The sequence below is a fragment of the Chionomys nivalis genome, chromosome 24, assembly GCF_950005125.1.
Source record: "Chionomys nivalis chromosome 24, mChiNiv1.1, whole genome shotgun sequence".
Lineage (NCBI taxonomy): Eukaryota > Metazoa > Chordata > Mammalia > Rodentia > Cricetidae > Chionomys > Chionomys nivalis.
In genome coordinates, this window is record NC_080109.1 from 2,396,740 (window position 1) to 2,500,099 (window position 103,360).

At 43.8% G+C, this 103,360-nt stretch overlaps 2 protein-coding genes across 7 annotated transcripts; one reads left to right on the forward strand and one right to left on the reverse strand.

Moving 5' to 3' along the window:
• Window positions 1-26,663: 26,663 nt before the first annotated feature.
• Window positions 26,664-28,377, reverse strand: Tigd4 (tigger transposable element derived 4). The gene has a single exon (XM_057757192.1). It carries the CDS (start codon window positions 28,206-28,208, stop codon window positions 26,664-26,666), a length of 1,545 nt encoding a protein of 514 aa, XP_057613175.1. The 5' UTR covers window positions 28,209-28,377.
• Window positions 28,378-35,871: 7,494 nt separating this feature from the next.
• Window positions 35,872-94,686, forward strand: Arfip1 (ADP ribosylation factor interacting protein 1). Of its 6 annotated transcripts, none has more exons than XM_057757104.1 (10): window positions 35,872-36,239; window positions 39,827-39,911; window positions 50,376-50,477; window positions 61,232-61,340; window positions 66,083-66,178; window positions 67,395-67,507; window positions 70,811-71,032; window positions 74,249-74,406; window positions 80,006-80,180; window positions 92,881-94,686. In XM_057757104.1, the coding sequence occupies exons 3-10, from the start codon at window positions 50,385-50,387 to the stop codon at window positions 93,034-93,036; spliced, it is 1,122 nt and encodes a 373-aa protein (XP_057613087.1). In that variant the 5' UTR covers window positions 35,872-36,239; window positions 39,827-39,911; window positions 50,376-50,384; the 3' UTR covers window positions 93,037-94,686. The 6 variants fall into 6 exon arrangements, with proteins under 6 accessions (XP_057613087.1, XP_057613088.1, XP_057613090.1 ...); XM_057757106.1 differs by lacking the exon at window positions 35,872-36,239 and adding an exon at window positions 36,471-36,686; XM_057757105.1 differs by lacking the exon at window positions 39,827-39,911.
• The last annotated feature ends 8,674 nt before the right edge of the window (window positions 94,687-103,360 follow it).

The following is a 103,360-nucleotide window of genomic DNA, read 5'->3' on the forward strand; positions in this document are numbered from 1 at the left end:
TCACACACACACGACACTCTCATACGCACACACACCATACACACACACAACTCTCTCTCTCTCTCTCACACACACACACACACATACACACACACGACACTCTCACACACACACACCACACACACACCACACACAACTCTCTCTCTTTCTCACACACACACCACACACGACACTCTCTCTCACACATACACACACACACCATGCACACGACACTCTCACATACACCCCCACACACACACCACACACATGACACTCTCATACGCACACACACCACACACACACACAACTCTCTCTCTCTCTCTCTCTCTCTCTCTCACACACACACACACATACACACACACACACACACACACACAGGGCTGACTGCTACTGATCCCAGCTCACTTTATGCCCACGCTCTAGATAGAGGATTTTCCTTCTCCTATGTGACCCTATTTGGAAAATACCCCTGTAGTTTGGGTTGTTTGTACCCTTCGAGCTTGATCTGGCCTCAGTCAGGGTTGGGAGAGGAGGGGTTGAGACAAAGAACCTGGGCAAGCAGGCACCTTCTACCCGGCAAACTTCAAGGAAGGGATGGACGAGGGAGTTCAGGCAGGCCGACCTAGACCTCCAGTTTCTCCACGGTCATCTCTCTCTCTCTATCTACTCATTTACTTGTCATTCACTGATCTGTCCATCATGTCTACAGCAGCAGGAGAGGAAGACAGAAATGTGCAGGAGAGACTGAAACCACATCATGGTGACTCAGGCAGAGGCAACGCCTAGATGTTCTCTGCTTTCAGCCAAAGAGAGAGAAAGACCCGTTCTAGCAGCTAACCTCACTGCCTGTCTTCTGCTGACCTTGTCCAACCTCGGGCCTCTCTGCTCTCCAGCGCTTGCTCTCTCTGTCTCTCTGCCTCTCTGTCTCTCTGTCTGTCTGTCTCTGTGTCTTTGTGTCTCTGTGTCTCTCCATGTTTTTAGAGCTTCTCTTACAAGACATTTCCTGGCCATGGCCTAGGCCCAGAAAGGAGCATAACAGATGAACTCTTAAAAGGTAGCAGGCAGTTCTCACAAACATTTCGTTCCTTGTGACAGCTTAGTGAGGGAGATGCTGTAAGTTATCTTCATTTTACAGAGGAAACAAGGGGAGCTCCCCTGCTCCCCTGCTCTCAGGCGGGGCCTCGGGCTCAGAACTCCGCCCCTGAGTGCCCACACTCTTAGCCAGTCCAGGATAGATTCGTGGGACCAGTCACCATCTACCTTGACTCAACTTCTTGTTATCACAAGCAACACTAAGCTGAGGATCCTCCAGTACAAACTTGAAAGCGTGTACCCGATGATTTGCTTGGGATGCCAGACTGAAGGCTTTTGAGACATACTGACAAATTTCAGAAACCTATCAAGTAATATTTCCTGCATCCTTACAAACTGTGAGCCAAAAAGGACCCTTCCTCCCTAAGCTGCTTTCGTCACACTTTTTGCCTGAGAATGAGTAGGTGTATGCGAAGAGTAACTACCATAACATTAGAGTATACTGACATACATGTATGCAGATGTTAGAGTATACTGATATACATGTATGCAGATGTTAGAGTATACCGACATACATGTATGCAGATGTTAGAGTATACTGACATACATGTATGCAGATATTAGACTATACTGACATACATGTAGGCAGATATTAGACTATACTGACATACATGTAGGCAGATATTAAAGAAGCCTTATTTTATATGCTAAATTTAAAAAATAATACAAATAAAAACTCAAAAATTTAAGAGAAAAGGAGTTTGTTTTCTTACTTATCTTACCCTGAGGAGCTTCCTTCTGTAAATGTGGTGAGGTGGTCAGGTTGACCCGTGAGAAAGAGTATTATAAAGTTAGACTCGAAGGTCCCAGGCTGTAAGACACACTGCCTGGCCTTTGCCGTGGCTCGCTGACTGTTCCAATCCCCTTGTCTGTGCTGTCACTCAGAAAGGGCAGTCCCCGCTCAAAAGGTTCTTGCAGCAGCTTCTCAGTTGTGTAGGAATTCTTGACGCTTAGCAGTGGAAATCCCAAAGCTCAGGGCTCCTTTCCCTTCCCCGTCTTTCCTGGCTTCTGTTGGGCCTTGCCTTCTGGAGCCTGAGAAGGGGATCCAGGAGTTTGCCGTGCTATGCAGTGCTGTCCCACAGAGTTACATTCTCTTTAGACCTTCATTTTGAGACAGGATCTTGCTAAATTCTCCAGGCTGGCCTTGCAATTGAGGTCCTCCCACCTCTGCCTATAGGGTTTACAATCTTTATTCTTTAAAAAAAAATATTTATTTAATATGCATGTGTGTAAGCCTGGCTGTATTGTGTCTGCACCGCGCATACACAGATGCCTCTGGAGGTCAGAAGAGGGCGTTGGATCCCTTGGAACTGGAATTACAGGCAGTTGTGCACCTCTGAAATAGACACTAGGAATAAACCTCAGGTCCTCATGCCTCTTAACCACAGAGCCATCTCTCCAGCCCTCAACAACAACAAAGAATGAGAACCAAAATTATTAGCCAGGTCTTTCTAGAGCAGAGGTCCTCAACCTTCCTGATGCTACGACCCTCTAATATAGCTCCTCATGTTGTGCTGACCCCAGCCATAAAATTATTTTCCTTGCTGCTTCATAACTGTAATTTTGCTACTGTTATGAATTGTAATGTAAATAGCTGTGTTTTCTGATGTCTTAGGCGACCCCTGTGAAAGAGTTGTTTGGCCCCCCACGAAGAGGTGGAGACCCACAGTTGAGAAGCATTATTCTAGAGTGTTCTAGGAGAATATCTCCTTTTGATCATGAGGGAGATGTGTTGAAATCTTAGAAAACAACCATGTGTCAGTAAGAATTTTCTTCCTCTCGACCCTGCGGAAGCCCAGTTAGGAAGAGGTGAGCAGCTTCTTTATCTGTTTCTCTGGGAAGGAAACCACGGTGAATTTCAGTTTTGCATTTTCCTGCCTCCTCCTTCTCCCACACAGAGGCTTCAGTGCAGAGTCAGGAATCAGCAAAGGATCAGCTCTGAGCTCTCTAATCTTCATCACGTGCCGTCCTTATCAGTCATGAGCTAAGGAACTGATTGTGGGGGCAGAGCCCCTAGAGGGAAATGAGCGTCAGATTCATCTGACCTTGTGCTGATGGTTTTCCTTTTTTAAAATTCATTTTCCATTTAAGACACTTAGATTTGCAGTATCAGCGTAAAATGGCAGAGTTCTCATTCACTTGGCTCTTGTTTGTTTATTTACTGTGCTGAGTGTGGAACCCAGGACTCCAGGTATGCTAGGGACTGTTTACCCACTGATCTACATTGTCAGTACTGTCTCCTATTACTAATATCTTCCATTAATGTGTTATTTTTTGTACTTAAAGAATAGTCCACTGAGAGGGTGGTGGCGCACACCTTTAATCCCAGCACTCGGGAGGCAGAGACAGGTGAATCTCTGTGAGTGCAAGGCCAGCCTGGTCTACAGAGCGAGTTCCAGGAGTTTCAGTATAGGCTCCAAAGCTACACAGAGAAACCCTGTCTTGAACCCCCCCCCAAAAAAAACAAATTAGTAGTCACTGGGAATGGATATTATTGAAATACACTGTATGTACACATGAAATTCTGGAAAAAAAAACCTATTGCATACATACTTTTTTTTTGATTTTTTCAAGACAGGGTTTCTCTGCAGCTTTGGAGCCTGTCCTGGAACTAGCTCTTGTAGACCAGGCTGGCCTCGAACTCACAAAGATCCGACTGCCTCTGCCTCCCGAGTGCTGGAATTAAAGGTGTGCGCCACCACCACCCAGCTACTTTTAAAGCATATTTGGGGCCAACTGCTGGCTGCTGTGTAGCAGTTTGCACTGAGATGAAAACCTTCCCATCTTGGAGTTGAGCTTGCTGAGACCTGAGATATTGAGGAGGGGGAAGACCTGAATGATCTAAGCAGAGTAGGTAATCTCGGGAAGTAAGCAACTCACTAGTCTCAGAAAAATCCCTGAAACTGACCAGATTCACCGAGCCCCTCCCTCAAGTACGCATAAGTTGTAAGGACAGCCGAGAGACAGTTTCAGACACAGAGAGTTGCAAGAAAGAAGCAGAGAGCAGCCAAGCAGCCTAGAGAGACTCAGACCAACTGAACTGCTTTCCAGCCTACTAAGTTGTCTACAGGCTGTGCAGGGCTTGCCAGGTGACGTAATTGTCTTTGAATCATTTCTGCTCCTATAATAATCCCTCACCCATATTTCTGCAAGTAACCCCGATAAAACTCATAGGTCACCAAGTTGGATCAGGTAACAACCATACTTTGGTCTGTTCCCTTCCTCATCCGAAGTGAGTAGACACTGCTCTCCCCAGAGTAGAGTCACGTAGCAATGGCTCAGCTTGTCCTGCAAGGCTGGTGAGCTAATCCTCAGAACCCATCTAACAGTGGAAGGAGAGAATCCACTTCTACGGGTTATCCCTCACCTCCACACACCTGCTGCAATACAAAAAAAAAAAAAAAATTAAAAGCATTTTAGGTTACGATATAATTACATCATTTGCTCCTTTCATTTCCTCTCCCTAAACTTAAAAAGATTCATGTTATGATTAACTGAAGCTTGTACATGGTTCACCTTTTTCGGGTTTTATGTGCCGTACGTTTTCTGTTTCAGGGTCTCATCCAGGATACATTTGTTTGCTTTGTTCCCGGAGACTCCCATGTGCTATGACAGCTGCTCAGACAGTTCATATGTTTTGACGATCGCGACAGCCTTGGAGAGGCTCACCTAGGCATTTTATACAATGCGCTTCCGTTTCAGTTTGTCTGATATTTCCCCCCAAGGTTAGACAGAACCGGTGTGTTTTCAGGATGTATCAAGGGCACACGCTGTCAATACAAGCTGTTGACCTTCTCCGTGATCGTACAGCTCTGAATGCTCATCGTTTCCCTTTTCTTCTCTGCTTTTCCACCGCATTCTGGAAGGAAATCACTCTGTGGAGCCTGCCTTTGGGAAGTGGCGGTCCTTGCTCTTCCTTCTGACGGGCCACGCCGACGCTGGCTGTACACAATGAAGCTTTGTCTCCTCCTTTCTCATTTGTTCATAACCCTGTTGACTGGGGTACATTTATTTTACACCTTGGGTTATAATCCAATGCTGCTTTAACTGATGGTTTAATAAACTTTATTATGAAGGATTTTGAACTTATACAAAAATAGATAAAGCAGTTAGTTTAATAAGCCCTCCTGTGCCAGCCCCACAGCAAATCGGCTCTCCAAACACTGTCGTTTCATCTGTAAATATTCCTGTATGTATCTCGAAAAGACAAGAGCATTAAGAACATAACCATAACCAAATGACCAAAATTAACAGTTGAATCAGTGACAAGAACGACCACTCCCTACCTGCTCATCAATCAATGTGCCTATGTGTCTCCCCACTAGGATTCCATTCCTATGGAGGAGGAGCCTTGTCTTTCCTTTCTCTGCATCCCCCTCACCCTACCCCCTCTCTTCTTGCCAAAGGTTGGCAACCCTTCTACCCCTTTTGTGATTCCAGCCCATTTGTTCTTGCCATTTGGAGGGCTGTTTGCTTTAGGACGAAATCATATTTATTCAATATACTGCAAGGAGAAACACGGGCGTGGCAGGAACAGAATTGCTTGCTCTCTCTTTCCAGTTTTGATTCTGAGACAGCTCAGGTAAGTTGCCTGAACTGCCATGGAGCCTCTTCCACAGCATTGAATTCAGGCTTCCGCCTCTGTCTCCTGAGTAGCTGGGATTTCCAGTCCCATCCCGTCACGCCCCATTGAGCGCCACTTTCTTTTATAGCTAGAACCGCTGTGGCCCAGCGCCTGGAAGAACTGCAGCAGTCAGAGCTGAGCGTGAGGCGGAGGGTGGGTGGCAATGGAGAAGTAATCATTAGCTCGACCGCCCTCTGGGATCTGTTTCTCGCGGGCGCACACTGCTGGCTCAAAGGGAGAAAAGGAAGCCGGGATGCCAGCCCCACAGATCGATAATCTTCACAGGAGGTGAGATGCTTCAAATAAGGTAGAGGGTGCTATGTATCACCCTACGGTAGGTGCCTGGGGAGATGCAAGGGAGTAGGCAGACGGGGAGGGGAACAGAGGGCTCACTTTTCTCCCTTTCAAATCACGTGGCAAAAACGGGATTTTGATGGACCGAACCCCTCCTTTGCTTCCCCCGTGGCCCCTCTTACAGATCTGTATGAAGGTGGAGGGGTGTTGGCATGGGCAGGATGTGTTCTCAGCCAATCAGCAGCGGGGATTCAATAGTGCCAGAGTTAAAATGCCACGCAAGCCCCTCACCAGTTGCCCCAGCTGGTGCCCCGACCGACGGAGTTGGTCCCTTAAAGCTCAGGTCTAAGCTGCCTGCTGATTTTATTGTTATTAGTTTTCTATCTGGAAACACGGAACAGCGGGCCTACTTTAAAAGAAGATTTACACCGACCCGCATAGAATGTTGATTGGGTAGAACACATTGAAATCCAGGGCTATCCTTTTTTTCATCATTTTTAGCAGACAGCCAGTTCTGCTGCCAAGTAAAATAAGAAAGAGAAGCAAATGAGAGAGAAAACAACGGGGTGAAAGGTCAGCTGAAACGATGCTCACAGACTGTAAACCCCAGGGCTGAGTGTGTGCCTGAGGGGTCGGGCATGCTTGTTAAACAGCGGGTTTCCTGAGCACCTCACCACGCATGGTGCTGGCAGATCCTTGAGCTTGTGGAAATGTGTGTTTACTCATCCCCAAACACCCTGAGATTGTCAGGAAGATGACTTGCTGTGTCCCAGAAGCAGGATTTGTACACCAGACACTGGCCTGGATGCCAGGAGCAGACCCTGTGAGCATCTGAGGAGCCAGAGATCTAAAAGCTTTAAGCTTTTTATATCATTCTCCAAAGCCAGGAAAACACAGTAAAAATACGTCAACTCATTCCAAGGTTTCTCTTTGCCAGTAAACTAAAATAATAATAAAAAAATTAATAATAACAAAATTAAAGGAAAAATTCCACCTGTTTAGGCAAAAGAACACAAATACTTTGACCTTGGCACAGGTTGTGTGTGTGTGTACCTATTTAGAAAGAGAGGGTCTCATGTAGTCTAGACTGGTCTCAAACTCAGGTGAATGATGACCTTGAATCCCTGCTCCTCTGCTCCCCTGCCCAAGTGCTGGGAATACAGTCTGAGCCACCACACCCTGCTTACAGAAGTAAAAATTCTGAAGTGATGTGACTCTTGGCCTCCGATCAAAGCTGGACTCACTCAAAGGACAGAATAATGGAAGACGGCTGTGGTCCTCCAGGTCAGCCATCAGTCTGGCCACGTGACAGAGGCACAGAAGAGACCTCGGCTATTGTCAGCAATTGTAAACCGAGGCTGTACACAGGCAGCCCAGCGCTTGCCTGGTGTGTATAAAACTGGGTCGCAGCCTCAGCGTGGAAAACCATCTTCCCTCAAAATCCCCAAAGAAGTCAGCCTCATGGCTTCTCTCCCACATGGACCAGGGAAACTGGCCTGCATTCAAGGGCTAGGGTTCCAGGCAGCATAACAGGACAAATCCAACTCAAAACAAACCTAGCGTCTCATGGATAGCTTCCTCACAAGCTTTAAGAACAGGCATGAAGATCAACCCTCCCAGTTGACTTAAAAAGGCTCTACAGGGACAGGAGAGGTGGCTCAGTGCTAAGAGCATCTGCTGCACAAGCCTGAGGACCTGAGTTTGCCTGGGTGGGGATACATCTGAAGTGCTGTGGGAGATACAGACAGGAGGGTCCTTGGGGCTTGCTGCCCAGCCTCACTCCAGCTTCCGTGAAGGAATTTGTCTCAAGGAAACAGCGGAGCATAGAGTGAGAGCGCAGGAGACCTGGCACGCTCCTATGGCACGCACAGACACATGCACAGACACATGCAAAAGGGTCCAAGAGTACCATAGAACCAAATGAAAGTCTGAGTTTGTTGTTTGTTTTACTTAGAGACTGGCCTGGCTGTTCGCCTGCTTGCCTGCTCTGGGCCTCCCTCCCTCCCTCGTTTTCTCTCTCTCTCTCTCTCTCTCTCTCTCTCTCTCTCTCTCTCTCTCTCTCTCTCTCTCTCTCTCTCCCTTCTGGTATTGGAGATGAAATGCAGGGACTCTCACACACTAGATAAACACTCCACCACTAAGTCACCCCCTGCCCCTTCTCTGTGGTTCTTCACTCCTCTCCCCTGTGCCTTCAGCCTGAACAAGTATTTTTTTTTTTTTTAGCAGTATTCAAACAACATCTGAGAAACTAACCAACATGCTGTGTCACCCAGCCAGGCCTTGGACTTGAGTTCCTTTTGTGTCTACCTCTCAAGGACCTGGGATTCCAGACTTTTACTGGACCTGGCTACACCATCATTTTGTTAGGGTGAAATGATCATGCCCGGCATGGTGGTGCACACACGCCTGCAATCTCAACATGCATGAGACTGAGGCAGGGGGAATGCCACGAGTTTAAGGGCAGCCTAGGATACTAGCACCCAAACTAGACAAAGTTACTTAGCAAAATTCTGTTTAAACAAAGAAAAGAAAGATAACCAGATGTCTTCTTGAGTCCATTCTTGGGTTTACTTATTAATCCTTCTAACACACACCCTGCAATCACATTGTAGGCAATTTCAACATTTGCAGAAATAAAAACGGACTCCACGGGCTTATTCACTTGGCCCAATTATAAGACAAAACTGGGTTGACCCTGGCCTGGGCTGGTCCTAAAGCCAATGCCTGTCCAATGTCTGTGAAATAAGAACTACAAAATCAGCAAGGGAGGAATAAAGCGCCCCTCCCCCACAAGCCCCTTGTCTGTATGAACCTGCCACAGCATGGCTCTTAGAGACACCCATCTAGCCCCCATCTTTAGAGCAAAGAGGCAGTCAAGCATACTGATCCAGCTGCTCAAGAGGAGAAGAAATGAACCGAGAAAAGCCGACTTAGAACGGAGCTACTCGATAGTAACAGTACGCGTGACAGAGAGTGTTAGCACTGCTGACTGTCTTGGTCAGCACCGAGAGGCCAAACATCAGCAGAGAGCGCCATGGAGCTGAGAAGGGGTGAGAAGAGCTCGAGGCTTCCGGGAGAGCTGAGTTTTGGAGACATGGATGGCAAAGCAGAGGCAGTTACTGTGCCGAGCTCGAGGGCCCGGGAGTCAGATTCCCTCTGTTTAGATCGTACCCAAGCCCTATCTATGACCTCTGTGACAAAAGATTGAACCCTCTTGTGTTTAATGTCGGCTCTGTGGAGTGCTCACATTTTCACTGTGCCCTTCTGAGAACAGACTAAGATCATCTGTGTAAAGCCGTAGCCTTTGCTTGCCTCATACTAAATCCTCAGTAAATGTTTGCTTAAACTATGAGGAAAATTTTATTGGAAAGTTACAGGGCAATCTCCATAATTGTCAGAGGGCAGGGTAACCCGAACAAGAAATGAAGCGGGAACCAAGGGCATCTGGGTGGCAGACGCGGCAAAGCTGTACGTGGGGGCAGGTGGTGGTGCACGCCTTTAATCCTAGCAGAGGCAGACGCAGGTGAATCTCTGTGAGTTGGAGGCCAGCCTGGTTGACAGCGCGAGTTCCAGGGCAGCTACACAGAGAAATCCTGTCTCAAAGAAAACAAAACAAATTAATCAAAAAGTGACTTTGAAAAACTGCGCGGCTAAGAAATACAGGTAAGCAAGATGCGGGTGTGTGGTCTAATCACGAAGCCCTCTGAAGAGAGAACTCTCATTCAATCTTATGGCAGAAGATGGATTCAAAAATAATAGAAAGTAAACCCAACAGGACTTGGTGAATGAAGGCCTTAAGGTTTCGGGTCATCCCCAGGAAGAAAGCCGAAGAGCGGAAGGGTCTGAGGTGTGAACGTGGAGGGGGAGGATTCTGAGCTGAGCGGGCTCAGGAACGCAGCAGCGGGCCTGGCATGGGAGTTCAGACTCAGGCGTCCAGGCCAAGGGCAGCTTTTGAACTCTGGATCTTCTCAGGCAGAGGTCTCACCCCCTCAGGGTGAACGGAATTGTTTTCTAGAGCTGAGAAACAAGAAGAGATTAGAAGTGAACTTCAATGTAGGCGCTTGATAAATCCCCAGCTGTTGCCCTCAGACTCCATGAGTAATATCTGCTCTGAAGGACTTTCTCAAATTTATGGCTGGAAAAGCGGCCAGCTTTTGAAATATTGCTTTAACAGTGACCCCTAGTGTTAGGGAGAGGGAACAGCACCTGAATCATTGCAGAGCTGATATTGCCAGCGGGCCTTAATACATTCTGCTGCAGTCCTGCCTTTGGGAGGCTCGCACTTGAACAATTCCAGGTCACCTCCCTTCCAGGAAGATGTAATGGAGAAAAGCTCCGAGAAGGGCAGCCAGCATAAACACGGGACGGAGATTGAAGAAGAGAAATGACAGACTAGGAAGCTGACGAATAAAATATCAAAATAACAGCAAAAGCATCTCTGAGTGACAGCTCTTCTTCCCTTCCTGCTGTCGTGATAAAACACTGTAACCAAAATCAGCTTAGGGGAAGAAAGCATTTATTTCTGCTTAGAGGTTACAGTTCATCCTTTAAGGGCAGTCAGAGCAAAACCCTTCCAGGAATTTGATGCAAACGCCACAGCAGGTGCTGCTGACTGGCTCCCTCACAGACTCCTTATCTAACTGATTCAGCCTAGGAACACTGGCCTCGGGAATGGTGCTGCCCACAGTGGGCTGGCGCCTTCACCAGTTAGTGGCCGAGACAACTCCCAGCCCAAGGCATGTCCACCACCTATCTGATCCAGGTAATTTCTCAGTTGTCTCCACAGCTGCCTCAGAGGACTCCCAGCTATGTTGTCAGTTAAAGCCAACTAGAACACACCAATCTGAGAGCCTGAGAGGTTCCTTCAACATTAACAAATGGTTACCTTTCTGAGCACTTGTACCATACCAGGGAAGAACAATATCATCTCTATTGCATCGATAAAGAGGCAATAAATTATCCATGTTGACAACAGCTGAGGCAAAACACAGTTGGGACCCAGGTTTCGTGACGGCTAAGACTGTGTTTCTAGCCTTAGAGCTGCAGCGTTTTTAAAATGGGTAAGCTGGGGAGATGGGTCAGCAATTAGGAGCACTTGTTCCTCTTGCAGAGGGCTAGGATTCAGTTCCCAGAATCCACACTGAAGTTCACGACTGTCTGTATGTAGTTCCAGGTCCAAGGGACCCAATTCTCTTTTCTGGTTTCAGGCACTGCACCTAGTGCATATATATAGGTTCAGATAAACACATAAACACACAAATTTTTTTTAAAAAAACAAATACTTAAATAAATACGGTAAGTCAGAATCTAGAAAATGCCTAGCTCATTAAGTTAGCAAAGGCTAAAAATATAAATTTGTTCACAAGGAGCGGCAGTCCTGGCATCTGGGATGACTGCCCCACGTGCTCATTCACATGTGGTCACCATTTAGCAAAGCGATGGACCATTCGGAGGAGGGGCCCTGGGCACGCACTGCACCTTTAAAAAATCTTTACTGGAGGCTGGGGGTGTGGTGCAGTCACAGATGCCAGAGATGGTATGGCATGGGCTCTTCTGCCAGAAGGGAAAGATCAACAAACAAATGGCATTCGCAGCTGATAGTGTCTTCACGAAGGGCTAAAAGAAACAGTGTTTTAAAAAAATATGGCAAGAAATGAAGGTACAAAGCGTTTGATGACTCAGAATGAGAGAAGTTTTTAGAAGGTGTTTACAGTAAAAATTGTGAGGATGGATTTTGCTTTTCTGGTTGTTTTTGGTATCTTTCAGTATCTGAAAAAGTAAATATCTAAAAAAAAAACCACAACCCCAAACCCACAAAACAACTATGGCCTCCTTTCCAGGCACCCTCGAGCCCCACATTTTCATTAGCATCCCAAGTTTCACCTTCACCTCTTTGGAGCTAGCACCTGCTTACTTATTCTGAACACCGCTCCCCCCACCCCTTAAGCCAATGGTTCTCAACCTTCCTAATGCTACGACCTGGAATTAATACAGTTCCTCATATGTGGTAACCCCAACCATAAAATTACTTTTGTTGCTACTTCATAACTGTATGTTTTCTACTGTTAGGAATCACAATGTGAATATCTGATATGCAGATGGTCTTAGGTGACCCTGTGAAAGGGTCATCTGACCCCCAAAAGGGTTGTGACCCACGGGCTGCAGGAGTTGGCCCAACTGTGATTCTGCAGGAGGAAACTGTTACAGATTAATTCATTTGCCTGGTATCCGACGGTGAAGAGAAAACTTAAGCAAAGCCATTTGAATGATTATGGTGTGGACAGTCATTATGAGTCACTATAATGCAGCGAGGTAGACAGGACAAACGGAATTATTTCAGTGTATGCGGATGGCGGCTGGGTTTCTGGAGGCCAGGTCTCGGGGCTGTTTATGCAGTGATGGGAGCTGGCGGACACTACTTGGCATTCATCTGTATTGTGTACCAGCTGTTCAAATGTCAAGCGTTTCTGTAGGAGCCAGCATGTCCTACCTGCTGCGCACCCCCTGTGTCACCCGTAGCTTGGCAGCTCCAGAGGTCCTGCTCCAGTGATGTTTGCAGACTCCAGCAGGTTCCCCTGGGAACTGTAGTGAAGGAGGAGTGGGAGGAGTATATCCGGGTGGAACAAGGCATCAGGGGAGAGAGAAGAGCCCATGACAGCAGGCTTCGTCCTTCCCTTCTGCATTGCTACCTGGAAGGCAATAGTTTGGGGAGGACAGAGGACAGGGCTTTTCCTCTGTGTTTACCTTAGTTGGAAGATCTCCAGGTATCCCAGCAAACAAATAACCGGAGGTGGGTTGCAACACTGTTGAATCACAGGGAAGAGACACTCTGCAAGGGGCCAGTGGTTGTAATTATCACCAGCAAGTGTCTGTATGCTTGACTAGGTTGCTTTTCTCACGGCTGTGACCCATAGCCTAGAATGGACAAAAGCAGGTGTCTTAGTTAATGTTCTATTGTGGGGAAAAGACACCATGACCAAGGCAAGTCTTATAAAAGAAAGCATTTCATTGACGGCTTGCTCACAGTGTCAGAGGGTGTGTCTGAGTCTGTCAGCAGCATGGCAGGAGGCATGGTGGCAAGTGTGGCCCCGGAACAGAAGCTGAGAGCTACATCTTGATCCTCAGACAGACAGACAGACACACACAGAGAGAAAGAGAACAAAAGTACTGGGCCTGGCATGGACTTTTGAAACCTCAAAGTCCATCCCCAGTGATATACTTCCTCCAACAAGGCCACATCCCCACCAACAAGGCCACGCCCACTCCAACAAGGCCACACCCACACCAACAAGGCCACACCTACTCCAACAAGGCCACACCTCCTAATCCTTTCCAAAAATCCACTCCCTGGTGACTAGACATTCAAATATATGAGCAAATGGGAGCCATTCTCATTCAACCAGCCCAGCAAGAGATTATGCAATTATGACCGGTTATTGATTGACTCTGTGTGAGATAAACAATGAATGACAACAGTCCAAAGCAACGGAGGCGGGAAGTGTGAGTGCCGTGGAGCAGCAGGTGCCCCGCATCATGCTCACAGAAGGAAACAAGATCTTTAGATCCCAAAGGACTCTGGCTCCCAGGCGCTGGGGCAGACTGAGAAATCTCCCTCCATAAACACCGTGTGCTCGGCACTGTAAGCCCCGGAGCCTTTGACTTCCCCTCACCGGCTTCACGGGACCACAGAGGAGTAAGGATGGCTCAGGGCCGCAGGGGACTCACCAAGGTTTCCACCCAGAGTGTGATCTATAAAGGAAGTGCTACCACGCTCCTGTGTGTGTTCACCTTTATAAGAAGGACCAAAGCCGGGCTGCCCACTACCACTGCTCCACCCCAGCCTCTCCTTTGTTTCTGTTAACTAAACTATAAGACACTGAATTTAGAAACAAATGAAAAAAACAAATGTAAGAATAAATTAAACATTTGTTTTGTGTTGTCCTGTTGAATATATAGTCACAAGCTGAAACATGTTCATCAAACTGTCGATGATATACAATTCAATATGCTTTAAATCAAATTTTATAATGTAATTTCTGCACATAAACATTGTATATATTTATAAAAATATACTTAAAATTTACCTAATTACCAATTGTACCCCTCGCTTCTCTTCTCCCTCTCTCTCCTTCCTTCTTTCCAATAAATCTGTATCTGTATCTATTTATTATATATGTATGTATAATATAGATAATATCCATCTATATAGAATATAGATATAAATACAGATATGTAATATATAGAGAGATATAAATATGGGTTCACTTATTTGCCCAGGCTGGTCTTAACTCAAGACTCTCAGACCTCAACCTTTCAAGTAGTTGAAGTTAGAAGCATGACCCATGGCACCTGGCCCTTTTGATTTTTTTGCACATCAAGTATTTTTTATGTAATAAAAATAATAGTAGATATAGCAAAATAATAGTAAAAATAGATTCTCACCTAGCAAGTTATGAAGGCAAATTTCAGTTACTTTCTAAAAAAGTTTAATATATATATAGTTATAACTATATATTTAGTTATGTAAATACACACACACACATACATACATACATGGAGAGAGGGGGGTGTCTCACTATGTAGTCCTGGCTAGCTTAGATCTCACTTAATAAACCAGGCTGGCATCTTACTAAGACATCATTTTGCCTCCTCCTGAATGCTGGTATTACCACACCCGGCCTGTGTATGTCTTGTATTTCCGTGACTTGCTGTGTATTGCTGTGGAGCGCAGAATGTCTACAGAAATAAACTGGATCTATTCTACTGGCATTTTACCACCTGCCACTTAAAAATCAAAGCTGAAAAATAGATTGTTTAAGATGTGATCGTGTCACTTCGCTTTAAAAAAGCACGGTTTGCACTTCAGAGAAAGCACACTGTCGATTCCCTTTACCCAGGCAATTCCTATCGAGCACTGATACGGTGCCTTTTGACATCTAAATCCAGCATTTCCAGAATGCACAGACACACTTTAAGTCACGTTTCTACCCTTTCTCCTTTTCTCTGAAGCGGCTGTCAGTAAACAAGACAGTCTCAGAACCTTCTCCTACACATCCCGCCCGCCCGCCCCTCTGCATCTCCCCCAGGCTCCGGAGATCAGGCTGGTGGCAGGGCCGCAACTGGACACAGTGCCCAGACTGGACAGGGCTGCTCTGCCCAGCGTTGGCTCATCCATTTCTCTCTCAGAACTCTTACCAGATTATCATTTGACAAAGCCTGGTCACTGGATGTCACTGCTGTCCCTTCCAGATGGCAAAAGCCTGCTCCCTTCAGGCAGATACCCCCTCCTTCTTCTCTCACTCTGGTGACTAAGGACCTGCTCTGCCATGTTTTTATTATATTTACATTTAAAAAAATATTTTGTGTGGTGAGCGGGTGATGCGTGCATGCCATGGTGTGTGTGTGTGTGTGTGTGTGTGTAGGTCACAGGATAACCCGCAGGAGTCAGTTTTCCTCTTCCACCACATGGGACTCAGAAATTGAGTTCAGATTATCAGACCTAGCAGCAGATACCTTTACGCACTAAGTCATCTTACCAACCCACCTCTTTGATATTGCTTTATTTTTTTAGAGAGGTTCTCACTATAGAGCTCAGGCTGCTCCAGGACCTTCCTGCCTCCTGCGGGAACTGTAGGCACACACCATCCTTGGTGTTTCTTTGTGCAATGGCTTCTGTGCTTTTTGCCCCCTGTATGTTTAGGGGGAAAGACAAAAGTTTCAGGCGCCTTAATAGAGATTATATTGTTAACTGCTTATAACTGGGGAAAGTACTTAAGCCTGCTAAACATTCTGCAGAAACCAACATCTTTAGGATTTATTTTTGCATTTTATTTTTATTTTTTTTTTGATTTTTTTTTTCGAGACAGGGTTTCTCCATAGCTTTTTGGTTCCTGTCCTGTATTTTTGTATTTTAAATGTTCACATTACAACCAGAAGCCTTATTGCTGATATCCAGAGCAGAGATGCACATATCACCACTGACTTAGTCTCTACAAAACTCACTGGAGAAACTTAGCCATATGCCTCATGCGTGTGAGTCCAGGAATATGCACGTCTGGATGACTCCAATGGAAACCTCTGTCTGCACTGGGCAGATGCCTACCCAACACTGCCCACATGCATCAGCCCTTCTTCCCAGGGAAGGAACTGCTGAGGGCACAAGGGTGGCAAGAATCTTGAGAAGATGAAGAAAATACTGTTTCTTCTTGGTCCTCCTTATGCTTCTGAAACTCGTATGGAAGTGGCCTTTGTGTCCTCTGCCCCCCACCATCTTGTCAGAGTCTTATATATCACAGTGTAAGCCAGATGTAGGGATCTTTCTGGACTGGGCTGATAAATTAACTTATGAATTTACTTATGCTAAGCAGCTGTCTGCCCATGACTGTCAGCTTTATCATCCTTGTCTGTGTCCCCTTTCCTTTCCCAGACATCCCATTTCATTGCGAGTGACAGTTCATTTCATTCTCAATGCCATTTTGTCTCCTTGCAATGTCTGAAAATTTTCAATGAACAGGATGCTCCCTGACCTTTCTGAGATCGACAAAGATATTTGTGTGCCCGAAGCAAGTTCAATAATACAACCCAGCTGGGCTTCCCGTCCAGACTCTTCCAAGCTATTCTTCAGAGGCTCAATTATTGAAAGAGATCATCAATCTGTCACACCAACACTCAAATCCCTGAACTGAATTCCAGCTTATTACAGACACATACTACGGTCAAGGACAGTCAGATACATGAAGGCTCTTGAGGGATGTAGGCAAAGTCATCTAGGACTCAGGCACCGACAGACAGTTTTCCGAATGTTCATCAGTGACTTTGAGTGCTTGCCTGCTCCCAAAGTCAGCTCAGGAACACACATTCAGAATAGCAGAGCAGAGTTCTCTGCTAACAACAAGAGATTCACAGTTTTAGCTGAATAAGCTCGGAAGCTCTCTACACATGTACTAGAGTTACACGCTCTCCCCGCCTCTTTAGCTCAGGTGCAACATCAATTTTTCCCAACAAATATTGATTAAAGTCTGACTAGGCACCAGCAAGTCAACTGCCAAAGAAGTCAGACTGTAAAAGTTAAGGGTGGTCTTGTTTTCTTACAGCTAATGGGCTGGTTGAAGATCTAGAACAATCAATCAAAATAGATCCAAAGGGTTGAGCTCAATGGTAGAGCTCTTGCCTAGTACGTGTGGGGCTATAGGTTCTATTCCCAGCACTGAAAATGAAGAGTGGGAGATGGGAAGATAAGAGTACCATGGAACCACACAGAGGAACCTGTATTTGAAGCGAGGCTTCAGGTCACCAAGGACGCAGATGCCAAACTGAGAACAGAAGGGTGAGGAAGGGTTAGTAGGGGATGAGGACCCAAATCCACTTGTCGGCCAAACCTTTGCCAAGTTATGGTATCAACCTCCACCCCATCCTAAGCTGTGGTGATGTATTCATATTTCACACTCTTCCAAACCTGAGACACAGTTTCTGGCTCTCTGTCTTCCTTCCCACCACTCAGGCTTGTCAGATTGGCAATTCCAGAAAGGAGAAAGCCAAACTCTTTGGCAGACTGACAATTTGTTACCATCATACAATGATAAGATAATGATGAACATTGTTGCCATTTCTAAAGCACTGGCCTGCGGTTCATTTGATTCCTGCAGCTTATGAAGCTTTCTTGTTCTCTTAGCAGATAACAGATACAGAAATGGAACACAGAAGTTATCAAATTTGACCTCATCACCCAAGACACAAGTAGCCAATAAAGACTCAGTCTGAAACCTAAGAAGGACATTTGTAAAATGCTTTAAAAGGTATCTGACACAGAGTAGTTAATATGCAGGTGTTGGTTAAAAAAGTAATCAAAAGTGTTAATGAAACAGACTGCCCATATAAAAACCAAGAGCCTTTCCTTCCACCACAATGGCTCCGCTTGTGTCCTGTGAAGCGGCAGAGATCTTTGGCTTCAGGGATGCTCCCCTTGGAGAAAGTAGAGCTCAAGGCCCATCTGGCTTCCTGCCTCCCACCCCATCCAGAGTGGTTCTACTTTGTTCCAAGTGACTCTCTAGCTGGAAGAGTCAGGGTGCAGGGGAGTAGCCCCTCCAGTGACTAGTGCACTTATATTACACAACACTCTCTAGGAATGATAGTGATGTGATGTGGGAAGTCCTTCTGTATATGGGTTGTTTTTATTGGTTAGTGAATAAAACTGTTTCGGCCAATGGCTTAGCAGAGTAAAGCCAAGCAGGAAATTTGAACAGAGATATATAGAGAAAGTAGGCAGCATCAAGGAGACACCATGTAGCTGCCAAAGGAGAAAAATTCCAGAACATTATCATTAAGCCACAGCCTTTTGGTGATGTATAGATTAATAGAAATGGGTTAATTTAAGGTGTAAGAGCTAGTTAGGAATATGTCTGAGCCATTGGCCAATCAGTATTGTAATTAATATAGTTTCTGTGTGATTATTTGGGTCTGGGCAGCTGAGAAATGAAAGTGCAGTCTTTGTTTACAGTGAAGCTGCTGGGAAAGGCTAATGACAGGGCAGGTGAGGTAGATCAGCAGGAAAAGGTGCCTTGCACTATGCCCAGTGACCTATGTCTTAGTTAGATTCCTATGGCTGTTACCATGACCAAAGAAGCTTGGGGAAGAAAGGGTTTAACTGACTTATATTGAAGGAAACCAGGAAAGGAGCTCAGGCAGGAACCTGGAGGCAGGAACGGAAGCAGAGACCATGGAGGAGTGCAGCTTACAGGTTTGCCTTCTGAGGCTTGCTCAACCCAGGACTACCTGCCCAAGGTTGGTATCACTCACACTAGGCTGGCCCCTGATTTATCAGTCATTAAGAAAATATCAAACAGACTTGTCTAAAGGCCAATCAGATGGAGGCATTCTCTCAAATGAGGTTCCCTCTTCACAGCTATGTCTAGGTTTGTATCAAGTTGACAAAAAAAAAAAAAAACCAGCATACTTGAGTTTGGTCCTTGGAACCCATCTGGTGGAGGCGGAGAACCTACTCCTGAAAGTTGTCTTAGTTAGGGTTTCTATTGCTGTGAAGAGACACCATGACCACAGCAACTCTTATAAGGAAAACATTTAATGGGGACTGGTTGACTAAAATCGTAGTGAGACTGAATTACTGGAAAGCAAAGTTGAGTGAGGGGATCTGCCTTCCTCAATCTCTTTCCCGCAGAGGTTGCCGCTTTGAAGGAAGCTTGCTGCTGCTCAGACAAGGAGCAAGATGTGACATGAGCCATCATGCCTTCCAGCGACTCCTTAAAATGCCTGATATAAATTTCCAGCTCTACAAAACAATTCTCTTGACCTCAGTGCTCTTTTGGACTCCGTTATTTCCAACTTAATCCTTTCATCCCGCCCCACCCTGGATATATTTAAAAGGCCTGAACTCAAGCCTGGTTTTCCTTTCTCGTCTGTCTGTGTATCTTAGTGACAGTCACATGCTCGCTTGGAACGGGTGTCCTCCCCGCCCCCTTCCTTTATCGGTACTTCATGAAATCAAGGGTAGAGTGTAAGCAATTTACCTACAATACACACAAGCCCAAGGTGAAGCCAGGAACTTCCTTCCTATGATCTACTCTTGGACATTTTAAAGGAAACATGTGCTCCGCTTGTTCTGTGTGACACAGAAAATATAAAACGGAACCCTGCAGAAATCCTTCTGAAGCGCCCTGACCATCCCTGCCTGCAGGGGCCTTTGCCTGGCTTTGGTACCGTGCACCCCACTTGGCCCCGCCTGACCCTTTTCGGGGAAGCTTTCCCACTGTGGGAGCTCACAGTAAAGTCTACTTACTTCATGCAAATGGACTCCACCTGCCACATGGGCTCCAAACCACTCACAAAGTGCAGTTTTTTATCATTTGGAGGGTTTACCCTGCATTCCCAATTAGACGGTAAAACAAGATGGACACATGTCTGGCTTCTCTGTAAACTGCCCAACAGGCACACCAGCAGAGATGGCCCTCCGAGAAGGTCTGTGTGTGAGTGGCAACCGTCTCTATCCTGCAGTGGCTACTAATACTGATGCTGTGGTTGATTGTGTTCTTTCTCGACTACAGAAGGCATGCTATTCCTTGGGGACCCCATACCTGGGACCTGCCAGTTGTGTTGTTTTATCTCCGAGGCTTCTCTGACTGACAGCACCAGGGAGTGACCCGTGAGCAAGTCCTTATTATGGAGATTCAGTCTGGTGCTTAATCCCAGACTCTCTGTTCAGCTTCCAGGGAGCACCAAGCCTCAGACACTTCTTTTAATTGCATTTGGCAAAAGGAGTCCTCGTAAAAATATACTAGCAAGCTATTAAAAATAACATCAAAATAGCAGGCAAAGGAGAAAGGAAAAAGGAATGCCCCGAAAAAGGCTTAGCTCAGATACCAGTGTGGAAAAGGAAATCTATTCTGTTTTCTCCAAGCTTCTTTTAGTAACACTGGGAGTAAAACAGAGAGGTGAGAGGCGGAATGGTGGCTCAGGCCTGGAAGCTACATTTATGTATTCACACGTTTGAACGTTCTGAGTAACTTTTACAAGTTTGTGAGCAGCCAGAATATGAGTATTTTTCTCTTCCCTTTATTATATTTCTTTCTATTTATATATCTATTTATTGTGCTGGGGATGGAACTCGGTGCTCTGTGGACACTAGGAAAGCGTTCTTACCCCTGCCCTGATGAGGTAATGTCTTAATGGTGACTCCCTGGGCCTGGGCTGGAACTCTGTTCTGTCATGTTTGCCTAACACACATGGGGTCTGTATTCAATCTGCTGCACTGAGAGAGAAAAAAATAATTGAGTCTTCTCTGATTTTACCTTTCTATACATCGTTATTTTGGGGAAAACCTGAAGCTTTCCCTGTATTCTCCACAGCGTAAGACAGGACTTCCCGCCTGCTCGTCTTCAGTTTAGCAGGTGAGATTAGAACCCCCTATTCCAAGTGTGTCTGCAGGTCTCCAGTTTTGAAGGTTTTTTTTCTTATTTCATAGCAGAACAAAGCAAAAAAAAAATCCCTCTGTCTTTTAATGGTCTCAGAGTTAACCCTCTCAAAAAATTAAAGGCATTTCCAAAATAAATGCAGACAACGTCTAAAAGCTAACCTTACCTAATGACTCCAGGGCCTGTGGAACTTGACAAGGTTTCCAGAATTGCTCTTGAGAGCTTGGGGCATCTGCAGTTCTCACAGGAGTGAGGCTGCTAAGTCTGGGGAAGCGTTAGCTCTTTAGTTTGCCTCATTAAGGACGCACCATCTCCCTCAGGTCCTACAAAGCCCACCAGAAGCATTTAACTGGTTCTTGTGCTGAGAGACAGTCCTCTGGACAGTTAATTAGATGTGGTACCTTTTCCAGGCTCGGAGAGTTTTGCACACTGCTCAGCAGAGTGTCTGCTACACTCCTTGTAGAAAGAAGAAACGCTGCCTAAGCTTAGGAAGGTTCCCACAGAAAATAAAAATTAAAATATCAATCTGATAACTAGGGACAGCACATGGAATAAAGTTGTTGAAGAAGTTAGGCATCCTGTTAGTTAAATGAGATAAGGGTGGAGCAGGATTAAAGACCAATAGTCCTTTCTAAGAAGATGACACTTCAGCCATGATCAGTAAATAATGACTGTCGCTAGGATACTATTAATGTATCTGTTTATCACTGCCAACGGAAGTCCTCCTGCGAATGCTGTGAAGGACCAGCATTAATCCAAGACCAGGACCAGCCATGCACAGCTGCTCACCCCAGGGGTGCTGGGCCATGGCAGCACCCACTCAGTCCCCGCAGTCTCTGGGCCTTCACACAGCATCCCTTTCCGTGCACCGTCACTGCATGTGCACATACGTGTCTTCGCTCATGTATGAATGTTTGTGCAAACCCCTCGGCTGCTTCCTCAGGGTGAAAAGCCTAACAAGAATTTATGCTCTGTCCGCTCTCCTGGAGAATGTGAGAGGCTTATCCGTTTCACTTGCAATGCCTTCCTCCCGCTTCTTCCTCCTACAACGGGAAGGAATAGTTCTGTATATGTCAGGAGGTGTTGCTAAATTTCCTTTCCCGAGGGAAACAACAACGTCTGTCCCTCTTTCTAAGGTCTCAGTGACAAAACAAGGCATGATTCTGTCAAAATTCACTCTGGAGAACCAATGAGTCTATCGGGCTTCCTCACAAGCATAGGCAAAGGGTTGTTTGCAGGAGTGTGGGGACCCTCAACCCCAATAAAAGGCCACAGCTGCAGAGCTGCCTAGATGCAGCTTCGCCTAGCCTTCCCTGGCCATGTACGGTTAAGGTGAGGGTCAGTTCCGTAACTGAGTGAAAAGCATGAAGAAGCCCAGCTAGGATGATCCTTTTGCAACGGACCTCCTCAAGGTGGCAGTGGTGTGGCTCAGAGGATACGCTGCTTTCTTCAGAGACTCTGTGTCTCTAACATTTTGCCTCTGTCCTGAGGCCCACGATTCTGCTTATGGTCAAAACTTTCAAAAACACAGATGGAAAACTTTTCTTCCTTCCCCCATATACAAAAATGTCTCTTTACTGAACTCTAACCCAGCCAATCACTCCTGGGGCAGGCTTCTTCTACCGCAAGCCACTCCTCCCTCTGCAGGCTTACTTTCCTTCCTTAGCTGAAGGCAGGCGTCCTCCCTCCGAGCCTGACCTGCAGTGATTGTTCCCTTGCCCACTAAACTCCAATTTCTCCCATGGGTCCAAATCTTAGGTTTTGGCATCAGACATCCAGCTGACTCACTCCTTCCCTAATCTCAGGACTGGGTTAAAGGCCCACATTGTGGTTTTGTAGACACAGACGCCACGTTCAGCGTGTTCCCTGTCATTACGGAATGCTGCCTGCTTCCTTCACTAACTTACCAACGTCAAGACGGAGGGATTTTGTTTTTTTCTGTTTTCATCATTCAGTGCCTAGTAACATGAACAGAATAAACTCTTTATAATTATCGGGCAACCCCTCTTTATTACAATCGTTGGTCACCAGGTTTGAACTTACATTATTTGTGAGATTCCTTACCCCCACAATTGAGAGAAGGGGAAATCAATCTGTTCTTCTAAAGGGTTAATGTGATTTCTCCAACAGAATAATTGGATCTGGAGAACAGTGGTCAAATCTGGAATAACAATAAAACATAACAACAACAACAAAACAATCCAATTGGATTGAAAGCTAAAATGCACAGCTCAAGTTCAAATAGACGTTATAAAAGGTTCCTCACCTGAATGGTGGGTCTGACTTGCATGACGTGCACACGGTTCAGGAACCGTGCTGTTGAAAACTCGTTTCACCTGCTCACAGGCCTCTCCTTCCATCGGTGGGAGTCAAGCTTGATCTTTGCACTTACGCAATCGTCTTTTGGCTCGGGCCACACCTTCTTCCGACAGCCATTCGGATTCTGTAGGATCCACGCTTCTCCCAGCATTACCTCCAGGGCTTATCCACATAGTAGACTCATGGGTGCATGGTGTTGGGTCAACAACACCCCGTAAAGCACTCTGGGGCCTGGGAGGCGGACTTCCAGATCCTCTTTGGGGAAGGGTTTCTCATTTGCTCCCATGGCAGCTCGCAAGCAGTTCCCTCACCGTGCTGAGTCATCACTTCTGCAGTGAGGAACATAGGTGTGGTGTCAGGCAGCAGCCTCCCACAGTGCCAGCGCCTTCGCCCAGGACTTTCAGGGCTTACCAAGAGGAAGTCAGGGAGCGGATGCCCTGCCCTCCCCTTTTCTTCAGTTTAGGACCGTCTGGACCTCCTCGCTCAGTTCTTACATCACACAAACACAAGATCACACCAGGAGCCTGCCACGCGCACAGTATTCTTGGGGATATCAGAGGATTTTACAAGTGTCCCAACTTTCAAAAAGCTTCCGAGAGTTGACAACTAAGAACAAAATAAGTAAGCATGGGATGAAGTGGGGATGTGGAATTTCCCTCTGTGTGCTGTGAACGTTTTATTACCATTGGCTAATAAAGAAGCTGCTTTGGGCCTATGGCAGGGCAGAAATAAAGCCAGGCAGGAAATCCAAACAGAGATAAAGAGAGAAAGTAAGCAGAGGGAAGGAGACGCCATGTAGCTGCCCAAAGAGACAGATGCCAGATCCTGACGGATAAGCCATAGCCTCGTGCCAATACATAGATGAAGAGAAATGGGTTAATTCAAGATCTAAGAGCTAACTAGAAAGACACCTAAGCTATTGGCTGAACTCAGGTCTGAGCAGTTGAGAACCAAAAGAACAGTCTCTGCCTACGAAGTGGAGATCCAGTCCTTTGGTTCTTTCTAACACATCGCAGAAGCACTGTCTAGCCAAGGAGGTGACCGTCTGAACGTCAATCAGGTGACGGCATGAAGATGACCATGCTTTTATCTAGCATTACCTAGCACGTTCTTCACCAACCCATCACTATGCCACGCTCCCTGCTTTACTTGGGAGGAACTATCTACTGGTCACAGCCTCCCTTTGACTCACCCGCTCTGTGCCGTGTTTTCTTCAGGGAGCCCTCTGTGCAGCAGAGGCCTGAACCCAGTTCTCCACTGCCTATGAAACTGAAAGCTCATGTCCACTTCCCAACTCTGCCTCGTCTCAGGGAGCTGGAGCCCTACTGGTTCAGTGGAAGGGTTCCCCTCTCCACCCCACCCCCCTTCTGTTCCTTTTTTCTTTTCTTGTTTTTATTGTGCTATACGTTTTTCTCCACTCCCCTCTCTTCCCCCCATCACCTTCTATCCTCTCCCCTGACCCCCGTGCTCCCATGTAGATTAGATCCATTCTCTTTGTCATCTAGGTTCTCTGGGGTTGTGGGTCGCAGGCTGGTTTTTCTTTGCTTTATGTCTAAAAGCCACTTATGAGTAAGTACATATGATATTTGTCTTTCTGGGTCTGCATTCCTCCTAACCGGGGAAGTGTTTGCCTGGACCACTTTACTTTGATTTCCCTTCTCTCCTTGCTTCCCCCTTCCAGCTAATCTGCCTCCTATACAGAGAAAAGGTTTGCAATAAGGACTCAGGCTCCATAGGGGCCAGGCAGGAAACATGAAACCCATAGGCGCTGATTACACACCTTCCTGTTTTAACCTGAACTAAACCCTTCCTAAGTAGTTCAGAAACAGCACACAGTGAAGAATGTCCTAAATGTATCATGAGATTTATTCTTGGTTGCTAAGAAATAAAAAACAATGTTTAAACAGCAAGATTTTATAAAGCAAGAACAATTAAGATAAAACATTTATTTTTAGTTTAGACCAGACTAACTATAAGTAATTTTCTCTTGAAAGACAAATGGGATGTCAAGAACTCTTTTAGGTCCATGATTGAGCCAAATTAAAATTACATATCAAATCACAAAATGCTTTTTAATTTAAATAGTACATGTTTAATAATAAAAGAAACCTCTAAAATATTAATACATTTTAAGACTCAACTATTACTAAATCTCAGAGCAGAGTAAATCAGCAATAGAAAAGAAAATGCTTTGTTAAATTTTCTTCTAACAGTATAATTTCTAATTGTATAATTGGAAGATTAATAGTTTACAAAAAATCATTATGCTTTGTATTTTTTATGAAATACTTTACAAGGGGAGCTAAATTAGATATAATGTTAAATAAATATGCCACTTAAAACTGAACTGTAGAAAAACTGACATAATGTTAAAATCTCACACAGAAGCTATTTTTAGATGGTGGTTAGGTAATTTACTGCAGTATTTTATTTTATTTTATTTTATTTTATTTGGTTTTTCGCGACAGGGCTTCTCTGTAGCTATGGTGCCCGTCCCAGAACTAGCTCTTGTAGACCAGGCTGGCCTCGAACTCCCAGAGATCTGCCTGCCTCTGCCTCCTGAGTACTGGGATTAAAGGCTGCGCCACCACTGCCCGGCTACTGCAGTATTTTAATGTAATATTTAGATAAAACTTTCTCTAACAACTTTAATAAAGATTTTAGAGAAGAAAAAATTGAAGGAAGACAATATCACAATGTGCTGAAAATAAAATTCAGCAAAATTAGATTAAAAGTCGAGCTGTTGTAATTTAAAAATAAACAGGCAGCATAATTTTCTTTTTGGTGACTCTATGTGCATCTTCAATTGGCTTGAGAGTTAACCACATTCAAATATAAACATGAGTTTCATCAGTGTTTCCTTCATGTGTCTTCCCATTAAACAAGCACACACTATTATACCAGAAGGACCTGTATCTCTGGTCCCAGATGACAGGAAGCCCTGCAGAGCACTGGCTTTTCATCTGACTTAATTTGACAAGTAACTTGAAAGCAGCAGAGATACATGGTGCATTGTCTTGGTGCACAGGCAGGTTACAATAAAAACAAGTTACTTTTGTTTCTTAGACTACATAGATAAAGTAAAATATTCTAGAACATGATCTGAACTTAAAAACAAAGAAAATGGAAGCCAGCAATTTCATGCACGTGAGCCAGTCGACTGAAGAGTTCTTTCACACACACGGGTGTCCCTGTGAAGCACAAAGCCTCTGAGCGCAGCTTACTCCCCCCAAACCTGCTCAGCAGAACTTTGCAGTTTTACTTAGTCATTATTTACCAGCGAGCCTTGCTATTCAGATCAAAGGCTGTCACAATTAGAAAGGATTATTAGGTTCTCTCTTTCCTTATTTAATTGATACTTTCCTTTTACATTCCTTATGTAATAAGATACAGCAGGAGAAGTTCCTACTCGGCAGATGTATAATACACGACTATTTAGGTGACAAAGCATTAATAAAGTTTTCAAGATCTGCTAAAGAATCATGAAGTTCATCGTTCATGTCGTGACTTCTAAGGAACTTTTTAAGGGTTCCTATAGCATCGATTGCGACGTTCTTGGATGGTAAAGGCGGGTCTGCTTCTAGAGCTCCGCTGTCCTCCTCCTCTTCATCAGAAGCATAAAAACCAGTTTCATCTTGTTTACTTTCTTTGGTACACTCCTCATCATCATTTGGGGTGGCTTCGCAGGTCTCCAGATCCTCGTCCAGGGCAGCATACTCCTCTATGGACAAACCTTCAGGAAGCTCCACCCCTGCCCCCAGAGCAGGGGCAGCCAGGTCAAGAGCGGCAGCTTCACTCTCTGCACTGGGTGCTTCGGTTTCCAGCGCTGGAGGCCTGAATCCTGCCTCTTCATAGCTTTTCATAATGGTCTCTGGGGTTACAGCTCTCCAACACAGATGCAATGTATCAACTGCGTCTAGTAGAGAAAATGTAAATTCTTTGCTACTTTCAACAGAACTTAAAAATTTCTTGATAAGACAGTGCCGATATTTGATTTTCAGGCTTTTAATAACACCTTGTTTCATAGCGACAAGCCCGGAAGACAGGCACGATGGGAAGATTGCTAACTCAATGGACTTTAGGTTTTTCACCTCTGGATGTGCTGGACAAGAATCAACAAAAATCACCACTCTTCGTTGCTGGGCTTGAAATTTCTCGTCGAGCTGATGCATCCACTGTTCGAATATGGCTGCAGTCATCCATGCCGTTCTGTTCGCTTCATAATACACAGGCAGGGACTTTATGCCTTTGAAACAACGCGGAGTTCGGTTTTTCCCAATAACGAGCAAAGGAAGCTTCTCTGAGCCGTCCATGTTTGTTCCGACTGCCAGCGTGACCCTGTCTTTGCACAGCTTTCCCACTGAACAAGTCTCTCCTTTATATGCAAATGTGTTTGTAGGTAACATTCGATAAAGCAGTCCGGTTTCTTTTACACTGAAAACATTCTTAGGATGATAATCATTTAAGTAATAAGGCAGCACGTTTTGGTACCAGACAGTGGCAGGGTCTGTGGATAAACCGGTGGCTTCTACGGGCTGTGCTCTGAATACTAAGCCGTACCTGGACTTGAAACGATCCAACCAACCATTGCTGCACTTAAAGTCATTGTGTCCCAGCTTCTGAGCAAAATCGTTAGCTTTTAGACGTAACATTGGCCCATTAACGGGAACATTGAGACACTGGGCAATCCGATACCATCTCATCAATGCCTCTTCCAGATCCGTATAAAACGCCGTTCTCAGTCTTTTTCTCTTCGGATCAAATCTCAGAGACTCAAAGGCTTCCAGAACTTTGTCTTTGTTTTTCATAATGGAGGACAAAGAATTTTTCTTTATTCCATATTCAGCTGCAATCTCGGCCTTTTTCTTGCCACTCTCCACTGCATTTATGATGTCAATCTTTTCCTCGATGGACAGACTCTTTTTCTTCTTCCCAGTTACTGGCTGAGTCACCGCATCCACAGGAGCCTCGGCCATCTCAGCCCCCTCTCTGAGCTCCTGGTACAAGTTTCTGTGACCAGCTTTGGTTTTCAGTGCGATGTGGACCAGGGCTTTCTATCTATCATTTCTTGTATTAAAGCTGGTAAGTATCAGTAGTCTAACTCTTTAGGAAACTGACAACTAGACGTATCTTTCAAAGTCTGAAGCAAAGTCTATAAGCGATTAAAAGAGGCGCCTCCTTCCTAGGGTCTTGTGCGGCTCAATTTATAGTTCCTCGGAGTTCCAGAAGTCAAGCTAAAATAGGAATCTCATTATGTCAGACCTGCCCGGTCCTGCTAATGTATTTTTGGAGCTGCAATCCTTTAAGACGATCCATTTTATCCATGCATGCTTCATCCTTTTTCTAGTTCTCCACAGAGAACAAAGGGCCTCAGAGAGAAGAAACAAACTTTCCAAAGTGTCCGTACAAAACATCACCTGTTAAGTTCATGTTTCTTCAAAGTTACGGGAGGGAAAGTGACATACTTCTACTTCTTTCTTGAAAATGACAGGGGAAAGGTAGCATTTTAGCAATCTGCCAACGGGACATCAAGAGAATACAACACCCTGAACGACAGTGAATCGGACGGGAAGAAGTTTCTGAAAAGGCAGCAACCAAAGCTTTCAGGTGAACGCTAACCTCCTCAACCGTCCTCCATTAAATCTCCCCAGCTCGGCTTTGTGGGTTTGGAGCCTCCCTGTGCTTTTCGGCTTTGAAAATGTGTGCTTGCCAAAATTAAAGAACTAAAAATGATCCTGGATAGCTCCTCGGTGGCTATTTTCTACATGAGGTCACAGACTATGACCTCTGGCTCCTCTAAAAGCAAAACCAGACGGTAGTCATGAGCTCAATTTTTAATAGCACATGGGAGACAGACTTCTTCATAGGAGTCTGCTTGATTGAAATACTCAAATCAAGTGATTGATAATTCCATTAAAAAATTCTAGGAGCTGGAGAGATGGCTCAGTGGTTAAGAGCACTGTCTGTTCTTCCAGAGGTTCTGAGTTCAATTCCCAGCAACCACATGATGGCTCACAACCATCTGTAATGAGATCTAGCGCCCTCTTCTGGCGTGCGGGCATACATGGAGGCAGAATGTTGTATACATAATAAATAAATCTTTAAAAAAAAAAAATTCTAAACCCCATTCTCACTCAAAGCTAAAAAAAATCCAGCAATTTTATATCAATATAGTATAGTACCTGACTATACATGGGGTCAGTATTACTTGAGAATATGCATCAAAATAAATACATTATTAAGAGAATATAATGTAGAAAATTATCTCGACTAAAATAGGAAGGCCCTTTACTGTCTGTGGAGTAGTGACTTGCCATAGTACAAAGACATGGGCTTAGGTACAAGATGAGGAATGACTGTCATTTAGTACTTAGTGGTTCTGAGTCACCTAACGTAAAAACTTCAGTTCTTTATCTGTAAAAGGGGAGAAACTGCAGAACTGACTTCATAGAGTTGCTGTACACTCAGTAAAACCCAGTGAGAGCACAAGAGGCATTAACATAATTTTTAACACACACACACAATATCAGGTTTCTGTAGAATAGACCATTATGGATGCTGTGAACGCCCGTAGCATCTTTGCATGATTGCTAGGGAAGCCCAGCTTTTCTAAGTGAACAGGATTTGACCACGTGACTTAGTTCCCTCAATCCCTAGCACATTGTTGATTTATGTGGGGAATGCTTGCATATTTTCTTAAAAATCTGTAGACTATCTTTTATGTAAATATTTTGCTCTTATTGGTTTGATATCAGCGTTTAGAAAACATCTCCCTCCCATCTTATTTTGTCAAAAAATAAGCAAGGGCTGCAGAAATGATAAGTTGAATTCTTTCTTTGTTCATCCTAACTGACACAATAAAAAATAGATTGAAAATCTCTAATCTCCAAATTGTATTTTGTTATTTATTTTATTTATTTTTTTTTTTGAGACAGGCTTTCTTTGTGTAGCCTTGACTGTCCTGGATCTCACTCTATAGACCAGGCTGCTCTCAGACTCACAGAGATCTGCCTGCCTCTGCCTCCTGAGTGCTGGGTTAAAGAAGTGTACCACCACACCCAGTGGATTTATGGATTAAGGATGTTCAATATTCCAAAGAAAAGGCTCACAATCTGAAATACTTGTGTAAAGCACTTTAGATAATGAACACTAAGCCCGTACACACAATCATAGAGACAATGTCATCTTGATCAACATCTTTATTTAGGAAGATATACAACTTGCTTCTTGCATCAACAGTATAATTTCCTTCAACAACAAAAGTCAAATTTCCATAACAATGTACAACAAATTCCTAAAACAACCCAATATGTGATGTAAACTAGACAAACCAGACCTTTCCCCAAGAAAAGTATAAACATCAGTACTGCCCAGTTAATAAAGGAATGCTATCCAGCCTTCCACAGAATATTGGCTGGTGCTGGCTGTTCAAGGAGTCATGGCAGTAACTGATATTTACTGAAAATGCTGATGCTTTTAATAAGCTCAGTGTTCATATCCCCCTTGAATATGTTAAGCTGAACAATGCTGTCTTATGAGTTAGAGAATATTTTCTCAATGTCAACAGTTAGACTAGGAAATAGGCCTTTCCCTAAAGAATCCTATGAGTGATAAGAATAATATTAGTCTTCTTTAGATTTTTGGTTTTGCATATGAGAAGTGTAGCATCTAGTGTTTTCCAGAAAACTATACATAAGGTGTTAGGAGGTACATAACTTGGTACAAAGCTTATGGAAGGCAAATTAGCAATACAAGAGGAAAAACTTTAAAATGTCTAAAATTTCTTAATCTAGAAAATCTGTATCTATAATTCTGTCTGGAATTGGAGTCACAGGTAGTTGTGAGCCATGTGGGTGCTGGGAGCTGAACCTTTACAAGTCTACAAGGCCCCTCACAAGAGCAGTAAGCTCTCCAAACCAGCGGGTTCTTCGCAGCCCAGCGACCATTCCTTATCTCACCGTCTGTGGTCAGATGTCCAGGGGACTCAACTGGGTCTTTAGGGTCTCTCAAAGCAGACAGCAGGATGCCAGTCTCTTATTGAGAAGCTCCGAGAAGGAACAACCCCCAAGTCTCACCGAGGTCGTTCACAGCTTAATTCTTTGCTGTGTAGGACTGAAGCCCTGGCATTTGGTGGCTGCTGCCAGGGATCGGTCTCTACACTTAGAGCTGTTTTCTGCCATGTCCTCATCACAACAGGGAACGTCCCTCCTGTCAAGGCTCTTGTACACTCTGACATTGACTTCCTCTCCTCAGTGCTTTTAAAGGGTTTGTGTGGTCCCGTTGTTAGGTCACCCAGATTAGCTCCCTTTTCAGTAACTTAGAGACAAGTAATTAGCTACCTTAGCCACACCTGTAAAAATCCCATTGCAGGTAATAATTATGGGAGTGTTATCCTGTCACATTTATAGGAAGGGAATAGTGCAAGGTGGAAGTCACTGGTGGTCAGTCTAGATTCTCCATGGTACATAATATTCTTTGGGTTACATATTATATCAGAACTGGAAAAATCTAAAGATACAATAAAAAGGTCAAATAAATTAAGAATATCTATATATTGAAATACTACTATTCCAGTGAATGATTTTTTTGGCTAACCCCAAACTCACAGTTTCGGCCTCTTCTATAGTTGAGATTACAGGTATATGTTGGACCAAAAATGTCTCAGGGCCTGAACCTCAAGGCCTGTAGGGCAGAGAAAAGCCTGGCTTAGCTCAGGGCCTGTACCTCGAGGCCTGTAGGGCAAAGAAAAGCCTCTCATTGGCCAGAGGTGCCTGCACATCACAGGGTGTCGTTTAACCTTCATAAGCCAATGCTCACAGTAATAAACTGAGTTCCTGCTTTGACTCGACTCCCTATCATGTCTGACTGGGGCTGTGGACAGGGCAGATAGCGCATTCACCTTTCCCTGGGGAATAGAGGCTTAAAGAAGCCTAGCAGGCATAAACCATCCTCCCTGGCTGGAAGGATCATAATTAATAACATGAAGAAAATTCTATGACATAAGTTAAAAAACAAAATATGAATCTACATGCCTGAAAATATTAAAAATTACATCAGTCCGGCCATCCACAGATTCTTAATAACAACTGTTGAATAAATGAAGGGAAATATGGATAAAAAGACACCAGCAGAAACGCTGAATGTTCCTGCTATTGAGTAAATAGAAAGTTCAGCCTCCCACCCACATTTCCTCCCTTCTTTTTTAAATTCTAATATTCTATCTGTACCAGACTGTGAAAGAGAACTGAGCACTGGGAGACGTAACACTGGCAGTCTTCCCATTCAGAAAATCTGGGGAGCCGTAAATGACTCCGGTCTTATCAGCAGTTTACAGCTCTCGGCAGAGGCCCAGCCACTTCCCACAGTGAAAGAGCCCCCACTTTTGTCTTTCACTACTAGACAGAAACAAAGCCCACTTAAACCTGCCCATATCACAGCTCTACATAGCAGCAGTGGCTGGTCTTCTGGAAGTTTCCTGGTGTGCAACACATTACATATGTCTACAACCCAAGTAGTGTTAACTCCCTGATGGTTACAAAAGAATAAATAAGACCAAAGTGCAGTCTGCCAAAAAGGAGGGCCAATGAGATGGCTCGGCAGCGAAAGTACTTGCAGTACAAGCCTGATAACATAATTTAAGTTGGCTCTTTCGGGGGGAACGGGGTGGCGGGACTAAAGAAACACACGAAGAGTCGGTGGTCGTATAAGGCTGGCCAGCAGGGGCTCGAATTAAGGGCTGTGGTAAGAGGTGGCAGAAATGAACCCCTACAGGAGGACAGATGGGTTTCTAAGGAAGCGAGAGCTGAGCTCAGTGCCGAGGTGAGCAGGAAAGGCGTGGGGACATTTCTGCAGAGAAGACGGGACAGCGAAAACAGACATGAGCCGCCACCGCCCAGCGTGAGTGAGCGCTCCTACTCCAGATACAGAGTTCTGATTTGGTCGGAGGGACTCCCTAACAGAAAGCAAGACTGGGGCCAGACCACAGCAAGCCTTGCACAGTGTAGGGAGATCAAATGTATTCAGAATGCCACTGAGGCCAAGCAGCGACTTCGAGTGCGGAAGGAACAGTCATATAGGAAGGTTCCCGTCATCAATAACAACAAATGATATCATGAGCATACACGAATAAATGGCTCCTATGTGTAAGTTCATCTGGTACTTTATACATGACTGAGAGAAGCTGGAGACGTACCTATTAGAAAGAAGCTTCTAGAAAGTCTAACACCCTCATCTCTCACCCTGTCCATCTGGGAGCTTCTCAGGGTGTCCTGTCGCCCAGCACCCTCTATTAAAGTACTTCTTTCCTGAAGGCGACACTGTGTGGTCACTGACCCACATCTCGCTCCACAGACAGACAGCTACTGAGGAAGAGTGCTAGAATTTCTGACCTATTATCGGAATTCTCAGACAAGATCTGGATGAAGCAATTTCTCCTCTTGAGAAAATAGCATTGACAAGCATTATGCAACAGTCAAGACCCAAGTCTGATAGACACTTATTTAATGCGAAATGGGATAACAGCATTACCCTCATCTGTTCTCTTCTTCCCGATTACACAATCAAAGACAGGCAGCCTACCGAAGCACTCCACAAGCCCAGGGAATTGAGAGCATCTCACTTTGCAAAGGCGAATAAATCACCTCCACATTGTGATCGTGCGTGACAGCAAATCTTTTCATCTTATCTCTCTGATCAGGTGAGAGGGAGGAGGAGGAACCTCCTGTTCTTCCTAAGAAGAATGGGCAGACAGAAATCTTTGAGACAAAAAGGGGGAGAAAATTAGAAAAAAGGAGGGAAAGAAGACAGGAAGGAAAAAGGAGGTAGAGGAGAATAAAGTCTCCACTTCCGTAGACAAAGATTTAAAAGCTCTTCAGTTGGTATAAAAGGATTGGAAACACAAAAAGAAAGGGAAAAAAGGAGTGAATAAATTTCCCTAGATCCACGGGACACAAACTTCTGCTTTCTCTGACCCAAATGATAAACAGAAGTTTTTTTGTTTTGGGTTCTTGCAATTTTCCATCATTAATTGAAGCAGATCCCAATATTTTCTTAGGATGGGCCCACGTTTGTACTTCCTTTGGGGCAGCAGAAATCATGGAACGGTTAATTAACCCCATCATATTCCTGTTCACTACAATGTTATGGATATGGACTAATCATGCAGAGTACTGGCACCTCACAGGATTGATGATTATGTAGAATAACCAACCAATGGTATCTTCATTAAGGAGAAATGAGCATTAGTTCCAAGTCAGTCAGATTCAACATAAGAACTATCAGTAGTTCCCAAAGATACTATACCACTAAAGTAGAAATAACCAATACAAGTGTCAAGAATCCCCAAACTCAGAGACACCCTCAGAGATCCTTAGGGAAACACCCAGTTCTATTAAGTACTAACTGTCCACACCATTCATCCACAACCGGGCATTCGGAGACAGGATTTTCAAGTCACCCTTCAATAGCCCTGGAGATAGATGGCATTTGCACTTAGCTGAAAGTCCTATCGAGTTCCTATGCAATGAGAGCAGGAGTTAGCTAGATTGGGGGCCCTTCCTAAAAACGGAGAAGACTAATGGGTTCCAACTCAGGAGGATGGCTTTGAGTAGGAAAATTCACAGTACACTGCAGAATAGCTACTAGGGTTTAGGTAATTTGGTATCTAAAAATTCTCGCTCTTTATGTTTGGGAATGTCATCACTATTTTTGTAAGGGTAGATGTGCTAGAAATCTAAGACAATACCGTTAATTAGGTTTGAAGAGTATGCGGTTATTACGTAAATATTTATAGTGTCACTTTTAACGAGCCTGGGGGGAAGACACCTTACGGGGGGGGGGGGGGAGAGAGAGAGAGAGAGAGAGAGAGAGAGAGAGAGAGAGAGAGAGAGAGAGAGAGAGAGAGAGAGAGAGAGACTCTGAAACTCCTTGGAAGCGTGCACTGCCACATTTCTATCTACCACCTCTGAATGTCACCTTCTTTCCAGTTGGTCCTGGGGAGGGAGGACTTTTGCAGCTACCCCCAAAGACAGGAGGGAAAAGACCAAGAAGCGCTCTGGGAGAAGGGACAGTTGAGCGGTTTCTACGGACAGGACGGAGGCGATCTATTTAAGAGGTGGTGCGGATAAGAGGAAAGCAGAACTCGGTGGCCGGTAAAAGAGGAGCAGCAAAGAAAAGAACTAGGGGCCCACTGTCAGAGAGTGAACCGGGCGGGAGAGCACAGAAACAGAGCTGCCCTCGCGCGCTCACGGATGCGGGTCTTTCTTCAGGGACCGTCAGGAATGCGGTGGTCGCGGGGGAAAGCGAAGGGTCAGGCTCCCGTGCAGTCCCCGGCCGGCTGCTCATCTCCGCTCCTCCCTACTTCGTCCTCTCTGGTGTCTGACAAAGCTTCTGCTCCTCGGTAGCGGCGTGGCGGTGAGACACGACCACCTCCACCGTCCGGGCACCGGGTGTGAGTGTGGGAAGAGGCTAGGAGACTCCTGATCGAAGCGCTGCGTCTCACGCACTAGAGCGCGCTGCAGCTCCTGCACTCGAACCAGCCGCAGCACTCCACGCCGCCGGCCGGTTACCCCGGCAACGGCCCGCACGGATTCCCGGATGTAGTCACCCGGGCCGCAGCCCGGGGCGGAGCCGGGAGGACCCAGCCCCTGGAGAGACGCGCGCGCACCATCGAGACGTGGCGGCGCCCGGCTCGGCTTCTGGAGAGAGCGAGAGGAGAGAGGCGATCCCCGGCCCGAGACTCCGCACTTCCGGTCTTCTCACTTCCGGCTCCGAGGCTGCGGTGCAGGCGCCGGAGGCCGGAGTGAGAGGTCGCGGGTGCAGGAGTCCTCTGCGGGCGGTCGCCCGGAGCCTTTGACAGCTGCAGCCGAGGTGCGTGGGGGAAGGGACGGAGGACAAGCTCCGGGTCGTGCTTCCGCTCACGTCTGCCCCGGCCCGACCGGATTCCCGAGGGCTACAACCGGGAGAGCCCGCGACCGAGCGCTGCCGGGTTCCCGGCTGCTGACAGGCAGGTGAGGGCGGAGCCGCGGCGGGAAGGATGGGGTTGAGGTGGCGTCGCCTCCGGCTGCTAGCTGCAAACTCGCTCCGGGGCACTTCCACCCCCTGGGAGCCGTCAGGTCCGCACCTGGGTTCCCCGTGTCCCCCTGACTGTGTCCTGGGGTAAAGGGGGCAGCACCGGTCCCTGGGGCGGCACCCGCTGCACTCTGCAGGCTGTGGGTGGGAGGAGGTGGCAGAGTGGACTCTGTCCGAGTGGGCCGCCTTGCTGTCCCCTCTTCCCCGCGTCCCCCACTTCCTCTCTCCCGCATAGGGAGGAAGGGAGGTAGCCACAGCCTCTCGGAGAGGTCGCCTGACCCTGGTGCAGACAGGCGTCCTGCCTGAAACGTCCCAAGCCCGAGTGCTGGCCAGGGCGCCCAAGGAATGCCGGAGTTTGGAGAAGGAAATTGTGGCCCTGCCTTCTGGTGCGTTCCTCATTGCCAAGTTACTACTCTTTACGTGTCTAGGAAAGGAAGCTTTTTTTTTTTAGGTGTTTAGATTCTAGACTTTCTTCCCTTTTATTGCTTCCTCGGCTTTGTTCTTATCTTCCTCTTGAGTCCTCGGATCTTAAGAAGTTTGTACTTTACACTTCCTGCAGATCCTTTAAGCTACCCTCTCAGGATCTTGTTCGTCACTCCTTTATTTTTTCCTGAACTATACTTACTTGGTTCTTATCTGATCAGAAAAAAAAAGGAATGAAAGAATTTCAGGGCATTTTATCAACACGTTGCTTTCACAATTGCGAGGGTGTGTTCACATTTGCCATTTAATTGACTTCGCTGACAAAGGAAGGTGCATCGGAGTGATGACGTTGGGTAGTTCTCTGGAGGCTGCAGGAATTGGCCATTTCGTTGTTGCTCTTTTACAGCAAGTATGCGACTATTGCACTTTTCTTCCGGCTCTTCTCCTTTTACCTTTCGTTTTTCTTGTCCAACAAGATCAACTCTGTCTCCTAACTACAAAGTCTAACACTTAGTGTGTAGGAAAACGGCGTATTTCCACTGTATTTTCTGAATGAAAGGCTCTGCCTGAGCTATTTTGTTTCCATGTTGATAAAATGTTACTTTTCTTGCATGATCCTTGCCTTCATCCTGGATTGGGGCCTCCAGGTAGCAGTGATTGTCTATCCTTACCCCAGAAATTATGTACAAAGTTTGTATGTGTTCTGGGCAAATGCATTCTTTTATCATATTCTTTCTTGAAAGACATTTATATCCCGCAAGATTTAAAAGCACTGGTTTAGTGTCTCGTTAAAGCTAATGGAACCAGTTATTCATGGAACTGTTTTCCCAAATTCAAATGGCTTTTGGGGAGGCGGGCGTGTTAAGCAGAGTAGAGTGCAGAGATTACAGCCTTGAACTGAAATCTCACTACGTCAAAACTGCCGTGTTTCTAAATTTCTTCCCGGACCTATAGAAGGAAGCAGGTTGGTTCCTGATTTGTGGTTTTGAGGTTTCTATTTGGGGATAACTGGCTGTGCCCATTGCTTTGCTAATACAGAGAATTTATAAACTGATGTGCCCACCACTATATAATGCATACTGTCACCAGCCCTCTGGGTGCAACTCAGATCAGCAAATGATAGCTGTCCTTTGCTTCCATCGCCTGTTTTAGCTGGAGATGTCTGTCTTGGGCATGGGCGGATAAGATATCTTCCGTTTGGCTGTGGCAGCGTTCCACACTCCTTTCTCTTCATTCTATGTCATGCATGTAAATTATTATTTCTTACAAGCTTAATGTAAGTCGTGGGGTGCATATTTACTTACTGATTTGATTGTGAAGTGTTTGGAAGTTGAAGTTGTGAAGTTTTGAAGCTCACTTCATACAACGCTACCTGCACAGCTCATCATGATTCGTCTAAGGGAAGCAATTTCTTCACTTCAAACAATAACATGATTTTCCCTCAGTGTAGTGTCCTCGCTTGGTGGAGCAATCAATGCTAAGCTAGTTGCTTGTCGACTAAGGGTAGGTTTAGAAGATACATCCTGCCTCGCACCACAGTGGGAGGTACATTTATTTGCTTTCGATGTACGTGATGCCTGGTGCTGCCAGGATCATCGCTCCCCCTCACCATTTATAGATCAGCAGTTCTCAACCTGTGGGTCACGGCCTCTTCACAGGGGTCACCTAAGGCCATTGGAAAACACGGATATTTGCATTATGATTCATAACAGCAAAATTACAGTTATGAGGCAGCAATGAGCGTAATTTTGTCGCCAGAACACGAGAACTGTGAAAGGGTCGCAGCTTTGGGAAGGCTGAGAACCTGTGTTGTAGATGAAGATTGTGAAACTGACACACGGAGCTAAGAGCGTTTGCTTGGAATAATTCTGGTGGAGCCAGGATTTGCTCTTAGGTGTGTGACTGTAGATAGTTCCTAGGATACTCCCACTATAAAAATTTTGGAATGAATTGGAGATACCTTATTGGATTATGTATTAGACATCAAAACAAAGATCCTATCCTCTATTCCTCTTTAGTGGCTGAACACCTTGTCGGATGTCTTATTGAGGCATAGGCCTGTAGATTGGTAACTGATGGGGTATTTTGTGGCAATGGATGCAAGTTTGCTGGATTGTATGTGTTATGACCTGTAAGAATGGCATAATGAGTTTGGGACCTTTCATTTCAGAATGATCGTTTGGGATAGAGGAAGGAGTAAATTCAGCGAAGTGCTGAAATTCATGTAGCCTTGGGTGGACACAGAACACCGAGTTCCTCGGGCTGTGAAGTGGGATGACCTTGGGTGGGTGGTGACTGTCTGGGATCAGGTTGTAGCACTGCCACTTTGGGGGTGTCTAAAAAAGGGGTGCCTACCTGCTGAGCCATCTCTCCAGCCTTATACTGTATAGCCTTGAAATGAAATTTCCAAGTATATGATAAGCAGTGGAATGAAAATTTCTCCTACCCCCAGTATCTCAGCCCTACCCCCAGGTCTCAGGTCCACTCCCAGCTAATTCAACATGTAGCTGAGGACCAAATGAAATAACACCAGGCAGCTCCAAGTCTCTCCACTCTAGCACCACAGCCTCTACCCTTGCGGCTGTTTGGGTTGTTTGACATTAGATAAAACTCAGTGGCCACTGTGCTGGTGCCTGCCCTGTAGGTCAGTGCAGATTTAGAGCATTTTTTTATTTTCCAGCCTGGCTAAAACTTGGAAGTGCTGTAATTGTTACATAATTAGTATATTATGAACCAAGATAGTAAAGTTTTCTGTCTCTCTGTGGTACTTAGCAGTTTTTGTTTTAGCTGACAAAACAGCCATTTCCTCTTTTGGCTTTTTAACTGCATCCAGATGGTCAAAGTCTACGTCTAATGAGCTTGCACGTTGGGATTACTATGCTGTTAGCTCCTTTTCTAGGATTACGCTGTGAGCTCTCGTAAGGGTGTGTGTACTTTCTGTCTCCTTTGGGCTGTAGATCGGGACATTGCGCTATCTGGTTGATGCCCTTCCTGGAGACTTAAAGATATCTCAAATCTGTTAGATCCAAAACTAGACATGTTTCTCTTCTTTCCTCTCCTACCCCCAAAACATTGCTTCTCTTTTCTTCATTTCTGTTTTCAGTGAGTGATGACCTTTCCATCCATATGAAACCTTGACAGTGTGGAGCGGCCCCACATCTTCTTGATAAGGACGAGCGTGCCAACAGGTACTAACACTGGCAGTGGCCCTTGAGTGTTTCCCCACCACCGTGGACTGCTTTAGCTTGCACACTGTCCCTTTGCCTGAAACCTGTCTGCAGCCTTCATCTTTGTCCGCTTTGGGCTTATTTTTAATCCCTTATCCACCCCGAAAGCGTGGTTTATTATGAATATACCGATTGTCACCCTCACCCTTTCCCCAGTTCTTTTGTGACCTTGTGTTGCTTTTAGAGTAAAAAGAGAATTCCTTAACAGTGACAATTCTTCAGCCTTATCTTGAATCATGGTCTAAAAAATTCTGGTCTACCAAGCTGGCCTCCTTTGGTTCTTAAAAAACCCTTTAGGTCACTTTATTTATTTATTTGTGTGTGTGTGTGTGTGTGTGTGTGTGTGTGTGTGTGTGTGTGCCACAGCTGGGTCTCCTGCAGGAGTAGCAAGTGCTCTGAGCCAGTAAGCCATCTTTCTAGCTTCCAATTTATTTGTTAGTAATTCATATATTTATTGTGTTTGTGTGTATGTTATGTAGGGGCACATGGACCCAACACCTAAATTACTCTTAAGTTGCCCCTGTTAAAGATTTCAGTTTATGGGTTTTTTTTCCCTTCAGATTTTGAATTGGAGTTGTTATACATTTTGTAGTTAAAATGGTAATACTTAAATTGTAAACTAAATTTCTGGTTTCTTAAATACACATAAGTGAAATACTAATAGTTTATAAAATAGTGCAATGTTTTTAGATTGTTATAGTATAGAGCTTTCCCTGGGTATTGAATTAGTGTGACACACTTACTCACCTTGTGTCAGTTTTTCCTGGTGTCTTTTTTCTGTTCAGGGTCCCATCCGGCCATCAGGTGTCCTGGCACAGAGAGTTTCTCAGGCTCCCTCGCTTTCAATGAGCTGATAGTTTTTTAGATTGCTGTTTCAGGGTAACCTGTGGGGATTTATCTGGTGTTTTTCTCATGGTTAGCATGGGGAGAACCACAGCGTGACAGCGCCATTCCTGATTGTCACTGTGAGGGCGATGTTGCTACTCTCCTTCATGGCGGTCTCACCTTGTCAGATTTGCTCACTGTGGACTTGGCTCTTTCTAAGCCCTTCCCTTTGAACAGGGCCTTTTACAGAAGGAGAGCTTTCTGTGCTGCAAAGACAGAGTGGGGAATTATTCTTTACTTCCTGGGGGGGGGGTCCTTCATTAAAACTTTGGAAATAGTCTGTAAAGGGGTATTTCTCTTCTATTTACTGATTCATTTAATCATTTATATCAAATTTATTTTTGTTATTTAAAATTATATGTGCGTGTATGGGTATGTTCACACGAGTGCAGCACAGGTGCCCATGGACTTGAGTGGCCCTGGAGCTGGAGTTACAGGTGGTTGTGAGCGCCCTGTCGTAGGTGTTAGGGACCAGTCTCCAGTATGTGTGAGAGCAGTACACTCTCAACAGCGGAACGCCTTCTCCATACCCTGTGTTTACCTGACAAATGGTGCACGGTTTGCAGTTTGGGTCATAATTCAGCAGTGCTTTTTCTTTTTTCTTTTTTTTTGGCTTTCAAGACAGGGCTTCTCACTGTAGCACTGACTGTCTTGGAACTCACTCTGTAGCCCAGGCTGGTCTCGAACTCAGAGATTGACCTCCCTCTCTGCCTCCTGAGTGTTGGGTGTGCACCATCACTGCCCAGCAAGTATCAGCAGTGCTTTTACTGCTGTAGTTATTTAGCCCTTTTCATTGATTTCTTGAAATACTCTTGTGATTATGAAGATTGTGTCATTCCCTCTCCCCCCCCAAAGTATTTTTTGTGGTTGTTCATTTGGTTTTAATTTTTGTTCTATAAGATGCTCCCGCTCATCTAGCGTATTACCTTTCTTGGTCCTGAAACTGTACAGTCTCCTGGGAGCCTCCCTTGTTTTTATTAGAAATTAGAAATGCTGTTAGAAACCAGTATCCGGGCTGTGTGTGAGCGCCATTGCTTCTGGGGGTCTCTCAGGAGATAGATCTAGCAATATATATGTGTGTGCTAACTTGTATACACACCAGAATGTATGTAAACATTTTATATGTGATGATCAATATCTGTCTATATTAGACTGTGCTTACCATGAATGTTTTTCTACTGAAAAAAACTTTACCTGTGCATTTTGAGATGATTTATTTGACACGGTTCGGGGGAACTTAGTAACTTTCCATTTATCGATTACTAAGGGAGAAAAGTACCAAGTATCAAGAAAGTCATTGGATCTTGTCATGAAATAAGTCACAGCAAATAGCAGACACTGAGTATTGCTGGTTCTTGGTTGGTTTCCCTGCCAACATGCTGGCTGGCTGGCTGGCTGTGCAGAAAGAGGTCCCATTAAGCAACAATGTAGCACTGTTTTACAGCTAGTTTCCTTTTCAGAGAGTGATGCAGATTTGAGAACCCTATCACTTTAGGTTGTTTCTCTGTCACACATGGGGAAAAGAAAAAGGCTTTTTCAAATAGTTGATTTTTATTACCTGTTTTAAAAATTGGTTATGGTGATAGGGCTGACTATTGTTCACTATCCGTAAGGTTAACTTATCAATTGTTTCTCTTTATGACATATAATTCAGAATTAACTAATTGGTAAAAACTTCTACTTCTGAAGTTTTAGATTGATGCATTTATCTTAATAAGCAACCTGAAGTGAATTTATTACTGTCCGAAAGGACTTGTAGATACTGCCCTTATCTATCAAGATAAGCAGCTATCAAATGGTTAGCAAATAGTTGTTAATGTAAAGACAGAAGTATTGTTTATTTTTATTTGGTTGTTCAGCTTATGAAAAAGAATATAATATACTTTGAACATGTATGGGAAATCATTTTAAATTCAATATAATTTTTATTGAGCTATGAGGTAAGGGTTTTTGCTTTGTTTTAGGAAAACTGTCATAGATATCAATTATTTTAAATTGTTTTGACAGGGAAGCTTCTATGTTTTCGGTATTACTTTTGTCTCTCAACACCTCTAAATATACAGAGTTTATTAATGGAGCTGCTTCATTTCTTAAATTATAAATTAGCTCATCAGGAAGATTAACACTGAATTGTGATATCAAAACAAGCCTACTATTCTCTTCACATTTATCTGAATGAGCAAAAATTTTCAAAGAAACAGAGCCATATCCTTATCCTAGTTATGAGTGTCTGGAATGGCAAGCATAAAACACTGCAAAGAAATCAGACAAGGTCAGATGAAAGCAAGCCCAAGTCTTGGTGCTTTCTGCCCTTAGTGTTCTGCATTGCCCCCGCACCTCCTTGACCCATGTGAAGTGCCCTTCAAACTGTTTTAAAAAGTGTTCCTACAAAGAAGGACTCCTAAGACATTTCTTTGATGACTTGAGTTTTTAATTTTTTAAGAAAAGTTTTTTTTTTGCGTTAAGATCACACTTTAGCCCAGTCTGACTTTGAATTCCTTGTGCGACTGAGGATGATCTGGAGGGATCCTCTCACCTCCACCTCTCAAGTGCTGGGATTACAGGAATCACACCATGTCTGATGGAAGTATTATTATTATTTTTAAAAAATCTGTGAGTTTCTTTAGAGACTTGTGTGTATCTTTCAAGTGGATTTTGCTTTAGATTCCATAATATACTTACTTCACTAGAAGAAGACTCTAGATTCATATTCAGTATGATAAGCCATGTATGTCCTGTTTATAGCTACCTTGCTGTATCTGTGCCTTCAGCTCGGCCATACTGTTTCAGCCCTCCTGTGCTATAAGGTGTTCTAGTTTGAAAACTCAAATTAAAATGTCTGTTCAACAGCCATCGTCTCACAGATCCTTAATATTAAACCCTAGCTTCGGGCATCCTAGAGACTGACTCCTGGGCTTTCTATGTTATCCACGGAGTCTTCTGTTTCTTGGTTGTGGGGAATCTGGCAGGTCCAGTACCTACTGCTCTATTTTCCCTGGGTTTCAACAAGGCCTATTGTTTTTACGACTTGTAGGACACAGAATTCCCCTTGCTAATTCCTCCGCCTTAAATTTTTATATGGCTTCCCTCTGAATATGTTACTTTCTTCAGTTTATAGAAATTAAGTGACTTGTAGTAAAAGCTAGGGGATCTTACACAGTTGTAATTATAAATTTCATTGACACTGCATGCATTTTCATAAATGCTAATTAGTAATTTATTTTGTAAGAGTTTGTTCCTTACACTCATTAGCTAATGAATACCTCTGACTGGTTATGGAAGAATAGCCTGAGAAATAATAAAACACTTTGCCCCACAGCTTAACTGGCCTTTGAGGGCATGAGCATTAGTGGTAATCTTATAGTGGTAATTTATCATTCTATTTTAAAGACAGTGTTAAAAATAGCTGAATTTGCATAAAAATTAGAAAAGGTGAATTTTTTTGCAGAGTAGACATTTGCTCCATAGCCTGGCTAGTTTAAAGTACAGAGTCTACCACTTGAGCTATGCCACTAGCAGAAAAATGTATGTCTTAACTTTCACTAGCCTAGGGTGGTGAGGCTTGAGTTGATTATCCTGCATGCTCGCATTACAGGTGTGTGCCATAAACACACACACACACACCCTGGTTATTTATAGCCTTCATTAAAATTATTTTTCAAGGATATGTGAACATTATTATAGTTCTAAGAGTCAGAGTTAGTTTTAAGAAAACTGTAGCTTGTCAGACTTTGTTTTTCTCAATGGTCAGTTACATAGTTTCAGATATGTGTGACCTGTGGCTTGTGTACCAAATGCTGCCATGGATAGCTATAGATGTGGCTAACATGAGACTGTAAACTTAGAACATCATGGTTTTCTTTTTTACCTTTTTAAATTTAACTACAGGGTCTTGAGTATTACCCTTGTGAATGGTAACAGCGCAGTGGACTTGCCTGGTTTAGATGTGTATAGTTTAATCGCTTTTCTTTGTATAGGCTTAGGTAGTTTCCAGTGTGTTATGATTGCAGAGAACGCTGCAGTGTGTGTGCATTATTCTATCAGTGGTTGTCATCTTTCTGTCCAAGAAGAGGGAATGTCTGCACATGCCCAGTTTTTTCTCATATTCTCATATAGGTTTTATATGTTGCTTTGTTGTTTATATATGTGTGTGTGTGTGTGTGATCCCCCCCCCCCATCATTTGGTCCAATGATTAGTGTTCTATATGGAGGCTATTGAGTCGAATGTTTGTATTCTTCTACTTTAATGAATTCTTTTCTTTTTGAATTAATTTTATCATTGATTCTTTGTTGTCCCCCGATGTGTGTGTGTTTGTTTGTTTGTTTACTTTTGTTTGTGTTTTTTCAAGACAGGGTTTTTTTGTAGCTTTGGTGCCTGTCCTGGAACTAGCTCTTGTAGACCAGGCTGGCCTCGAACTCAGAAAGATCCACCTGTCTCTGCCTCCTGAGTGCTGGGATTAAAGGTGTGCACCACCACCACCCAGCAACTGTAATTCCTCTTAACTGGTCCAATTGGCCAATGCTTCTGGTACAATGTTGAGTAATAATGAAGATGGTGGAAATTTTTGCCTTATTCCCAATCTTAGTGCAAATGCCTGTTGTTTCTTTATTAAATAAGATAGATATTAAATAAGATATAGAACACACATCTTATGCTGAGAGACAATCAATTATAATTCTATTTCTTTGAGTATTTAATTTCGAATGGGTGTTTCAGTTTATCAGATATATTCCATCTCAGTGTATATGGAGAAACTATACATTTATCCTGCTTATCTGTTGAGCTATCTCACCAGCCCTGTAACCACCCTGTATAAGGGAAGCAAGGGTCACAGGGGAAGAGCTGTCTGTGAGGTATGGGAAGGGGCGGAGCTGGGCCTGAGGGTCACAGGGGGAAGAGCTGTCTGTGAGGTATGGGAAGGGGCGGAGCTGGGCCTGGTTGTGCCCGAATACTGCAGCAGGTCCTCCTTCAGTTTCACTTGGCATGTTGACTTGCTCAGTACTTTGGAGCTATACTGAATTGATGCGTGCAATGCACGTATTCATCTTTTTAATAAGTTGTATTGTACAAATAGTGGAGGAAATCTCAGAAAGCATTTAAATTATGAGCTTATTAGAATTGCTTTGTCTTTGTACGGGCAAACAAAAATCTGAATAATTTCATTTGACACAAAAGGCATTTGTGCTTTTGGTATTGGAACAAAATATGGCCTGTCTTGAGATGTATAATTAGTGCACTCAGCACTGCGACCCTCCTGTCTGAAGCCAGAGCTAGAACAATTGGGCTGGGATATTTGCGCTTTCTCTCTTCGCTCTCTACCTGTTTTACTCACGTCTTCTTTTTATCTAGAATTGATTGAAATCGAGAATTTTATCCTACAGAACCAATAGGAAATAGAACTTGGGTACTTCCTATTGCATTTTCAGAGAACTTCATAAAAACATGGTACATTTAAGAAACATCTGGGGAAACTTTAGGCTTATTAAACCTTTACTTTTGCTTGCTCATTGGCAAATTGGGTTAAAATTAAATTCAATTAAATTGTTAAATGAAACTACTGTTAAACAGTGATGAATGCCTTATATAATTGGAAAGACTGTACATCTTTTCTATAAAGGTTGTATTTTTTCTAAGCACTTTTTAGAAATTAAGTTTTCCTGTGCATAAACTTGGCTAATAACTGCTTCTTTTGCCTTATTAAGGTCATCTTTTGGCTTTATATGAACTTTGTTAATTACACTTCTTGTCCCTATGACAATCAACCATAAGTGCACAGTTGTCAAATGGAAGGTCATTTGTTACATCACGGTCTGTCTTCAGGATTTATAAAATATAAATAAGCTAGGAAAATATCCCATGAACATTTTAACCCTTGGTGTTGGCAGCTATAGAAAGAGTCAGACTAGAGGTTAAGTGGTAATGAGGAGCCTTCCTCTGCACCCCTGGGTGAAGATGAAGAGTTAGGGGAGACTGTTGTCTGAGAAGCAGTTGGAGAAGGGAGCAGGGCACACTAGCTAAGTCGTTTCCTAGAGCCGTGGTGTTTCTGCTGTGCCTGGAACGCGTGCTGAAGAACTGCTCGGTCCGTGTAGACGTCAGTCCGTGCAGTCGTGGGGCGTCCCCTCTAAGGCAGCTGCAGTGACTGCCTTATAAGAAAGAGTGATCCGATGCTGACCTTGTCCTTCTGGTCTGAGGACTTCACACACCAGGCTGTCTACAGAACTCCCCAACCTTGCATTGTTGATATGTTTGGTTAGATAATTTTAAAACACCATTTAATTTCAGTCATTCTTGAAGAAGTAGTGTATTGTGAGGTTAAAGAATGCCAGGTTTGAGTCCCAGTTCATCAATTTCTATAAAACTGACCTCAGCAGATTTCCTAAAAGCAGGAACAATGGTCCTGAGGCCAGACGTTAGCTACACGGCTATACGTGTTGATATACACTAAGCAGAGAGAGTTCGGCCATCATAGAGTGGCTCTGACATCTGGTCAGTGCTCACTGTCCTTCCTCTCACAGGGCTTCATTTGCAGGAGGATGTGCATTGTCCACTTTAGTTTCTTAACCTTTGTAGACCTTGATGTCCTCACCTGTGAAGCTTCCACAGTGGCTGCTGCGTATTCCACTAAGAACCCTAAATTATGAAACTGGCTTCATAGCATTCTGATACCTGGAGAGCTGGTAAACCATTTCAGTTACCACAGAAACATTCATAAAGGTACTGGAAGACCTGCTTCCGCTCTTCTGCTGCTGAGTCTAAAACCAGCTTTAGCTCAGTTACTCGGAGAAAGAGCCTTCCTGAAGTTTTCTTTTTCCTGAAGGGTTAGAGCTTTGAGAGGGCACTACAGCAGGCCAGCCACACAAACAAATGAACAAATGAGACATCTATAGCCTTTGGATGAAGTCTGACTTGGCAAACCAGTTATGCCTCCATTGCTGTTTCAGAGATCTAAGATGGTAGTCGGCATTTCTTCCTCTGTGACTGGGTGCATTGCCATTATTTAGGTATTTCCGAGTTAGGATGCTCACTTAGAGACATTCCTCGGGATTCTCAGACTCTGGATGAAATGGGTATTTGTAAATGGCATTTAGACTGCTGCAACCATTTTCATAGTGGTGGAGGACTGTTCTTTTCTTTTTGTTTTGGTAAAACATTTTGCAAAATGTCAAACTTCTTTGCTTCTTTTTTTGACTTTTAAAAGTCACTCCCTTATAGGTGGGCACAGTGATCTGAGAGACACCGCATACCCTGCCAGATTGTTGCTGTGGGTGGATTATGGACTTCCAAGAAATACAATTCCTCTACTTTTAAGAAATGGTGAAACAGAAGCCAGGCATGATAGTCCATATCTTTAATCTCAGCACTCGGGAGGCAGTATTCAATGCCAGACTGTTTTACAGAGCAAATTCCAGGACAGCCATGACTACAAAGAGAAATCCTGTCTCAAAAGAAAAGAAAATGGTGAACTAGAAATTAGAGAGGCGGTCATATGTGCAGGTACTCGCAACAAGGTTTCTTGAACCATGAAAGTTTTTACTGCAGCATCATACTGAGTCCTGTACCTGTGCATGCGTGTGTGTACACGTGTCTATGTATGTGTGTTTGTGTGTGTGTGCGTCTTGTTCATGTGTGTATGCATGTGTGTATGCATGTGTGTATGCATGTGTCTACATATGTGTGTGAATGTGCGTGCATGTTCATGTATTTACATGTGTGTATGCGTGTGTCTACATATTGTGTTTGTGTGTGTACACGTATGTGTGCGTGCATGTGTCTACATGTGTGTGTTTGTGTACGTGTGCGTGCGTGTTTGTGTCTGCGTATGTGTGTTTGTGTGTGTATATGCACGTGTCTACATATGTGTGTTTGTGTGTGTGCGTGTGTCTACGTATGTGTGTGTATGTGTCCAGGTATGTGTGGAAGTCTCTCATCTTGCTCAGCTACTGGAAAGCAGGCTGAAGCAACTGAGTCCCCAGTGGGGAAAACTTTAAAAACGGATCCTTTGGAGAGGAAACAGAAAAGGAACCATTCTGTAAACTCTTCATTGATGGCTTACATTCTGAAACCACAGAAGAATGCTTAAGAGATTGCTAGGAGGGTGGGGAAAGTTCACAGACTCTGGTTATGAGGCGGCCTGTAAGGAAAGGACAAGATAGTTTGACTTTGTAACCCACTCCTCCTTGGCCCAGGTCGATGCTGCCCCGACTGCAAAGCCTCATTTGGTAGATGGAATAGCTGACTTCTCCATGCCATATCAAGAGAGGAGTCTGGAAAACCTGGACCCCTGTGACTGTGAGGAAGCTGTTTGATGGTGGGATTGAGGGAGATCCTGAGGAATACTACATTAGAGGTTACTAATATAGAATATGGAAAATTGATACTATTGAAATAATTTCTGATAGGAAGCCTGGAAGGAAGTGGAGTCTTGCCTTTGTTGCACCTTATGATCATTATCTGTGGATAAAATTGTTATTGTAAAAATACCAAACCATCAGTGGTCAAAATTCATAAGTAAGACAAGCGTTGTCTAGGGAAGTATAGACAGTCTCGAGTTCTACAAGTGGAGGTGGAGGTTTAGGGGGTCTTATGGTGGCTGTGGAAATTTAGGACCAAGACCAGGATGCAATTTGTGTGTGTGTTTGTGGGAGCGCAGAATGTGATGATATAAAAGTGATACAGATTTGGGGACGGCTGTAATGTGTGTGGAGGTATGCCTGAGGGTGCAAGTTTTGGAAGTAACCAGATTATGGAGAAGGAAGAGGAGGCTATGGTGGAGGAGGACCAAGGCTGTGGAGGTGGTTCCAGCAAACTATAGAGGAGGAGATTACAGTGATTCGGGAGATTATAACCTCTAGTCTTCTAACTGTGGTCCAAAGAAGAGTGGAAATCTTGGTGCTGAATAGCTGGGGAGGAACTGTGGTCATGGGGCGGTGGAGGGAGTGAAGGGGTGTGGAGAGAAGAGCCTGTGGTGGGAGGGGCCAACTGGAGAGGATGAGAGACCGGGGAGCAAAACAACTTAGGTTATAGAAATAACAGTGCTTGCTGGCCGGCGGTGGTGGTGGAGCACTCCTTTAATCCCAGCACTTGGGAGGGAGGATCAGGCAAATCTATGAATTTGAGGCCAGCCTGGTCTCCAGAGTGAGTTTCAGAAAAGCCAGGGCTACACAGAGAAACCCTGTCTCAAAAAAGCCAAAACCAAGCCAGGGGTTGGTGGCGCACACCAACACTCAAGAGGCTGAGACAGGTGGTTTAGGGCTAGCTTCATCTACAAGAACTAGTTCAGGACAGGGTCCAAAGCTACAGAAAAATGTAGTCCGAAAAAAATAAAAAACAAAACAAAACAAAAAAACAAACAAAACCCAAAGCCAGTGCTAAGGAAGCTCTTGTCTCAGTCATACCTTATAACAGAGAGTGAGACGAGTGATCAGCTTCATCTCAGTCATACCATATCATTATAGGTAATAAATGTATGTGAATACAGCCTTAAAAACGCACCTTTTATAGTTTGGTATTAGTATAACTTATTTTAATTTTTTTTTAAGGAATCTGACATGGCTCAAGAGTCTCCCAAAAATTCTGCAGCAGAAATTCCAGTGACTAGTAATGGAGAAGTGGATGACTCCCATGAACATGGCTACCACAGGGTAAGAACACTTTGCTTTCTGCTAACACAAAGAATCATGACAAGACTTTGCCAATCACCTGAGTTCGTTATAAGGAATACTGGGTTGTCTGTGACATTGATTTGCCAAGGTTAAGCTCCACGGCCATAAGCTTTGCTATTTAGCTTAGTAATAGGCAACATAAAAACAGAATTATTAACTAACTTTTATGTCATTAACCAGAATGACAGTGTATCTTACAGTTTTGGCACATAACTTTATATAGCTTTTTACTTTTAATAAGAAAAATGCTAGAGTAGTATTTTATCTTTTAAAATATTATTTTTATTTTATTTTATTTATTTATTTATTTATTTATTTATTTATTTATTTTGATTTTTCGAGACAGGGTTTCTCTGCTTTTAGTTCCTGTCCTGGAACTAGCTCTTGTAGACCAGGCTGGCCTCGAACTCACAGAGATCCGCCTGCCTCTGCCTCCTGAGTGCTGGGATTAAAGGCGTGCGCCACCACCGCCCGGCCTAAAATATTATTATAAATATTTATATATCCTTTTAAAATTTAGCATCATCTAATGCTTTTTTTTTGAAAAGTGCATAATTCTTAAGTAACTGTTCTTGATTTTGCCTTTGTTTTAGTTACTTTTTCACTTCTGTGATAAAATACCATAATCAAAAATGGCTTATGGAAGAGGGGCTATTTTGGCTATGATTCCAGAAAGAGAGTCCACCGTAGGTGGGAAGTCATGTCATAGAGGTGGGAGCAGGGAGCGTAAATTGAGAACAGGAAATGCAAGGAGGCTATGAACTCGCAAAGCCCACCCACAGTGGTGTACTTCCTCCAGCGAGGCTCTGCCCCCTCAACACCGTCATCAGCTAGGAACCAAGTGTTTAGATCCATGAGCCTGTGGGGGACATGTGTCATTCAAACCACCAAGTGGTCAACATCCCGAAAGTGGCATAACTGATTCCGAAAGAAACTGAGATTGAATGCATTTCTTTTATATATGTGTGTGCTAGGCTGGAACCTGGGACCTTGTGGATACTTAGCATGCCTCTGCCACTGAGCAACAGCTGAAGCCTAGTGCGTTTAATTTTGCTCTGCCTCCAGATTTGGAATTCAGTTTACTGCATTTTGAAGGAATATGAGATTGGAAATATCTGGATTCAAATTTCATCTGTGTTGTTTCTGACAGTATAACCCTGAGCATGTTTCTGTTTCTATAATAAAATACTGACTTTCTCTAGGATATTAATAGTCAGTGAGATAAGTAATGTGCCTTATACGGCCAGAAATGAAAGTGATGCTTATTATTTTGGCGATTAAACATTCTCTAATGACAGTTGATACAAGTGTACAACTCTAACTAAAAATATGGTTTCTGTGGTCTTGAAGAGGTGGTTGTGTTTTGTTAGGCTTGTTTGTTGTCTTAGACAGGGTGTCACCCAATACCTCTGGCTGGCTTGGAACTCGCTGTGTAGACCAAGCTGTCCTTGAGCTCACAGGGATATGCTTGCTTCTGCCTTCGGAGTGCTGGGACTAAATGTGCACAGCAGCACGCCCAGCTCTGTGTGTTTGTGTGCATGTGTGCCCGGGCATGTGTGTGTGCGCATGTGATTGAAAAACTAGTGGTTGGCGGGTTCTTAAATAACTTTATAGCTCAGATAGGCTCCAACCTTCCTTTTTCTAAGTGATTTGTAGAAAATTTTTCCTGGGTATAAGTTCCCTGTTTGGATATATGTGTTACAGACAGTCGCTTCCTTCTGCCTCAGGCTCTTATATTCCATAAATGGTATCTTTTATTTTTTTAAAGTGTTACATATTTTACAAGACGGTGGCTTTCATTGGATAATTTTACATGTAAATATAATGTATTTTGGTCATATCCACCCTAGTGGTACCTTAATGAACAAGGCTACTGAATATAGGCCAGGTCGGCCTCAAACTTGTAGTCATCCTGTTCAGTTTCAACAGGAGAACACCGCCCCCTCGCCAGAAGCTGGTAATTTTAGTAAGTATAACTCATCAGTCTTTCCTTTAGTGTCTCATTTAAGCAATCTAGTATCATGATCAAACTTCCTTTTCTAAGTTGTATTTTGTTTCTCGTGCTTAGGCGTGTGGTTTACCTTGATTAATGTTAACTTTGAATGAGAAGTGAAATAGAAGTCATGGTTTGTGTCTTGTAGCGTAAGTTCCAGTTGTTCTTAATAATAAAATTCCAGCATCAGATATTAGGGGTGAAAGCTGAAAGATCAGAGAAGCAGAGCAGCAGCCACTAGAGTTCTTACCTCTACAAAATCTTCAGCCCCAAAAGAGGCCAAGCTCCTGGCTCCTCCCGTCTTATATTCCTCCTTCCACCCAGCCATATCACTTCCTGTCTGTCTGTACAGACCTCCAGACATCTATGGTTAACTAGTGGCTAGCTCTGTTCTCTGATCTTGAGGCAAGCTCTATTTGTGAGAGTACAACAAGATATCGCCACAGTTTCCCTCCTCCTAAATTAATATTGTACAATTACTCTAGCACCATTTGCTAAAAGACTTTTTTCTTTCTGTGGAAAGGAAGCTGGTTGTGGAAGTTTACTCCTTTAATCTTGGTAGTTGGCGGGTGGAGCTAGGAAGATCGCTGCAGAAAGTCAGCCTGGGCTATAGAATCAGACTACGTGAAACAGAACACAAAGGGAGCTGCAAAACCAGATCTTTATCTAGCATAGACATTAACTCCTGATGACTATAAAATCTCTAGAAGGAAGCATAAAGTTTAGCTATGAGTTCTTAGTATGATATTGAAAGCAAAAATAAACAGAACTCTAGCAAACACAAAACAGACAGAATGAAAAGAAAACTTATAGAATGGGAAAAATACTTACAAAGCATCTAGTCAATGCAGTTAATGTCCAAAATATGTCAGTAGCAGACAGCCCAATTAAAAAATGAGCCAAGCACCCGAGTAAACGTTGCTTCTGTCTCTCTCCCCCACGTCTTTTTTGTGCCAAGGGTGAGACCCCTGATGTGTGCCAGAAAGTGCAGTTGTACTCCTGAGTTACAGATGCCAGCTTCTTCCAGAAAGAGTGCAGTAGACAAAGACAGGAAATGTGCTCAACACCACCGACTCACTACGAAACCAGAGATTAGAACCAGAGGGAATTGTCACTCACGCGTATTAGAGTAGTCTTTATCAGTGTTAGCGCCATTGCTTGGTGTTACTTTCTCTCTCTCTGTCTCTCTCTCTGTCTCTCTGTCTGTGTCTCTATCTTTCTCTGTCTCTCTCTGTCTCTCTCTCTCTCTCTGTCTCTCTGTCTGTGTGTGTGTGTGTATGTGTTTTAAAGATGGTACATAAATATAAAACAAATATTGAGGATATTGTGGAGAACCCTTAAACATAATTGGTAGATGTTTTAGTTGGTTTTCTATGGCGTGCTAAGGTTCCAAGACCAAGGCAGCGTACAGAAGAGTCTGCTGGGCTCCAGAGGGCAAGTCCACAGTCATCATGGGGTGGAGCGTGCAGCAGGCAGACATGGTGCTGGAGCAGCACCACACACTGCCATGCTCCCCACCATGATGGTAATGGTACCTCTGAAGCTGTAAGCGAGCCCCCTCAATTAAATGTTTTCCTTGTAAGAGTTGCCGTGGTCATGGTGTCTCTTCACAGCATTAGAAACCCTAAGACGATGGGTCTCTTACATATTTGATATCCTTTCATTAAACTTAACCTTAGTTGTGTGCCTTTCCTCAAGAGTGGAAACAATATTTCAAAAGCATCTTTTGACTGTTTCCAGTGTATTTATACGCAAAATCTATTAGGCATATGTTAACCTAAATATTAGTCATTTTCTCATTTAATTTTTCTTGTTAGTGAACAGGAAATTGTGTTTAACTTCAAATCTTTTCTTTTAATAAAGATAAAATTCTATAGAGAAAATAAATATCAAATGTATTGACTAGAGTTAGACTATATATGTTTATAAAATAGTAAAACAATCTCGCGTGTCTGGATTCCTAAAAAGAGATTTCAGAGATACATGCGTGCTTCTTCCTCCATGTCTGTTCTTTTAGAATCTCGTAATGCCTTTTACATAACAAAGGCTCACCTGAACGCCAAGTGGTAACTTACTGAGCTGCAGTGATTTGTTTGGCCAGCTGGTGTCACTGTGGCACAAGCAATGAAATTGTCAACTCTCCTATAGACAGGATCAGCGTGTTTGTGGTTTTTATCTGACTCCTTGGCCTGCTCTGAGAGTCCATTCTCCACATCCACATTTCCATGGAGATTTTTGTAGAAGTGCCCATGCTGGAGATCCCTGTACCAGCACTGTAGTCTTGGCTCATAGATAGGAGTGACAGTCACTGTGGAATCTGAGGCGCCTCCTCTGCTCCTCAGTAGACATGCTCACTTTTTCTTCTAAGTAAAATTGTCTCCACAGAAGTGGGGTTACTCTTTGGCCTTTGAACTGTGTATTATTTACAACGATGCTGTTTAAAATGACTAAACAGCAGCTGTGTGAAGTGGAATGAACCTGCTGATCTCAGCTTAGGGGGTGGAAGCCAGAGTCAGGGTCGCTCTCTGCTACACAGTAAGTCCAAGGCCAGCCTGGACAACAGTAAACAACGGAGGAGAAAGCAAAGATGAAATGTGGTACATGTCGTTGCCGTGTTTGTTAGTGACTGGACATTTGCACGTTGTCCCTTGAATTGAAGAGAAGCAAACGTAGTCGCATACAGTGAAGCTTCTCACCAACTCCGCGACAGTTGTCAGGCGAGGGAAACGGTGTCCAAAACAGAAGCACATGGTCTACACGTTTCATCTCTAAACCCTTTAGAAAGTTACGTACATACAGAATTTCCATTTAAATTTAGGGGTTACAGTGTAGGGTCTTCAGAACTTAAATTACAGAGTACTAGCTCGGTGGGAACTTCTTGGAGGTTGGCTCTCCCTGCTCTCCTCTACAGCAGGCGGAGGACCCTGCATGCCCAGATGGAGTTGCTAGCATCACATAGCCACTCCGGAAGCCTGTGTGAGTGGATTGCAGTGAGGGGCAAGAACCCTTACTCAAAAAATACTAGCTGTGTAATGGAGGTGTCAGTAAAAAATACTAGCTGTGTAATGGAGGTGCCAGTAAGTGTTTATGAATGAATGCATACTTTTATTGGAGCTGGCCTAGAAGTTAGGCTTCTAGACCTGACTGTGGCGGGAAGCGTGTGCTTCCCATGGACTGCATCGTGTACGCTGGTTGTGCTGCGTGGGCTGTGTTTACCTGTGTGGATATGAAGTTTTTGTTGTTGTTTTTTTAGTAACATGTTGAAAAATGATAGACTTGGTCAAATAAGGCATGCTGATATGTGGTTGGAGGAAATATTGCCCGAGAAATTACTTATCAAACTGAGAGTGGAAAGATAAGCCAGACAAATGGAGAAGGGGGAGGAGTATTCCACCAGCCGAGAGTCAGAAGGGGTATGAGGACCGCAGGATTGGTAGTTCACACGGCATAAAAGGTAGAGGACGCCACAACAAAGTAAAAACCGGTTACTTCAACCAGACTCCCATTTTAGAAATGTGTCTGAACTGAATGTGGTGGTGCTGAAATACATACGAACCTTGTTAAAGTTTTTTAAAGTGTCATATTTGCTCATGAAAACATTTTAAGTGTATTGAGTACTTCACTATTGAACTATAGTTTCTGTAGAGTTGGAGCTCAAGCCATTTTAAGGCTTGAATTGAGTGCCAGCAACACGAAAGTGTGAAGTGGGGATTTAGTGCTGGTTGTGAATGAACTCATTTCTGAGAGAGACTTTGTAAGACACAGGGATAAATGCAGTAGCATACGAGGACCTTGCATTCGACAAACCTGGCAAGTTATGTGAAGATGATACTTTAGAAGATTCTGTGCACTCTGGACTATATTGTATTACTTTAGGAAGTTTAACACCCCCCACAGACAGGTTAACACACGCAGACTTTTGAGTATTATCTCACAAGTTATCTGTTCCTCTCTTCCATCCTGAATTGTTCTGTACCAACAAGCTGCTAGTTCCTTTTCAGGATTTTACACCACTCCGGTTCCACTGTTGTGCTTTTTTCTGTAATGGCAAGAGCTTAGCTTCTGGAAGGATTGCTGCTTTTTGAGCCAAGGCACCTTGGCCACCATGAAGTACTAACATTGTCAGGCTGGAGGTCATCAGTAGTAAGGTAGATGGTGTTTCCGTCACTTGGAAGTGTATTTAATCAGAGACAGCTCTCATGTCTGCTTAGTCTTTACGACGTCACCTCATACCCACATTCTACTGTACTATCTCTCCGTAAGGATTTACACAGTGTTCTTCTTATAAGAAAATGATTCATGTGGCTAATCTTTCAGGTCAGGTCAGCTGTCCCAGTGTGCCCGTCTATAGTCTGTAGACCACTCCTATTAGTTACTTCATTTAGGAGGAAAGCGTTTGTTTTGGCTCACAGTTTGGGGGTACTGTCTGTCCTCACAGAGAAGTCATGCAGCAGAGTCTTGAGGCAGCTGCCTGCATTGCACTTACGGCCAGGAAGCCGGAAGCAATGGACGCTGGTGGTCAGCTCATTGCCCCTTTTTGTTCAGTGGAGACCCTAGGCACAGAATGATGTCACCAGCCTTACCTGTGAGTCTTCACACTTCAGTGAACAAATCTAGGAACCCCTGGAAGACATGCCCAGAGGTTTATTTCTATGGTAACTCTAAATCCTATCAAGGTGATAGTTCAGATTAAGCACCAGTGACATTTGAGTATGTTCAGATTTTTTTAAGTCCTCATATTTTTCCTAAGGCGAGCTTATCTTCACTGAAAGATATGTGCCTAAAAAGTTGTTATGATCCATGCAAGGTGACAGCCATGGAAAAAGGGAAACTGTGGAAATGGAGTGGATAAAGCAAGTGGCTCGTGTCAAATTAAATAGGGATGTCGAAACAAATTATAATAAATAAAAAAGTGAGTTCTGAGTCCTTAAATTTTAGTCCTATATTGTGTGGGTAAGGGGAAATATAAAGAAAGGATTCCTAGAACATGTAGAGGGTCTCGCAGATGCAGGAGCCTGGTTTCTGTCCCCAGTGCTGGGAGAGGAGGATGGGGAGAGGGAGGGGAGGCACTTACATTCTTTTGTTTGTCACTGCCTGACCCCACATGTGCCTCAGAAGTGATTTTAACTGCAAATCTGGGGTGTAGGGAACCAGACGGAAGACCCACACTTTTCTCTTGCTACACAAGGTGTTTGTTGCTTTCTCTTTGGAAGAGGGCGTCAGTTTGTGTACATCAAACCGTTGTATTTGATATGCAGCAGGTACACAAGGGGCAGGAGCTTGAGTCCCTTACACTTGTGTAGAGTGGTACTCTTAGCAATATGTAGGCTTCTGGCTTGTGAGGATCTTCAGAAGTCCTGAGTGACTGCAAGACCACTTCATCTTTCCTGTTCTGTTTGTTTCCACATCTGCTTACGGCAGCATCCCTGTCACTCTGAATTAAGTCACTTTTACTGAAATTCATGATCTGCCTTCTGGCCTCGTCTTTTGTTTGCTCTCATTCATGCCTTGTTTTTAGTATGAATCAAACTCTGCCTTTAAGGACCAACTGGCCTATGTTTTCGTATTTATGGGCAGTTTCTGCTACATATAGTACCATCTTATGTTTTAAATTTGTACTCTCATTTATTATCTTATCTCTGAGATGTGTTCCTGCCACCCAGCTCCTGGACTCAAGTGTGCCCTGTTTCTGACTCCCAGGTAGCTGGGTTTCACAAGCATGTGCACCGCACCCATCTTGAGGGTCACATTTTTTAGGACTTCAAGCTCAGACTTAGAAGCTCTTTGTAGGTGTCTTAGGTAGAGTCGGTGAATATTAGAAGTTAATTGTATGTTAGTTTTAAAGTATAGGCATGCCCTAATATAATTAAGGTGGCATTGTTAAGTGTATTACTTAACGATAGGTCAAGGATGAGTGCTTATAATTCCATGTTTGTGGAGATGATAAGGAGATACACTAATGACTTTGGTGTCTTCTCCTGTCTTTGTCATTCCTAAAGTAATAATCACTCCTCCTAAATCATATGAAAATTTATATAATCTTCTATTGATCCCACTTCAAACACTCAACAGAGTTCTGTTTATAAATTAATACGAGAGGGTATTGTCCTACGTGCTCTTTGTGTGTTGTCTGTGAGGTAAGCATTATTAACCCTCAGTTATCTCCATTTTATAATAAAGAAACTCAACAAGTTAGAGAAGCTGCCTGGGATCATGTGGTCATTAAGTGACTGAGCCAGGTTCCCAGCTCAGGATTGTCTGAGTGGACCTCAGAGCAAATGTTGCAGCCATTGCAGCCAATTGATTATTGCTCTTGTTTTTTAAAGTAATGAATCCACTTGGAATCAGAACTGATTCTACTGACAACCAAAGTGCTAAACACTTTTGTTTTCCTTCTGAGGTCCCACCTGTGTTCTCAGTCTGGAGAGATCACCTCGGCCCTCCTCACTATAGTAGTCCTCACACAGAAGTTGATGTCTTTGTTTTAGTCACTATTAGTAACAAATCACTTGAGACACACCTTGTTGTAATGCCAATGAAGACACTAGTGTGCTGAAATGCGTAGGCTGAGGACTGTGGGATTAAGAAGCTGTTCCCAGGCATGCTCCATCCACTTAATGTGCTGAGATAAATCACTCAGTAACTGGTCTAGCTAGAAAGTTACGAGATTTAAGCTTGAATAAGTAGAACAGGGTTTTTCAAAACTAAGCAGAGATGCCTAAAAGTAAAGCAGATACTCACTACAGTAAGGGAAGGGTTTAGGTTTATACACAGCTGCGGATGCCATAAAACCAGTAGGAGTCAAGGCATACTTAGTCTTCTGTTCTTGGGGAAAATCTTAAAAATGAATTTTAGCCAGGTAGTAGTGGCATACACCATTAATCTCAACACTCAGGAGGCAGAGGCCAGCCTGGTCTACAAAGCAAGTTCCAGGACAGTCAGGGCTGTTACACAGAGAAGTCCTGTCTCAAAACAACAACAAAAAGAATTTTAATATTTCAGTTATTAAAATGGCTTAGCAGAGTATAAAAGGATAATCATAAGCAGTATTAAAACAGGGATATCCTGAGGTGGGAATAGCTTCAATTCTTGTGTGTTCAGTTACAAGCCATGTATGCTAAGCCAGATGTAGTGACACGGGTATCGTCCCAGCACTCCAGAGGTGAAGTAGAAGGGTTGCAGGTTCAAGACCAGCATGAGGTAGAATAGCAAGGTCCTGTCTCTATAATAAAAGTAAATTTTAGATCTTGTATTTCTTTAAATGCTTAGGGTTACACTAAGGACGCTAGTGGCACAGCCATTTATCAGTTTTATCCGGAGTAATCTCAAAGCAGAGAAAGGCACGGGTTCATGGTTAGTCTCCAGAGAAGACCTTCCTTAGAAGTCCACCCTCGGGAAATGTTTTCATTCTCAAAATAGATTTGGAGCAAATGCTTTTCCCCAGAAGTGTAAGGATGGTAAACTTAGTCTTATTTATTACATTTTTTCCACCTTGTGTTTGTTGCCAGGTTCCACACTGATAACAATGGAAAGACTGGAGAAAATGAACTGAGGGTTGCCAGTGCCTTGAGCAAGAAAAGCTTAGTGGGTACATTTAAGGGCTAGCGGAATCTCGGAGTTCAGAAAGCTCTTCAAGCGTTCAGAGTGCTGTCCTCAAACCCTGTTGCTGCCACAGGTGTCACTTAACCTGTGCTAAACGTTTTTATTCCAGCAGCAGCGTAGAGTTGCTGGGAATCAGCTGTGTTGACACTGACGTACCTTGCGCCTGTCTTATGGAAATCAGCTGTGTTGACACTGACTTACCTCACTCCTGTCTGTCTTGTGTTGTGCTCATGCCGGCTGTATATACCACACACAGTTATTCCACTTATTATGATACTGAACATGTAACAGAATTTCATCACACGTTTTACTTTAATTAAATCTTGAATTTCATCTTTTGGGGGAGGGGATTCTACTTCTCAAACTTTAGTTTATGATTGGTCTTGACCTTAGCTTCTAACTTCTTTTGGGGGGGGTGGTTGAAAATAGAGTTTCTCTGTGTAACAACCTTGGCTGTCCTGGAACTCTCTCTGTAGACCAGCCTGGCCTCAAACTCAAAGAGATCCGCCTGTCTCTGCCTCCCGAGGGCTGGGATTAAAGGTGTGTGCCACCACCACCCCCCAACTTCTAAGTCTTAAGCTGTCCTTACATGTGTCCCAAATTAATATTCTTAAAGTAGTTCTTTCACCACATCTATCTACTATTTCACCAATCACATCTACTATTTAACCCACTTTTAATTGGGATTAAACTTCCTATTTTGTCTGGCCTTTTCCTAATTCCTGCTCCCCCATCTCTGAGTGGAGACTTTAACTGCATTGGCCCTGGATGGTTCCTTGCTGCCCTCCCTGCTTTGACAGTAATGTGATAATGACCGCCCAGAGTTTCCTGCCTCCTCTACAAGGGTCTTTGTTAGACTGAGATGCATCCTGCCTCACTCTCATTCCCATCTCTCCAAACTTCCGTGTCCTGATACCTTAACCTGATCAGTGTAAAGGTATGTTGTGTTTGGCATACATTGTACCACCTAATAGCAAATCTTGCTGTTTTTGATCAACACAGAATGCCATCAATTTAAGGATAATCTGTAGAAAGAGAAAAATATCATAAATTATAGTTAAAGACACAATTCTGAAATACTATGTGATATGAGCTCTTTTACCAAGCTCTTTTTCTCTTTTATTCAAATGTTACTAAGGATTTGAAGCGTTCATTACCATCTGGACTTGGACTCTCAGAAACTCAGATTACATCTCATGGCTTTGACAGCACCAAAGAGGGGATTAATGAAGCAGGCGCGTCCCAAGGTAAGAGCCACATATTGTAGAGATGGCTGAAGTGGAGGAGGGGAGGCTCAGAAAGTGCCAGTTCTGTTAAAGAAGACAAGAGTTGAGTTCTTTAATTCTGTGATGAAGAATTGGGCGGTGGGTGGCGCACGCCTTTATTCCCAGCACTCAGGAGGCAGAGGCAGGCGGATCTCTGTGCATTCTGAATCTAGCCTGGTCTATAAAGTGAATTTCAGGACAGTCAGGGCTGTTACACAAAGAAACCCTGTCTCAAAAAAATAAACAAAAAATTCTGTGATGAAAAGTGATCATAAACACAATCATTTTTCTCTTCAATTTAAATAACTTAAGAATCATTTCCCCTGTCTTTATATGAGTATGCCAGCATGTGTAATTTTACTGCCTACCATTCCAGAATGCAGCCTGTGGCTCACACACTTGACACAGCCTACAGCTCACGCACACTCCCCCTTCAGCCCCTTCAGCCCCTACAGCTTACTGCTTAAGGAATACTTTTAATAATAATTTTAAAATATTGTTAAATCAAGCTGTAAAATTATTTCAAGAGATTAACTTAGATACTTTTAGCTTGTAACCACAGAGATTGTAACTATTGATTTATATAAATACAGATTATAGCTTTCAAAAGAAATAGGAAATTGTGAGATCACCTTGACGTTCAGTCTCAGCCAGCACTCACACCATGGCTTACTACAGGGACAGCAGCCAGTGCTCAGTAAGGCAGCAGCTTCAAGGGTCTCCTAATGCCGATGCCCAGGAGCTGTTAACTCTTTCATTGTGAGTTGTGGCAACAGACTCCAAGTGTGGCTGCTAGGGGAAGCTCATTGAGCACTTAGTATACTGGGCTTTTGTTAGGACTCCACACACAGGCTTCCTGTGAGCACCTTCAGTATTCTAGACTTAACAGAAGTCTGTAGACACTCAACCTTAACCACACTGTTTGTGTGAACAGTTTCGGCGGGGCCATCTGGAAAGAGCTTTTTAAAGTCATTTTCTCAACATCTGGACAAAGGCCAGGCTTGTAAACAGTCTTTTTAAGGACAGACAGTTAGACCTGCCCTGACTCTTTCCTGCACACAGTCTGAGAAGTATGTGTGTGTTCACATGAATATGCAGATATGTCTCTAATGCAAAGGGAAAATCTTTTGTTCTTGACTTGCCTGTAACCTTTTCATTGGTTTTTAGTGTAATACTTCCATTAATTCTTTGGCATTTCATACATGCATACAATACGTTTTGATCATCTTCTCCCCTTACTCCTATCCTCACTTGTCCCAACTTCCCCTCCTTTATAAAAACAGAAGCAAATGTGCTAGTCTTTCTTTTTCTTTCCCCTAGTTTTTGGTTTTTCAAGACCAGACGGGATTTCTCTATGTAACCCTGGCTGTCCTGTCGTTCTGTTGACCAGGCTTGCCTCAAGCTCACAGAGATCCTCCTGCCTCTGCCTCCTGAGCTATGTCAGTATTTTAACAGTGTATATCTGTAAAACTCTTGAAAGCAAAAATCAAGACATGTTTATTAAAAAGTAGTTTGGGGCTAATGAAAATGCCTCCGCAGGTAAAGACACTTGCCACCAAGCCTGACACCCTAAGTACCTGTTTTTGAGACCCACATCATAGAACAAGAGAACTAACACCTGCAAACTGTCATCTGAAAGGGTTGACTAAATGCCTAAAATTATGATTGCTTATTGACTTACTTTACATAATTTGACACCAATTTTTGATCAATGGATACTTATTTTTGTGGTACTGGGAGTTGATCTCAGGACCCTGTACATATGAGTCACATGCTCTACCATTAGGCTACATCCCAGCCCCAATTTCAAATGTTAATGTCAACATGGCGTTCTGGCTACATGGGTCTGATCTGTCGAGGAGAGACACTTTGGGGTGTGTCATGGGTTAGCAATAGCAGCAGGTGGATCAGCTCCAGTGAACTGAACGGTCGCTTTGCAGAAGCCTTTCTTTTAGCAAGTCAGTTTCTATGCACTAAGCCACCACTAAACAGTTCTCAGCCACATGAGACCTCCTAGTTTGCCAGGTTTGCCTAGAGACCAAGCCGGGCAAAGGCTCTGAGAGTCCTTCAGGAAGAGCGACTCAGATAACAGCCCCTGACTGTTTACAGACGGCTACTGCAGCCCTCACTCCAGACTCTGTCTCTGCCAGATACCATGGCTCTGTTCAGTCTCATCACAAACCAATGAGTTGTGTAGATAGTTTCATTATTTTTAATGAAATTATTTGTGTGACATTTGATTTAATCTTTTCCCCTGTAAGTAACAGGGTTGTAGAGTAATTGGACTGAAATGGCCATTGTAATCTGCAATACACGAACATTAAAAAGCCAGTCAGTTTCATTTGCTTGTAAATACTCTCTAATACTCAAATTGGAATGAAAGTATGTTTTGTGCTGGTGGGAGTAGTTCCTCTCTTTGAACTGAGTTTATAAAGCTTGTTTTAACCTACAATGCATTATTGATCAGATCAGTGTGTTCATGAGAGAATTCTGTGTACTTAACTGTGTACTTACTGGAGACACCGTTGTCTTAAGGGCACTGTCTTAAGACGTGTGTAGGAATGAGCACTGGAATGAATGACATGAGTCTTAGGGGAAGCTTAGAGGTATTAGGTCATTGTTAGCTCTCTGGACGCAAGGCTGACTAGTTATTACATAATTAATAATATACTTTTCTACTTGTTCCTAAAGTTTAAAAATTATACCTGGTCAACAACAAAAATGTGGCAGGATCAGTAACAACACAGTCAAAAGTAAACCCTAGCTCCTAACAAGGACGGATGCTTGGTCCCCGAGTTGTTTTTATAATTGCATCTGCCAGGATTTCTGTTGAGAGGAACTTGGCTAATTCCACCAAACTTAGTCAGTTAGCAAGATCTTTAGGTTTTGTTGTAGAGTATCATTTTAAGGGGTATTGCTTTTGTTTATGCTCTGGAACATTTGTTTAATGATGCAAAGATGTGTTTGATTAAGAAAATTTCGCCTGTGGTTGGGAGGCTGAGTCAGCAGTTAGCTGACTGGAAGTTGTAGGGAGGAGCCTGGGGGAGAAGGGTTTATTATGAGGGGTGAGAAAAAAACAGGAGGATTTCTCGGGAAATGGAAGAAGGAGGGCTAGGTGAGCTGCTTGCTACTCAGCCTCTCTGGGGAACAGGATTCCACCTCCGCCTTTGAATCCTGAGCTCTTCAGAGGGACAGAGATCTAGATAAGTAGCTTTGAAAGAGTCTATGTCCCAGGGAACAGACTTTCTTCAGGCTGCTTGCAGCTCCTGCAGTGCTGCTGGTTCTGCGGAGTTAAAATTGCTGACTAGGACAGCTGTAGCTTAAAAGACAGCAACTACTAAGAAAGAAAGCAACAAAGTTTTATGTTCTGTTTTTTCTTTTGGGAGAGAAGGTCTTACAGTCAGGTGTAGTTCAGGGTGGCCCAAAATGACAATCCTGCATCAGGCACCTCTCATGGGTCCTAGGAATAGAGGTGTGTACCTCCATGTCCAGCCTTATGATTTTGGGTTCTTAAGAGTATTTTGTGGGAATTAGTGAGCACCTTTGGTAGCTAAGTTTAGTTGGGAGGGCTAATTTAAGCCACAAATCTAAAGGCTTGCAGTTCTGAAAGTCCGGAAAATGGTAGGCACCTCTGAAGGCAAGGCAGACAACTGAAGTCCCACCCCGTTTGCCATTTAGTGTGGAAGCTGTACCACTTGCTACACACGTTATACACACGTCCTGTGTTGTGACGTCATTTCTCTGAGCGATTAATGAGCTGTAATAATAGAACAGCAGACTCTGTTCCCCAGGTCGGCAGACACGGAGCTCTGGTCGTTGGTTCCTTGTGTTTGCTGCTTCCTTAGACAGTAGAGATGGTCTTTGTGTAACGTGGCTCTTAGGCTGGACAGCCTGTTGAAATGTCTTCCATGTGACAGAGTATTTAATTTGATAGTGGAGATCCTGTTGTGTGGATTGTGAACTTCCCCATACGAAGCTGTTTGACCTCCTGAACCTCATTCTTTGTAAACTTTATTGTGACTGTTCAGACTAATTGATGTCTATCAGCCAGTCTAGGTTTTTTGTTTGTTTATTTGCTTTTTTTAGCCTTGGAGCCTGTCCTGGAACTAGCTCTTGTAGACCAGGCTGGCCTTGAACTCACAGAGATCTACCTGCCTCTGCCTCCCGAGTGCTGGGATTAAAAGCGTGTGTCACCACCGCCCAGCTCAGCCAGTCTAGTTTTAAGTTTTGTAATTTAATAGCTTCAAAGAGACATATATCTCTACTTTAAACAGTAGTGGTAGTCTCTTTAGGTCTGACATATACTTGAATTCAATGTAAGCAAATTTTTATACTATTACAACTGAAGGCTGTCTTGTTTATGTGTGTATGGGATATGTACATTTCTTGCTAATTATATATAAAGTAGATATTGAGTCATTCCTGTCATAAATGAATTTGATATAAATTTTATCCAGAAAACCTGGGAAGATTGTAATTGAAATAATATTTTATTATAGGCTTTGAAATATTCTCGACTAGAGCTGGAGAGAAGCCTCAGTGAGAGCACTTGCTTTGCAAACATGAAGCATCTCTTTTCCCACAGGAGAGCAGGCATATTAATTATAATCTTAACCACAGTGTTCCACCGTGTTAAAGGGATTGTCAGTCGATCTCTGTGTCAGTAGATGTCTCACATGTGGAGGAGGAAGTGGACTTTACAGTTTAATGTCTGCCCTTTCCAGGTTCCTCAGCGCCACCTTTGCCGTCCGTTCTGTCTCCCAGCCGGGTTGCAGCTGGTCAGCTGGCTCAACAAGGAGGTGACCTAACTGTCTCTGCAGGTATTCCCTGATCAGACTGAAGGGCCTCTCCTGCTACAGCCAGCCTAACTCCGTTCGTAATTGCTTGCCCTGTGTTTCTAGGCGTGTGCTCTTCTGGCTGTTATGGCTGCCGCTGCCGCTTTCTCTAACGCTAACAGAAATCGTTTTTCTAGCTGCCGCCTGTCTTTTCAAAGCAATGAGTTTGCGTCTCAGACCTGAAATTTAATGATTTTTAAAGGTTGAAAAAATAAAATGTAATTTGTTTTAATTCATTCTCTCTTTTCTCCGGTTGGTATAGGTCCACTTACTTGATTCTAACCTCTCGGCTTTGCAGCTCTGCCCTCTGCCAGCAGGAAGGGAACTTTGACAGTCATATTGTTATTGAGAGTGGGTCACGTGGGAAGGTGGTGTATTCTTGCCAGCCTCAGCATACAGATAGTTTGTGATTGCAACAAAATACTGAAAATAGGCTGGATTATTAGTACTTGCCTGTAATCTCAGCATTGGGAAGGTTGAGGCTAAAGAGTTCAGGGCTAACCTGAGCCATATAACGGGACACTTTCAAAATCAAAACATGAAAACCACACATATTTTTTTGTATAGCATTAGCGTTTTATCTTTGCATTGCTCTGATTCTTAGGTCTATGGTAAAGCTATACTAAAAGCAATCTGGCTATTGGAAGAAACCCTGATTCTTGGGGTATGTGTGTGTGCCTGCACATATATGTGCATGTGTAGTCCAAAGGTCAGCCGTGGTTGTCTTATACCATCACCCTTCAGTGTCTTTCGCTAAGCCTGAAGCTCATCACATCAGCCAGGCCGGCTGAGCCCCTCCCCACCATCTGTGCTAGGGTTACTGACCTGCACCACCACACCCAGCCGTGGTGCCAGGGATCTGAGCGTGCGCCCGGCGCTGGTATAGAGGCCCTTTACAGTGTAAGCGTCCCACAGACCAGCCAGCCAATCACTGTTTTTGTTTTTTAAGGTAAGTTTGGAGCAGAATTTGTTTCCTAAATTTAGACAAACCACATGTTTGTTTAATGGACAGAAATAGTTGTAAGTGATTAGGAAATTATCCTAACATGGTTCTAGAGGCTCTGCTCCTTCATGCAGTGGGAACCTTTGTGGTTTTTTTATGATTATGTCGTTCAGGTGAATGGCATTAGGTTTCATTTTTTTTCTCTCATGCCCTGAGTTTATCTGGATTTTGCTTTTGTCTTTTGTTATGATCATGCAGGTGGCCAGAGAACACACACAAAAGGTGGAGCAGTTATTCTAGCAGATGAAATTAAAAATCCCGCAATGGAAAAATTAGAGCTTGTTAGAAAATGGAGTCTCAACACATACAAGGTTTGTAATTTTTAAATATTTCTACCCTAACTGTCTCCAAGGCTTTTCATTTATATGTTATTCCCATTATCATATTTATCATTCTTATACAAACATGAAAAATACCATCAAAAATGGACATGCAATTTGGAAATAAAATATTGGTTCCATTATTTGTCTTTATATATAATTTAAAATTTAGTATACAAAAGATTAAAAAAGACTTACTAAAACACTTAACTCTGACAAATAATACACATATGTAAAACAAACAAGCATGCATGTAATTCTAGCACTTAGGGCGCCAAAGCCCGAGGAGGATTGTTCTGCCTTCCAGGCCAGTCAGGGCTGCATCTGGAGACTGCCTCAACACACAGTCTCAGAATACCTTTAGCTGTAGAGCTCCTGTAGATGTGCTCACTCGTTGTCCGCTTCTGGTAATTCATTGACTTGTTAAGAGACAAAGTCTCATGTCATTGGCCAACCAGGGCTCCCCTTTCTAGGACCAAGGGATCCTTTGAGTTCAGCATCCTGAGCTACCTGGACTATAGGCTCAGGCCCCATAGTGTGGCCTCATCGTGATATTGTGTAGCACACTCGTTCTTCAAAGTGGGAAACTCTGTGGTCTTGTAATAATAATTCGTAACTGTACAGACAGCACCAGGTTATAAATTCAGCATAACTGTTCCCCTAATGAATTCAGTAAAACAAGCTGGTTTTTACATCTACAACACATTGATACATTACAAACCATTCAAGCCACAAATCCACTTAGTACTTTTGCTCAGACGCTACAAGTCATGGAATCCTTGAGATGAAAAGCCCGATAGCTCAGGCTGCAGCTTGAGCACAGTCTGTGATTGGCAGCTCAAAACTGTCTACATTTTTACACACAGCAGTTTTCTCGTACATGTCAGGACTAAAGCAGAGTGAAATTATTCTTTCAATTAATAGATTTAAAATACAACCTGAAAGCCTCTATAAAAATACCGCCTTTCTTGCCATATAGGGGGTTGAACTTGTGTGTGCTAGGCCAGCACCCTGTAACAAGTTGTCTTAATTTTGTTTGGATTTATTTAATTTTTGTGTGTGAGTGTTTTGCCTGCGTGTAAATATGTGCGCCGTGTGTGCCATGTGCCTGTCAGGAGAGGGCACCAGACCTGCTGGGACTGGAGGTGTGGATGCTGGGAACTGAACCTGGGTCCTCTGCAAGAGCAGCAAGTGTTCTTAACTACCGAACCTTCTCTCCAGCCCCCCGAGTTTTCTTAATAAGATAACAGTGCTTTGAAATCCACTACATGGATCTTTCCTAAAGCTGTTTAGTTCATGTCATCACATGGCTTGAGAAATACTGGCGGTACTCTGCCAAAAGGAATTCCTACATTCACCGTCCTCACAGAAGGCATTCCGTGTAAGTCCTCGCCCCTCTGGTCTCAGGGGTAGGGATATATGATTCCTGCCTTTATGTTCTTTCAGTACAACTACTGATTAAGTGGAAATCCTCATCCCTTCCTCTAGTTGATCCTACATATCTAATCAGTCATTGAATCCTATGGATTCTCCCTTTGTTTTCTTTTCTTCAGTTCCAGCTTTCAGTCCTGGTTCATATCTTTATTATGCTCTCACTGTGATTACAGTTACCAGCCAGTCCTCTTGTGGTGTGGTCATTGTTACTTTAAACCTAGTCAGCAGATCCCCGTTGTCTTCAGAACAGCATGACCCTCAGCCGGCTTACCTGCTCTATCAGTTACTGCTTTTGTCTACAGATCTCATCCATACCAAATTACCCAGGAATCCCCTGACGTAATCCTGCAGCTGCGTGAGGGCGATTCGCCAGCTGTTTGGGATTCCCGTCCTTTCGCGTGTGTGGCTTTCATACCTCACAGAAACTCTATTATAGACTAGGAAAAGAAACAAAAGCAGACTAATAAAAAGAAATAAATAAAACAGGATATTAACCTATTTTTAAAGATATTAACCTTTATTTATTAACCTAATATTCAACTATTTCTTCAGATGAAAGTAAGAAAATTAATGTGAGAAGGTGGATTCAAGATCTGAACTGGAAGTTCCTTCTGGCTTTTTATTACCTTTTAGGATCTTTTTAAAAAATTGTATTTGTATTTTTTAACTTAATCTCTTTTTAAATTATTTATTTATTTAATTATTTTATTTTTTTGAAACAGAGTTTCTGTGCATCTCTGGAACCTCTCCTAGAACTTGCTCTGTAGTCCAGACTGACCTGGAGCCCACAGAGATCCACCTGCCTCTGCCAAGTGCTGGGATTAAAGGCATGTGCCAGCACCTCTCAGTGATATTTTATATTTTTAATGATGAAGAATATATTGATACCTTACACGATTATTCTTTGAATGATGGAATACAATTTTTATTTTCTTAAAAAATTTTTACTAGAAAACTTACTCTTTTTTTTTTTTTTTGATTTATCAAGACAGGATTTCTGACGCCTTTAATCCCAGCACTCGGGAGGCAGAGGCAGGCGGATCTCTGTGAGTTCGAGACCAGCCTGGTCTACAAGAGCTAGTTCCAGGACAGGCTCCAAAACCATAGAGAAACCCTGTCTCGAAAAAACCAAAAAGGAAAAAAAAAAAAAAAAAAAAGACACGATTTCTGTCTAGCTTTGGGGCCTGTCCTGGAACTAGCTCTTGTAGACCAGGCTGGCTTCACAGAGATCCGCCTTCCTCTGCCTCCCCAGTCCTGAGATTAAAGGTGTACGCCACTGCCACCCAGCAGAAAGCTTACTTTCTTATTCTCTGAAATTAGGTACATTCTTAAAAAGTATTGTGTTTCCAAAATAGAATAGATTGTTTTATCTTATGCTGAACTTGGGGAATTTCTGCTCTCTTCCTTATCTTCTTCCTGTTTCTTTCCCCTCCCCATCTCTTTCCTTTCGTTCTCCCTTCCCAAACACACGCAAATTACTTACACGAGATAGAAAAGTAACCAGTAAGAGAGGGCCATCTTGGCAGTCTTGTTTTCCCTCCGTTTACAATTGTGCTGTTCTACAGAACTATCAGTATCCTTGTGGCTTTCAGTACTTAATCCAACAGCAGTAAACCTGAAAGTGATTGTGTGGACAATCACTTGGCTAGTTAGACTAGCTAGGAGTGTGTCAGAGCTTCCTTAGCTTAGTAGTAGTTTTAGGCAGGCCTGTGAATATCTTCCTAGGTCCTGGGAAGGGGAGCAGTGTTCCGCCTGCTAACGGCCACTCCCGGTACAGAGCTGGTCTGTGCAATGTGGTGTAGGACTTTGCATTACTCTCTCTTTTTCTCTCCCTAAACAAAGCACATCTTTTCATTTTAGTGTACCCGGCAAATCATATCTGAGAAACTAGGCCGTGGCTCGAGGACGGTCGACCTTGAACTGGAAGCTCAGATCGATATATTAAGAGATAATAAGAAGAAGTATGAGAACATTCTGAAGCTGGCTCAGACACTGGCGACACAGCTCTTCCAGATGGTGCACACCCAAAAGCAGCTTGGAGATGCGTTCGCTGACCTGAGTTTGAAGTCTCTAGAACTCCACGTAAGATTATTTAAAATAATTCTTAAGGATTGTGGGTGTAGGATGGCTAACATAAGTATCCTGAGAGGTAATTTTTCCATTTGTGATTTGCTAAACTCTTAGCAAAATTGGCATTGTTGTGTTTGTTTGGGCTGGACATTGAACCCAATGGCATGTGCTATACCCCTGAGCTATATCCCCAAACCCCAATGTAAATGGGATTTCGAGGCTTTCTTTTAAGATGTCATGCAGTCTTTAAGAAGGCCCAGATGGCGTCAGTATAATGATTGATTTGTACCTGGAATAGATGCCGGCTGGAGGTTCTTGGTGAGCGAGAAGGAAAAAGATTGACAACCTGCCCAAGCCCACAAAGAACCATAACTATGATGATTCTTTGATTGGGGTGGCTCATTCCCAGTTCAGGGGTTCAGTCCAGTATCATCCTGGTGGGACATGGTGGCATGTAGGCAGACACGGTGCTGGAGAAGTAGCTGAGAGTCAGTCCTACATCTTGCAGGCAACAGGGAGTGCACTGACTGTCACATTGAGTGAAGCTCAAACAAAAGAGACCTCAAAGCCCGCCCCCACAGTGACACACTTCCTCCCAAGGCCATACCTACTTCAACAAAGTAGCACCTCTTAATGCCACTCCCTAAGGGACCATTTTCTTTCAAACCAGCACAGGTGGCATAAAAAGTAAGTTAGTCTTTTACTGGGAAAACCTCTTAGCAGTCTCAAAATATGTTGAACACGTGTTTGAGTAGACTTGTGGTATACGTTTACTAAAATTATTAAGATAAATTAGGTTTAGGACTGGGGTACAACTCAGATGAGAGTGTGTGTTTATCATTTCCAAGGCAGACATTTAGAACGAAGGTCTTATTTTTAGCATTTATTTCCATAAACATTGAGCAGAACATTTTTTTTGTTTGTTTTAACAAAATCTTTAGCCCAGGCTAGCTCTTAACTCCCTCCACAACCAAGGATGACTTTGAACTTGTGATTTTCCTGCCTCTGCTTCCTGAATGCTGGGGTTTGCATGTGTGTACTGCCATGCTCTGTCTACCTGCTGCTGGAGCTCAAACGCAGGGGTGGCGCATGCTAGGCAGTCACTCTACTGCTGCATCCCAAGCCGCGTGAAATATCCTGAGAATTTCTGTTACTATCTCAGGACTCTTTGGATGTCTGGCTGTTTGTGTTGCCTAGAGCAAAAGATAAAAATCCTCCACAGCCAGACACTGAACATATAGAAGTAGAGCATTTAAAGCAGGAAGTCACTTGGTCCTGGAAACGTGGATAGGAGATTTGGTACACATAATGATATATTACAGTAATGAGAAATTCAGTTTTACATGATCCATTGGACAACAATTTGCTTTAGGTTGTGCATGGGTGGATTTATTTCCAGGGTATCTATTCTGTTACATTAGTCTCGCTGTTCTTTTTTCTTTTTCTTTTTGCTTCTTAGATTTAGAGACTGTGGTATAACTACACCACCTTCCCCTTCCTTCCCTCCAAATCGCCCCATATCCCCTTTCTTGATCTCTTTCAAATTCATGGCCTCAGTTTTCATTAACTGTTGTTTCGTGTGTGTGTGCGCACGCGTGTGTGTTCGTGTTCCTAAATCCATAACTACAACCTGCTCTGCCTGTCTAATGTTATTGTGTGGATGTTTTTGGGGCAGGCCGTTCCTCCTCTTCTTTACTGACTTTTTTTTTCCATTTTGGCTTTTACCTTTTAATGAGTGCCAGAGAAAATAAATATACTCAATTATAATATTTTAACACTTTCTAGAGGTTAAAGTGTTGTTTGTATCCTTTACTGTTTTATATGCAGTAACATTTATTTGTACTTCATACATGATTTAGTTTGTAGAAAATATCATAAGCATCCCACTACCCTGCCTTTCATTACAGAGGTGCTCCCGTGACGGCAGCGTGATTTATTGCCATCCCACTGATTGACAAAACTTTTGTTTTTGAGACAGCGAAGGTCTTGCCCTATAATATCTCCAATTGACTTGAACTTGAAATTCTTCTATTGTTTCAGACACTTGAGTTTTGAGAGCACGTGTGCAGTATTCTTTTTTAATTTTTATGGTTTATTTAACTTTTATTTTATGTGCATTGGTGTGAAGTGTCAGATCCCCTGGAACTGGATCTTCAGACAGTTGTGAGCTGCCATGTGGGTGCTGGGAATCGAACCCAGGTCCTCTGGAAGAGTAGTCAGTGCTCCTAACCACTGAGCCATCTCCCCAGCCCATGCAGTATTCTTTTTACATGTGCCTGCATTTGCAATCAGCCCACAGTGTAGAAGACCGAGTCTGGAATAAAGTACATGAACCTGTTTTAAATGGAAGATGTTTTTTAGCCTAATGTAATTTTACTCTCCTAATACTTAGTGAATTATTAAATAATTTATCAACTGAAAATGTAATTATAAAACTGTAGACCTACATTAAATTTTCATCTCCTAGTTAACTTTATATTCCTTTTTTTATAGCCCAAATTAAAGTGTTTTATAACAGGATGGAGAATTCAAGTAAAACAGGATTACTTTATTTGGTCAGATGTGCTCTTGAATAATCCATTCGAACTGGGAAGCTCAGAGTGCCGCACGTGAAGAGAGCTGTCTGGAGTGCTGGCTGAGCTGAAGTGCGGTTCACTAGAGTGAGCTGAAGATGGTGTTGAGTGAATCTCCCTCAGCTGTGCCCAGATAGGACCCGCGCTTGAAAGGCGGGCACCTGGCTCCCAAGTTTACAAAGAAATGTGTGTTGTCTGTACTTATACTTTGAGGAAATTCAATTAAAACACACAAAAGAATGCAATCTATTTTATGTCTGAAAGTTTTACCCAGTTATTACCTAATTTGGTCCTGACAGTTCTAACTTCTCTGATTAATAAGCTGCTGCATTTTCCTGAACAGCTGTGCTTATAGTGTAATAGAAACAAAATGTAGAAACAAAAATATCCTTTACAGTGCAAAATAATTTAGCTTTTAAAATTATTTGGATTTAGCTGTGTCTCTGGGCTAATGATAATTTTTGTTTACCAAACTTTTAGTAATTATGTAGCTAGCTATAATTTAGATTCTTGTAAATGTAAAGATTAGCAGAATAAGTAAAGCTTCTGTTAATAGATCCCGAGTCAGACATTTCCCATTGGTGATGTGTGTGCGATTTCAAAGTCACAGCCACGGACTTCTCAGTGGGTGGTTAAGATGTCGTCTCTGTTTTAGGAAGAATTTGGCTATAATGCAGATACCCAGAAGCTACTGGCTAAAAACGGAGAGACTCTTCTTGGGGCCATTAATTTTTTTATTGCTAGTGTGAACACGTTGGTGAATAAAACCATTGAAGATACACTCCTGACTGTAAAGCAGTACGAGAACGCCAGGTGGGTATCGACTTTCTCCGTGTGGTCCATGTGCAGATGATTTGTGCTTAGTTAAAGGTTTTGGTTGCAAACAAAAAAAACGTAGTGTCCAGTATGGGAAGATAAAGGTGATGGCTGGTGTCTCAGTGGTCAAAGAGCCTCGTGTTGTTCAGTCCTGAGGCCCGGGTAGTAGCAGAACGAGTAGTGTTCTCTGCCAGAAGAGAAGGTTAGCGGTTGGTCCTCAGAAATAAATTAGCGTATAATAAAATAATTAGCATATAGGTCCAGTGCCCTCGGCGCTCAGTGCTGCCACTGCCCCAGAAGCAGCTTTGCCCTGGGAATGCCCATGTGGGCCTTAGTCACGTCCCTAACCTTAACGTCTCTGCGGAGAGACGAGGAGACAAGGCGCTCTCAGTCTTTGCTTCCTGTGTCCTGCCAGGTCGCACTCTGGAATCTGCCTAAGGTCGTCTGTAACTGTGCTGTTGGTGCAGCCAGTGTGAGCAATCTGACCACTTCCATGGTGTTAATTCCTCTGCCGAAGGCTTTCACATTTCGCCTTAGACATAAATATTTCCCTTTACTTTAGTAGTTGTTTACAATACAGATTTTCCAAATATCCCTATCATGATTTTGCTAAGTGAGCAAAATGTATAGTAATAAATACTTTTAAATATCTAAAAACTCCTTTGAAGAGTACCACACTCATACTTTAATCACATCTAGGTATCTCCTCGTGTGTCCTGATGCTAAACTTATCGTCAGCCCAGTTTTCTGGTAGTGTTCTCCGAGCACTTGGACTGCTGACTTTCTCTTATGTTTTCACAGCATGGTTGAAGATGGTGCTAAGTTTTACCCTGTAGGAGTAGAACTTGACCTTTTGACCTCTTGCCCTGGCTTAATGGCAGTGCTTTGATAATTTATGTTTTTTTTTAATATTTATTTATTTATTATGTATACAATATTCTGTCTGTGTGTATGCCTGCAGGCCAGAAGAGGGCACCAGACCCCATTACAGATGGTTGTGAGCCACCATGTGGTTGCTGGGAATTGAACTCAGGACCTTTGGAAGAGCAGGCAATGCTCTTAACCTCTGAGCCATCTCTCCAGCCCGATGGCAGTGCTTTGAGATCTCCCAAAGCACCTCACCATTCTGTAGTTGGGTGCTCATCCTTAAGAATATATTGTCTATGCTTCTCACAGGTCAAAACCCAAAATATGTGAAAAACTTAAGTTTTGAGCATAAAATTTAATTTATTAACGTGATAAAATCAGATGGTGAGAAAAAGGAATTGGAAGCAATCTGCCTGTAGAATATTCCTCACTAACACTGAAACTGACATTGAAAAAGGTATCCGTAAGATATCTTGTAAAGGAACTCCCTTCAACAACATTGCAGTTGGTTTTCAGTGTGTTTAGGTCCTTTCACAGGTATTGTGTTTTTCAAAAGATTCATTTTGCATATGAATAAAAGCTTCATTTATATCCTTCTGTGTTAGTCTTTGCTAAATTATCTATCACAATCATTCACAGCACATACTCATCTATCTTTAATCACTTTAAGCTGATTTTCAAGCTTTTCAGGTTTTCTAGTACTTACGAAAATAAGGTTTCTTGTTTGAACTTCCTGCCTTCCAAGTGCTGGGGTATAGGCAGGTGCCACCGTGCCCAAATCAGCAGAGTGTTGTGAGGAGCAGCGGCGGGCTGTGTTCCTGCCGCCTCGGCTCATGGCCGCCTGGCTAGCTTACACCCAAAAATAATTACACAGAAACTGTATTCTTTTAAATACTGCTTGGCCCATTAGTTTTAACCTCTTACTGGCTAGCTCTTACATATTGATCTAACCCATTTCTAATATTCTGTGTAGCACCACGAGCTGGTTTACCAGGGAAGATCTTAACCTGCGTCTGTCTGGAGTGGGAGAATCATGGTGACTGCCTGACTTGGCTTCTTTCTCCCAGCATTCTGTTCTGTTTACTCCACCTACCTAATTTTCTGTCCTATCAAAGGCCAAGCAGTTTTCTTTGTTAATTAACCAATGAAACAACAGATAGATAGATGACCCTCCTCCATCAGCAGAGTACGTTCACATTTGATTTATAGGAGCAGAGGACGTCCACAGAGCTTGAATGTTTGCTCACCTGTAGTTTCAAATGCCCAATCGGCTTTCTTTTCATCTAAAATTTGGGGCTGAAAATGTGGTTCAGAGATCATGTCTTGCCAGGCACTCTCAAGGCCATTGATTCAAACCCTAGCACAACAAAACAATAGTAATGTAATTTTTAATAGCATAAAAATGTTCACGTCTCATAATGAAGAACAGTTTTTACATATTATAATGAGAACCTTAAAAGACAATGTGATATCAGATCGCGGTATATACAGTATATTGATTTATTTGGAACCTTTGGATAGTTACTTAAAGGAAACCTTCAGACAACCTCACCATGTGCTTGTCAAGCCAATGAAGATCGTCTCATAACCATCTTTTTAATTAGCTTGGGGTTTGATTTCTGTTTGTTAGTTGTAATACTGGGACATTGACTTCTAAGGAATAATATTAAAGAGACCAAACTACAAAGTTTTAAGTAGCAGAGTTTCTTCTTTGTCAAAACCAGAATTTACTGACCTTTTGGGCAAGGGCCACTCATTTGATGAGCATTAGAAGTGATAACTAAGGCCCTTGCTGGGTGGTCTGTTAACCCCCGCTGTCCTTGTGCACAGTGCTGCCAGCCCTCTGTTAACCGCCCTTCAGCTTTTCTCCACCTGCACCAGGAAGGCTTTTCAGTGTGGACGCCTGTTCTCCACTGAGTAACAGGCCAGACTGGCCGTCCTGGGAGGCCGGGAGCCCGCCTTTCGAGAAACGTTGCACCTACAAAATGAGTGTCAAAGTTAAAGAGTGCAAGGTCAATATTGTAACTTTGCTTATATTTCAGTTAATCGTAGTTTTTGGAAAGTGCAGCCGAGGTTTGAGGGGTGAAGTCACATCCCACTAGTCTAAGTTTGGCTCTGCTGTTCTGTCTGTGTGCTTGCTTCAGCTCCTCTTTTCTAATACTGAGCTTTCTAAAGGTTTAATTATTTCCCAACATCATATAATACATACGTGTATGAAATTTTGTGTTAATTGTCGTTCCCAGTCATGGATAAAAATGGGAACACAAAAAAATGCAATACACCAGGCAATGGTGACACATGCCTTTAATTTAATCCCAGCACTCGGGAGGCAGAGGCAGGGGGATCTCTGTGAGTTTGAGGCCAGCGTGGCCTAGAGAGCTAGTTCCAGTGAAGACATGATAGCAAGTAAAAGGTGGTTTGGCTTCTAACCATGGGTTAACTAACTGGTTCCCAAGTTCGTCCTGCCCCCTTGGCTTTTGATGTCTGTCTTAACGTCCATCGTCTTTATTCTAGTTCTGAGACTCATCGCTTACTGCCCACAGTCTTGGGACTGGCCTGTTTTCTTATCTGCTCCAGTCCATGCTCCCTTCTTACCCTTAGACTCAGCTTTCTACCCTGAACTATGGGATTGGTCAAATCACAGTTCTAAGCTTTTTACTACTTGTTTCTGCTGGCTTATATCTGAACTGTTTATCAGGGAACATGGGGCTGCCTACTGTCTTGACTGAATTTTTTCCATTATTGTGTACTATTTTTTTATTCTAATACACGCAATTAATTCACAAATATCTCCCTGTGCCCTCACTATTCTCCTCTTGGGACGTTCTACCAATTTCACCAACCTAGTAAGCTTTTACATCCTTCAAATTCTAATTATGCTGTTTTTGTTCTCAGAAGTGTTTTCTCAGATATCTAATCAATCCCCTTGTCTGTAATAATGATTTTCATTTTGCCGTTTCTGTTGTAGTTGGGTACCAGCTTCTTGGATAAACTCATCAGCTCACCTGAAACCCAGCAGGGCTGACTAGAGAACTGTTGCATGGGTCAGTGTATTAGTGAACGAACAAATGATCCTCACCAGCCCAGAAAGATCTTGGTTGTTAAATTTAGTACAAGTTGAAAATAAACTGGGTTTATACCCTGGGCATAATGCATGTGACTTTAATCCCAGCACCTGGGAGGCAGAGACAGACAGATATGTGACTTCCAGGCCAGCCTGGTTTATGGAATTGAGTTTCAGGATAAACAGTGCTATCCAGAGAAATCCTGTCTAGAGAAAAATTAAAAACAAAGCAAAAATAAACAAACAAACAAACTGGGCTTGGGCTGGGTATGGTAGCACATGCCTTTAATCCTAACATTTAAGAGGCAGAGCCTGGAAAGGTTTACTCTTCCCCCATCAACACCCAAAGCTGATATTCTGTTTAAACTACCCCTTGTAGACTTTCTTCCTGTACATACAATTATCTAATGTATCATATATACATATATATCATATATAATATATCATATATATATATATATATATATCGTACATTAATTTATTTTCCCCAAGAGCTCAAGGCCAACCTGGACTACATAGTAAGTTCCCAGACAGCCAGAGCTATACAGTGAGACTCTGTCTCAAAACCCAAAAATAAATAAGTATTCATTCTTGGACTGGAAGATGTGAATCACTCTGTTAATTCTGGTTTTTTTCTTTCTTTGTTTTTTTAACTAAATTAGAAGTCACTTGCTTCTTTTCCATCAAGTACTAAGTACTGCAGGCAGCTGGACAAGTCCCTGTCCCCATACAGTACTGCACTTCCCTGGGGCTGACAGAGGTGCTGGCAGCTGCTGAGGTCATGGTATGAGGCTGGTGGGGTAAAGCGCCTCACAGAACCAGGCCACAGTGCTGTCTACACGCTACTGTGACAGACACCCGTCTAGCGTTGCGCTTTCACGTGTGCCCGTTAAACCCTGAAATGTGGCCTGTGTGGATTAGAGTGTGAGGTGCAGAGACAGACACCGTGGCTCTCCAAGACTCCGTGTCCAGCCCCAGATGTAAAGTAGCTCGTTAGCAATTGTCTGCATACATTCCTGTTGCAGCAGTAGTGTTTCCTGCATGCAGGGTAAAATAAATGAATATTATTATTTACATATAGCTGTTAGAACGTCTTAAAGCGTGTGTACGACATGCCTCGGTAACCCTCAGTGTAACTCTGCTTCCTATCCTGCTGGGGCCATCTGAACTTGGCTGGTCTCACCCACTCGGTCTCATTGGTAATAACCAGTTTGCAATAAGGATAGATAACTACTTTTGAACTTGGTCTGACATCTGTTGGGGTAACATTTTTTAAGTGGTTGCTAAGTGTTGAAAATTTTGTCGGTTGGGGGCGCAGTAGTCGAGATTATAAGCAGCTCCTCACCTGCCCGCGTGCTCCTTGCAGTCCATGCATTGTGTATTCACACACATACCGTGCATGTACTTTACAGTGCTGGAGAACGAAGCCAGGGTCTCACACGCTCTAAAGAAGCACTCTAGTACTGAGGTCCCCAGCCCCTTTTGAACATTAATAGCTCTTTATTTTTAGAGAAGTAATGATTTCAAATACATCAAGTATAGACTGTGTGTGTGTCTTCCGTATTTACGTATTACTGTTCATATGAGGCCGAGCGCTGTTTTCTAGCCCGTCTCCAGACTGTCTTAGCGTTTTCTGGCATGTATCATAGCTTTTCTTCTTTTCAGGATTGAATATGATGCGTATCGCACTGATTTGGAAGAACTGAATCTTGGACCACGTGATGCAAGCACTCTACCAAAAATTGAGCAGTCACAGCATCTGTTCCAAATACACAAGGAAAAATATGATAAAATGCGTAGTGATGTTTCTGTCAAGTTGAAATTTCTTGAAGAAAATAAGGTAAATTCTTTGCTTTCTGGAAGCTTTCTATGGATTTTTTAAAAATCACTTAAAACAAAATATCAATAGAAAGTATTTGTTGCTAATAACTTTTCATGACAGTTGCTTGAAGGAATTTTGCTTAAATCAGTTTGAGTTTATAGGTACACGAAACATAGACTTAGCCTTTCTGTTATGAAAGTCATCAACTATACTGTCTTGTGCTTTCATCAATAACAACTGGGAGTCAGAAAATGCTTGTGTTAAACTCTGATCTTGAGATCGATGTTGGTAGCAAGTACTTTAAGTCGTTAATAAGTCATTAAATAAAGAAGCTTTTACCAGGCTTAGTGGCTCGTGCCTCTAAGCCTAGCATTAGGAGACAGAGGCTGGTGCTGGTTTTGTTGTGTGCTTGTTTTCCTTGGGTGCTTGGGATCGAATCCAAGCGCTCAACGTAATGGGTGCATGATCTACTACCTAGCTGCCCTCAGCCCTTGAGTTTCCTGTGTCTGACATGTCTTCTGAGTTTTATGTGGAGACCATAGCCGAACGTGAGAGAGCCGAGAACAAGTACAGTGCAGTAGGTGTGCTCAGCCCTGAGTGTGAGTCTCGCGTGCAACAGTTCCTTTCTGTGTGGTGTTTGCAGCCTCTGAAGTCTTGACAACAGCCTGCAGCCGTACTTGCTTCCTGGTGCCCTCTTAAAATTGGTGTGACATCAGTGTGTTTCTGTAGTGTGTACCGGAGATAGCTGCTCTCTAAAGTGAGGAGGCTGCTGTGGCTCACAGTTACCGAGGTTTCAGTAATAAGGTAGTGGATCCCAGCAAGAGCGTGTAGCAAGCCAACTGCTCACGCTGTGGCAGCCAGGGTAACCCTCCTTCCTTACTAGGCCCCACTACTGCTTTGGTTCTCTTTCCTTCCTCTAGTTGTGGTAGGTTTGGTTTTGTTCTGCTTTGTTGTTGTTTTGAGACAAGGGCTCACTGTATAGCCCTGGCTGTCCTGGAACTTGCTATATCAACCAGGCCGGCTTGGATCTCATGAGATCAGCCTGCCTCGTGCATATACCACCACACCCAGATGTTGGCTTTATTTTTGAGACAGAGCTTTGGTATATAGAAAAAAGCTGGCCTTGTATTCATGATCGGCTCTGAGCCTGAGTTATCAGCTAAGCAGGCTTGTGCCCCATGCCTGGCTTTAGGCCCCACTTAAAGATTCTACTGCCTCCCAATAGTGCCGTAGGCTGGCAGCCAATCTTTTAACACATGATCCTCTGGGGACATGAGGATTTAAGTTGTCACAATTATTTCTCTTTACTTCTCCCAGAAAACTAATATTTATATTCTCCCTCATGATACCAAAGGGCTATGCTAAATTACTCTCTTCTTGTTGCCTGTAATGTTTCCTTAGAAACTCACAGTGACCATAAAACCTGCAGGTAATATATTTCTTAGGGATCTACCAAGTCTAGAAATGTCATTCCATCTTTGAAGAAAATACTCACCTGGAAACAACACAGCGGCAGGAAAAGAGGCCTAAGTAGATCTTCAGACAGACTGCCCAGTGTGATAGCACGGCCCTCGTCAGCTCAGGCCCATAAGAGCTTATATTTTAATAACTTAAAAGATGGCGGAGGATCAGAGGAAGATAGACTGGACTTTGGGTCTGTCTTGGAGTAACATAGTGAGTTAGTTTCGAAATGTGGACTTTTCTTCTTAAAAATCAGTTCTTCTGAGTCAGAGGTTGGAGTGATAGTAGTTGTTTGTACTCAGTGGTTTGCAGAAAACAGGAACATTTTGGGGCGTGCTTTCTTTGTTCCTTCCTATTGTGTCAGGCAGGTCCTCTGCCACTGAACTCTCTCCCTAGTCCTGGAATTTTTCTTTTCTTGTGTGTGTGTTGAAACTGAGTTTCTCTGTGTACCCCTGGCTGTCCTGGAACTAGCTCTGGAGGGCTGGCCTCGAACTCAGACCCATCTCCCATCTGCCTATATCTCCCGAGTGAGTGCTGGGAAGAATTTCTTTTCTAATACTAAAATATCATTTCTTTTCCAATGCATTACCACCTTACTTCATGTATGGATTATGAATTTAATTTTTCGGAGAAGAATTCGAGGCCAAGTAAAATGGTCGGGCAGAAGAAAGTGCATGGAGACTGAGAAGACTTGACGGAGTCAACACGCAGTATGTGCTGTGGCTGTGCTGTGTGCCTGGGACTGGGCACATTCTTGGCAGTAGCGGGAAGTGCAGCACTTGTGAAATTTAGGATTTGGAAAAGTTAGAGAACCAAACATCCCTTGCTTACCACATATACCCTCAAGGGCAATGCCACTTTGTGGGTTTTTTTTATTTATTTTTTCCTACAGTACTGGGATCCAAACCCAGTGTCTTGCTGCTAAACCACAGTCTCTGCTTTCAGCGCAGACCTCTGGATTTAAAATGATGGTTATGCCAGAGTTTAAGGAATGTATTTACCATGACCTAGTACGTACTAGCAACAAAGGAAGCCTCAGACTTTGTTCTTGACAGTGACCTTGACCTTTTGATTCTCCTGCCTTTACCTCTGAGTGTCAGATATTAGGCATGTGGCACTGGCCCTGTTTGTGTGGTGCTGGAGAGTGAGCCCAGGGCTGTCTGTACTTAGTGGGCCAGCACTGTACAAGTACACTCCTGGAGTCAGAAACAAAAGAGCAAGGGGGAGGGAGGAAGGGAGGGAGAACTTTGGTGCGTGTTTTAAGGTATCCGTGTCACTGATTCACTGTAAATGTCTCTACAGCTGGACTGTGAGTACCTGGTATAGTCACTCACGTAGTCAAGTGAGACTAAGAAATGGGATGAAGAATCTTGCTTTTTTCTAATAGACTCCTGAGTACATAGGCAGCTGCTGTGTGGTGGCGAGCCCAGAAGGCTCTGTCGTGGTGCTCAGCGATGACACACCTTCATTTGACCTCTGAGAAACCCTTCTCCGTAGCACATTTCATCATGTACTTCGTGATTTTGTGTTGCTGTTGTTCTTTGCTTTTCACTGAAAAACATCGAATATGTGCTATTCAAGTAGCGTTACAGATGCTGATTGAGTATAAATGCTCTCCTCAGGCCTCATAGTCTAGTGTTGGAAGACAACTTAGTCTATAAGTGCGTGTACATATATATGTTTATGTTGTGTCTATATCTGTGTGTGTGTGTATGTACACACTTAACTCTAGTTTCCCTATAAGACAGACTGCAGTGCTTGTCTTTCTTATTCTCCCTTTTTTATATAACCTAATGATTTCTGGCTTTTCATTTAAAAATTTCATTTTTTTCACAGCTGAGTAGAATTCCATTGACTATAGATACCACGTTTTCTTTTTCTAGTCATCTGCTGATGGGCACGAGGTACTTCTTTCTGTTTGTAGCCGTGGTGAAGGCTGGAGCAATGGATGTGGGGACACAGATACCTCTGCGTAAGGGTTGGTGTCCCAGAGCCTCCCAAGAGTCTATGCTCCCTCCAGGAAGGGCATTTTCATTCTGGAGTGTGGAGCTGAGCAACACTCATCCCACCCCTTTTCGGGTTCTCACATTTCACAAGATTTCCTGAGCTGTTTGGTTGTCTTCTTCTTGGAATCTCCGTAATAGCTGCAGCCCCTTACAAAAGCTGACAGCAGCAGTAATTTATAGACACAGACATCAATGTTTACAAGAGGTGATGGGATTCTCATGACTTGAAACCAGGACTGCTGACGGAAGGAGGAAGGGGCATGGCCTGTGGCAGCATTATCCAGGCTGGACCTGTTGGTGCACATCTTTAATCCCAGCACTCAGGAGGCAGAGCAGGCAGATCTCTGTGAGTTCGAGGCCAGCTGGTCTACAGAATGAGTTTCAGGACAGCCAGGAGTGTTATTTGGAGAAGCCCTGTCTTGGGGGAAAAAAAAACCAAACAAACAAAAGAGAGAGAGAGGGAGGGAGGGAGATTGATCACCAGTAAAGGTCTAGCTGAATAAACCATTTCGTTCAAATATTAGAATATTTTACAACTCTAAGAAACAAAGAAGGAGTCTATTGATGGAAAGACCCCAGAACATTCTTGAGCTCAGTACCTTGAGAGTCTCCCTGTGCAGCTCAAACTGGCCTCTGGTTATGGTCGTTACGCTTCTGGATTATAGGTGTATAACATTGTACCAGGTTGGTACCATAACTTAGTAAGAAACAAAGAAAGAATACATAATCGTGTTTTATTTATTTGCATAAAGGAAAATGGAAATGTTAATAAAATCAATTACTTAGGGGAAATATAGCTGTAAATAGGAGTGAAAGTGATAAATATTAAATTGGGAAGGGGCAGGCATTGAGACAGGCTTCCTCAGGTAGCCCTGACTGTCCTGGGATTCACCCCTGTAGACCAGGCTGGCCTCAAATTCAGAGATCCACCTGTTTCTGTCTCCCAAGTGCTGGGATTAAAGGTCTATGGCACAACGCCCAGCCATATTAAAATTTTTAATGCATATAAATGTTCTACCTAAGCCAGAAATAGCTGTAATCTCAGTCGCTCAAGAGGCCAGAGTAGGAGGATCCTGAGTTCTAGACCAGCATGGACAATATTGTGAGATGAGGAGATTCCACCTAAAAAGCCACAGAAGCAAAACCCAGTCTTCAGCAGGTGAGGATGCTTGCCACCAAACCTAAGGACCTCAGTTCCGACCTAGAGATCCACACAGCGGAAGGGGAATTTACTGCAGGTTGTCCTTGGGCATGTGTGCCAGTGCATCTGTGTGCACACACAATCGATGTTTAAAATAAGTGTACTTTTAAGGAGAAAGGAAAAATATGCACAGTTAGATCTTTTAAATCTTTTAAATAAGTCCCAAAATAGAGTTCTATTTTCCAGTAGCCTGAGCCTGTAATTCCCTGCTTTGCTGTAGGACCTGACGATCAGTTCTTTGCTAAGAATAGTAAATGAGCTGACGCAAGCACACGAATGACCTCAGTCATTCTTAAAAATGTAGTAACCACGCGAAGAAAACTCTGCACATGTGGTGGTGTTTCCTGTCTGTGGTTAAATACCTTCCACATTGTCCTGTTAGCGGTTAAATGCCTTCCACATTGCTGTTTTTTCTTCTAAACCCAGGTGGTGGGGGATGGGATTGGTGTTTGTGGTTGTGACATTGCCTCCTTTTCCCTTCAGAAACAAGACTGTAGTGGGGAGCTGCGGGCTGTGTTCCTGCCGCTCCAGTTCCTGGTCGCCTGGCTAGCTTATGCCCCAAAATAACAACACACAACCTGTATTCATTTAAACACTGCTTGGCCCATTTCTATTCATGTGTGTAGCACCCCAAGGTGCGCTTACTGGGAAGATTCTAGTCTACGTCCATCCTGGGTCGGAGCTTCATCGCATCTGCCCTGGCGATGAGCTGCATGGCATCTGTCTCTGAGAGGAGCTGCTCTGCCTCTGAGCTCACTTCCTCTTCCTCCCAGCATTCTGTTCTGTCACTCCACCCACCTATGTTCTAACCTATGAGGGCCAAGCAGTTTCTTTATTTTTTAACCAATGACCTTCCTCCATCACAAGACAAAGATGGACTATACACTATTAGCAAAATGAGCTGTTGAACTGTGTGTTGGTTCTGAAGTTAGAATTATCCAGCTCTCACCTCCTCGACCTTTAGAGCCCTTGGTGGCCGATGAGTAGGGATGGCCGCAGGCTGTCTCAGGCAGGCGCACCAGGCGCACCGGTTCCGTCTGTCAGTTGTGCTCAGGTTCCCAATAAAGTGATGTTTCCCAAGGGCATATTTTTGTGTGATTGGTTTGGGAGTTGGGAATTTGGGGTTTGGGTTTTTGAGACAGCATCTCCTGTAGCCCAGACTGGCTAGCCTTGAACTCAGATGAGTGACCTTGAGTGTCTGACCCTCCTGCCTCCACCCTGACATGCTAGTCACGCATAGACACGTACATCTCCTTATCCTTCTTGGTTAGAACTGGCCGACTTTTATGTGGGGTGGGGTTTGGAATTTCTTGTTTTTGTTGCATATTTGCCGTGCACCGCAGCCCCAGTCTGCACTCTAAGCGCTAGAACCCAGTTCGCAAGCTTCGGGCAAGGGGCTGGAGGTTAAGGAAACACACGCAGAGACAGACCGACACACAGACCTTCAAACACTGGTACCAAAAAGCCCATCTTTAATAGCACCATGGAGGCTTAAATACACTGCAGTCAATGGCCAACAGGTGAAAATCCCATCCTCTGATCCTCTAAGCTAGGCACAGCCTCTAGTAACTTCAATTAGAAGGCTCTAGGAGGGAAGAGCAGCTGAAGGCCAGGACTCATACGTCCCAACATCCAGCTGAAGGCCAGGACTCATTAGTCCCAACAGATATGTTTGAGAAAGAGAAACAGTTCCGGCCTTCCATTTCAAAAAAGATTTATTTACAAAAGTGTAAGCTTCTTACCGTGGTACTGCACCGTGCCTGCTCTTACCGTGATGCTGCACCGTGACTGTTTACCGTGGTGCGGCACCGTGCCTGCTCTATGAGTGACTGGTGTCTGCGAGCTCCTCGGCTCCACATTGCACAGCTGCTGCCAGCCTTGAACATCTCCCAAGTGGGCTTTCCAGGTTTTGTGATTTGTGTTGTAGTTCAGTGGTCAGTGTGGGAGCTGAGTGGATCCACAGTGAGCCACAGTGTCTCGGTGCTGTGGTGGGGCTGGGGTGACACCACTGCCTCTCGGGTTGGTTTCTCTGATGAAGATTTCAGAGTGGACTCTCATTAGCTTTCCTCCTTGTAAGCTTTCCAGGGTCTTTCTGTGACTTGGCGTGTTGACATCTCATGTTGGCAGTGCGCTCCTGTGGTGATTCATGTGCTCGTCATGTGTGACCGAAAAGTCATTTGGTAATGAGGGTGATTTTTAAATAATTCTTAACTTAAAAAACTTCCTGGTTTTCTGTCCAATTAAACTTAAAATCCTAGGGTGGAGAGAAGGTTCAGTGGTTAAAGGGCACTGCATGTATTTCCAGAGGACCTGAGTTCACTTCCCAGCAACCTCATGGTGGCTCACAGCCATCTATAATGGGATCTGATGCCCTCTTCTGTCATGCAGGCACACATGCAGACAGAGCACGTGTATGCGTGCGTGCACACAAAATCCTGATTTTTTTTTCTCTTTTTGTGAAACTGAACTGTGAGCCCTGTGCCCTAAACATGCTATGAAAGTACTCTGCCAATGAATTTTGCCCCCAGCCTTTCTTCCTTAATAAGCTAAGAATATTACTGCTTGCAGTTGTTTTTTTTTTTTTTAAGAATTTAAATTTTGGAACTGGAGAGATAGCTCTGGGATTAAAAGCTGGGGACAGAATCTGTGATCACACCTAAACAGAGAGCAGTCGGTGCTGGGGACAGAATCTGTGTGTTCACACCTAAACAGAAAGGGGGGGGGGAGGCTGAGGGAGGGCACTCACAGTGCGAGTCAGAGTATAGAAGGCTTCAGACATTCTCGCCTGAGGAGAGGAAAGCTCTGCACTCAGGGTTTGTCTGTTGAGATGTGTTCTCACTGTGTAGTCGAGGCTGGCTTCAGAAGGATGAGCTCTTGAGATGCTCTGCCACAGCCGGAGAACCTGAGGCTGCAGATGTTCACCCCGCACTCAGAAATGTGTGTGTGTGTGTGTGTGCACGCACGCGTGCACTCGCGCGTGTGCACTGGAGAGCAAACAGTATTCAGAATGTGCCCTTGTAGACTCAAGTCCCTTCCTTGCAGCACTGCCCTGCCCGCCGTCCCAGACCTCCATCACTTACTTCAGTTGCTCTCTTCCCATGGCACTGCCGTGGTGCTGCCTCATGGCCGCCCACCACGTCTTATGACCTTTCACTCTGACATTCTACTCATCTGTAATTTGCTGAATCTCATCCTGATGAGTGAGAAAATTGAGATGATCTTTTCTGCCACACTTGATCATATTGTCTCCTTGCTCTCACTCCTTTCTGGTGTCCCGTGTCTTGATAATTTTTCTCCTCGGCCCACAGTTGCTTTAGCCTGAAGGGCATATGAACTAATGATGTGCTATTTCAGGGACCTAGTGGAGGGCCAAGGGGGCACTCTGCTCCAGGATTCGGGTGTATTTAAAGTAGTCGTATTCCCTAGACTCATTAGAAGAGCCAGTAATTACTGTGAAGTGCCTCACTATGTGACTGTATTTATTAAGATTAATAACTTATTTTAACTGGGTGATACCTATTGTTAGACTAATTCTCTGAATGAGAAGGGGTGTGTAGGGCTGGAGGCATAAATCATAGACTGAACAGCTGCCTAGTGGGCATCAGGCCTGTGTTCTCAACTTGCTGTCTCCAGGGCAGTGCTCACCTGCAGGACTTCAGTAACCTCATGTGCTCATCCCCTGCTTCGCAGGCAGAAGAAGGTGTCCACTTGGCATCATCTCTGAGCATGCTCCCTAAGAAAGCCGCCTCGGCTCTGCCTCAGGAGTCGCTGTTGGTGGTTGTCTTGTCCTTGGACAATTGAAGCATTGTGTGGTGTGTGTAGGCCACTGGGCAGCTGGTGCTGTAACAGCTCGGTGTAGATCGGAGCTGGTTTGTTCCCTGGCGGATCTTCATGAAAGGTCTTTGTAATCCAGCACACAGTGATTTAGTGTATTTCATTTTAAACTGCTTTCTTTCTGATGTTAGGTTTTAAAAGTTTGTCAGATTTGTCAGCTCACTTTTGTCTGCAGTAGTTATCCTCTGTGTTCTTGTTCTAAGTCTCTACTTTTGTTGTCTTATCATTTTAACCACTAAGTTTCTAAACGTAGTTCAGGAAATTTTTGCTCTGCTTTATAGATACAGAAAAACTTATGGAAGCTTAATGTTGAGGTAGTAGTTTAGGGATGCACAGGCTGTGGGCTCCGTTTCTAGCAGTGCGCACACACACACACACACAAATGTATATACATGCACAGGTACATACACATGCAGGTATGATATTGTATTATTCTTATAATTTTAGAAATATATCCTTTATGCTAGATCCTTGCCCCAGTTTCAGTGCTTCTCTAGAGTGTGTTCTGCCACCAGTGTTCGTTTCAAAGTCTTATAGGTTTTCTGACGCTTATTGTCTTGTGAGTGCTGGCAGGCTGCACTAGGTGAAAGAGCTTGCAGCTCTCCAGGAGTGCGGCATTTCCAAGTTCCTCACTCTCCAGTCTGTCTTCAGGAGGTCTAGCCTTAGGCATTTCTTGACTTTATAAGCTGAGATGTTTTTGTTTTGTTTGTCGTTCTTTTTTTTTTCTTTGAAGATTCTTCAAGGGGCTGGTGACATGGCCCAGTGGTAGAGCATTTGCCTCAAAACCTGTAAGACCCTTGGTTCAATCCTCAGTGTTCATCCCCCCACAAGAAACAGGTTAAGTAAAATAATGCAAAATTTACTTAATAAATTTAATTAATGTGATATTTTGTAAAATAATACTTCTGTGTGGTGTTATAATTTGTTGTACAAGGCCAGCATTGATGTGGGATTTTCCTCAGTATGCTGTGATTACCATTGATTAATAAAGAAAACTGCTTTGGACCTATAGCAGGGCAGAACTTAGTTAGGCATGGAAAGCAAGGCTGAATGCTGAGAGAAAGAAGGGCAGAGTCAGAGAGAAGCCATAGCCCTGCAGGAGACAGATGCCAAAACTTTAGCCGGTAAGCCACAGCCATGTGGCAATACACAGATTAATATAAATGGGTTAAATTAATTTGTAAGAGTTAGCCAATAAGAAGCTAGAGCTAATAGGTCAAGCAGTTATTTAATTAATACAGTTTCTGTGTGGTTGTTTCGGTTCTGGGCAGCGGGAACCAACAAACAGCCTCTCCTCCTATACAGCATCACATGTGCATACTGTCTCCTGGTAGCTGCTTGGACCAGAGTGTTTTGGATATCAGATTCTCTTATATTTCAGAATATTTACACACATACACACACACACATACACACAGAGATATAGGAGTCACTGCGGTAAAAGAACCCAGTTCTAAACATAGAATTTGCTCCAGTTTCATATATGCCTTTATGCACTTTCATGTACCGCTTTTCAGTGACCCTGTATTTGGATCACGCATGAGGTCCCACTTGGGACTTTCCACTGGTGTCATAGTCGGCACTTAAAACATGGATTTTGCAGTATTTGAGATTTCTTTTTTCAAATTGGGATGTTCAGCCTGCAATAAAATTTTTAAAAGTTATTTTAAGCCGGGCAGTGGTGGCACACACCTTTAATCCCAGCACTTGGGAGGCAGAGGCAGGCGGATCTCTGCGAGTTCGAGACCAGCCTGGTCTACAAGAGCTAGTTCCAGGACAGGCTACAAAACCACAGAGAAACCCTGTCTCGAAAAAGCAAAAAAAAATAAAAATAAAAATAAAAATAAAAATAAAAAAATAAAAGTTATTTTAAAATTGTTTAGCGACTGCTTTTCTAATTCTACTTGATTACTGTTTTTACTTGATAATGGTTTTTCTTTATGTGTGCTGGGAGTGGAGGAGGGAGTGCTGAGCATGCTTACATGCATACAGAGGTCTGAGGAAGACCTCAGGGACCCTGCTGTGTGCTCTCCACCTATTCCTTTAAGACAAGGTCTCTCCCCCTGCAGAATTGGGTTATAGGTGTATATTCAACCATGCCCTGCTTTCTCTTCTTTTGTCTCTTTCTTTTCCTTTTTTAATATAGATGCTAAGGTTTTGAACATTTATCTTCGTGCTTGCCCAGCAAGTACTCTTCCCGCTGAGCGATCTTCACAGCCCAGCGTCTCTTTATTTAATAACCAAAGTCCTCCATAAGGTACCAGTCCCTGCAGTGCTAGTCCGTCATACCATAGTGCGGAGGACAGTTAACAAAGCAAAAAGCAAGCCATCCTGGTTCTGAATCAGTAAATGTGTTGAGATTTGACTTTGATTTACTAATTTTTTAATTAATTTATTTATTTATTAAATATGATTTACTAATTTTTGAGTGGATAAATGAGTTAATGTTCTTATTTAAATTTATGTTTTTAAGACATTACTACCAGAACTGAACACGTGTGTAATTACAATGCTCCGTGTTGGCAGGAAAAGCTGACGTGGTTCGGCACACGAGGCAGTTAAAACTGCCAGAGGAAGAGCAGTCTGTGGTGTGGACCTGAGGTGGAAGTTTGCGCTGTATTTACATTTGGAAGGCTTTGCTCTGTGCTGCTTTCCCATCGCAGCTTCAAAGCCTTGCACTGTTGTGTGCTGTCTTCCACAGGGACAGCCCGGAGTGCTTGCTTTAGATGGTGTTACACATCCACCTCCTGGATTGTGGAGGCTGCTTGTGTGGCTCTGGGTATCACATTGCTTTGTTGTGAAAACACAAGTAGAGCTCGGTCCTAAAGTGCACCTTTCTGTGGCTGCGCGGATTCAGTTTCACTGTGGGACCGGAAGTGTTTTAGGCACAACAGATGCCCCAGTCAGAGCTTGTGAGCTGCCATCTCTTCTCCAGCGTCTGCCTGTGTTCCGGGTGTCGCCTCCTCCAAGGCTAGGGAAAGAAGCTGTTGTTAGGACACTGTGGCTTTGATGGAAATCTGCAGGCACTTTTCCCTGGTGCCGGGTGCCGCTCTCTGCAGGTTCAGCACATGAACTGATTCCATGTTCTTCCTATTTTCTCCTTCACTGGAAAGTATTAGGAGTTAAATTTCAAGTCAAGAAACACTTGTGGCCAGTTAAAGAAACTGGGCTTTCACAGTAAAATTACATCAGCCTGTTATCGCTATATAATTCAATTCAAAATAGAAATGCAAAAGCATAGGCCAAGTAGTGCTTTCGATAGCACAGCAAGGTGGGGAGTTACTCTGAGCCCTTGGTGGTCACGGGAGAGACGCCCTAGGGAGAGGGAGACTGCACTGTGTGAGGTGTGCAGATGGGGTCCCGCAGCCTGCAGTTTTCCCTTCCGGTTTCTTATAGAACACAGGGTTGCTGCAACTCATGCGTGTCGCATGTATCAGTCGCTCGTTTCTTTGTGTTGGACATTACTCCTTTTTATGGTAATACCCCAATTCATCTCATTCCTGTGGGTTGACTGAGTTGTTTTTACTTTGGAGCTATCACAAGTGAATCAACCCCTGACTCTACTTCTAGCCCAGCCTGGCCCTGAGCGTCAGTGTGAGTCTTCTGTGTGCACCTAGGTTTTCATTCCCTCACGTAAATACCTAGGCGTGGATTAGTTGGATTACAGGTTGATCGTACGTTTAACTGTTGAGAGACCGATGAACGTCTCCGCTTCACAGACGCAGACTGGAGAAGTTTAGTCACTTGTATCTTTACCAGTGGGGACTAATGTAGATTTTCCTAGTAGCAGGATATGGGGCATTTTTCATGAGCCTATGTAGTCTTGTATTCCTTGGTAAAATATCTATTCAATCTTTTGCCTATTGAATGTGGGGGTGTTAACATCTCACTGAATTCTTTATATGTTCTGTAATTAAGCTCTTTATGTGTTTACCTTTCGTCTTCATAAAAGAGGTGTGTGTGTATGTGTGCGTATGTGTGTATGTGTGTCTGTGTCTGTATGTGTGTGTGTCTGTATGTGTGTATATGTGTCTGTGTGTATGTGTCTGTGTGTGTATGTGTGTGTGTCTTATGTGTCTGTGTATATGTGTCTGTGTATGTGTGTCTGTGTGTGTATGTGTGTCTGTGTGTGTATGTGTGTATATGTGTGGTAAGTGTCACTGCGTGGTCTGCTGCCGTGCTCTAACGCTTGCCTGTCGCCCTGCCCTGTCCGCAGGTGAAGGTATTGCGCAATCAACTGGTCCTTTTCCACAGTGCTGTTGCTGCCTATTTTGCGGGGAATCAGAAGCAGCTCGAACTGACCCTTAAGCAGTTCCACGTCAAGTTGAAAACCCCTGGAGTGGACGCCCCGTCCTGGCTTGAAGAGCAGTAAACTCACCCGGAAAGGAGCGAGCAGGGTGTTGTTAAACAGCTAATAAACCTAGTCAGAATGAAGTGGTGTTGGGGAAGCGGTGAGGGAACACCATTGCAGTGACTCTTGCACAGATAGCTTTTATTTTTCCCTTTTCATACCCTAACAATTGAGCTGTTAAATCCGAACAGAAGGTAGGTGATTTTTATGTAAACATGATTACGTAATTTCTATAATTCTAAACACAATAATTTTCCTTTTTGAGAAATCCTTTTTGTATTGTGAAGGTTGGTGGCTATTTCTATAATTTGAAATATTTAATATAGATTTGCACTGATAAGATAAATTCAAGGCTTTTGGTCCTAGAAACGAGGACCAGCTATAATTTTTCAAAGGAGGTTTACATGATTTGTATCAATGTCAGATATTTTATATATGAATATATCCAACATCTTTGAGAAGTTCATGTTTGTGTATTAAAGAAAGAAAGCTATTTTGCAGAGTAAGTTATATGGCGTCCTGCAGCGTCCACAGAAGGGATTTCTGGAATGAATGATTGATTGGCTCATAGGTTGTGGTAGATACCTTTTAAAAATTAATCTGTACCACTGTAACTTTGGTTAGGTGTTTTTAAAGACCTGGGAATCACACTGTCATAATTTCTATGATGTGTTTTAACTTATGAATTTGACAGTTGTGTCAGCAATTTTGATTTATAATGAAACCTGCTTAAGGGAGGTGGATTTTTTTATTTTGTTTTCTACATGTGGACATAGGAATGGAAACTCTTAGTGGTTTCTAGAGTAGTGATTTGTAGATTAGAAAGCTAGTTTGGGGGTAAATTTCGTTTTGATAGAAGAGAATTTCCAGATCATGTTCCTTGACTTCCATGTATGACTACCAGTTAAGCCTTAAATCACAGATACGTGCCTTCTCAGACGCAGTAATCTTGTCCAACCTTGTACAGAAACCATGGAGAGACCCTACGGAGAGCGTGTGATGTGTCTGCTCTTTGGAGAGGAGCACAGTAGGTGCTGGGATTCTTGGTCCTCATGAAACCACACTTGGGGTGCAGTTGGTGAAACCAACTTTGGAGTCTTTTGTTTCTCTTAACTCCTTTTGAAGAATGGGGCTGGGGGGAGTTTTTCCCACCTGGGTAATGAAGAGATCGTGTGGAGGCCATAGGAGGGGAGGCCAGCACTGTTTTATGGTGCAGCACTGTTACTTCTGCGTATGCAGTCGGCCTGTCCACTGTGGGGGCTTCCTCGGTGAGGTAATCTTGTTTAAATGTAAAGTTCCTTTGATTTTGTCGTACATATAAATGAGTATTTGGAGAGCTTTCACTTTATCTGTTCATTTCTATTGTGTTGAAATGAAGTACTTAAAATGACTGTTATACGTGACCTCTGTAGCCTGTACAATGTGTTGTACATGTCCAGATGCCTCTTCGCTGGCTTTTTAATTAATATGTCTGTTTGGAGTGCTTAATACAGTGTAATGTGATTGTAAGTCATGAACCTATTTTAAATCATTCCCGCCTGTATATTTGTACTCTGAAAGAGCCTTATTTTATTCTTCAAGCAGAGTAGCTACTTGTGATGGTTATTCACACTCCCCAGAGCGTGCCTCTGGTGTGAATTTTGTATTCTTATTAAAGTTTCTGCTGCATTATCTTATTGCCCTGATCTCATAAATTTTAAATAGCAGTAACTATTTGGAGCTTCAGAGAATATACCTTTCTTTCCTGATCTTCAAAGAGAAATGGTGCTTCTTAATTTGTCATGGTCTATAAGTCATTCTTTATCTCAATCTGCATCTCTCTGAGCTGAACATGTCCAGTCTCACCACAGTTCAACAGCTGTAGCAAAACAAAAAAATCATCATGGGTTAATGATTTTTTTTTTCAGGAAAGCTAAATATAACGGTGATTTCTGAGTAGTGGGCACATGTGCAAAAGAAGTAAGTGTAGCCTAGGATCTGTTTCTAGAAGAGAACACAGGCCCTCGGAGTGCGTACACACTTTAAAGATGGTTCTGTGTGGCTGGTTCGCCTTCCAGAGTGAATGTGTCCACTTCCGCCTCTGGGAGCACATGTGGGAACCGAGCATGTTTTTTAAGCAGGATGTTGAATCAGCAGGAGCCACTTTGCGGTGTTACAGTTGGAAAGGAGGCTGCTGTCTAGAAACAGATAAAGGGTAAACAAGATCTGAGGAGTTTCGGTGCATGGTACCTCGGGACAGTGAGGTATGGCTTTTCTCATATTAAAATAGAAATATTCACGGAAAACATACACTGAAGGGAAGCGGTTTGCCAAACTCTGCTGCAGGCTAGCTAGCCAATGAGCTCTGCCCGATTCTCTTGTCTCGGCTTCCCGTCTCAGGCTGAGTGCTGAGGTTGCGAGTGCACGTTGCTCTGGGCCTGTGCCGCCGTCCAGCCCCTGTTCTCTTAAATGGAAGCTAAGAGGGACCTCAGACCTGAAGAAGCAGTGTGGCTAAGATCGTGAGGTTCCGTTCCATCCCCCATGGGCAAACCATATTGATGGCACCTTGTACAGCTGTCTGTCTTTTCTTCCTCCCTCCCTCTCTTCTTTCCTTCCTTCTTTTTGTAACAAAACTAACATTTATTCATGACAAAAATTCCATCAAATTTTGAATGAAAATTTCTTATTGAAAATCTGTAGATGAATTTATAATAATGTCGGATTTAGCACTTTATGTTTTACATCGTACATAATAAAAGATTGTGTCTTTAGCAACGCTATTCTACATCAGCACAGTCGCTATATACAGTGCAGCACTGCCAAGAAAGAAATAAAGGCCACACTGAGAGCAAATGAAGAAGTAAAACATTATCTGCTCCAGACGCACCATTGTCTGCCTAGGAAATCCCACAGAAAGCACCAGAGCCCTCCTGAGCCAGATAAGGAGTTCTGCTGTCTTGCAGGATACCATGTTTTCCGTCTCATACATCACCCACGACCTTAGGGGTTTCTGAACTATCTCCCATAGTGCTAACAAAAATCTGGACACAGCCAGGAATTAACGAGTCACAAGAAAGGTCTAAGAGGAGTTAGATACCATTTAGGGGTCTGCAGAGATGCTGTCAGTAAAGCGCTCTGTGCACACATGAGGTCCCGGGTTCAAATCCTCAGCTCCCACATACAAGCAAGGCATGGAGCTGTGTGTCTGTAACATCAGTCCTGGGGGTAATGGAGACAGGGAGGTCACAGGAGCTCGCCGGCCAACCAGTCTAGGTGACTCAGTGAGTTCCAGGTTCAGGGAAAGAACCTCTCGAAGGCTTATGTGGGGAGTTATGAAGGAAGACGTCAGACATCCTTCTCTATCACGCACACACAGTTCAAAACTAATTTGCTGCTTTTAAGGTTGACTTTCTGTGACAGGCTTATAGCTCTGCTTCTGGCTTGGTGTGCACATGTGTTTGTATAAATCATGTCAGGGTGAAATGTGGGCCTAGCCAGTGTAGACAGAAACAGACAAGTAAGCCCTGTCATGTTCTCTTGGACCTCTGGTGTCTGAAGTGGCCACCGAAGGAACTATAGGCTCACTGTGGAGGCAAAAACCAAAAAAGAAAAAACCAAAACAAAAGCCTCTTTGCTTGTTCGTGTAGGGTCGGCATGCAGTGAGATAGGGAAAGAGGCAAATGGTCCGGTTCAGCTTCTTAAAAAAGATCTGAAATAGTGGAGTTTTTGGAATAAGGAATAAAATAAGAGAAATTATATCTGCTACCTCACCTGATTTTTTTTTTTGTACATTGACTTATTTTTGTGCGCAAACACATCCGCACCCCAGCGTGTGCGGAAGGCAGCGGACGGCTTGCAGGAGCCAGTTCTGCCTTCCATCATTTGGTTCCAGGGATCCAACTCAAGCCCTTAGGCTTGGCAGCAAATGCCTTCACCTGCCGAGCCCTGTAGACAGCTCACTTCTCCACGTTCATCCTCCCTCTAATGACCTCTGACTGTGTTAGGAAGCTCTCTCTAGAGTTTGGGACGGGTAATTATAACTTTCCTGGAGGAATATGTACTTAATACGGCTAGACACTGACCTCCCGAGGAAGGCGTGCATGCACGCAGTTTTTGCAGTCCACAGTTTGAAAAGGACATACAGCTGAATAAAACGGGAAAACAGCTGAAGACGTCGAGTGTGTTTGGTCCTGGGAGAGGATTTGCATTGGGTTTTTAGCTCTGCCGCTGTAGGGGAGAATGCTTTAGATGTGTGCCCACGGGGTTTGCTTTTAAAGGCTAGCTGCAGCACGCCGGTGCATGACCATATGTGGGAAAAACGGGGGAAAGGTTCCCTTTCTTTTTTTCTTGGTGTTTTGAGACAGAGTCTCACTATGTGTCCCTGCCTGGCCTGGGACTCGAAGATCACCACCGTCTGCCTCCTGAGTGCTGGATTGAATGGCACGCACACCCGTGCATGGCAGGAAAAGGTTTCTTAAATATGGCACAATGCTACTGGAGAGACAGGTAGGGTATATATGTGATTTAACAGTACTAGTCAACTTTTTTAAAAATTTTCCAATAATTTTTAAGTGTCGATTTGATTTAGAAATGCAGTAGGATTCTTCCAAGTCTTCCTTCTCCCACTGTGGTGGCAACGAGCCTTATTTTTTTTTTAATGTAGTCCATGAGACTCCTTGCTCCATGCATAAAGATTCCAGAATCCGCACCGCCCACCCCAGCGTGTGAAGAGTGGAGCTGACAGCAGCAGCAAGCAAAGGTGCAGAACTCCCTAAGCGAGGTATTTCCCCTTGTTCCTCCTCAGAATTCCCTAAACAAGCTGTTTGAAAGCTCAGGGGAGTTAGGCCCAAGACGAAACTAACTTTATTTTAGCTCAGTTAGGATGATTCTTCTGTCTCAGTTTTGTGCTCTCTGCTCGGGAGCAAACACGTAGTATAGTGCTTTTCTATGCTAACATTCTAGTTGCTTAAAATTTAGCTATAATAATTTGCTTGAAACTGATTTTCCAACTAAAAGGGTATTTTTTGAGGTAGCCAGATTTTATCTAATTCACACTAATAAACTAATAAAGCAGCCTAATTCTATAAAGATAAATCCTAGATGTGTGCATTCCCACGGGTCTCCTCTTCCGCCACTCCACCCCCATACACACACACACACGCACATGCGCACACACACACACACACACACACACACACCGGCTAAGCCTGGGAACACACTCCAGATCCAAATGTCCTAGCTGGCTCCTACTTGTAAGAGGAGCCACAGAAGCCCAGGCAGTGTTTGAGCACAGAGGTCTAACCATGGCAATGGTTACCATAGAACCAGTGCCTATCACGGGTGCAGTAAGTGGCTGAGCTTAAACAGTCAGGAGTATTTGCTGACCTTCATCCCCTGACCCCATTAACACCCTGACGCGAACTCGAGGGTTCCTGAATTGATGCCAGCCAGCTCCCCTGGGAGGACAGACTCTCATTCATTGTTTAGGTTTCCTGTGCAGGGGTCTTAAAAAATAAAAATAAAAAAACAGTCCAAGGGTCTGTAGTATGGTTTGGTGACGTTGTGTGACTGGTTTGCTGGACTTACCACCACCACCACCTAAACGCCTTGCCCCCCAAAAGAGCAGCTTTCCTTCAGGACGTTTAGTTAGCATTTTCTTCCTGGTAAGCCAGCTGTCAGATGAGAGAAGTGAGTTAGAAACTGCAAATGAACATCTAGTAATATGACAAAAGAAAGCAAGCCCTGGCGCACAGAGATGGTGCCTGAACTCACAAGGGGAGGCAGAGGGCAGCGTTAGCGCCTCTCAGCGGGCTCCGGTCCTAACTTGCCCCTTTGTGCTCTTAAAACAAAACCACAGTGACATAATAGGGGGCCATTGTGCTGCGTTGGGGTTTTCGGGACTTGAGAGTCACCATTAGTGCCCAAGAGCAGAGCAATGAGAACAGGTCTTTTTGTCCCCTCAACACAAGTCATTTTAATCCAGGCCACTTCAGACTTCCTTACTGCTGACCTTCTGAGTGACCTTGGTTTATTCCAGGAAGAACTCTGCCCAGTTAGTTCTTTGAGCTCATTTTTACTGTGACTTTCTGCCCGGTGGTAGTGAATTGGGTTCACCCGACTAAGGAAGCATTCATGATTATTAATTTGCTGACATTTCATTATTACAATATTTTCCTCCTAGGTTGTCCTTTTTGCAGTCGCCCACAGGGCTTGTGGAAGCAGTTTAACTCCGAGCCGTGAAGAGCCAGACAGCTGTCTTCCCAAGGGCACACTTTGTCTCCCTTCAGTTGAAGTCGGGAGTCCTCTCCTCTCTTGGGTGTAACTTTAAAACGGCAGATGGTCCACATGAAATGCCCTGGTCCTTGGTCTCCATCGCTCTCCTTCCCACGTTCTATGAGAGAGAGAGAACGCGCGCGCACGGGAGAGCGAGAGCCAGTGTTGTTTCTCGGTCCACCGTGGGCTGCCGGCTTTGGGTCGAGCACCAGCATGTCTTCTGAAACGTTAACCAGCCTGTGCAAGCCTACATTCGTTCAGTACACCATAAAATATTACGATGGCTGACTGTTGCCTTCATGTTTTTATATCCTGCTTCAAAGAGCCTGCATCCATCAGACGGTTGCCTCCCTACTGTCGAGGCCCGTGGAAGACAGGAACTGGTCTGAGCATTTGTAGCTTTCCCTGTGGCTTGTGTGTCAAAACACAGTGTCCTCGGTACAAAGGATTCCTATTCCTGGGCCTCTGGCCTTGAGTGGCTGAAGGCCCACTGGTGTCATTGGGTGGTCACAGGGACAGGAAGAAAAAGATCAGTACGGAGAACATACTGTTTGTGATTGAATAAGGAAGTCGCAGTTCTGTACTTGTGGATGTTGGGGGGAGGGGAGTGTATTTTGCTATTACCACCGTGATCTGTGAACACAGTCCCATCCATGCTGCCCCAGTAAAGCTTTCATCAGTCAATCTTGGAGCACAATATTCTCTTTGTAGGCTTTCGGGCTTAACACCCACCCCCCACTACAGTCAATCCTGTAGATAATGCTTGCAGGGTTGGTCTCTTTCTATCCAGTGTAGTTGTCACCACAGATTCCGACTAGGGAGCTCTCAGAGACAATACAGACGGGCACTTCTTCCCCGTGTTCCCAGAGGAGGGATGCAGAAGCGAGGCCAGGCAAAAATATTGTTATGTTTATTACAGAGTCTAGGTACACACGAGGGAGAGTGGGCTTCTGGGAGAGTCACCCTCTTCCTGGAAATTTGGATAGCTCACTTCAGGGGCAAACTTTAATGGAAGGGTTCTGGCTGTTTTATGGTAGAGTAATCCAGGACTCCCCTGTCTAGCCTTCACCAGGAGTTTCACGTAGCGTGGTGTTGGATACACGATGATAGCACGCAACAGAAGTATGGAAGTGTCATTAGAATAGTGCATAGAGCAGTTAGCGGCTATCTTGAGCCAGGCTGGGCCCACTGGCTTGGGGCGGTCTTGTGTCTGCTGTGTGAGCGGTCACATGATAGCCACCATGCAGACTGCCTCTTCTCCCTCTGCCCCTCCAGCTTCCTTCGCACTAGGGTCTGGTTGGCAGGTGAAGTGGCGGAATCAGCTCATCCTTGTAGGTTCCCAGGGAGATGGTGTGAGGAGATTGAGCTGTTTGTGACCTGACCTTAGCTTTCATCTAGAGGCCAGCCCAGGTGCTGCCATCCTTCAGAAGGAACAGAAACTGACCAGTAGCCACCCAGTTGTTGAAGTATAAATGCAGGCACACAGAGATCACCCAGGAAGACCGTAGACTCTCCAAATGGCTTTCTAAACCTTGGAAACAGTTCTAAAAGATGAGTCCTTTATCACAGCACAATGCAGCAGAAACGCTTTCATGACAGCAGACACATCCAAAAACACCTAGGATTTATAAATAAAGTCCCCGTTGTTCTCAACAGCTTTGGCTGAAAGTGTGTGACTTTTGTTGAAAGTCTAGAATCTAGACTCTAGATGCTAATAAAAATGGGTGAATCAGAATCCCCTCAGCTCCAACCTCCCCTGATGCCCAATCCCTGCTCCAGCTGTCTGACTTGTCCCGATGCATCTACCCCACCTCTGCATACAGCAAAGGTCCCTGAGCCATCGGGCTGTTCTGTAGCCCCTGGACTGTGAGCATGGAGACCCCAGGGCCCCCGTTCCCCATGGGCTCCTTTAGGTCAGGCCGAGTTATGCCCAGTAAGCAAACAGCCGCCTCAGAAACTGATGTTCTTGCAGACAGAAGCCATGGAGCTTAGACAAGGACAAAGGGAAACGGTGGCGAGGAATGGGAGACAGAGATGGAGATGTGTGGGTGCCGACCCTTGTCCTCTGCTGTCTTTAGACTCTTGAAGGCTGTACATGTTTGGGATCCCTAATTGAGAATTCACAGTAGTTTGCTGTTTTCCCGGGAAGAGAAATTGACGTGTGTGTGTGTAAATATGTGTGCGTGAATGTGTACATGTGTGTGTGTTTGAATGTGTGTGTTTGAATGTGTGTTGCCATTTCAGCATAAATATAAAACTAATTCCATATCATGGTGTCGAATGTCTCTTATAGGTATGCTTTCCCTGGATCCACTGCCCTCCCTCTCTTATTAGAAAGACACCCAGAATAAGGGTGTGCATCAGTTACTCTACAGGAAGCATGGGCTGAAGTGTGTTGGGCCACTGGGGTTTAGAACTCTGCAGCATTTCAAGACTCTCCGCTGTAGCCTAGGCCTGAGAAAGCAACAGTGGAGTCCGTTGTACAAATGCCGCTTGCTCTATTATCTCGTATACAGTTTGATGGCTATTGATTGTATGCACATAGAAATTGATTGTGTGCCCAAAATGGTACATGGAAGAAATTTGGGAATGTGAGGACATGTTTTCCATCACTCTGAGATACTGATTGTCAAGTATTTGGGACTCCCTTCAGAAGGAAGCCAGTAAGTTAGAAACTAGCTTTAACACCAACAAACCCAGCTCCCTTTCAGCCTGAGCTTGACCTGGCCCACGGAACTGTGTGAATACAAGTGAATTACAATGCTGAATGTTTCATCGTTTCTCTCTGTACCCAGTGTCAGACTAAACTTGACCAATAGCACCAGCAGCGAAGTCCATTTGAGAAGCGTTAGTATTCTGGTTAGTGCCTAGGCTGCGTGGAGCCTTGGGGTCCATTCCAAACACTGCCAAAAGCAAGCTAAAACAAAAGACAGATTATTATGGGCTGGCCTTATTTGCTATCGTAGCCTAAGTATGATTATTAAACCTGCTTATTAAAAACAGAAACTAACTACAAGTGCTTTGTCTCCCAAGCTGTTTCACCAAAGTATACCCTTGAATCCCAGGGGCACAAAGAGACTTTTAAAAAGTTACTAAATCAATAAGTGACCCTTTCTCCTACCTCTACCTCGCCTACAAAATGTTCACATAGCATTCCCACAGGGAAACACACACACACACACACACACACACACACACACACACATGTTCTGTTGCTGATTCCTTGGTTTTGTTTGGGAACTGCTTATACTGTGAGAGCTACAGCTTCAAATTACTCTGTTTGTTCTTCTAGCTTCTTGAAAGGGTAAACAGTTTGAAAAGTTAAAGCCAGTAGCAAAATAAACCTGCAGGCAAACACTCTAACTTCTTTCTTATCCAGGCCCACTGGCTTGTTTGGAGAGGTGGATAAGAAAAGTGCTGTGCTGTGCTGTGCCATGCTGTGCTGTGCTGTACTGTGCCATGCTGTGCTGTGCCATGCTGTGCTGTGCTGTGCCATGCTGTGCTGTGCCATGCTGTGCCGTACTGTGCTGCGCCGTGCCATGCTGCGCTATGCTGTGCTGTGCCTTGCTGTGCCATGCCTTGCTGTGCTGCCATGGCACATTCTGACTCCGAGTTTTCTACTCCAGGTTGGAACCCTGTCACAGCCAGCAGGTTCTAAACCCGGTACTGGGGGTAAACTAAAAGAACAGGAATGGACGAAGGCTTTCTGAGCACATCCAACCTGTAACAATACTATCACTTTCTCCTTTTTCTCTTCCTCTGTCCTCACCGTCCCGAACTCTCACACACTCCTGAGGGGAGAAAATGGGCTCCATAGGCAGGTAGGGACAAGGGTCCTCAGATATCTGTTACCTCAGTCCTGTGTTGGGTAAGAGTTGTTTTTAATCTCTTGACCCTTATCTCAAACAAAGCACCACTTACTGACAAATGCCTGCACAATAACAAGGGAGACGTCATTGATGCTGCCATGGATATGAACACAGAGAAAGCTCTTTCTGTGTAGCACATTGGCAAATTGTTACTTAGCATCTGCACACCAGAGTTCTACCCTCTTAATGACCACAGCCCCGCCAACGTTTCCTAAATTTAAAGA

Bases quoted from the DNA above. Each gene is read 5' to 3' on its own strand.
- Tigd4 (XM_057757192.1), bottom strand. From the start codon at position 28,208: ATGGCCGAGGCTCCTGTGGATGCGGTGACTCAGCCAGTAACTGGGAAG.
- Arfip1 (XM_057757104.1), top strand. From the start codon at position 50,385: ATGGCTCAAGAGTCTCCCAAAAATTCTGCAGCAGAAATTCCAGTGACT. The intron at 74,407-80,005 runs GTGGGTATCGAC...TCTTCTTTTCAG, and splicing joins AAGCAGTACGAGAACGCCAG to GATTGAATATGATGCGTATC. The intron at 80,181-92,880 runs GTAAATTCTTTG...CCCTGTCCGCAG, and splicing joins AATTTCTTGAAGAAAATAAG to GTGAAGGTATTGCGCAATCA.